Source organism: Dermacentor silvarum, chromosome 3 (assembly GCF_013339745.2).
Source record: "Dermacentor silvarum isolate Dsil-2018 chromosome 3, BIME_Dsil_1.4, whole genome shotgun sequence".
NCBI lineage: Eukaryota > Metazoa > Arthropoda > Arachnida > Ixodida > Ixodidae > Dermacentor > Dermacentor silvarum.
This window is the reverse complement of record NC_051156.1, coordinates 51,866,405-52,010,583: the sequence shown is the minus strand read 5'-3', so window position 1 is coordinate 52,010,583 and position 144,179 is coordinate 51,866,405. Positions and strand designations below refer to the sequence as shown.

General features: G+C 46.1%; 1 protein-coding gene and 1 non-coding gene across 2 annotated transcripts; both read left to right on the top strand.

Annotated features, from left to right (window-relative positions):
- The first annotated feature begins 44,536 nt into the window (after positions 1–44,536).
- Positions 44,537–44,609, top strand: Trnam-cau (transfer RNA methionine (anticodon CAU)). Its single transcript has one exon. It is a non-coding gene; the product is annotated as a tRNA-Met (tRNA).
- Positions 44,610–45,023: 414 nt separating this feature from the next.
- LOC119445431 (caspase-7) lies at positions 45,024–114,008 on the top strand. Its single transcript, XM_037709716.2, has 6 exons — positions 45,024–45,351; positions 50,321–50,564; positions 63,055–63,143; positions 68,579–68,749; positions 102,353–102,575; positions 103,686–114,008. The coding sequence occupies exons 1-6, from the start codon at positions 45,214–45,216 to the stop codon at positions 104,096–104,098; spliced, it is 1,278 nt and encodes a 425-aa protein (XP_037565644.2). The 5' UTR covers positions 45,024–45,213; the 3' UTR covers positions 104,099–114,008.
- The last annotated feature ends 30,171 nt before the right edge of the window (positions 114,009–144,179 follow it).

The window sequence follows — 144,179 nt, the reverse complement described above, 5'->3', positions numbered from 1 at the left end:
GAAGCACTACCAACGCCACCTAGGTGGCGTTCACCGTACTCAGCACAGCGGAGCGTGGCCTCCGCAATTAGCTCTGAAAATGTTTCTGAAGTTGATCGCGGAGGCTGCAATTACGACGCGCTGTACGCGCTGATTTGACTCGGTGACGATTCAGTTACGTGCTTTGTCTTGCGCGTTGTATTAGTGTGTCAGTTACGTGCTTCGTCTTTCGCGTTGTGCTAGCGTGTGCAGCGTAGTGCAGCTTCCATATGCACGACGGTTGCTCATGGTCATCGACGTTGGTAGTCGTGATGGAGGAGACGTGCCACCAGGCGTCAGCGTGGGTGCATCAACGCCTAAGGGCGCTTTAGCCACAAAACACCAATAGACATTATATATCAATGTGCAATAAACATTACACTACTTCTGTGAAGACACGTTTCACTTTCGTGTTCTATACCGATTCCTATATAAGAGGGATCAACCACATTTTTTCTTCTTGTCGCACACTCGAATAAAAGAAGAATGAGACGGACAACAAAAGTTTCCTTGTGTTCATCTTCTTGTGTCCGTGTCTGCGCGTCTTTTAGAGCGCAGCTCTCGGTGCCCGTTCCTACGGCGAGCGTCGGTGTCGGTGGCGTAACGGAGCGCACGAGCACAGAGAAAGTAAAAAAAGCGATCGCGCAACGCAACGGGGGATGAAAGACGCGAGGAGGAAAGCGGAGGAGGAGAGTGCAGTGCAACCATGAGGCGGAAAGTGAAGGAGGAGGGTATGGCGAAAGGGTGAGAAGAAAAGCGCAGTGCGGCGACGATCGCTACGACATGGCGCCAGAGTAGTGCCATCGTCCGGGAGATCTGTTGTGAATCGCGCCCACACGTCACCCACGCGCCGGCTCTCGCAATCTCCAGATTAGCGAGGCAGTCGCGCCACACTTTGCTCCGATCATAGCGGAAAGTTTTAATTTTTCCGGGGGGGGGGGGGGGGGGGGCAGGGTTGGCTGGGATTCGACCTGCTTTCCGAATCCCACCCATGTATATATGTATGTATTGTGACGTCACAATTAGGGCGGACCTTTATTGTGCCCGAGAGACACGGCGAAGGAGGGCGGCATCAACAACGGGCATGAACAGCCTTCGACACAGTCCACGCTGCTGATGCTCTCGCACGCGCTATGAAGATGAAGGGCACACACGTGATGGTGATAATATACGTACAGATGATGAAGAAGTGCACAATAAATGGCGACACTAATTTCCCCCACGCTAGAGTGGCCAGCCTGGCCGCTGCCTGAAGGTACGGGGAACGCCGCGTGAAGGGCTTCATACGAGAAACGTGGACCACTTCGGTAGAGCGGCAACGGCGGTCAGTTTAGTAAACAACAGGGGTCACACAATGATTAATGGGGGAAGTCATTTCCAAGACCGTAAAGGGGCCAACAAGCAACTGAAACTTCTTTCACAACCCGGGAGTGTCAACTGGTGTCCAGAACAGTTCTTCATCGCCCGGCTGGTATAATATTATGCGATGAGATGCGTCATAATGATCCTTGCGGTCCTGTTGTCTGGCTTCGGCGTTGACGCGGGCACGCTGGCAGCAATGGACGAGGCGGGAAACATATTCTTCGCAGAAAATGAAGAAGGACTGACACGGGCAGAGAAGAAAGAAACGTCGAGAAAGGAACTGGGTGAACGGCCATAAACAAGGTAGAATGGCAAGTAACCGGTTCTCCGTTGAAAGGCGGTGTTTTGCGCGAAGGTCACGAATGGCAAAATTGTGTCCCAATTTCTGGGATCTGGTTGAATATAGGCGGCTATCATGTCAGAGAGCGTACGATATCCTCAGACCAATCAACGGCCGCTCACTGAGGCCGTTGATTGGTCTGAGGATGATTACTCGAAGTAATCTTGTGAGTGGTGCCAGATGCTCTGAGCACTTCGCCTACCAGTTGGGAAAGGAATTTCTTTCCATGGTCGCTCAGAAGGACACGAGGGGCGCCGTAGCGCAGAATTATGGCTTGAAGAATGAAGGCAGCAACTTCGGAAGCCGATGCAGAATTTACACAAACTGTTTCGGCATAGCGCGTCAGGTGGTCGACAGCTGTCACTATCCATTGACTACCGGCGAAATTCATAAGAAGTGGCCCGTAGAGATCGATGCCAGCAATCTCGAACGGTTGCGCAGGACACGAGACTGGTAGTAGTTGTCCGGCAGGAGCTGATGCTGGCCGTTTTCGACGCTGACAAATGGCGCAGGAGGCGGCGTATCTCGCCACACTGGTAGACAGGTCAGGCCAGTAGAAGCGACTTCTTATGCGGTCGTAAGTTTTCTGGGTACCAAGGTGGCCTGCAGTCAAATCGTCATGAAAGGCCTGAAAGACAGGCGCACAAAGCCAACTACGTAGTACGGGCACCCTGCGTCGTTCGTCAGGATGGTGGATATGGCGGTGCAGCTCGGAGTTTTCCAGCTTAGATTGTGTCAGCTGTCGATGAAGCCGGGCGAAAGGCGGGCGCGAAGGTCGTGCAGCTTCGTTTACTTTGCAGCTTTGCCGACTCGTACATTGACAGTACGAGTCGGCGAGTTGTTGAGCCGAAAATGATTCAAGGTCGTGCAAAGTGAGATGATCAAGAGCGGGGAAGGACAAAACCGCCGTAGAAGAGACGTCAGTGAGTGCGTCACTGGAGGTGGTGGCGGAACCATTGATGACTGTGGCTGTAGGAAGCGGGCAGCGAGAAAGAGCCTCTGCGTCTTGGTGCTTCTTACCGGACTTGTAGAAGATCTCAAAGTCATATTCTTGTAGACGAATAATCCAGCGTCCAGGACGTCTTGACAAGTTCTTGAGTGTGGAAAGCCAGCATAAGGCGTGCTGATCCGCAGCATTGGTAAAATGGTGGCCATGGAGATAAGGGCGAAACTTCTGTACGGAACAAACGACAGCTAGGCACTTCTGCACGGTGATGGTACAGTTCTTCTCGGCCGGTGTGAGTACGCGGCTCTCATATGCAACGACTCTCCCACGCGAAGAGTTGTCTCGCTGGAGGAGCACAGCACCCATGCCATAGCAGCTAGCGTCCATGTGCATGAGTGCGGGTGCAGTTTCATCAAAATAACGCAGGACAGGTTCAGATGTGAGGGCGCCCTTCAGCTGGTCAAAGGCAGAGTCCCATTCCGGTGACCAGACGAAGGCAGCACCAGAACGAATTGGTGTAAAGGAGTAGCTATAGAGGCGAAGTCGCGTGTAAATCGGCGAAAATAGGAAGTGATGCCAATGGAAACTGCGTAGTTCTTTGGTCTTTTCTGGGCGAGGAAAGTGAAGCACCACCGAAATCTTGTCAGGATTAGGTCTAATACCATCCTTGCTCCCAATATGACCTAAGACCTTGATCATCTAGCTTGCAAAATGACGCTTTTTGGTGTTGAGCTGAAGACCAGCGTTGGCGAAGCACGTGAGAACCTCGTCCAGACGTTGCAGGTGCTGGGCAAATGTCGATGAGAAAATAACTACATCATCCAGATAGTACAAGGAGGTCGTCCGCTTCAGCCCACGCAGACCGGTGTCAATCATGCGCTCATAAGTTGTGGGAGCATTGCAGAGGCCGAAGGACATGACGGTGAACTCCTAAAGACCATCTGGGGTTGCAAACGCTGTTTTTTTCTTTGTCGGCTTCGTGCGTCGGAATTTTCCAGTAACCTCAACGCAGATCAACACTGGAGAAGTCCTCGGCACCTTGCAGAGCATCGAGGGCATCGTCAATGCGAGGCATGGGGTATACATCCCCGCCGTGATCTTGTTCAGCGCTCGGCAATCGACACAGAGACGCACTGAGCCATCTTTTTTTCGGACCAAAACGATGGGAGACGACCAAGCTAGGACTAGCAGAGGGGCGGATTATCTCCCGTTGCAGCATGTCGGCGACGTTTTCCTCAATAATTTTGCGCTCAGCTAGAGACACGCGATACGGCCGGCGACGCACGATCCCAGGCGGAACGTCAGCTCGGACAAACGTTTGATACTTATTGGCACTTCCTGGCCGAATGACGGCCTAAGATTAACCGCGTGGTTCTAGTATGGGCTGTACCGTTCTGAGTCTAGGCCCAATCATGGCCTAATATTAACAGCGTGGATCAAATATCGGCTGGACCATTCTGATAGAGATCCAACGCTGGCCTTCTTTGCACATGAAGTAAAAAATATCAAGGCCGGAATTATTGGACCGACATTCATACGGAGTTGCAAACATGGGTTACTAAGTTGGCTTTCTTGGAACAATATAGGACTTGAAGTAAACAAATTTATGGTTCCTCATTTTTAAATGTATTTTGCATGACTTTGTAAGCTTAACTGACGTTTAAAAAAGTCAATACAAACCTAATATCTGGGATTGTAGGTGCATAAACCCCAATATGATCATGAGCCACGTCGTAGTAGGGGACTTGGGATTCATCCTAACCACCTGTGCTTTTTGCCCGTGCACCCCATGTGTTGTACGCGGGCGTTTCAGCCACTCCGCCCTCACCGATTTGTGCCTCCCTAAAAGAAAAGCCCACGCTCAACGTAGCAAGGGGAAAAAATCGTATATCAGGCCAACTAGCCGCTGCTTTACCAGAATTATGCAATGGCACATGAGCTTTCGATAAGAAACAACGGTATCACGCACTTGCCGGCGTATTGTACATTTCGCATGTGCACTCCGTGGCTTTGGAGGATCAAGATTCTGGGCAGAATCAAGAATTGCACTGCCAGGGAGCTGGTGGAACCGTTTTATATTGCCTCGAGATGGAACGCGTGTGTTAGTGAAACTTCTATTCTTCTTTAGCAGCGAAGAAAGGTTCATACGCGGCATGTTGTGGTGACGTAATAATTATGCCCATATGTCAATGGGTTTGTTTATTGCTTCATGGCGCATGTATGGTAAACTCCTTACATGGACGCCTCTGACGGAAAGAAAATTTCATTTGAAGTTTGCGCTTGTCCGTGTCGATACACTCTCGTCCTTGCCTGTCTTCGGGGCATAATGTTTCTTTCGCTTTTTTTCTGTCTACTTTCCGTCCATCAACCTTGCCACCCCGCTTCCTCCCTCACACATCCACGTAAGCCTGGTCAGCGCTGTGACTGAAGAACTCAGGCAGCTGCATGCTGCTAAGTAGAATCGGCTGCGCGTACAGGCACGGCGGTATGTGAGGGGGGGGGGGGGTCACTATTGTCCCTCTTGTCTCGCTCCGTGGATGCCGCCCAAAGATCGCGCTGTGTCTAGGCCCTGCGGGGGAAACTGTGATGTTTACGCCGCTTTCTTCATTATCACCCTTTCCTTGTACCGTTTTCTACCGACGCGTGGCGTGACTGCTTGCAGACCACGTAAGTGGAAGAGTGGAAGAGGAAACCACGTAAGTGGTGGAACAAGAAATTAAACAAGCTATAGAAGAGCGTAAAGAGGCATCGAGGGCTCATCGAGAAGCCAAAAAGTTGGGATTACAAGAAGAAGAGGTGCTCCTTAGATGGAATACATACCGAGAAAACAAAAGGGTGGCGAGTGAGCTCGTGCAAGAGAAAATAAAATGCGCAAGTGAACGTTGGGTGCATAACATTCACAAAAGAGACAAAGGCGCCCCAAAAAGATTCTGGAACCATATAAAAGCACTCGGAACTCCAACTGAAAACTCTCAAACGGCTATAAGGGATGAAAACGGTAACATCTACGAAGGAGACGATGCGCTGCGGTACATCACAGATGTTATTAGGGATAACTTCGGCACGAGAAAAAGCGTAGTTTAGACAGCAGATCCAGCAACAGCAGAGAGGCCAAAGAGATAAAAATTTAGCATAGAAAGCTTTTATTGGAAAAAGGCAGCAGAAAATGTCCCTAACAACACGGCAGCAGGACCCGATGAAATTCCAATACAGCTAATCAAAAACCTTGGTCGAAAAAGCAAGGCACTGCTGACTAATGCCATAGAGCAAGTGATTAGAACAAAGAAAATTCCCATTAGATGGCGTGAAAGCAAGATGAATGTCATCTACAAAGGCAAAGGAGATAAGGATAAGACGAGCTCATACAGGCCAGTTACAGTAACGTCGGTGATATATAGAATGACAATGCAAGCCATAAAATTAGTCCTGTCGAAGTGGGTGGAGAAAAACTATGTCTTGGGGGAACTAAAGAATGGGTTCAGGCCAGGCAGACGCTTAGAGGATAATATGTTTGTACTAACTCAGTGCATAGAGATTTCAGTAGCTAAGAAAAGACCTTTATGGATAGCATTTCTTGATATTAAAGGAGCTTATGACAACGTAGACAGGGAATTGTTGTGGAATATTCTTCAATACGAAGGCATAGATGACGATTTCGGGGAGCTGCTAAGGGAGATATATAGAGACAATCAAGTACAAGTGGTAGGGAAAGGTCTAAAAGGAAATGAAATGGTGGGAATTCACCAAGGATTGAAGCAAGGATGCCGTCTGCCACCATTGTTGTTCACGCTTTACGTCAAGGGTATAGAAAGACGACTGGAAAACACCGAATTAGGTTTCGGTTTATCCTACGCATGCGTAATGGACAAATGGTGCAACAGAAGGTCCCTGGACTGATGTACGCAGACGACATTGTGCTACTAGCGGACAATAAAAAAGATTTACAGATACTTGCGAATATCTGTGGGAATGCAGCGACAAATATAGGCCTTAAGTTTAGCACAGATAAATCAGGAATTACGACCTTTAATGAAGAGACGAGTAACTTCGTGGTGTCAATTCAACAGCAAGTAATACCCATAGTGAAGCAATCTATAAGTACCTCGGCGTACACATAAACGAAGGAAAGAATTACTCAAGCAACCACCAAGTTAATCTGAAAATAAAGGGGAAGCGAAATGCAGCAATAATGAAACAAAGAGCACTGGGGGGGGGGGGGGGGGGGGCACAATAAGTATGAGGTGGTGTGTGGAATCTGGAAAGGAATAATGGTGCCAGCGCTAACATTCGCAAATACCATTATATGCTTAAAATCGGATATCTTGTCGGGTTTGGAAGTTAACCAAATATCAGTAGGCCGGTTGGCTTTTGGAGCCCACGGTAATACCACAAATGAGGCAGTGCAGGGTGACATGGGTTGGGCCTCTTTTGAAGTCAGACAAGCACAGAGCAAAATTAGTTTTGAAGAAAGGCTCAGAAACATGGATGAAAATAAATGGGCGGCTAAAGTGACAAGTATCTCTACATGAAAAGCGTGGACACATAAAGGAGAAAGAGGTCAAGGAAGTTGGCAACCAAGTACAGGATAATCGAAACTGTAAATAGACAACCAGGAGTCATCAGAAAAAAAGTGAGAGAAATAGAGACCGTGAATTGGATGCAAAGAATAGAAACAAAAAGGACAATGGAGATTTACACGAATGAGAAGAAAGAAATTAGAAGGGAAAATCTGTACGATAACACAACGGCAGTGCCTTGCTATTTGAGGCTCGAGCCGGTTGCCTAAGGACCAAAACATACCGCAGCAAATATTCGGAACTAGATGAGGCATGTGTATGCTGCAGCAAAGATCCAGAGACCACTCAGCACATCCTAATGGAATGCGACGGGATCCACCCAGCGAGAACCGTAGGTAACGTGCAACTCCCAGAAGCGCTTGGGCTTAAAGTGGAAGGAAACATCAACAGATCAGCCGTAGAGATCAGCAAGAGACGATTAGAGTACTGGTGGAAAAAAAGCAGGGAAAAGGTGGATACGACCTGATCTCTTAAAATCATAGGTAGCGGTACAAGGTCAATTTTTGAAAAAGAAACATGAGAGGTATACAAAAATGATAGATAAAGAACATGTATAGTATACCTGATTAAATCACGCAGGCTAGGTGACTATTTGTCGCCGCCCCGTTTCAAAGGGGATGCCAATAAATCATCATCATCATCACCATTGCCTGTTCTTGTCAGCGCACTTCTATCGGGAAAAAATGCTCGCTTGCGGTGGTCATTCCTGCTGCAAAGCCTACATCTTAAAATACGCAGCAAAGTTGCCACGGAGTTTTGCGAATGTCAGAACTAATTATAGCCAAAAGAAACAAGCAAAAAAAAGTCTGCGCTGGCGGCAACCACCTTCGATTTGGGATGAACTCGGAAACACAGGAACATGGATATTATAATGGTAAGTACATTTGTTTTGCGAATGTTGCAAAACAAATGCACTTTCTAAGGTGCTAGATGGAGTGAATTAGGAAACGGCGCATTGAGTTGTGTGTTTTACAAGCAAAATTGTTTCAATGAAGTAAATTTCAGGATACTACATGTTACACTAAAAATTATGTCCAGCTACTCAAACGCTTTTTCTTGCCGCTTTAATTCCGCGATATGTGTGTATATTACTGTTGAAGTTTTAACATTTATTATAGTTTTGTTGCTTCCTTAACGTTGCAATTTTTTCCATTATAGCTGCTCTGCACTGCATCGATTTGTTGATTTGGGACGGCCTCGAGCACTGTGTGCCGTGTCGATTGCAATGTAATGTTGCGTTTGCCTGCTATAATCTTGATGCAGTGATGTGCGGAATTTAGGTTCACTAGAAATTTAAAACAGTTATTTATGTGTAGTGATCACGCTTCAAATGTGATAATATATATTTTCCAATGCCATTTATTTACATATTTTCAATGCGATATATTTTCATATAACATTTTAATATTTCCCCACTACACATACGTAGTGGGGGAACGCAATGATTTCCGGAAAAAGCTGGCAATTGAAAGCAAAATGGCGGTCTTGAAGCTGCAAAATGCTGCTATCGTAGTAAGTGAGCGCAGAGGCGAAAAAATAATTGAAATCTGCTATTTTATTTTACTTATTTTTTTGCCTGAGTGAATTTAGGTGCTGATACATTTATGGTGTATATCCGTCAACGTTTAGTGAACAGAAACGCTGTGAGCTGGATTGACAATTCTTTTATACTGTATTAGGATGAATGCTATAAACTGCTGCCAACCCAAGCTATGTCACGCGGTATATATACTAGTGAAACAGCCCTGACTAAGGTAGAGTGCCTGTATTTGCTTAACTTCTTTTAATAACAGCCTTTGAATAGTGCCCAGCGTAGAACACGTGTAAGTCCCTGCTTGTGAATTTCACCCGATTGCAGGACTCATTTTATCATGTAATGGGTGCTGCCTGATCCTGCTAGTCATTCCGAGGAACCGGGCTTGTTCTCACTGTTCTAGGTAAGCATCATTTCCCGCAAGCGCACGCGGCAGTATATTTTTTTCTTTCCGTGCAATAAATTCCTATTTTTTCAAGTGTTTCCTCACGCAACTTCTCGAATTTCACATGTGAAATTTTGTACGAAGGCCGCGTTGCATCTACACTACTTGAAACTAGGCTTTTTATGGTGTAATAAGTTTTGTTGCACTTCTTTAATTCTAAAGTGCTCCGTTAACTAGGTGTCGGGTGTCAACAAGACGGGCGGATCCTGCGCATTTTGTTTGTTGTAAATATTCTCTGCAACACCTTCTACGAAAGATGTCATATATGTTGGAATATTAAATAATGTTGCCCCGCAAATTTTCTGCAGCAAAATGTACTGACTCCTTCGAACTCTCGGCTAAAACTTCTATGTCCCCCCCTTCAACGGCATTCCCGGGGGTCAAGCGCCCCCAGCATCTGTCATCCCCGCCAGCAACGCCGCCTCCACCCCACCCTTTCGCCTTTTCCGTCAGTCGAGAAAAGATACCCTGTCCACTGTCTTCCCACCTTCCGCTCTCTCCCCCCTCCTTTTTTTTTACGAAGGACCTTTTTTAAAAGCTGCACGTCGCCACCTCCGAAGAATATCCCCTGAAGAAGGAGCCGTATGGGCTCCGAAACGTCCGGCTAATAAATTCTCTTATTTGGTTGGAGTTACTCTCAAAGTGCTAATTATTTTCCCCAACCAGACAGGTTATTGTGTCCAAATGTTTAGCTTCAATTCTATTTTTGCAGTATTCTGATTTGTCAACATGAAAACACTGCCATGTGCAATTGTCATTTCGTCAACTCTGATAATATTTGTTTTTATTTTCCAGCGCAAGCATCTCATCCAAATAAGGGGGAAGTCTCTGTGGAAGGTGGCAGTATATACAATGAAATCACTGCATTATCGCGGTGCTCAGTGGCCTGACCAGCCCGCCGACATCCGAGCGCTGACCAACCAGCCTACCCACGTCAGCTCACTGCCCTGAAAGGCCTGACCAGCCCACCGTCCTCAGCACCTTGCCTAATTCCTATCCTCAGGGCTCTGCCTAATCCACCGTCATCCACCTAGCGTCACGAGAGATGGCTCTTTGGCACGTGCTTGCAAATAAACTGTTTTAACATAACCCAGCGACACCCATTTAGGTTGACGGAAAATGCCTGTTGGTGCTTATTTATTTGTACATAAACTAAAAAATTGAATTAGATTATGGGGTTTTACGTGCCAAAATCACGATCTGATCATGAGGCACGCCGTAGTGGGGGACTCCGGAAATTTGGGCCGCCTGGGGTTCTTTAACGTCCACCTAAATCTAAGTACACGGGTGTTTCCGCATTTCGCCCCCATCGAAATGCGGCCGCCGTGGCCGGGATTCGATCCCGCGACCTCGTGCTCAGCAGCCCAACACCATGCCACGGAGCAACCACGGCGGGTTGTACATGAACTGTTATAAAATTGGCTTGCAGTATTCTTTTATAATTATTTGCAAGTGTAGAGGACTCGTAATTCTTGACCTAACATATTTATATCGCGTTTTCTTAGCGACAATCGATATAGACAATTGCTATGAAGAATGCCACTAGCAAAAAGTTCGCGGTAATAATGGATGCGATGTCTAGAACCAGCATATTGTTACGCAAAAGCTACGGCAAGGACGGAGGAAGAGGAGAACGAAGTGCGCTTGTCTTGGTAGCGGCTCGGTGTCGGCGCGGCCCCTTATCATCAATTCATCTGTAAAATAAACGCACCCCATCGTAACAGTTTTGGTGGACGGTGCTGGGTACAACAACGGCGTCCCCGAACAACGACGACCAACCGCCCGCAGAAGTGCAATCCGTGGAGCTTCGCCGAAGTCGCCGAATTGCCGGTCTGCCACCAGAGATGGCTTCCGACGGCGACAACCCGCCGCCGTCTTCCAGCTCCCAATGGCAGCCCTACATCGAACCACGAACCTTCGCCGGAAAAGCCGGGGAAGACGTGGACGGATGGCTCAGCTTTTACCAGCGCGCAAGTCGGTTCAATGGCTGGAATGCCACCGCCCAGCTTAACAACGTTGCCTTCTTCCTCAAGGGAACCGCGTCAGTGTGGTTTGAAAACCACGAAGAAAGCATGACGACGTGGGAACGGTTCGTAGATGAAATCAAGAAGTGCTTCGGAGATCCGGCAGCTAAAAAGAAGCGTGCGGAACAAACCCTAATGCAGCGAGCCCAAGTTCCCGGCGAAACATGCACGACGTACATCGAGGAAGTCCTGAAATTGTGCAAGGCCCTGGACCCTCAGATGACAGAAGAGGACAAAGTTGGTCATCTTCTAAAGTTGGTCACCTTCCGGGAAGAGCAGCGTGACGACCGCAGCCTGGATGCCCTCTTCGCCTCAGCTGCTCAGCCAACAGGCAACAATGGCTTTGTCATCCAAAGTGGCCTGCTCTACAAGAAGAATTATGCGGCTGATGGTGCCCGCCTCCTCTTAGTGGTCCCTAAAAATTTAAGAACCCACGTGCTCCGTGCTATGCACGACGACTCGACCACTGGGCACCTGGGTTTCACCAGAACATACCACCGGATTCAGGGCCGATTCTACTGGACCAGTACGCGACGGGATATAGAGAAGTATGTGGCCAGTTGTAACAAGTGCCAGCAATTCAAGCGCCCTAATACTGCTCCGGTCGGACTCCTTCACCCTGTAGCGCCACCATCATCTCCTTTCGAAATGGTTGGAGTGGATCTTCTCGGCCCATTCCCGCGCTCAACAAACGACAACCGTTGGATTATAGTCTGCGTCGACCATCTGACGCGCTATGCTGAAACCGCAGCGATGCCAACGGCCACGGCTCTTGATGTTTCGAGCTTCCTCCTATCCTCCGTTATACTCCGTCATGGACCCCCTCGTGTTATTGTGAGTGATCGCGGTCGCCAGTTCGTGGCCGACGTAGTCGAAGAGCTGTTGCGTCTCTGTGCTTGCCAGTTTCGCCACGCGACCCCGTATCACCCACAGACAAATGGTCTCGTCGAGCGCACTAACAGAACTTTGACCAACATGCTTTCGATGTACGTGGATTCCAGGCACAAAAATTGGGATGACATCTTGCCTTTTATCACATACGCCTACAACACCGCAAAGCATGAAACTACAGGCTACAGCCCTTTCTATCTTCTTTATGTTAGACCACCCCGCAACTTCCTTGACACCATTCTACCTTTTACTCCTCATGGGGACTCTTCTATTGCCCAGACTCTCTGCCGCGCTGCGGAAGCACGCCGCATAGCTCAACTCCGTACGTTGGCATCCCAGGACCACTCCAAGATCCGCTACGATTCAAGACATAAGAATGTGTCATACGACAAAGGGGACATTGTATGGCTTTGGACACCACTTCGCAAGCGCGGACTGTGCCAGAAGTTTCTGGCTCGTTACACCGGGCCTTTCGTCATCACCGATCGCCTAAGTGATGTAACCTACTCGATTGCTCGGCTCGTGTCCAATGGCTACCGGTCTAAGAAGACGCAGCTTGTACATGTCGCTCGCCTGAAACGCTGTCATCCACGTGACTCCGAGTGGACGTAACAGTTACTCGCCCAGCGGGCTTCGTCTGTGAAGGGAGGAGTGTTACGCAAAAGCTACGGCAAGGACGGAGGAAGAGGAGAACGAAGTGCGCTTGTCTTGGTAGCGGCTCGGTGTCGGCGCGGCCCCTTATCATCAATTCATCTGTAAAATAAACGCACCCCATCGTAACAATATTTACAATATTCGCCATGCAATGGGGATTGGCCGAAGCTGGCATTATTAATGGCAACAAAATGGCTCATCGCTGGTTCTACGTTAGCATAACAATGGCTACTGCATTGACGTAATATTCGGCATATCTTGGTTTCAACTCTGGGCAAGCCTTGGATTGGGTTGCACTCTGCCAATATGCCAGCATTGGTTAAAGGGATACGTACACAAAAGTCTGCGGGTGGCTTTTTGTGTCTGAAAAAAAGTTGAACTGTCGAAAATGACGAATACAACAAGCTGCTTAAAAAAAAGAACGCGAAACATCTTTTGCGATTTTCTGTTGCGCCTTGCCTCCAAGGGGCCGCGGCAGAAGCTGAAATTTGACGTCATAACACCCACTCGCGGCCAAGGTCGGCCACAGTCGTAGCAGTCTTTCGGGGATGTTGGTCCCTTGCAGCGTTTATCCCCGTCGGCGATCTTCGCACGTGGTCCGTCTGAAACATAATCCCTGTCGTAACTTGTGTTACATTCGGGTTCGATACAGCGAGACAGAGACGCACGTCACCAAGACCCAAGGTGCGCTCCCAACTGAAGCGCCCCCTCAACGTTCTTTATTCAACTACCCAGACCGTTTAATCCCACATCTCTCTTCCCCAGTCGGAAGAGACGGTCAGTCCCGGAATGTAATGGGTTTCAGAATGCGTCGACCATATCTTGAGAAGACACCCGCTTCTTCACTCCGGTTGGGCTCAACGCTCTCCTCTTCGTCCCTTGGTGTAGTTATTCTTTCGGGCCTTTCCTTCGGTTGTCGAGAAGTTGGTTCCATTTCCTCCCAATCTGCGACGTCTACGTGGTCTTCCTGGGTTGCCGCTGCGGGGATCAAATAGTATGTGTTCCGAAGAAGTTTTCGCTGCGGAATATCGACCGACCCAGGATCTTGGGTTGTTCTTCTTCACGAGTCGGCCCACTGTGCCAGGTATTTTCACCCACACTGAGCTTCGCGCGGTCAGCTCGCCTCGATCGCTGACGTTGTGCCTCTTGTTGCAACTTAAGGCTTGCTTCCGCTTCTCTTCTTTATCTCGTCTGCGGAATTCCTCATGTTTCGGCAGTTTAGGGGTTAACTGGGATGACAGGGTAGGTAAAGTCGTCCTAAGCTGTCTTCCCATTAAAAGCTGCGCTGGAGTATATCCACAACGTCCCGGAGTCGTGCTGTACATGAGTAGTCCTAAGTTTGGGTCTTCAGCTTTCTTGAGGATGTCTTTCGCAATTTTCACTATTCTTTCTGCTTCACCGTTGCTCTTGAGAGAGTGCGAACTCCTCTTGACATGCTTTATTTGGTACTCCTTTGTGAAGTTCACGAACTTCCCGGACGTGAATTGAGGTCTATTGTCTGACGTAAACCTCTCTGGTATTCCATGACGGGCAAACAATGACTTCAACAGAGCTGTCACTGTATCCGTAGTCGCTGCTCGTATAGATGACAGACTTCTATATATCGGGAGTAATAGTCTACAACGACTAAATACTGTTTTCATCTCAGTTCACACAAGTCAGCAACAACTTTCCGCCACGGATAATCTGGTAGCTCTGACTCTATCATGGGCTCTACTCTCGGTGGGCAGTTTGCAACAATCTCGAATTTGAGCACTTAGCACGGGCCACCACACTGACATCTTGGCCCTTTCTCGACACTTTGACACCCCTGGATGTCCCGCGTGCAGTTGGCAAAGCACTTTATTCCAGAGAGTCTTTGGGATCACCAACCTGTTGTCTTTTACCAGCATATTGTCTTGCACTGTGGGACTGTCTCTGTATTTCAAGTACGAGGCTAGCTCAGGCGGAATTCTGTTCTTGCTTGGCCAGCTTTTACTGCAATATTCCATTATCTGTCGGCACACTGGATCGTTCCTTTGTGCACTCTCTATTTCTTTTAGGTAGTTGCTCGATGCTGGTAGCAATCCTGTCACTACCTGAGCCTATGCCTCAACTTCGCCTTCCATACTCTCTGCAGGTTCTACTGGGGCTCTAGAGAGTGCGCCTGCTGTCCACATCTCTTTCCTAAGAACATGCTCGATAGAATAGTCAAAATGCATGAGTCTCAGCTTGAATCTCTGAATTCTTGCTGGGATCTTGTGTAGGTCTCGATCTCCTAGAAGTGTAATCAGAGTTCTGTGGTCGGTTTGCACATGAAACTTCATCCCTATAAGAAACTTTTCGAAGCGTTCACATGTCCAGGTAACAGCGTATGCCTCTTTCTCCATTTGAGCATACCTGCACTCCGTTTCACTCAGTCCTTTTGACGCAAAAGCAACTGGTTTTACACGGCCATCCTTGTCCTTCTGCAATACCACAGCCCCAAGACCGCAGGAAGAGGCATCCGCAGCAACTATCAGCTGTTCTTTGGGGTCATACACAGTGAGTACCGCTGCTTCTTGGATGGCTTTCTTCACCTGTTGAAATGCCTGCTGTTGTTGCACATCCCACCTTCACTCCATGTCTTTTCTGAGGAGTCCTCTAAGGTGTCTCATCTTGTCCCAGGTTCGGTATAAACTTTCCCACTTGGTTTGCCATGCCAATAAACTGACGCACCTCTGTTACCGTGCATAATATGGGAAAATCTACTACGGCTTTCACTCTTCCTGGATCTGGTTGAATCCCGTTTTAACTCAGGATGTGACCCAAGAACTTCACTGACGTTTTTACAAACTCACATTTTTTATTCAGTGACACCAATGCGGCTTCCATCCTTGATAAAACTTCTTCCAGCCGCCTGTCATGTTCTGGAAGTGTAGCTCAGGTGACTAAAATGTCATCCATGTGACACACTACTCCGGGTATGCCTTCCAGAATCTGAGTCATCCTCCTCTGGAAGTGTTCAGGCGCTGAGCATGTCCTAAAAGGCAAGCTTTGAGAGTAAATGGGGTTATGAATGTTGTGAGCAATTGTGAATCTTCGGAGAGTTTGACCTGCCAAAATCCAGCTTTTGCATCCAGTTTCGAAAAGAACTTGGCTCCTGACAGTCTTCGTAATGTTTCTTCCACTGAAGGAAGGATCAGTTTCTCCCTTTCGACGGCTTTGTTGAGCTTCGTCAGATCGACACAAATTCTGACTTCGCCATTTGATTTAGGAACTACTACCATCGCTGAGCACCATGGAGTTGGCTCTTCCACTTTTCGGATAATGCCTTTGCTCTCCATGTCTTCTAGCTGGGCCTCGACCTTGCCAAGCAATGGCAAGGGTATTCTGCGGGAAGTACTGACGGATACTGGACTGGCGTTTGCATTGAGCTTGGTCTAGTATTCTCCTTGCATTTCTCCAAGACCCGTGAATAGATCAGGGAATTTCGCTCTGTACTTCTCTCATCGATCTTCCATGACCAGCTGTAGAAGTTGCACAAGCATCAAACCCAAACTTGCTCGACGTCCAAGGAGAGCCTCGTTCCGGCCTTCCAACAACATACCGCTCATCACGGAAGCTGTTTTCGCCACAGCTAAGCACGGCGGTTAGCTTGCCTAGTACTTTTAGCGGCTGTCGCCCGGCGCCATACAGTTTTATCGTGGTTGGAGTAACAATTTCCAAAGTAGTTACTATTCCCGGTGGCACTGCATTTACATCTGCTCCCATGTCTATCTTGAAGCTCATCTGTTCTCCGTCAAAGTAGATAATATTTCTCCACGCCTCTACCGTTTTGTTCGAACGCAGGCTCCGAAAGTCCATATCTGCGTTAGGGCTGCGTCTTCTTTTACTTCTCCGAGTGTTTTAGTTCGGCACATTTTCTTCCAATGCCTTTTTTTCCCACAAGAATGGCATTTCGTCTTTGATGCCGGGCAATTGGTTTTGTCATGGTGCTCATGTCCACCACATCTGCCACAGCAATGCTGCATTTTCCTCTGCTTTGGCGAACACTTCTGTTTGTTTGGCTTTGGATGAGTTCCACTACTCAGTCGTCGCACGACATCAACAGATATTTCTCCGGTTTCCTGTCTTACAATAGCTTTTTGCTTGCGAACCACTTCTGTATGTCGGGCTTTTTGAACAGCCTTCTCTAACGTAAGATCTGGATAGCTTTGTAACGTTTCCGACAACTTTGCATCCTGTAAGCCCACAACTAGCCTGTCACGGACCATTTCATCTTTTATAGCTCCGTACCCGCAGTGGGACACCAGTTTGTGCAAAGCAGTTACAAACGCTTCCACTGTCTCTCCAGGTTTTGTCGCCTCTGACTGAATCTTGCTCTTTCATATATGATATCTCTTTTACTGATGACATGATTTTCTAGCATGTCAATCACTTTATCAAAGTCTTCCTGCTCTTCTTTGGTAAGCGTCGACGCTGCTAGAATATCATCCGCGTCTCCCCCGAGACAATAAATCAGAACGTCCACTTGATCTGCTCCATCTTGCTGTCAAACGCGAAACTCGCCTGTATCGCATGAAGCGTTGCTGCCATGCTGTCCACTTTTCTTGCTTCTGGAATTCCAACGTGCTGTTGGCTCGAACCAGGTGTTCGGTTGCGTCTGCCGGGGACCACCTGTCGCCATTGCTATCTCTCCTTGACCGTTGTTGTGGTGGTTCTCGTTGCGTTCGTTGCTCAGGCTCAAGGGCAAATCGTCGTCTGTTCTTCGTGGATGTACTCTAGACACGTTGAATTACGCATTCCCCTGGCCTTGCAATTCCGGCTACCCCAATGGCGCGAGACCGACGCACGTTTGGCTGGGCTTCTACATGGCCGCCATGTCGTCCTCCCTGCTGCGTCCACTGGTGCCTCTTGATTTCACCGTCAGTCAGTGAAACCTCCTTCAGCGTGGTCTGTCCTTCAGCTGCGGTCGTTCCTCTTCGCTCCGCTCGCATTTGACACTACTGACACCATGTCGTAACTTTTGTTACATTCGGGTTCGATACAGCGAGACAGAGACGCACGTCATCAAGACGGACGGACGGACGGACGGACGGACGGACGGATGGATGGATGGATGGATGGATGGATGGATGGATGGATGGATGGATGGATGGATGGATGGATGGATGGATGGTGATGGATGGGTGATGGATGGATGGATGGATGGATGGATGGATGGATGGATGGATGGATGGATGGATGGATGGATGGATGGATGGATGGATGGATGGATGGGGCTGAACCCTTTAAATCGGGCGGTGGCATACGCCACCTAGCCATGACTATTAGCATATTTTGTACTTTGTGGTGGGTGAAATTTCACCCCTGCCTTGATTTCAGCCATCAATCAGATAATCTCCGTTTGGTTATTTCTACCCGCTTAAAGTCTATTTTGCCTTCTCTGTCCCTAAACCCCAATGCTTAGAAAAAATCAGCCCCGTTGCTTTAAACTGTAGGGTTAAGCCCTTTACAGAAAAGTATGAGGTGTTCAACCGTTTCCACTTCCTCTCCATACGCCCCGCACAACGTGTCTATACCTTGGTACTTGACTCGGTACATCTTAGTCCGCAATACTCCCTGTCCTGGCTTCAAACAACAAAGAGCTTCCCCTAGAATTATCGTAGATATTTTCTTTGGCAATTTCGTGCTTAAAAGTTCTGTATGTTCCCAGTGCTGATTTCGCATGCATCCCTGTTTTCCATAGACCCATCTCCGTTTCTTTAGCCTTTTTCTTAACCACTGTTTCCTGGTTTGCACCCCTCCTGCAGCCCAAATATTTGATTGACAATTTTCTGGTCCGCTTCCTCCATTTTGTGTCAACACTGCTCATGCACAAATAACTAAAAACTCTCCTTGCCCACCACTTTTCTGCCATTTCTCTCAATCACTCCTCCAAATCCATCTTGCTGCTAGCTTCCCTGCCCTCGAATGACGTCCATCCCATGTCACTCTGTACCCCCTGATTTGGTGTATTTCCGTGTGCTCCCAAAGCAAGCCTAATAACCCCTCGCTGCTTAACTTCCAACCTTGCTCGAACCTCTGATCTCATGCACAGGACCGCATTGCCGAAAGTCAAACTAGGGACCATCACCACTTTCAAAATCGCTCTCACCACTTCGTACCTATTGTAATTCTACAGTGCCCTATTTTTAATCACAGCTGCATTTCTGCTACCTTTAGCCGTTACATATTTTTCATGTTCCGTTAGGTACTCAGCCCCATTGTTTATCCACACTCCAAGATATTTGTACTTATCCACCACCTCCAGCGTAACCTCCTGTATCCTATGTTCGCTGCCCTGATTATTATTAAAAATCATGACTGCCGATTTTTCTTTACTAAACTTCAAACCTAAGCTATCTCGCTCTTTACCACAGATGTCCATTATACTTTGCAAGTCTCCTTGCTGTCAGCCATAAGTACAATGTCATCCGCGTACATCAGTACTGGTAATGCCTGTTTAATCCATTCTCCTTGCTTGAAAAAGGAAAGGTTGAAACCAAATCCGCTCCTCTCTCATTTTCTCTCTAATCCTTGTAAATACAGCATGAACAACAGAGGGCACCCCTGCCTAGGCCCCTGCTGTATCTCTGTAGGCCCAGATACGTTGTTTTCCCATTTTATGAGCACCTTGTTACTTTTATAGATATCTTTTAAAAGATTACTTACTCCATCTTCCATATCTACAGTGCCCAGTATGTCCCACAAATCCTTTTGGATTACACTGTCAGAGGCTCCCTTGATGTCCAGAAATGCGAGCCATAGGGGCCTGTGTTCCTTTTCTGCTATTTCAATACACTGTGTCAATGAGAACAGATTATCTTCTAACCTTCTTTGTTTCCGGAACCCATTTTGTAGTTCCCCCAGGACCTCCTCACTCTCCACCCATGCCTGCAGTCTGTCCTTTATAATCTGCATCACCACCCTGTAAACCACTGACGTCACTGTTATGGGACGGTAGTTGTTTATGTCGGCTTTGTCTCCCTTTCCCTTGTATATATTGCTCATCCTGCTCATCTGTCCACCTGTCGGGGGCTTTACCTTCCATTATCGTTTTGCTCACCGCCTCTCTTGATGATTTCTTAGATTTTGGGCCCAATGTCCTTATTAACATAATTGGGATGCCATCAGGACCTGTCGACGTGCTACCCTCTTCTCTGCCCTTTCCCACTCGCTTTGTTCAAGTGGAGCCACTTCACTAACCAGTCTATCCTCACCAGATTGAGCACATATGCTACGTTTCTTTCTTTACATTTTTCTGTCATCATTGTTCTTATATGTTCCATTGCCTCATCTCCTTCTAGCCGATCACCTTGAGCTGTAACTATAAACCTATGCTCTAGGCTAGTCTTATTAATCAAGTAGTTGAGATGTTTCCAAAATTTCTTCGCTGCTTTTCTATCCTTTTTGTTTACTTCTGTAACCGTTGAGGTGCGCTCCCAACTGAAGCGCCCCCTCAACGTCCTTTATTCAACTACCCAGACCGTTTAATCCCACAACCCCGTTGGCGCTCCGCGCAGGTGGTGCGCCTTACATGTGCCTTCCCGCGTTCGTCGCGACGGAAGGAAATGCTCAGTTATTGCTGCGCCCAAAGCTGTTAACAGCATCGTCGGTCGTGACACACGGTCGCACACGTTTTCTAGAGATGAGAAGGTGCGTAAGCTTTTGATACGTGCCTGTCAGCCATCACTCCCAGCCTGGAGATCCCTAAAAATGACTTCATTTGCCCGGACCCCTTCGTCGACGATGATTATGTGACCAACCCGGTTGGGCTGGAAAGCCTCGGCAACGCCTAAAGCCTGACGCTGTGCCCTCAGTCTACTCACGAAAACGCAAGGCAGAAATGATCAGCGGCGCGTTTGAAAAGCGGAGGCGAAAAGATGTCGGTACTGTTTTCGCTCACTTGCAGCCTTCTTGTGCAGTTGCTCACGCCGACGGCATAAACTACTATTCAGTCATCCACGCAGTGTTGAAGTACCCCGCAGCTGCCTCGCCTGCGTGAGCTCTTGAAAAAGCAAGTGTAGAGTGGAAAGGACAAATAATTATTGCACAAGTGTCTGGTGCAGAGCGAAACCTTCGCGCTACGGTTCCCGAAAACCTGACCGCCACTTCCACGGCCGCCTGCTCTTCGTTGATTGACGCGGAAGGCTCGTAACCGTAAGCGGTAATATTTCTTGCCAAGTTGGAATGGTCCTCGTCTTCAGACGTGTACTCATAGCTGGCAGAGGCACCAGAACTAAAATCCATGCTCGCGATGGCGGCCGTCGGCGCGCTTCGAATGACCGCGGCCAACCGACTGGCTATCTGACGAGGGTGTCGTGACGTCACGCCTTCCAACTTGCGCGGGTCGGGCGGCGTGGCGGGCGCTCACGAAAACATAAAAAATAAAGACATCTGCTGAAAAATGAGCTAAGTGGCTACTTATTTTCGGAGTAATCGCATACTGAGGATTCATTTTCAGAATTTTCGCAAACATTTTCAGATTTTGTGTCTGTATCCCTTTAAGGACTGGTACCAATTTCTGCCAGCATTGGGCCATGCTTGGACCATTACTGGTGTGCTGCCTTGCGACGCTTTCTATGCGCCCCAACATTGTTGTAACTTATTTCAGTAATTTTTGGGCACGCTTGCCGCACCCGACTTTGTGACGAAGTTTCGCCTGTACTGAATCTTACTGGGACAAGTTCGTGACGGTTTCTTTGACCCCCAACATTATTGTAATTAGTTCGTTACTTTTTGGGATACTTTTGAAGCACGCTCGTCGCATCTGGCGTTGTGACGCAGTCAGCGAAAAGTAGCTCGGCCGTGGTGACAAAGTTAGTCTGGCGTGTACTGAACATTAGTGGGACGAGTTTGTGACGCTTTTTATGACCCTGCAACAACATATACCTTCTTTCGGTACGGACGCTTGTCGAAAACGCGACGAGCGATTGCCAAGAATGATAACACGGGAGAGTGTTGCTTGCGCCGGCAGAACGAACAAAGGATAACGCCGAGGAGCTCAACTGCCAGTAACATTTAACTCGAAAATTCCGTCTTCTGAACGACTCAAAACAGGCTTCGCGCCCACGCATTTGTCCTGAGTGCGAGTAGAAGGCATTCTGCGAGCGTCTAGCATGGCATGGCATGGCTCTATAGACGAGGCAACTAAAGTTTGCCCGCGCGGCACCAGCGCCGCCCACTCCCCTGGCGGAAGGATGGAAGTGTCGAAGGTCGCCGCCGGGCCAGCGCGTGCCCGTGTTCTCTACGGCGCGAGCGATCGCGTGCGTTGTTTTCGTGACGGCGAGCGCGACCTCATCAACCAGGAAAGGTGACGCGCAATACTGCTGTGTTGTTGATTGCCACAAGAGCCTCGAAAAGTCGAAAGCCGCTCGTGAAGTTCTACAGAATTCTGGGGAGTTGGTACCAGGAGGACAGACGACAAGCGTGGATAACTGCAGTGCGCCGAGTCAAGTAAGTCACGTACTTTCGCATTCGCGTGCAATATCACGGCCGCTCGATAAAAACGCAATAGTAATGTGCCTGTATTTAGCGCATGGCCGTTTGTTTAGACGTGCCGCGTAGTTGAATCGTACAGTGACATCCGCCGTGTTAGCTTAGCGGTAAATGCATACGTGTAGCGGCCGCTAAGCTCGATGACGCGAGCTCGATTCCCGGCCACGGCGGCCGCATTTCGATGGGGGCGAAATGCAAGAATACAGTTCTTGCCATGTACTTTGATTTTTGTGCACGTTAAAGAACCCCCGGTGGTCAAATTTGTTCATGAGACCCTCCATTACAGCGTGCCTCATAATGATATTGTGCTTTTGCCACGTAAAACCTACGAATTTGATTGATTGTACTGTTCGTTCACTCGAGATCGGCAAAGACTGGCTCAAGATAATTATATCCTTTTTCCAAACGCTGCAACTTAAATTCCTAGTTGTACAAGCAACAAAAGGAGCCGCACGTTACTTGACATTTGTGTGGTGGCAATCCGTATTTAATGCAAGCTGCGGTCATCGCATGCGTCGGTAAGCGGCAGATCGCAAAGCAGCTGCCCGAGACGCGCGCGTTATGTTTGTTGCTTGGCCGTGCTTTCTGGGTTCACAAAATCCAAGCATGTTTTAAAGTAATTGCCACCTTGCACATTCTTCCTGCTTCACTCTTCCCGCCAAGAATCTTCGTTTCGTGTAGTAGCCGGCCATCGGTGTGAGCTTACTTTTGCTGCGGAGGGGCATTCGCCCGACGAGAAACTAGATTTGCTTTGGTGAGGCATGTATCTCTAATTTTTGCGCTCGTGCTGCTGGTCCCAAGGTAATCGCTGGCTACCGTGACCTGGGTTCATTTCGCGGTGCAGTTTGTACGAGTGATTTCTCATGACCAGTGAAAAGATACCTTCCTCAATAATGCAATGAGTTGCCATGATTCTAACATCTGCATTGAATAAGGCATGATATACATTAAATATTTATACAGCATGACATAAGGCATTATACACATATGTAGTACTTACATCTTTAATTAAAATTATTGGCTTACTGGTGCCTAATGCATGTGTTCTTTCTGCTCCGACAGTGCTGATACCACGTACTCCCTGAGAGCCAAAATGAAAGCAGCCGTCTGTGCGCGCCCAGCGACCAACGAAACCAACCGCAATCGTCACCGTCTCTGCACATCTCTGCAAGCATGCATGACCGCTTTGTGACTGCATCATAGAGAAATAAAAGTGACTAAATTACTGAACTCGGTGTGTACCTCTAACTCGATGTTGTATACAATCTTGTTGGACACCTCCGACACGCACTTGGCTTTCACTGTCACATCACCGCCCACAATTTGTTCAACACCACACACGTGCGGAAGCAGACGCTCCCCTTTCTTGAGGTTGCCGCCACGAAAAAAGCTTGTTGGCGTCGACAACCATCTTGGAACCGCACTGCAGTCCTTGCATCGCTGTTCAGCAAGCAGGCGATCTGCCGCCGTCGAAAACGGAGCGCCGTGAGCACGAGCAGCGAAGGAAAGCGCGGGCGAAACAATGTAAACAAAGCGGAGACGGCCCCACGGCGCGACCGCGCTGCTTGAAATTTCCACATTGGGGGCGCTGTCAGGAGGCGCAGCAGCGCCTTCTGACAGCGCTGACAGAAGAACAGCAAATGGGCGTGGGCAGCTGAAGAGACGACAGCGTTTGTAGCTGTAAAGAACGCTCTGATAAATTCAAATTTTCTTGTGCACTTTGACCCCACGAAGGAACTAGTGCTAGAATGTGATGCCTCGCCAGAGGGCATTGGTGCCGTGCTATCACATGTGATTGATGGCATTGAGAGACCAGTAGCATTCAGATCCCGTACCCTCACAAAGACAGAGAAGAATTATTCTCAGTTGGAAAGGGAAGCCCTGGCCCTCGTGTTTGCTGTAGTGAAATTTCGTGACTATTTGTTATGCAGGGAGTTCACGTTGAAGACTGATCATGAACCACTGGTGGGGCTCTTCAAAGAAAACAGGCCCATTTCTAGTACTGCTGCATCACGCATTCAGACGGTGGGCAATTACCCTTGGGGCCTACAAATACACCATAAGATACAAGCCTGGATCCAGCAACCAAAATGCAGACGCGTTGAGTCGACTACCTGTGCCAGCCAGTGAGACGGAACAGCAAATACAAGACTCTGACCAACAAGACAGTGCATTGGTAGCTAGCATTTTGGACACTGCACCTGTCTCAAGGAAGCAGCCGGCATACATTACTGGAAAAGACCAACTCATGCAATGCCTTCGTGTATACATACAGAGGGGGTGGCCCAAGAAACCCCCACGGTCTAACCATGACCAAGTACTGCCATTTTGGAGACGAAGGAATTCCCTCACTACAGATGGGCAGCTGTATGACGTAATAGTTCAGCGGAAATCCGCTAGGTGGAGATAAGTAATTAAAGGGAAACTGAGACATCCACCCAAATGTAGCAATTTGTTACAATGGAAACCCAACCGGGTTCCTCGAAAGAAAGTCTCGCAGTTGAAGAAAAATTCGTCCTGGTCCGGGACTCGAACCCGGGACCACCGCCTTTCCGGAGCAGCCGCTCTACCATCTGAGCTAACCAGGCGGCTAGCAGATGGCAGGGCGAAGTCGAATTTGTCGACAACTCGAAGCAAAGGCAAGTGTATGACGTAATAGTTCAGCGGAAATCCGCTAGGTGGAGATTAGTAATTAAAGGGAAACTGAGACATCCACCCAAATATAACAATTTGCTACAATGGAAACCCAACCGGGTTCCTTGAAAGAAAGCCTCGCAGTTGAAGAAAAATTCATCCTGGTCCGGGACGAATTCTGCTACCATCTGCTAGCCGCCTGGTTAGCTCAGATGGTAGAGCGGCGCTGCCCCGGAAAGGCGGTGGTCCCGGGTTCGAGTCCGGGACCAGGACGAATTTTTCTTCAACTGCGAGGCTTTCTTTCGAAGAACCCAGTTGGGTTTCCATTGTAGCAAATTGCTACATTTGGGTGGATGTCTCAGTTTCCCTTTAACTTTAAGATGGGCAGCTCATCCTTATGGAAGACCGACTAGTTGTTCCTGAAGCAGCTAGAAGAGCATTCCTGCTGGAACTGCACGAAGCACATCCTGGAGTCAGTACCACTAAAGCATTAGCAAGGAAACTTGTGTGGTGGCCTGAAATTGATCAAGACATTGAACAGCTTCTACGCAATTGTCCAATCTACCAGCAGACAGCATCTATGCCACCATCTGAGAAGCCAGCTGCATGGCCAGCAACAACTCAGCCATGGACACGTGTTCACATAGGCTATGCCTGCCCAATTGAAGACAAGATGGTGTTGGTTGTTGTCGACAGCTATCCAGGCTGGATTGAAGCCGTCGCAACAAACAAAGCAACCACCGCAGCAACTATTGAGATCTTAAGGAGCATATTTGCCCGATTTGGTCTGCCCAATTGTCTAGTGTCCGACAATGGCAGTGCCTTCGTCAGTGCCAAATTTGAAGAATTCATCACGAAGAATGCCATAAGGCACATCCGTACAGCACCCTTTCATCCCTAATCTAATGGGTTAGCGGAAAGAGCTGTCAGGGCAGTCAAAGATGGTCTAAAAAGGCTCACAAGTGGAACACTCTCAACGCGCTTAAACCGGTGGTTGCATGACCACAGACGCACACCATCTGGATGTAGGAACAAGTCTCCTGCTGAAATGCTTCTGGGCTATCGACCCAACGGACGCCTGGACCTGGTTCTGCAGAAACCACAAGGACCGAACATCGAAAGGCACAGCCCAGTAAAAGGGAAATGGGTCCGTGGCCAGACTGTCCGTTTTCGGTACTTTGGCCTTGGTCAGCGTCGGATGAAGGGGATTGTTGAACATGTCTTGGGAAACAGAATGCTCAAGATCTCCACAACGGAAGGATCCGTCACCCGACACTTCGACCAGGTTCGTCGTCGTGATGATGATCAATCACTGATCACTGAGCAAAATGCATGGTGGGACATGCCGGAACCAGTCAAGCTCAGCACCAACCCCTGCAGGTGAAGCTCACTCAGGACGGCCCACTCGTATCCGACGATAGCCAAACCGACTGAACTTGTGACCTGGACTTCAGTGGTGTGGCTCTAAAACCAAGTGTGGGGGACTGTTTGCCGATGTAGAAAACACGTCTGGCAACTGTGGGTGTGTGCGGCAAGAAAACGTGGCGTGTGAATAAACGTGTTCGTACTGTTGTTCGTTGTCGGCGTCATTCCGCGGTGTGGTGACCCAGTGTACACAAGTGGACAACTAGTCAACATTACCCCCGCAGGGGCGTCTGCGTCAGCAGGCGTTTGGTGTGATGCGACACCACGGACCCGAGCACACGAGGGTCGGACCCTCCCACGCTTAACCGTGCGTGGCTTAGCCGTGTCCGGGGAAAAGGGGATCCTGGGGGTTGAGCCGACGCTGAGTGTTTGGACCTTTAAGGCCCCTCAGCAGAGGCAACACACCCCTTTGGCCTCGGCTTCACGTAGACGGCACCCTCGGACTGACCCACCCGGGGGAAATCGGTAGTTGCCTTTTCCTATCCTCCTCTTCAATCTTCGTCTTTTTCTCTCACTTTTAATCTTTCCTGTCTCCTCCTCACTTCTGATTTTCTGATCTTCCGGGCAGCTAGGGTTAACCTTGTGTGAGATGGCCAACCTTGGTTATATCATATTTGGTTATAGTGGCTGTGTACAGCTGGCGTTGGCAGGTCTTGTTTATAACAACCCTGTCACGTCCCCTTGTTGGGCTCCGTGGTGGGCGGCTGGCACCGCTGCCGAAATCACGCTAATTTGTATGGCTTCCTCATACCCTAAACTCCCTGATCGCCCTCTCATAAAAAGAGGACGCACCGATGAATCGCTCAGCTTTTTCGCTAAGACCACCGAAATTTTCCCACGTTTCCACGTGATTCACAGTGAATCCCCCGGTAAAATCGTAAGAACAGTATCACCTTTTGTAGTTGCTAAATGCCTGACTGACTCTCTTGGTCCTGGTTACAAAGTAACGAAAATGCCCAGTGGTGACATCCTCCTCGAAATCCGTGACAAAGCACAGCACGAAAATCTGGCAAAACTTGTCTCGTTTGGTGACACCCAAATATCTGTAAGCCCTCATCGTTCTATGAACAGTACACGAGGGGTAGTATCAGATCAAGACCTACTAGAATTGACTGAGGCAGAGCTCCTAGAGGGCTGGAAAGAGCAACACGTGACGAATGTGCAGCGAATCAAGATCCGGCGAGACGACAAGGAAATTCCTACAAGACACCTTATACTTACTTTTTGTACTAGCACGCTCCCCGAACAGATTGGTTACATGAAAATAAATGTCAGACCTTACATTCCGAACCCTCGACGCTGCTTTAAGTGCCAAAGATTCGGTCACGGCTCTCAGAGCTGCCGGGGCCGTACTACCTGTGCAAAGTGCGCATCACACGACCACCCTGCGGACAACTGTAACGACCCACCCCACTGTGCAAACTGTGAGGGTGAACACCCGGCATATTCACGCTCCTGTCCCTCATGGAAAAAAGAAAAAGAAGTTATAACACTTAAAGTAAAAGAAAACATTTCCTTTAAAGAAGCACGAAAGCGCCTCTCATTTGTGGGGCCTTCTTTCTCCGAAGTGGCACGGCAGGGGGCAGTGCCACAACGGTTCTCGGCGGCCGTTCGAACCACGCAAAGTGGCCCGGCGGTAGCGCCACCCGCCCCCACTGCGGGATCAGCTAGTGCTGTTCCGCCATCCAGCAAGAAGAGCCAGCAGTCCTCCGTGCCTGCGGGCTCTACGACACCTAGGGCCTCTGCTCGTGCAGAGAAGCCCGAAACACCCGTGAGCGTGCGCCGCGAGCGGGCATCCAGCGCCTCGGCGGAGGTGATGGATACGTCACAAATCCCACCGGCGTCTCAGACGCCGAATGATCGGCGCAGCTCTCAGGAGCGCGCCAAAAAAGACAAACCCCGCATCACGGGGCCCGGAAAGGGCCTTGTGGGCTAACACAGATTTCCCCTCTTAAACACACAGCACAACACACTCCCACTATGGATACACAAATATTATATTGGAATGTCAGGGGTCTTCTCCACAACCTCGATGACGTTAAGGAACTCCTACATAAACATAATCCAAAATTGCTGTGTGTTCAAGAGACACATCTGAAACATTCACACACAAACTTTCTTCGCCAGTACTCCATCTTTCGAAAAGACCGTGACGAGGATAACGCCTCGTGTGGCGGTGTAGCAATCGCTGCAGACAAGTCTGTAGCTTGTCATCATGTAGCCTTGCAAACACCCCTTGAGGCAGTGTCAGTTAGGGTAGTTCTTTTCAATAAGCTGGTAACTGTTTGTTCTATATATATACCCCCAAGCTATCACCTCACCAAAACAGATTTTTATAACCTCATAGATCAACTGCCGGAACCCTACCTACTCGTGGGTGATTTTAATGCTCACAACACCTTGTGGGGAGACTCCCGATGCGACGCGAGAGGTCGACTCATTGAAAATTTTCTTGTGACCTCTGGTACCTGTCTCTTTAATAAGAAGGAGCCCACCTATTACAACGCCCAACACGATTCGTATTCATCGATAGACCTTGCACTTGGATCCGCTTCCCTTCTGCCTGACCTTGAATGGAACGTCATCAAAAATCCTTTTGGAAGTGACCACTTCCCTGTAACTTTAAACTTAATAACGCAGCATGACAACCCTCCCAGTATTCCTCGATGGAAATTAGCATCTGCTGACTGGGAGCATTTTAAAGAATCAACTCATTTACCACGAGATTTTATAAACAATTTTAGTATCGACGATGCTGTTGCATATTTTACCGCTTTTATTATTGATGCTGCTGAAAAGTGTATCCCACAAACGAATGGGAGCTCACGTAAAAGACGTGTTCCCTGGTGGAACGAAGACTGTAGACAGGCGCGAAAAAGGCAAAATAAGGCATGGGGCATATTGCGTAGATCTCCAAATGCTGAAAATCTCATTCAATTTAAACAGATTAAATCGCAGGGAAGGCGGACACGACGTCAGGCAAAGAGAGAAAGCTGGGTGAGGTTTATCTCGGGTATAAATTCATACACTCAGGAGGCAAAAGTGTGGAACGGCTTAAGAAAGCTAAAGGGGCACCAAATTCATCCGTTGCCCCTGGTGAATGACCAAGGGAACACCTTGCAGGACCAGGCCGACTGTCTTGGGGAGCATTTTGAGCGTGTATCAAGCTCAATCCATTATTCACAACCCTTTCTTAAATATAAACAGAGAGAAGAATGTAAGCCATTCGTACGCACATGCCGACAGAACGAACCGTATAACCTTCCTTTCACTATTGCCGAGTTGAGAGCTGCCTTGATCGCATGTAAGAGCTCTGCACCGGGACCCGACAGAGTCATGTATGACATGATTAGGAACGTAAACCCTGATACACAACTGACACTACTCGCACTTTTCAACACTATTTGGGCTGCCGGATACCTTCCGTCCGCATGGAAAGAAGCGATTGTGGTCCCTGTATTGAAGCAAGGGAAAGATCCTTCCTCGGCGGCAAGCTACCGTCCGATAGCTCTCACAAGTTGCCTATGTAAGCTATTTGAAAAAATGGTTAATCGACGACTCATACATTTCCCTGAACTGAACAAAATGCTTGATCCCTATCAGTGTGGCTTTAGAGAAGGGCGATCCACAACTGATAACCTTGTGCGCATTGAAGGAAATATCCGGGATGCATTTGTGCATAAACAGTTTTTCTTATCAGTATTCCTCGATATGGAGAAGGCGTACGACACAACATGGCGTTACGGAATCCTGAGAGACTTGTCGCGAATGGGCATCCATGGCAATATGCTAAGCCTAATAGAGAGCTATTTGTCTAATCGTACCTTCCGTGTCAGAATCGGCAATGTATTGTCACGTCCATTTATACAGGAAACTGGTGTACCCCAAGGAGGCGTGCTCAGCTGCACACTCTTTATCGTTAAAATGAACACACTCCGTGCCTCATTACCACCGGCTATTTTTTATTCCGTCTACGTAGACGACATACAAATAGGCTTCAAGTCATGTAACCTCGCAGTGTGCGAGAGACAGATACAGCAGGGCTTAAACAAGGTAACGAAGTGGGCAGACGAAAACGGGTTTAAAGTTAATCCCCACAAAAGTTCTTGTGTTCTTTTCACAAGAAAGAGAGGCCTGATTCCAGATCCCTGTGTTGAACTGCATGGACAGCAAATACCTGTGAACAAAGAACACAAGTTTCTAGGCATCATACTTGACTTTAGGCTAACTTTCATCCGCCACATAAAATATCTCAAAGCAAAATGCCTAAAAACAATGAACCTCATGAAGATCTTATCTCACACATCATGGGGCAGCGACAGGAAATGTTTAATAAATCTTTACAAGAGCGTCATTCGTTCGCGACTGGATTATGGTGCTGTAGTATATAGCTCTGCTGCCCCAAGTGCGCTAAAGATGCTGGATCCCGTTCACCATCTAGGTATCCGCCTGGCCACCGGCGCTTTCAGAACAAGCCCTATAGAAAGCCTATATGCAGAATCGAATGAATGGTCACTTCATCTCCAGAGGTCATACATCAGCTTCACATACTTCCTCAAAGTTCACTCTAATCATGAACATCCATGTTCTCAAACCGTTAACGATTTGACTTGTACTACACTTTTCCATAATAGACCCTCTGTGAGACGGCCTTTCTCACTACGTGTGAGAGAACTTAGCGAAGAAATGGATGTCCCACTTCTCGAACACCGTTTAATGCCTCCAGGTAAGCTTTTACCACCCTGGGAATGGCAGGTGATAGCATGTGATGTATCCTTTGTGGAGGTCACAAAGCACGCTCCTGAACTCGAAATCGCAATACATTTCCGTGAACTCCAATCGAAGTACTGTTGCCCTGAATTCTACACCGACGCGTCAAAGTCCCATGCTGGTGTATCTTACGCGGCTGTCGGTCCGTCTTTCTCTGAATCAGACGCATTGAACCCTTATACAAGTATCTTCACTGCAGAAGCCTACGCAGTACTGTCTGCGATTAAACACATTAATAAATTAAAGCTACATAAGGCAATAATATTCACGGACTCCTTAAGTGTCGTAAAGGCACTAATGTCTTTAAAGAAACACAAAAATCCTGTTTTTATTGAACTTTACTCATATTTGTGCAATATTTACTCATCTGGTAGACATGTGACAATATGCTGGGTTCCTGGTCATAGATCCATCGAAGGTAATGTGCTTGCAGACCAAATGGCCACATCAATTACATCTCAAGCTACCAATCTTAACAGTACTATTCCCGCCACAGATCTCAAGCCTTTTTTGCGAACGAAACTGCGAAACCACTGGCAACGCATGTGGGAAAGTGAAACAAATAATAAGCTCCACTTGATTAAGCCACAGTTAGGTTTCTGGCCCTGTACAACTAAAACACGACGAACTGATGTCCTATTCTGCCGTCTCAGAATAGGACACACATATGGTACTCACAATTTTCTGTTGACTGGTAACGAGCCTCCAACCTGTGGTCGATGTGGTGAGAGGCTGACCGTCCTCCATGTCCTCTTGGAGTGCCGGGAAGCCGAAACAGAGAGAAGGAAACATTTTCCTCTTGCATACCGCTACCATATCCCTCTCCATCCCAGTATGTTTCTTGGCAAAGAGCCGCTTTTTAATACCAAAGCAGCCCTAGGTTTTTTGAATGACGTGGTACTACATGTGATTAGCCCTAGATATTCGTAACACATCCTCCCGCCAGAGGATGCTGTTGCGATAGTGCTCAGTATAGCACATGCCTCCAGGCCTTTATGTTCAAGGGCTCTGTTGAGGCAATAGTGCTTCATGCCAATTATCACATCGGACATACTTTGTAAATAGTAACATTTATTTGCAATGCATATTTCATGCTCATAGCACACGCCATTAGTCATTCCCATAATCTTATTACCTGTAGATTTTATGCACTTTACAGCAACTATTTTTAGGCCCCCCTTACAGCCACGTCATATCCACCACTCGTAATTCATCGCTTCAATTCAAACTCATTAACACTGGCCTGGCGCTCTTTGGCCATTATTGGCCCTTGCGCCATCAAACCCCATATATCATCATCAGTCAACATTACCCTTTGTCCAAAGGGTGCAAGCAGCGTATATTGTGCTTGTTCTAAAAGCTGGGCTAAATATTTATGTCAAGCTATCCAAACATTCCGCTCATGAATTGAATCAGGATTAGTGTGTTTTACTCTGTGTACTTGGCAAATATTTTGAAGTAGTGGCTTGTCAGTTTCTGACTCGGTGAAGTTCCTCGGTGCGGCCACTATCTGATTATTTTCTGCCTAATCGCTCGCGAGTGTGCCAAGATCGATTCTACCTTGGGTGTGCTCAGTTCCGATAGATTTGTTCTTGCTGCGCACAAGGCTCGAAACGTAGCTGTGCTGCACATTGCAATACTTTGTAGCAAATGCGTATTATCGCGAGTAACTCCCTTACTCTTGTCGACCGTCACGAAACATTCAGCTTCGGCCACTCGTGCGCTATCGATGTAGTACCATCACTTATTGTGTGTATATAGTGCGCATATATTCAAGTGTGCGCCCATTCACTTATTCTTGACACGTTGGCGAAAGAGTGGGTGTAAGTTTCCGTGCTGGTTAGGGCAGATGTGTGTAAATACTGTGCACGAAACCTACTATGACAGGAGGCGGCGCTACTCCCGTTATCATTGTTTAACGAGCAGTACTCACTCTTGCCGACGTACCGGGGCTGAAGCCCTTTCTTTGAAGGTTAGCAATACAACGCAGGCGGATGAGCCAATTTGTGTGTCCTCGAGGAGAGCCGTACATCTTGAAGTGCCGGAAACACATACGGACAATTGCAGCAGCGGTCCGCGAACTTGGCCCCACATAGTAATTACGTTCCTTAATATGCCAGTCACTATTGCCAGCCAACTACTGCACACGTCTTCAATCCACAGGATTCAAACCAGAGTGAATGGAGCACAGTGCGTTAGCTAAAACTCAGTTGCATTTCCGACAGCTGATCGCACAGAAGCAAGGTAGAAGCACGGCCACTCGATCGAGCGGCCGTGGTAGAAGCGGTGATGGTTTCGTATTCGTGCGCGGTCGCTGAGGGGACGTATGGCGCGCGGGTGTAGTACGTATTTCTATTTGCGCCCCCGTACAGCGCTCGACCGCTGGCGCCACGCTGCGCCGCTCGCGCGTACCGCGTTTCTAGGTGGTTGCTTTCGCCGAGGGCGCTCGAACGCATTCATATGGTTCGCATGCTTGCAAGCCTAGGAAGTGTGGCTGTGTGGCTGAGTGGTTATGGCGCTCGCTTCTGGATTATATGTACGCGGGTTCGAATTCCGCGTGCCCTGGTTCGATTTTTTTTTCATATCACGCTTTTTTTTCCTTTTGTTTTCCTGTCTGTTTGCCAGCGCGGTAGTTTGAACCCCGGCGCCACGGCGGAAGCCGTGGTGCCGGGCGCCGACGCGAAGCGGCGGTCGTTGGGGTGTTGCGGAGCGCAGCGTAGCAACACCCCAAATAAAAAAATACTGCTCCAGTCAGGTAGACTGCTCCCTCCCTGATAGTGAGATTATATTTGGATCATCAAAACAGTGATGCGTTTATGAATACCACCGATCCCCTAACAGCAGGCTAGTCACCCCCAACCCATCGTGTTCTCCGTCAACGCCTCCGTTCCAACGGCGGCGGCTAGAAACGTAGTACGCGCGAGCGGCGCAGCGCGGCGCCAGCGGTTGAGCGCTGTACGGGGGCTGAAATAGAAATACGCCGTAGGGTGCCTCGATGCCCAGCGCCGCCGTCCAGGGTGGAGACAACCCCGCTGGCGCAGCCATATTGAGTCACACGAGCTGAGGCTCAGCTACGCTTGCGTTCATAAATAGTGTTACTCGCGGCGCAATTCCAAGTGCTTTGCCTTGATGAGGATTTTTTTATCGGTATCGCATCTGCACATCTTTATACCCAATAGCCGTTAACTCGTCGAAGGTCCAAGACGTAAATGTATGGCGCCGGGAACATTCCCCAAGTTGCCTAATTAAATTTACATTTAATATGCCGTGTGTATGTTTGAAATACGCACTTTTTTTTGCGCTTCGATGCTTGGTATACAAGGTTTGCGACCCCCTGTGTGTGGAAGTTTTTCTTTTTCGCTGTTGTATATTGGTTTACACGTCACGCCTCCTTTACCGTAGCCAGCCACTCGGCCACGGCGGTTAGTTTCCCTTGCGTTGCGCGTGCTCTTCGCGTTCGTTGCAATTATTTGACGATATCTACGCGCAATTTAGCTTTTTTTTTTTGCCCACAAAACTGTGTGCTGACAGGATTAAGCTGGTGTAAAAATAACTGCGACGTGAAAATAAGGTTTAGTTAGTGCAGTAGAGAAACATGTAACGTAACTTGTCTGTGTCAATCTTGCGTAGTACACACAAGAAACCAAACGATGCACAAAATACATTTATTTATAATGTCTAGTACAATCAATCATGAAAGAGATATGTACATGAAAAATTATATGTACTGTGTGGCGCCTGAAGATAATGTTGAAAGACGAGATAAAAAAAAAATTCGCAAGGTAGGCTCGACACACAATTCGGGATGGTGATTTTTTTTAATTTATTCATTACATGGGGGGGGGGGGTTCAAGTGACTACATCAACCTTATTACACACAATATAAATCGAAAACAAGAATGCAAACAAGAAAACGCAACCGCGGGTAATATTAATCAAGATATCCAGCCAGAATACATCAGCTACCATCGAATACGTCGCATCAGCCAAACACATCGATGGCAAGTACAGAACATTTTATAAATAACCATTAGAACACTGATAACTACATTGAAAAAATAAACAACACTGCATACATATCGCGTACAAAAACCGTAAATGAAACTAAGACAGTCAAATACAGATTAGCAATGTTTTTCACTTCGAAAATATAGTCCATGATGATGTAGGGCTGTTGACTAACAGACGGCGCCCATCCTGTCGATTTCCCTCGTACTGGTCCTCTTCAAAGTGTTTCTAAGTACAAGTACAACAACAAAAGTGATTATTGATATGAAAAGTTGCCTTGTAAATACAGAGAACCCATTACAGTGCTTAAAAATTAATTTTCGCAGAAGTAATGCTGTATTACCTCGCTTCACACGTTTCGAAGAAATGCACAGGCTACAACAGACACCATGCCAGAAACGCCGAAACATTTTGGTCCCATGATGCCCCTTAACTCTACTACACCTGGGCATACCGTGCACAGGCATTTAAAGACCGTCACAGTACCCACTACGATCGGGAAAGAGCACGAATGACCATCGGCTTACGAGCACCACGCTACAAATATATTCGTCTAAAAAATCAGCTATATAACGTAACAACCTGAGATCCGCAAGATATCTGCTGAGAATAGAGAAAATCACAATGCTTCGCTTGCCACGTACACAACAGCCGCTCTCCCCAGAAGAAGCACTGCGTTCTTTAGTGCCAAATAACCAGTAGCGAAAAAAGAAACCGAGAAAAAAAAAAAAAAAAAGAGACACACGATGTGTGCTTCCCGTGAAAAAGTAAAATAGGTGGTTTACATGACGATTTGTAGCTAATGTAAAGCTATTTCGCGGCGAAGCATTTTCGTCAGTCCTTAAAATAAGGGTACTACTCGCATAGACTGCGCCGATCAAAACGGCAAAAGCCTATGCGACGCGCGCTCGCAAACCATAGGCTACTCAGCATCGGTACAGTGCTTAGTTCGTGAGCGAACGTAGGTACGTGAGCGAGGATCAGAGAATACTTTCTTATTTAAATGAAAAACACGATGCGATAGTCTAAACTTTCTTGACACTTACCTCGCAAATGTAGGAGTTATCCGTTGCCTTCCAGTGATACCGCTTTACTTGGGCTTCCCATCTCTTCCTTCGCTCTGGGTCCCGGGGGAAGCGTAAACAACGAAGCCCTTTACGCGTCGATCCGGTGCACTTGGGAACACAACAGCCCGTCATGTCGACTCAATGCACTTGACAAGCTTGTCATTCATGCGGCTGAACACTGTCCAGCAAGTAGAAGCGTCAGCGAAGCATCCGCGCGCACTGTGTCTCGAACTAAGCACCGGCACCAAGCACTCGCAACCGCTCGCTGTGACTCAAGATGTGCGTCGCAGCGAGAAAGCGGCGGCGCGGGCACAGAACACCCACGCGGGTGCGGTCAAAGGATGGCACCACCCTGAACGGCGGCGCTGGCATCGAGGCACCCTAATGGCGCGCCGCCGTAAGCGCTGCGTGCGTCTAAATGTACAAAAATCCCTCACGTGACTCGATCCTAGGCACCTAGGGACACGATTATTTAGGAACTTTTGAGAAGGCGCGATGGTGGTGCCAAGCGACGACGGCATGCGACGGCGTGTTCGTTCTCGGCGTGATCGTTCTCTGGCCCGCGCCGACCGCGCGTTGTTCAACATTGCGTGTGTGGTTGTGCTTGCGTTGCTTGTGTATTGGTTGTAGGTTCTGTGTTACTTGGCGGAAAGCCGTGAGTAGTGCTTGTGTGGCAGTGCGGCTTTGGCCTCGATGAGCTCTGGCAATACAGAATCTGCGTTGTGTGATCCGTGTTCCTTGACAATGCGGCGGTGGTGACGATTGAAATGTCGAAGTGGCGTAGCGCCTCGACAGCACAGTTCAGCGAACCGCGATGTGGCGTCGCCGTGTCCGCCTCTGCTTAACGGACGTCGAGGGATGTTCTGCTCTCTACAAGTCACAAAAATGTATGGAGGTAGTTTTTTCCCTTCCTCCATGCAAAAATGGGACAGCGTCGACCGCCCACGGTTCAGCGCTGAATGTGTGGTTTGAGTACTGTGCTTGAAACGAGTGCTGCAGCTGTGGTGCCCTAATTTCGCACAATTGCGACGCGTGCTTTTGTGCAAGAAGGGCAACAAATCGTATCTTGACCCGCTGAGGCAATGCCACAATGTCAACAATGCCGTGCAAGTTTGTTATGATGGTAGTCTCTACAGCAAGCATGTTTTAAGCAAGTAAGCGTGCACTGCAGCTATGCTGTGAATATAGCCTCAACTCAAGAATGTGGTGCTTGCAGAACCCTCATGTTTGTTTCTGCTTTCAAACAAGCTGTATGTTAGGATTCTCACTCACTGCTCACATGAGACATGGGGGTCCATCGTGTGGGTTGGGGCTCAGCAGGAATGTGTGGCGAGGGGGTGTGGAGTTGGTGGCTGTGTCAGGTGCCACACTGAATTTTCTCATTGGAATAAGCTCAATGTAGAAGGACACACCGTATACCTGATGGCTCACTTTCACAGATATTACCGTATTGGCATGAATATGCCCTTTTTCCTTGAAATTTCCAGCCTCAGGACACGCCTCGCAATATATTCAGGTTCGTGACACATATAATCACAATAAATTTGTCTTTAGGAGAAACCAAAAGTCCCTCGTTACATCATATTTGTGGTCGTGTTACTTACATGCAAATCCAGTACTTTCAGTGCCCATTGACTTACTGAGGGGTGCAGGACTTTGGCAGTGGTAGCAGCACCAAAGCAGCTGCCCAAATGGTATACCCTATAGTGTTAGATTTCTTGTGCACATGGGTGTACTGTGAAAACATATGAAAGGAATTCCACAGTTGCTGCAGCATCACGTCTGGATCAGTGAATCACGAGCGGTTGTTTGATCACGTCTGAATTTCTGTTGTCACTGAGCGGTTCTTTGATCATTAGCTTAGGCCGTCTGTTTTCTACATATTATACTACAGCAGTGGCGTCAGAGCAGCTGCAAAAATGGGATTTTGCTGTACAATCGCAGGTTCATTGCTTTTCTCACTGTTGCATTGCTCTATTTGCTGCAACTGCTGCCATATGTTGCTTTACCATGTCTGGTGAATGCCTTGAGCGTGAACCACATTTGGATGACGATGCTTGTGAAAGTATAACATGCTCCGTGTATGTAAAGAAAACTATCACACCAGTGGGTGTGGTGGAGTCACTGATGAAATAGAAGTTGAAAAATGAAAGTTCTCGCAAAATCTGGAAGTGTTTATGGCGCTTGCCATCAAAAATGTGTAACAATCCAAGTAAACAGAAAGATAACCTACCTATCCTGAAGAATATGTAAGTGATGCTTCAAGTTGTCAACTTAAAGCTTGATATGCTGATGCCGATCAAGGAAAGAGTTGAGATTATATAGAAGGATTCAGTGCAATTCATGTTCAATCAGCTTGGCAATCTTGTCAAAACGACCGAATAAAATTGGGACAACTTTTAAGAGATTGCCATGATAATGTGATGAGGTTGCTGGCATTAGTTGGTGCTTCGGAAACAAAGCATCACAGGTATGTGCTGATTGAGCTTCTCGCAGGTGCCCTAGTTACTGGAGCTTTGGGGCGCCCTCACCATGGCTGCTCACATGCCCATTTTTCTGGCTGTAACAACCTAGAGTCAGTGCACAGGTGTTTTTAACGTTCCATGATTCAGTAAACTTGGCGTCACTATGCACAAAATTCAGATTACGACAGCCCAAGATCGCAACTGCCATGAACTGAACATAAAATTGCCTATAAACATGCATTGTGCAATTGAATGCCTGCAAATTCTGTAATGCCACTTTCATGAAATTGACTGGCATGGTTTGCTTGAAACTAAAAACATGTTTGATCCTCAGTTGTGGCAGACTTCTCAGATTCACGATAACATATTTTATTATGCAGGTGCGAATTGTAAAGGAATTGAAGCAACTGGTATTCTTGGTGAGAATCAGTCATGCTCATTAGAAATTATAGCTAAGGCTATATATACATTACTTCAGGTGAAATCGACTAATCTTGAGACAGGAGCTCAGCTGTGGCACATAGGTACAGGGGAATAAATTTAGAAAGAAAAAAAATTCTGGCACAACCCATTTCACGATGATGCCGATGCTAATACGATGGCATTGAAACAATGTAGAGATATTGTATTGCCACCACAGTTCAGTCATGTACGAGCCGGGATCCTCTTTCACTATTCCCTCTGGACAAGTTACTCCTGTTAGCAGGGCTGCCGCTAAGTCAGTGCTTGACATTCGATTCGAATTTGCCCAGCACCTAAAAATTTTTTTTTTGTCATTGATGAGCGGCTCATACCTCGTGACCTATTTTTGTTTCAAACTGAGTGTCCTCAGCACAGCAGCCCCAGTGCTCTACCCATTTTACCATGGATTACCCAGTGACCCAAGTTTACGGAAAAATGGATAAAGACCCAGACAGACAGGAAGATAGGATATTCCACACTTTTCAGGGGTTAAGAATGCTGATTCTAGGCAATATACACAACTGGCCTGTTATGTATGCATTGCCAGCATTGCAGGAGAACAATTCACAATTTAGAGCTTTTATTGGTAAAACCACAACAATGTACCCAATTTTAATTTCACAAGAAACAGTAGTGCCATCTGGTTTATGTATTCGTCACAGGCTCCAGAAGGAGTATTGCGTAGAGGGGGGAGGGCATCGCATAACAAAGGAGCCAAAAAGTTATACGTTAGAAATATAAACAGCGACACAAGATCAATACAGTAACTTGAAAAGAACAAATTATAAAATCTTGAAGCAAAATTTTACCATTAGAGAGCTGAGATATACAGCGAATAGTACGATTGCATAATTACATAAAAAAAGTTACATACACCAGAAGTAGAAACCACTTGAACACTACCCAAACATACTTATTTTTTTGTCTGAAGGTTACAGTATTGTTAATGTCAGCAATGTTATCGAGAAGACCATTCCAATGCCTAATGGCACATGGCAAAGCAGACAAGTTAAAGGCATCAGTTCGACCAAAAATGTGCTGGACGCTAAGGCGATTGTGCAAGCACCTAGATGTGTGGGATGGACAAACAAGAAGGAAGGTGGACGACTGCTCACTATGAATGATTTTATGTAGCAGACAAAGCGACACTACACTTCAAAGGATGGTAGTGACAATGACAACGTAATGTTAGATACACTCAAATATTGGTTGTAATCCCTGGCAATTAAACGTGCAGCACAGTTTTGGCTGTACTCAAGAATGCGGATTAGATATGCCTGGAGAAGTGACCTAATTGAACCTGCCAATTCTAGTTGGGGCAAGAATAATGTTTGATATGCAAGCTTTCTTGTGAAGGAAGGAGCAGCATGAAGGTTGCATTTTTGAAGATTGATGATCAAAGCACTTATGTATATGGAGGTTAATCGATAGTATATACAACACTGCCACAGTGCAGTCAAGACATTGCAGTAGTGAAAATAATTCAGAGCACTTATTGAACAAGGACATCTATGCAAACAGCAACACAACACACATGGAGATGAGATGCAGTGCAACAATGCCCTTGTAGCCTACAATGTGTGGTTACTCAATATTTAGAAGCAGCGACACTACTACTGGGGCAACTATAAGTGTTGTGCACGGGTGACGAGTTGACTGTAGTAGCAGCAGAAGGCACAGGTTGTGAACTTGCGGGCGATCAGCTGTTGCGACGACAATGAACTGTAGACTGCCTAGGTCGAAGGGAAAACAGTACCTTGGCCTGTTGACTCTTCATTGATGTTGCGTAAGGGCCCACAATTTGTGCAGAAAGCGTGTGGCCATCCATGGCTCAATCACAGTTGTACGGTTGTTGGTGCCGATATTGCTCTTAAATTTTCCAAAAATGCGGGCATGACCAACTTAGTCGTCTGCAGTTTCTTTTCTGTCACCACCAAAGAACACTGCCAATGGTGCAGTTTTTTGGTAGACTTAACATCTTTTAAAAGCACATTAAAAGAACATTGCCAATAATTTGTCATCAAATTGACAAGACACAAAGAACAGACCAGCTTAGCTAGCCTCCACATTTTGCAAACAGAACAGCAGCTCACTTTGAAGAAAATGGGTCATCATGATTACTAAGGGCATGCAAAGCATGGAATGCCAGATTGGGAGCAGTACTGGGGCACTCCTGACAATCTTCTCACGGTAGACATTGTCTTATAACACATGCTAGGCATGTAGATATGCTTCATATTAAAACTGCAAGGCTGGCCAGCAGCATATCGCAGCACCATCGCCATCGGCGTCTGTCAAGCAAGGACGCCTGGCTACGTAAATACTAATGCGTCGACGCTACCGAACAGGGCGGGCACAGAGGCGCCGCTCCAGGGCGCCAGTTCGCGAACTGGCCGTTGCCAAGACGCCGACGCGAATTGGATATTTCGAGCGTCTGCACAGCACGGATTTCATGGCGTTCTGCCACCACAGCTGCACCACTCGTTTCAAGCACAGAGCACAAAATGAGGCCTCATGGCGTTCTCCTACCCACAGCTGATACACTCGTTTCAAGCGCAGTACTCAAACCACACATTCAGCGCTGAACCGTGGGCGGTCGACACAGTCACATTTTTGTGACTTGTAGAGAGCAGCACATCCCTCGACGTTCGTTAAGCAAAGGCGGACACGCCGACGCCACATCGCGGTTCGCTCAACTGCGCTGCCGAGGCGCTACGCCACTTCGACATTTCAATCGTCACCACCGCCGCATTGTCAAGGAACACGGATCACACAATGCAGATTCTGTATTGCCAGAGCTCACCGAGGCCAAAGCCGCACTGCCACACAAGCACTACTCACGGTTTTCCGCCAAGTAAGACAGAACCTACAACCAATACACAAGCAACGCAAGCACAATCGCACACGCAATGTTGAACAACGCGCGGTCGGCGCGGGCCCAGAGAACGATCACGCCGAGAACGAACACGCCGTCGCAAGCCGTCCACCTTCCTCCATGATGCCGTCGTCGCTTGGCGCCACCATCGCGCCTTCTCAAAAGTCCCTAAATGATCGTGTCCCTAGGTGCCTAGGATCGAGTCACGTGAGGGATTTTTGTACGACATTTAGACGCACGCGTAAGCGCTATCTCGTTTCTCTAAAACAAACTGCTCCGCGAAAAGGGTCAATAGAGCCTGCGTTGTGGCCACCTCTGTGTACGTAGCGTACCATCGTGTCGGCTGAGGCCAAGTTGTGTGGAAAACGCGCAGTTGCCCGTGTATTTGTGCTCTAAAAGTGCAGGAAATAATGCCTGGGAATGGGGGAATACTTTGAAATCAGATAATTTCTTCATATTTTATGGTATTCCTTGGGTTGAGTCGGGTATTTTCTGTGCCATGTATGTAAAAGCAGTTTGCTTTTGTTTGCAATGCCGCCCATTCACCACTTTCGCATGTTTCACCATACACGCAGTTTTCCTGTAAGGTCTAAATACCAAAATGACATGGCTTGTAATTTGCTTTTTTCAGCAGATGCCGTCCGGTAAAGCTTAGGGAACTACTGCTGATTACCTAGTGCCACAATATTGGATGAATGCACAAAAAGCCCAAAACTAGCATTTATATAGAGGAAAACAAACATTTCCTCATTTCACAAGGTGTTTTGCGTCTTCTTTCTCTCTCTGGGGTTTTACGTGCAAAAACCAGTTCAGATTATGAGGCACGCCGTAGTGGAGGGCTCCGGAATAATTTTGACCACGTGGGGTTCTTTAACATGCATTACAACGTAAGCACACGGGCGATTTTGCATTTCTCTTTTATCGAAATGCGGCCGCCGCGGCTGGGATTCGCTCCTGCGTTTTGCGTCTACTTTATGAAATAGCACGTTGCACAGATTCGATGGAGGCTTGTAAAGATCATCCGCAATCATTTTTAGGAAATAATGAAAGGATTCCGCAACAATACCGCAGCAGGTTGAACAGTAGAAGAAAAAAAAAAAAAAAAAAAAAAAAAAACGCCGATCAACGCAGCCGTCGTAACACTTACCAACTCACGTTCAAAACGCGCGCGCCAAAACCGAAAGTGTGGTTCAGGTTTTCACATCAGTCGCTTGGTGCGCTACAGTCAATCCGGTTGCTGGGCTCTATGGGAGTGTGCGCTCTTGTTGAATTTCTTTCTCTATGAACAAATTATTGACCACAATATACCGCGAATTCAAAACACCTAAACAGCTGCGCTCAACATTCGCATAAGGAAGTATCGTAATCGTCGGTGAAATTTTTTTTCCATCACCCTCGGCGTTTGCCAAGGCGTACGCTGGACCCACTTCTATTCTAGTATTAGTCTATTAATAGGCTCGATAGAGTTAACATGCTAGGGCTACTTTTTTTTTTTTTTTTTACTTACACTGTCTACACGAGTGTAGCTAGTGGGCCTCTTCGATTATCCGTTCCTGACAGTCCCGGACTGTCCGAGACAGTGCTTTCAGCCAATGAGCGTTGCGTATGCAGTCTTTCGGACAGTCCGGGACTGTCAGAGACGGATAATCGAAGAGGCCCAGTGTGGGAAGTCGCCGTTTTGTTTTTACTTGGTGTAGAAAAGTGTAGCTCCGCCAACCTACACTAAGCGATTTTTATAGCATGCAGTGTAGCGTGAAAACTACGCTTTCTACACTGCGGTTTCGTTGAGTGTAGGCAGCAGACGACAAACAAGCAGGTTGGCGTTGCAAACGCGTGGCGCCATTTTGTCTGCGAATGTCGGCGCTGATACAGCGATAATAGCAAATATTCGCTGCAAGGACGGTAACGAAGTGCTGACGTGCCCATGGGTCACAGAGAAAGGTGAGCTAATCTTCCAAGAATATAAAAGTAACTTGCTCACGGATGATATGGGCTGTCAGACTGCGCGCTGTTTTATACGCATTGACAGGTTGTCTTCGTGCACCGCGCATGCGTACATTGGCGTTTAGTTTCAGGCAAGGGCATAAAGGAAGTGCGAAGTTGGTCTTTATTCTATGGTGCGAAGTCAGGCGAAGTGCGGAGTCGGGTGCTTGCAGACGACGCGCGTTCTGCTCTGATTGGCTACAGCCCAGCACGCCCGAAGCGGCACCACACTTGCCTGCACGAAGTGTAGGTAAAAATTAAAAAAATATATATAAAAAAATAGCCCTGCTATATTATGAGAAACTCTATGCTCAACTTCGCGATTGCTTTTGTTTGGTATTCGCCTGATGATAGTCAACAATGCAGTAGTTGTGTGTGACCTTGTGTGTGACTTTTTCAATAAAGATCGAACTTTCGAACACGTCAAAAACTACGCAGCACGAATCACCTTTGCAGGCTGAGATTTGTTCGAAACAGGGTTTTGCCAAACCTATTCGAAACTGTCAACAAGTCTGCTATGCTTTATAAACATTTGTAGAGACGCAGTTGACGTCCGCCTCGGTAGCGCAGTAGGCAGCGCGTCAGTCTCATAATCTGAAGGTCGTGAGTTCGATCCTCACCCGGGGCAAAGGCGGCACAATTTTTTTTTTTTCTGTCGCAAATTTTATTTATTGAAATCTAAATTGTAACCAAAGTAACAATATATTCTATGTTACACTGATATCTATGGACAATCTTTCGATAATTACCCACGAATAATTTCCGTCTAAGATTCTACACATCACTTGCTTTAACAATTGTCTTAACAAGTTATATATCTGACTTGCTCAAAGGGACTTGCTCATTTTCTGCTTTTCGGCCGTCCGCCTGGCAGTGTGCGAATGTCGAAATGTTAAAACTCACTGATTGTGCAATGAGCCAAATCGGCAGCAGCGAGCGCCCAAAAATGTCCCCAAGACCCCGGTCGTGTTCACCTATTTTCACGGCCGGCGTCAACATTGGCTGACACATCCGACAGCAACACATGGTGGCTAGAACCAACACTTGCCAACACAGTCCTCTTCGCTGATTACATCACAGAGCAGTGCCCCTCTCCACATTTTACGTGTCTCGGGCCGTCCGGTCTGTCTCCGTTGTGTTGTGTGTGTGTGCAGTGAACCAACGGTGCTTCTGTTGGTCCTACTTTTGTGTGTTCCGCAGTGAATCGGTGGGTGTAATCGAGTGCGCGCGCGATGGATCCCGAGCATCGCAGGAAGTTTAGGGATCCTGAGTTGATCAGTGCTCTGGTGGCGTGCATTGATTTCGACGTTTTAGCGCCGAGTTTGCACTCGAGAGGCATCCTGACTGCCGCAATGGTCGACGACATTAAGGTGAGGTCATCGACGATTACTTACATCGCAGCGCAGCAAAGTTCGCGAAAGACGCATCCAACAGGTGCTTGCGTGATCCCGACCTTCTAACTTCGCGCGCACCAGTGATCGCGTGCAAGTACCTCACCGGGCAGCGCTCGCTGAAGTAACGTACACCTGTGCAAGCCGTAAAATGCTCTGATTAATGTTCACTGACCTTTTTGCTAGTTAAGCAGCGGCCCGGTATTATAGAGCGGCGTCGCGCTAGGCACATACGGAAGGTCCTTTGTTTTTTCAGGTCCTTGTGTGAACTCTTGCCAGTGCTGTTGCTTTGCGTAATATAATTGAGATGAACCGATGCTCGTAGCCAGCTCGGGTAAGGTTACGTGGTCCTGACACCCTCCGAAATAATCGCCGCGGCGATATCTACTACTGACCATAACTTACGTATGTGTCATTATATATTGTCCCAGCTAACTTTAGCCAAACTGTTCAGCTAATATATATATATATAGACATATATATTGACAAATCTAAATGTGTTCGGTAGCAAGAGCTCTGACGACCGAAGATTGGAATCATTGTATCTTGCACAGTGTTTTTTGAATATTTCTCTTCTTTCGTTGAACAGCTTGCCTCAAGGTAGCTGGGACACCTTTTATTAATTCTACCTGTGAACATTAACAACATATAGTTATACTATATGTCAGCAATGTGGTTAATTTGCATGCACAGATAATTAAGTGAATATGAATAATTCAAAATGGTCACCGTTCAACCCTCAAACCTTTCCCAAAGATAATTCCTGGGTACGACCCCGTATGTAACCAAGTGTGGTATTTGATAACCCTGGCAATCCAGCGGTGCCATCAGTCATGGATAAGATAAGGACAAAATATTCGTAGCTCACCATTGTTTTTCTGTGATGTGTGTAAATTAAGACAATCACAAAACAATGTGTGCGAGAAAATGCACAAAAAGTGAACAAGTTAGCGGAACTTCGTTTCTGGGTGACCACGTGTGATTCTGTGCTCTCCGACTTCGTGTCACAGTCAGAGATGCACAGTGTGAGAGTGTTTCCTAACAAGATATATAAATATAATGGCTACCTGCCTCTATTAAAGACAGCAATCGAAATAGCTAGAAGTGACCAGACAGCAACAATATCACTTTACGCTGATGTTGGCTTCATGCACACTGTCTCGAGCAGGAGTGATAAGAACACAAATTTGGTTGTCAGAGTAGCACCAGGATCAAGTACTACGAGTTCTTAGCAGCTGCCAAAAAAAAATGTTTCATTCAGTCTTGGCACTTGGATTCGCTGGTCCTAACACTTGTTTGCGTAAGTGAACATGTCACGAAACCTATCTCTTTGACACTACCATTGAAAAGAAAATGCTGTAACTATTCTATATCCACATGATATTGGGCCAAACTGCATGCTAAGTACTCTCCTCATAAACTATTTCGTTGTGTCTAGGCTTATTCCTGACCCCATAATTTCTAAAAGCCATCACTAAAGTCATGACAGTGATGTTGCTGTGTGGCTTGGGCACCTTTGTGCATAGCAGTCTCACATGTAGCATTGCTATGGCATCTAACAAGAGTGGTGTGACTCACACCCAAGCAGGCATGACATCTACATAGCATTGCTGTGAGACATATATCGTTAATGAAGACAACTGATAAAGTTAATGCATTTGCAAAGGATGGACAAGAAGAACAGGAGAGAGCACTAACTTCAAATGACTGTTTTAATGATCACACTGCGCAATCTTTGTACCCTGAAGGTGACACTTATTGTGCTTGTTTCAGTCGTGCTGTATGAGCGTAGTTCTAAAGATGAAGCAACTAGCCCTCACCAAGATGTTAACTAATGCAACCATTGTCGCAGAGACCCATTCATTAAAGAGACATGCTGTCGATCAAAGTTTTTAGGGAGGTAAATAGGGGAACAATGAAGGTGTTTTTATATGAAAAAAAGCAGTAGACAAGTGCACTGGCAGATAGCTTTGATGGATTAGCTACCTAGAGAAAGGCTTAAGAATCAACACAACTTCTTTGATTGACAGCATGTCTGCTTAAAGAATGTGCCGCAGCACATTGGGTGATGGCTTCAGGCTACAAAAATTTCGCAGTGTGCTCAGTAAATGATGATTCTGGTTAGCACTCTGTTCTGTGTATCTCTTCGTCTTTTGTATTCTATTGTGCTTAAGTTAGCCCAGGCCTTAAACGTGTGTAGTCAGTGGCAGGTCAAGAATGCAATGGCACGTGCTCCTCAAAAGGATGTTGTAGAGATGCGCTTGTGAAATTGCCTTTCCTTTTTTTGCTTTAGTATCCATAACCTGATCTTTAATTTGCTATGACGCTTCCTTGTAGTGAAACTCGCCACCTTGCAGGGGAGGCTTTTCATTTGTCAGGTGAAAGAGATACCATTGTAAAGGTATCAGCCATATAGCCTGCGGGGCTATTATTGCTGCAAATCATTTTGCTTCAAAACATTCTTTGTACAATCTCAAGTTGCAGGCAAAATGAGGTATGGAAATTGGGATCTGTAAACGAAAGTTGAAGGGGGGGGGGGATCTTTGAAACGGTTTGGGCAAATTTTGTGGATGCATATGGTACAACTGCAGTAAAACATTCACACCACAATTTAAGTGAAGCATGTCGCATTAAGATAGCCACAAATGATTACAAATTACCCTCCTCTCTAGCACTGCTTTTCCTCAACTTGTTCGCTCAGCGATAGGGGCTAAACTCCGCCTTCCCTGGCTCTGCGTCATGATGTGACGTCGTGTTGTCTACTTCCAGTGTCTTGGAGCTAGCGTGCGAAGCCTCTCCAACCTCTCCTTTAGCCGCCTGGCCGTAGATCCTTAGCTAGAGCTATTCAAGCAGCGTCCATTGAGAGCGTTCTGTCGCAGCGCCGCGCGTGTCCGGTGTTTCGGTAAACGCAGGTGAGCTGGGCATTTTGACGTATGGGCAGAGGCGTAAACATGAGCGGCGTGCACGGTGCAGCCACCTGGCGGTGCAGATCTCAACCAGCCAAACACAGAGCTGAGATTGTTGTAACCAAGTGTAAAACATTTTAAACACTTAAAGGGGCAGCATGTTTGTAATTGTGCTGCTGCCGAAAATTTACACCAGAATCAAAGTAAAATACACTTGGTCACTGCTATATTAGCTCTGTAATTCTCTGTTTGAGCTCTGTGCCACCAGGTGGCTCCACTCTGCAGGCTACTCACATTTCTGCTTCCACCCACCTGGCTAAATGCCCAGTCCACGTGCATTTACCGGACATGCCAAAACTCTCTTTTATGGTAGTAATCCTCCAGCGTGAAGTGGCAGCCCTAAATGTTCACTTGCTTCCTGTGGGAAGGGCTGTAAAACTTCATCTTATTCATTTTTTTGGTGTGTGCATCTGTCTGTCGAGTAAGAGAAAACAGTGTGCAAACTGCGTTCTGAAATCAGTCAGGGAAAACAGTGTATGTTATCACACTAACTGCTGCATGCTGCTGGGGTTAGTGAATAATGTGCATTATGTGTGGATAAAAAAACTAAATACTTTAATGATGGCACCGTGATGGCAGTTAAAGCATTGCCGAGATCCATACTGTGCAAAGACTGAATAAAAGGGTAACTGCATCCCAGTGCTCCTTTAAATGGTGCATTTTGAAAGCACCCACAGATGGCGTAGTTGGGTCTGTAGTTAGGCCTTCTACAAGCGAGGCATTCTTATTGAATTGAGCGGGACTTACCTGCCCTGTGTGTTCACGCTGTAACCTCTGCAAAATGAACCCAGTTCTGCTGCAGCAGAATCATTCTGAACGGCCGTCACTTGCATCTGTTTCTCTTCCTGAGCCCCAATCAAACAGAAGCAAACATTTGTCGATTGCTAATAGTGAATTCTCAAATTGAATATGAATCAATTGGCACGGACTATTTTATTCATATTTCAAGTTTCTAATATTCACTCACCCGTAGTAAATACCAATTATGTGAAATTGAACAATATTTTTTCCTCCATCTCTCTATGGACTTTCCTACACCTGAAGTGACAGAACTAATGCTTGTTAAAGTATTTAAGCGAAAGATAATTTTTGATTAATCAATAATTTATTTATTTCCAAGACTTCTCTAACTATATTTGTTTTTATATTCCTTGTGCTTCTTTTGTTCACTTCTTATTTAACCCTTTGTGGTCATGTGGCTGGCCTTTCCCTATTTTCAGAAGCATCCTGATCAGAGCCTTCAGAAGTGCATGCTTTTTCTTTGTGCTTGTTGCATCACTTTTCAGGAACTTTTTCAACTATTGATATGACTTTGCAGTGTCTGCACGCAAGGGCAGCATTTTTTAGCAGTACACGTGAATATGTGTGTTTTGTAGCGCAAAGCACCGAGAGCATAGCAACATTTTTTCTGCATGCATTTTATCTAAAAAACAAACCTGAAGAAAATTTGAGTGCAGAGGCGGAATATATTCCACCTTCAGGTGACCAGTAAATGTCCTCAGGTGAGAACACTGAAGAAGGGACCCCAGAGAAGAATCTTCTTATGGTGATAACCCTTAACATGATGCTGGCTTGAGACTGTGCACTGTTAGACCCCCTCAGGAATAAATGAATCTTTCTGATGTAATGACTTACTCTGCACATACGTTTGCATGAGTGCCTTTTCTGTGCATCATCCAAAACGCTTAATATAGTTCCCGACCGGAATGACCACAAAGAGTTAAACCCTTACCGTCTCTTCACTTTCTTGCCTCTTTATTGCACTACTACAGGTGTTCCCACCTGCGGTTTATATCCTTTGGGGGCTTCAGCTGCATATTTCTTTATCTATAAGCATACTTCAATGATTGATTGAACTGTTAATTTTTCACCAGAATATTTCAGGCTGATAACCAAAGCACAGCATGCGCAGGGCATGACAGGGGTAGTGTGACATTTGCAAAGACCGCAGTGCCTCACGTTTCCCCACTGGCTTCTCGCAGGAGAAGGAGGGCCTGGATGAGCGCAACCTCTGCCTGCTGCAGCGGCTTCCCAAGAGGGGACCGCTGGCCTTCGACCGCTTTGTTGCCATCCTTCGAGAGAAACGCATGTTCCAGGCAGTCACCCTGCTGACGGGGGAGGTGCTGCCAGAACCACCTGTCTCTGCTGCGGTGCCACCCTCCTCTCGTCCGGTTCGGGCTTTTGGTGGTGGCGATGCTCGTCTGGTCGTTGACTCCGCTCAAAGTGGTACGTGTAGGTCTTGAGTGCTAGGATTCTGGCGTGCCACTACGGCACAATGGAAAACACACTTCCACAGTGTAGATAGATTGATAATAATTTGTTTATTCTCTGATACGTATAGATTTAAACAACCAGCACACTTAAGCACAGGTGCTTGTGAGCATGGCTGGGCAGTCGGCTGATTAGTGCAGGACTCATGTGCCACTCAGAACATTAACATCAGAATGCATTGCGCTTGCAACTTATACAATGCTAAACTGAAAAATACCGATGTCATGAAAAGCGGGGGCCCAAAATGCTAATGCTAAACCATACCTAAATAAACCGCAAAGAAAGCATTATGTATGTGAGTAAACAAAAAAGATGTGAGTAATAGAGTATGAAGACTAACACTATATACCTTTTGCATAATGCCGGTAACCCTGTGCACATGGTAGGTTCCCATCGCCATTGTGACAGATGCTGGCTAGTGCAGGACGTGCATAAAAAGTTTGGCATGCTGTGCTACTGGTTTATTTAGTTTGCCGTGGTGTTTCGACATAAGCAAAGTGTATTCGCCACCTAACATAGCCCTGTGAATGCCAGCTTTGTTCTCTGCAACAAGATATCTTGGCATGCTCATATGCTTGCACTATGGAAGGCATCGTTGACTGTTACAAGATAAAAGTGGTGACGGGGAGAGGCCCGGAGATAGAACTTTTGTCAAGTCATTCTGGATATTATGAGGAAATAGCACTTAAAACAGGGAAGCAAACCAAGTAGTGTGGCATGCTGCAATATCTTGTGCTCTGGTGCAGCACACATAAATGATAGAGCATTCGATTGGGTCAGCTTAAGTGTCTCAGGCACCATTGCCCAGCACATCATCCTTGATTTAAAAAAAGTGACTCCTGTACCCTGCACGGCTTTAGGCAAGTGACGCATTTCATTGTGACAGCATCATCACTCATTAGCGTGAAAAACTGATGACTAGTGATTTGTACGCTGTACACATTCCTTTACATATTTTGTGAGACTGATAAATGAAACCTGCGGCGTTTAATTGTTTCATTTTGTGTGAAATGCTGGGGAATGGTCGGCGAGGCCACAGAACAGGCGAGTTCGCCGGTGAACTTGGTACATTGAATGCCTTACTTCTTCACCAAGTCGCACTTTTTTACTGTCTTTGTAGTCCCTCACAATACTGCACTTCATTTCCAAATCTGTAGCAGTGTGCTTTGTTTTCACCGGCAACATCGTGCATTGCTGATGATCAGCTATCTTCCATTTTGGCGGCAAGTCAAACAAGGTGGGGAAACCACGTGGCCCGGAACGACTTCTACGCAACCAACGAAGACGAGCACGAGCAACTTAATCCGTTGGCAGAACCACAGAATAAAGAACCAACTTTAGAGAAAGGAAACTGTACCTTCTACATTGGTACGAAAAGAAATGGCCACACATGGAACTTACGTGGGTACCCGACAGATGGCACTGCTCTATAGGAAGCAAAAATGCAATTTTCTTTTGTCGTGCTAAAAGCACTATAGCTGCTTTTTACAGGTAGAGGACGCTGGTACACGCTGTGCTCGCGCTGCTGGCATTCCAGCATGCCTCAGTGCCTTGGCTGCCACGTAGCTGGTGCATTCTAATTGCCAGGAGACCAAAGAGCTTCTACTGACGCCCATACAAACAAGCCACAAGTGATTGAACAGGAGATGCAACTTTCTTGGCAGAGAACAAGCAGTGCACCTTCTCGTACAAGAGCAGAAATCAAATTTGGATGATGAGATACGCTGAAACGATTAACGCGAGCTTGTAAACTCACATGATTATCCCACCAACAGTCGTCGTTGAAGATTAGCAACTTGCATTGCAAAGCAATCGGGTGATGCAGGCGTCTGCTGCTGCACCTAACAAAGCGTCATGGACTACCCGGCACTTTAGCATTACCTCCTTCTCAACCTGCACGTTTCTTTTTGTCTTTTGGGGCCACTAACGTGTCGCTCACACTTGGTACCCCACTTTGTCTCAGTATGGACAAGTCGGTTTCGTGGGCATCACCTTCGGCAGCCACTTTTGCGGGCCTTTATGCCCATGTGGCTATCAACTTCATACACTTCGAATCATGTTATCAGGTAGGCTGGTCTCTGTTCACACCAAATCGCAGCTGACGAAGGCCACAAGCAAAATTTGCGCACGGCTGCAGCAGAAAATGACAAAATGGGGAGCGCCAATCACGGTGCGTGTTAATTGGGAGTCTATGTCGCTGTGCGGACTGCAGGAGCAGGTGCTTACCTCGAGAGACTGCTTCCCAATGCAACTTACCAGGTCCCCACATCGGAGAAACGTAACACAGCGACCACAACCTAGTGGGAACAGCAGTGAAACCAGATTTGCAATCAATCACTTCGTAGGGATGGTTGATTAATTATTTTATTCGATTAACGAATAATCGTTAATCATTTTAGCCTTTATTCGATTAATCGCTTTCGATGCAGGGTTTTCATCGATTAATCGATTAATCAAAATTTTTGATGCGCACTTTCAAAAAGCCTGAAATGCAGTTATTGTCGTGTTTTTGTCACCGATCTCGGGGGCGTGCGGGTGTTATAAGAGATGGAGATAGAAGACGTATGTCGACACAGCAAACAGATTTTTAGTCACACTGTAAGCTCAAACTTGAAATAGAACTCGAATGCACTAAAACATAGCGAACAAATACAAACACCTGTATAACTTAAAGCTTAATATACTAACATGTTCTAATTTACGCCTACGCTTGTCTGTGGCGGCTAATCCTCCAAAGTCAGGCAACCCTGTCCTACCGCTGAGATGCTACAAATAAGAGTCGCCTTACTGCACTCGTCGTTGCACGTATGTCCAAGTCCCAAGCTCGTCGACTCTTCTTCCAAGAATTCAGTGCTCTAGTTGATTTTGTAGTCTCTGCCTTGCCGTCTGCCCGTCAGTGCGCTTGTCTTAGATGCCGGTGTCTCAAACTTCATCGTTGACGTGGCGCGGCGTTGACTAGGCCCACCTTGATAGGCATAGCGTCGGGATGCGTCGCAACTTCTTCGTGAGTGCCGACGTGGGTCCCGCGGAGAATCGAACGTGCCGGTCTGCCGCAGAAGAGGGATCCTCTCTGGGGTGCCCGGTCTTGCCGTGAGAAGCTGCAGCCAGTCCAGGAGCCTCACTCGAACTTGCTGAGGTCGATGGCCACACCTTGGACAGCCAACGTCACGGACTCAGCCAGACCCCCAAGTCTCCCGTCGCCAGAGCGTAGCTGGCGATGCGACCTTCCTGGCCCGGAGCCACGTCAATAATCAATGGACAGCATCGTTCATTCCTCGATTACGCCTCGGCTCACGTGCCTCGAGAGCTTTTGCTGTTCCGAACACCGTGCTTCACGTGCTCCTCTTCTTTTTTGTGCCAAAGGCGGCCTCATACATATGACAGTTATCTACTTTTGTAGGGCCCTATTTTAATATTTGAAAGGCGGAACCAAGTTTGAAACACAAGTGTATAAACGTTTGATAAAGGTAATCTTTACCTTGTTAAAGACGAGCTATAGTTGGCACTAGTGGCTTTTGACAAGATAAACAATATATGTTATAAAATGGCACTTAGTCTGGAATGAAAAAATTCGTTGGCCCTACCACTCTGTGAAGATGGTGAACCAGCGAAGCTGAAACGTGCGGCCCCGGTATTTATCACTGGGTTAATCCCTAGGGTTCATTAAAGTATTTCTCAATTATGAGGTTACACACACGTTTGGCTGCGACAGAGAGAGCATCACTGACGGTATGCCCGCAGTTCGCCGTTGTCGCTTGCGTTCGATGTCTCGAATTTGCTTAGTGGTGTGGTTAGCAGCATTCGCCCGCCACTTTCGCTTGCAATTCTTCTAAATCAAATTGCTTCAAAAATTAAATCTGTCCGTTACGTAAGACAATGAATGGCTCATACCCCCTTAATCATAATAATAATAATAATAATGATCTTTATTCGTGGATTTACAGGGTACAAAAATACGGGCCTGCCCAAGCCGACAATGGCTTGTGGGGCAGTGTCCGGCAGCAGGGCACAAAACGGAGCATGCGCCACTGTCAATTCGTATCTGTTCATTTCTGAAGTGAAAAAAAAAAAAAAACAGGGAAAAAGCTAGAAAAAAAACAGGTAGGAAGGAAAAAAGAAATTAAGCATACAAATCAAATATAACAGACTTTACGTCATTCCGACTGCCTAACGAGAAAACATTGGTTGGGAGGTCATTTAGAGCACTTGGCACATAAAAAGCACGAACACGTTCACCGTACCTAGTGCGCACTCTAGGCAAAATGAAATGGCCACGTGGGCGCAGTGTACGAACAGGGACGTATGGGAGGCAGAATTCATTATTCCATAGATACATAAGAATGACGCTTTCTTTAAATAACAATCTGAAGGAAGGCATGCGTGATGACAAAAAGAGATTAGAGTTGTTGGGAATTTGAACACCATACCTACCACTACCAGCACACTACCAGCACGAATTATAGATTTTAGTAAGCAATCAACTCTTTTGCGCCAAAACACTGAACAAAAGTAAAAAGAACAAATTCCATAGCGCAGCACACTGTATGCTAATGTGTGAGCTATCATTTTCCTTATATAAACAGGGCATAATGCTTTGATAGAGTATAGTATACATGCTATTTTGCGCAGCCGGTCACAAACGTTAGCCAAATGACTATCCCAAGACATACTTGAATCAAAATGAACACCCAGATATTTGACACTTGAGAGGTATGGAATAGGAGAGCAGGCACAATTATTACACTGAGGAGAATGAAGAAACAAGGGAGTGATGCGAGAAACACGTTTTAGGGGATTATGGAAACATACAAGTTTAGTTTTATTTTGATTGATAGAAATTAAGTTATTAATGTACCAACTCATGACATTTACAGTGTCAACTTGTAAATCAGTCACAGCTTGATCGTAATTAGCATGACGCGATACCAGAAGCGTGTCGTCAGCATACTGGAAAACTCGGCAATGAAGAATGGACTGAGCGAGATCGTTAACGTATAAGTTAAATAGAAGGGGTGCTAAAACCAATCCCTGAGGAACACCCCTGGACAACTGTGTGGGCCTACTTTTAATATTCCCGATTACTACAACTTGACTCCGACGATGCAAGTAATTCTTAAGGAGAGACAGGAAAGGCCCTCGGAAGCCATAGCTATGAAGTTTACAAAGTAAGACATCGTGATTCACGGAATCAAAAGCTTTGGATACGTCTAAAAATAATGCGCAAGCAAATTGGCTGCTTTCAAGAGCATTATTAAGGAAATCAGTTAGCTCATCTAGCGCTAACTTAGTGCCGCGCCCGGAGGTAAATCCATATTGGTTGGCCGATAAAAGGTTCTGTGCATCAATGAAGGTTTGCATTACCTGAAAAATATGTTTTTCAAGTATCAAAGCAATGCACGAAAGTATGGAAATAGGTCTATAGTTTGTGACAGAATTCACCTGCCCACTTTTGAAAAGGGGAACCACAAGTGCTTCCTTAAGGCCAGATGGCATGATTTGTGTTGCAATAATGTCGTTTATGATAGCTAAAAGAACACTCTTCAGAGCCGCGAAGTTTCTGCGAAGAACGTCAGCAGACACACCATCCATCCCACTGACTTGCCCTGTTTGAAGTTGAAGAGGATATAACGAATATCTTCTTCAGTGCACTCTGGTAGAAAGGCAGACACAGCCACCGATGGCGGCCCAGGATAACTAGTATTACTAGACCAGTTTGTTGCAGCACACGAAAAAAAAAAAGGTTGAATTGGTCCGCTAGGACAATAGACGGAGGTCCAAAATTTTTAGCAATGGTTTCATACGCACCTTTGCGTGGACGACCCCTTAACTCATTAACAACAGACCAGGCCTTGGATGGATTATTTCTAGATTCAGAAAACTTATTTTGGAAGTGTTTTCGTCGTCCAGCTCTAAGCACCGCGGTAACCTTATTGCGAGCCATCTTATACGCTGCGCGAAAAGACTGATTTTTAGGGGAACGACGATAACGCGCCCAAGCATATTCCTTTTCTGCTATAACGGATAAGGCACTTCCGCTTATCCATGGGCAATCCGGTTTTCGTTGTTTTATGACGACCACCTTTCTACACGAGTTCACAATCTGCGTGTAAACAGTAGTAAAAGATTCATACAGTTTGCTTGCAGGAACTTCCGCAAGAAAAGATCGCCAATCGTAATGCTGTAACGACAAGTCAAGCTTCCTGTTATCAACGACGTCAATTTCTGATATCGCTTTCTGGACGGTAATACGCTGCGACGAAATAAAGCTGCACCCCACAAAGAAGTGGTCCGACAGCTTTTGCTCAACAGTAAACGGGAAAACCTGGTCGTTCTCGGAACGGACGTTCGCGTGATTAGGCATGAAGACACGAGTGATGCGCCCAAAACTTCGACACGTGTCGGGAGGTTGATAACGGCTTCTATCCCAAAGTCAGCGAGCGTGTTCAAGTATTCAGCTACGATGTGCCTTTCTTCTTTCAGCCGATCAATGTTAACATCACCTATCATGCACACATGACCAGATGGAAAAGCAAGTAGTCGCAACTCATCCACAAACTTTCTGACGCTTTGGTTTGGAGGTCTCTAAATAGCGAGCAAAGTGATGGCAAAATGTTGTGTGTGAATACGAAGCGCTAGCGATTCAGCAGTTGTAAAGGTTATATTCAGAGGACTTGAAATCCAGCATTCTTTGATAAAAACAGCAATTCCACCACCACGGCCGTCTTTCCGTGTAAAAAAATGATTGTGATAACCTTGGAGGGAAAATAGACCAATATGCTCTTGCCCAATATTAATTTCAGTTAAGACAAAAACATCAGCTATGTCATGCACAGCGACAACTTGGAGACAAAATCCATTCCAGTGCTTGCGAATACTGCGCACATTTACGTGAAAAATAGTGAAAGTGCTTTCGCCAACTTTTGAAAAGGTATTGGTGAAAGAAGGAAAGTCTCGGAATTGTTCACACGTAGCCATGGCTCAAAGAAAAGACTACAAAAGACAAAAAAAAGAATAGTCAGGCTAGCTGAGACAAGTCAGAAAGGCTCGTTATACGCAGGATTGGGTCACCTTCTTTCTTCCGAGCGTAAATTCTTCCGTGTTTCACCCACACGAATTTGAAATCCACTTCCTTAGCCTTAGATTTCGTCGCCCAGAACAATTCTCTGTTGTATTTTGTCAAGTTCTCGACAAAGAAAATGAAGGGCTCCTTTCCCTGCGCCAAATGACGCAATTTCTTCCGCCCTGCCAGCCAGCTGTCCACAGATTGCCTGCCGAAAGAAAGCGCACCAAAACTGGCGCTGGTTTCCCGCCCTTCCCAGGCAACCGGTGCACGGATACGACATGGCCAGGAAGAAATGCGTTAATGCCCAGCTGAGCAGCCAGCCCGGAAACGGTAGCAGTCAAGTTCTCGCCAGGACTTTGGGATAAACCATGAATTTCCAGGTTCGATGACCTACTATACTGCTCAGAGGCGTTCATTTCACTTCGAAGGCTTTGAATGGTAGCTTCTTGCGAAGCAACTTGGTCCTCAAGTATCGCCGCTCTCGACGACAATGCCGAGATGTTTTTGTCACGAGTAGCTGCTTCTTGCAGCAAGGAATCATATTTACTTGACAGGAACTCAACCGAGTCGTGTATTTCCTGCATTTTTGTATTCACTGCTTCAATCTCAGACTTCAAGCACAGCAACTCGTCTATCTTTGATGGAATCAAGGAAAGCGCGTCGACTTGTTCGCGAATGGAATCCAGCAACGATAGCTTCTCGGCAATAGCTGTTAGCTGACTAGAGCTACCTTGGGACGCATCTCCTGACCTGCATGTTTTGCACCGCCACTTGTCTCTCCTTTTCGCGCTCATGACCGAAAAGGTGCCCTCAGCCACACCCGAGCACTCCTGTCCGAGGTGATACAACGATGCACAGCTAGAGCACTCCATGTATCGGTCCTCGTCAGAAAACCTATACCCGCACTGAGTGCACTTCTTTCCCTCCATCACATGCGCATACGACAACAACAAAAAAAAAACACACACACTCGCGGTCACTCAATCAAGTGGCAGTTCTGCAGTCAGCGGCACGAGAGGGGCACAGGAACGAGGCGATAGCGAAATCAGCTCACCTGCAGTAACAAAATGAGTCGTTTAGGGCCAGCTCTGGACGTGCCGCCGACTGCGCTTGCCGCTTGAAAGCGACGCCTTTTTACAGGGAGGATGACGATATGTGCCAATCAGGGCACCACTTTGCGTCGGGAACCAAAGTCACGAAGAACCAGAAAAGTTCCCCGTATTTCCAGCACAGCTGTCACGCCCTTGAACCGTCTCGTGCAGAAGAATATTCGATCCGTAGCACCACGTGAAGATTTCGTGACGTACTTGCGCACCTGCAGTAACAAAATGAGTCGTTTAGGGCCAGCTCTGGACGTGCCGCCGACTGCCAAAAGCAATGGCTCATAAGCAATGGCTATGCTATAAGCAATGGCTCATAGCACCGTAAGCGCGGCCTCCCCATTACGACGACAAAAGAGAAGTGAAATTCTATGCTGCAATGATTAGCGGCTACGCAGCCAGCTATGGAAGCAGATAACGACGACGAACGCGGGAGCAGTGGCACGAGTGCATGCCGAGCACGAGCGCAACCCGAGGGATGCCAACGAGCCAGCTGCGGAAGAAGACGATGACACTCGAGCGAATGCTGAAGATAATAGTTTTGTGCACACAGGCGATTTCGCCTAGCCATATATGATTTCGCCTATAGTAGGATATAACTTTAAAAACAGCAGTTCGCAAAAAAGGCAGACGGACCACACGGGGTTATGTTTCTCTGCCAGCCAATCACAGAAGCAAACAGAATCGTCGTCATGCGACGTTTTCAAAATGGCGTCATACTTGATACGACTGTATTTGTTGTACTTGTACTTTCTACTATAATAGTTGAGCAAAAACGTATAAAATTACGCGTTTATAATTTTATTTTTGTGGTTACCGCCTTATTTAGGTAACAGGGAAACTTTGAAGTAGGAACTATTTGCAGCCTCGCGGAGGAACAGTGGCTGGCGGTTATGAGGGTGTGGGTTCGGCTTCACTGCAGACTTGAGTTGTATCCGACTATTGACATATAAAGCTTCGCCACTCCTGTTGAACTCTCGAAAACGTTAATCGAACAGGCCTAATCGATTAAGTCAATTAAATGAAAGGTGGACATAGATGAAGATCAATCGTTTTGCAGGATACTTTTAATCAATTAATTGTTCATCGATATTACCAACCGTATCACTGCAGTGGAGCTTGCGCAAAAATCCAGGCTATCGAGCAAGAAGAGCAATCCTGAGTGAGACTAGGAATTCAATATGGGAATGAGAAAGTTTGCATTCAAGAAAGAAGCCACTCTGTTCTGCAAGCACTGAAGGCCAAAAGCATTCAGAAAAGTCAAATGCTACCTACATAGCACATGGTGCAAAGGTCAATGCAAGACACATGCTGATGCCTCATCATCTATTTCAGGAGAGGAATTGCACATGGCAACGTACACTAGAAAATACTGCTACAGATATGTTATGCTACTAGACAGGGACTAGTATTAAGTATGAGCAAAGAATTGGTTGACCTTAATGTTTGGATGAGGAATAAGAATGATCTCTAACAAGAATGGGGAATGAGAAAGCTTGGATTCATAGAAAAAAATTGATACTGGGCACAAATTGAATTTGACAATGGCAGGAAGCTGATTAAAAAGGGCAACTGACGGAACTCTTTTGGCCAGCGTTGTCAATGCTTGTTCAGAGGTTTCAGGCACATCTGAACACGAAGAATTTCTTTTGTTGAGATACCTGGATGACGCGGCCAACATCCATGCTGGTGGAATGATGGCTGAGGCTCTTTTCAGTCTTTACACAGTCCTCCGTAAACTTGATATCTCATCCAAATACTTCTGGATCTGCTTCTTTGTTTGTGGAGTAAAAGCTTTGCGAATTCTACTCCAGCCCTGTCCTGTTGGTGTCGATGGGGGCTTCTGTGATATTGGACCAAGATGTGCTTGGTTGCAGACTGTTGGGGCAGAACAGTAACACATGAGATACAGCACAGATTAGCCAAACTCATGTAGTGTTTTCTTTTATGTTTGAACCAGTTATGCTGAACCGTAAATATGAGCAAACATTCATATCTGCTACAAACAAATGACATGTATCTGAAGACTAGTAAGCCAATACAGCATATATCAAGCATATTTATTTCTGAACCCAGTGTTTACCTTGTAGTAGCAGCCAAAGTGCACACAATGGCCTAGTTGTAGCAGGAAGTAGCTTGTCTTTAGTGCGTGGAGTGTGTTGCTTTACACTGGTGCCATCCTGTTTACTGCATGTCTGGAACAGAAATTTTCACTGCATCAGAAATTGAAAAAGCACAATTTTGCAATATGAAATGCAAAACGTTGTGACATATATATTGTAGTGGTTTGCGACTGCAGAACACATGCAAATGTACACTGTTTGTTCTAGTGTGCTTCAGCAGCATGGTAATTAAATAAATATTGCTACTAGCCATAAATTTGATGTCTGCCTAACTACAGTGCATGTGAACAGCTTCAGTATTATTAGGATCACAAATGAGACCATTTTTGTGCTCAGTTATACAATAGGAGAGATCACACTGCTGGTTCCACAAACAAATGCATGGAACACATGAAGCTATTGAAACTGATGCATTCTTTTTCTGCACGAACTGGTTGCACCGCTTCACTACTGCAAAATAAGTGCCCCAAGGTAAACGAAACCGAACAGCAAGAACAATTCAAACCAACAAGTACGAAACATGGGTGAGTTATCCTGGGGGCAACTATTTAATACATTAAATTCAGTACTTTCACTTCAATTTACCAAAGGGCATTTCGTTTTTTTGGACAAAAGTTTTCAGCTGACTTGAAAAACAAGAAAGATATATTTAAAGGCTACTCAGTTGCCTATGGCCATGGCTACAAGATGAAAAATGTGACGCATGTTCCGATATCGCTCTCTCTTTCGTGATTGTGTGCATAACGACGACCTCGCAACTAAATGTTTATTTCGGAAACAGTAACGGAGAGTTCTGACAGCCCATATGTAATGCAGGATCTAGTTGGGTAACTTGTCTTCACCTGTAGGTTAACGAGATGAATATTACATAACGATTCAAGCAGGGATGTTAAATGACTCACCGTTATTGCCGTCCTCAGTTGCACCAAAATCCAGCTCCCGTTTCAGTGTAGATGTGTTCACAACCGAAACCTAGCTTTTGGGATTACATCTTGCTCGTAATTTAAATAGCACGAGATAATGAAGGGCAATAAACATGTTTTAGCAAAAAATGAGGAACCAGCTTAAGTGTACAAACCAATAATTCTGTGCCTGCCGTGCACGTGAATAAGCAGGTAAAAGTTTAAATCCAGGCCAGAGGTCACGTGGGAGGTCAATGATGCTTGAACGTTATTTTGCGTTTATAATGGTGAAAAAAAAAGCAGAGTAAGTACTGAAACGTACAATGTATAGTTAGGAATAATAATTTCGTACTCTTTGTGATGTAATAAGAATGCTTCGATTAGGGTGGGAGAACGTGTGTAGGTTAAAATTGCACTTACTGCGGAGCCTCTAGCGGGAGTATTGCGCTCATGGGGGCACCTTTTGAATCGTTGTACTATACTTGTTTTATTAATAGTGCCGCGCACTCGATTTTTCCGCCCTCTGTGGCCATTTCTTGAACTTGAGAGTGGGCAGGGCATTGCAGAACTGTGCAGAATGAGGGGCCAGCGAGCAACCTGGGAGCAGCACTGTCAGTGCAGTTGGTGTGTTCTATTCTTGTTTCAGAGATTGGCGCGGCATAGAGATATGGACACAGCCCATTTGTGTTCGGAGGGGTGGAAGGGTAACGGGAGAGAGGTGCACGGACTGGCAATGGGGAGAAGGCTGGAAAAAAGGTTCTATTGTATGAGCGTGCAGCGGCCGTTGGCGCGGCGAGCTAGGATGCAATGGCTCGAATTTCTCTTTCATTTTTTCAAGGATTTCGCATTCCATTACCTTTCGGCACGGACACCCTGCAGCCAGACTTCATCGTTATAACCAATAATGCGGTGTCGCGGAATTGTAGTAAGCGGATTAAACGTACAAAAGTTGACGGTGCAGCAGCTGCGCATTGTTATAACCAATATATTGTTAAAATTGGTATCGTTATAAGTGTGTTCACTGTATTTCCGAAGGTATTCATGTATGCCTCCTGTATTGCTTGATTACGCAGTGCCTCCATGACTGCTGGTATCTGGACAGAATCAAATGCCTTTTCATAATCTGTGAAAGCCATCTACAGGGTACTCTGCAGATTTTTCGACTACTTCATTGATGCATTGTATCCGTACAGCGGGCAGGTGCACCAACCAAGCCCTTTTCTTACTGTTCTGTGAGACGGTCCTCTTTCCGTGCAGGTCCTGCAGGTCATGGGACATCCATAGGTGAAGCCAGCGACTCAGAGATGCGAGTGGTTCCAGCCAAGGATTGGAAACATGGAGATGAGGTAAGGACCTTTTGCGTGTGTGTTCTATCACAGTGGCATCTTTGCTCATAGCTACATGCTTGGCTTGATCTGCGTAGCCTGCTTTGTGAAATATTTCATTATCGACATCGTAGCTACCAGGAACAAGCCAGTACGAGGCATGTTGTCATTTAAATGGTGGGCTGCTGAAGTAGACTTGTTTGGAAATTGTAATGCAGGGAAAAAATACTTCTTTCATATTGGTAGAGTTCAGAAGAAGATGGCTCCTTTGGTAGCCCCTGGCAAAAATCTGAGAGCAGCAACATATTCCAGCTCTGTGGTGGTGCTGATGAGAGTTCTCAGTGATGGTGATGATGAGTTCTCACTGCCGTTGTCGTCGTCCAATGCTGCAGCCTTGAAGTCTTTATTTGTCCATGTCGTATTATTGGCTCGGTGCTGCCAAAATGTGCACGGAACACACACCAGCGATTCAAACCTTCGTCAGCCAATAGGAGTACTTCCTGTTGCAGTAATGAATCACAATGTCAGGCTTTTTTTTCTCTTGCTTTCTTCTTTTGGTTTTAGTGTTGCGCCGCAATATGCAGTGCTGCGTCTATATTAAGTTCCCATCTTTCCTCTTTGCAATGGTACCAAGATGGTAGCTCGGAATGCTGCACGATCCATGGTGCGATGTCACCTTCTGATGCCCAATTTATGCACGACGTTTGTCGACAGCAAGGTATAACAGTGTGATTTTCTCAACTTCTACTTGAGATTTCTTTGTAATATTTCCAAGCTAGGCAAAAAGAACACCTGGGAATCGCAACAAACAAAACAAAAACAATCAGAAACTTCGATGGAATTGTCCATTCCAGTAGCCGAGTCCCTCCTCAAAAAGGTGGACATTCAATTGGGGCGGTGGGCAGTAAACTGTAGCAGTGGGTGACATTTCACCCGTGGCCCACCGTGTGGAGAACCCTGGGTTGACCCCGGGCACAGGTGATGGCTGTTGTAAGGAGTGCACTGGCCCAAAGTCTCCGCTGAGAGACTTTCTCCACCTGTGCAAGATTGTGGAAAAGGGTGCAGACACGTGGGAAAATGAGGACACGGGTGGCGCGCAGGAGGATAGATGTTCGGGCAGTTAAGACAGAGCTGGGGTCAGAAGAAAGGGAAAGAGAAAAGACAGGTGGCGAGAAAGGAGTGAGCCATTCGGTCCGCAAGGTCGCTGTTGTAGTGAGGACTTGTGAAGTTTGTGAACCTGTTCACAAATGCGCAGCATTTTCGTTGCTCTTTCGAACTTCCTGGCTGTGCTGAGGTTGTCAGTATAGATGTGGGCTTCATTGACCTTAGGCAAGTTGACGAGGGCAAGTCACCTCGTGTAAAGCCGGCATATTGAATAAGAAGGGACCTGAAAAGTCCATTGCATAGCTGTAGGGGTAGCTGGGATCTCGTGGTGTGTTCAGCTTAAGAAAGCCATTTGTACTTTGCTTGGGTTAACCGCCGTGTCCGTGTAGATCACGCAGCGTTCCCGTAGGTACAGTTGTTTCAGTTGTTGGAATCGGTTGAACCTGTCGGAGGAGCTTTGTTGTCCTGTCAGTGGTTCTCGTCGCGTAAAATGCCACGGTGACTGCCCATGACTCTTTTTTGCGAGTGCTTTCCATTGGCGGCAAGGGAAAAACCACGGGCATTGGGTTTCGGGTAAATTGAACCCCCTGTGTACTCTGTGCGGCTTCATTTCATTGCAATGTGCTAAGTACTACTACACACAACTACTTTAAAGAGAACTACCACGTTTGACGGGGATGTTCTGCGCGCCACATTTCGTATGCTATAGCAAAATAATACTTTTGCCTCTCTTTTATTGTCTGCAGCTAGTACAGTAAAACCTCATTAATTCGAAGTCCACCGGACCTCGAGAAATCTTCAAATAAAGTGTAACTTCAAATTACCCAAAAAAGAAGAGAAAGAAAGCTGCATGGCACAAGGACATCATGTTTATTTTTGTGTATCAAACTACTTGAAGTAATCATTGATGTGGGATTGCTTGGTATGGTAGTTTCCTGCAGCAAGAGCCACGATATCTAGCTAGCTAATCACGACCGCTGCACTCAACAAAGGTGCAGACAATGTTCAGGGACTCGATAATCGTTGCAAAAGCTGGCACCTTAGTGGACTCATTATTTTATAGCATAGACCTCTTATAACGTTAGTCCTAGAAGTCATGAATTTCTGCATTATAAGTGATAGTGCACTATAAGCGAAATAAAAATTTTCAAAGGCTGTGTACTTGCAAAACATGTTGACCAAGCACCTGCGTGTGGCCAGGAATCGAAGCATACAATCAGGATGTGCCGTCATTTTCGTTGGCAAGGTGGTTCCTTTGCTTGTCAAGTGCTGTGCAGCCACTGTCAAGCATTTCGTTGACTCTGTAGCAAGCCACAATTTTGGCTGCAGACTCTGGTGAGACGGCGCTGGTTAGGCCTAGCTGGCGTAGGTGAGCAGCATGCTGTTGCGAGAACCTCGCCCATAGGCGCCAACTATGGGGGGGGAGGGGGGGGCTCCGGGGATGGAGCCCCCTCCGGTGATCGGTCGCCTACCCCCCCCCCCCCCAACCCTAAACTGTCATTACCGGAGTTCTGTTACCCACATAGTTTGAGGATTCTCTTGCGTTGCCTCTGCCTTTTCACTTTTGTTGTGGCTAAAAGCTTACGACATCATTGTTGGCGCAGACCATGCACGGTTTTTAATTTATACTTTCGCTTTATTTTGGCAAATCCTGATAATAGGAGGAAAAGCGCATTCGAAGCACCAACGGCGGCTACCTCATCCATGTTTCCTCACTTCATCATTTTTTTAAAATATCTGCTGAGACAAAGTTTATTATGTTTTAAAGGGAAGGAGCTAGCTAACTAAATGGATAGCCTATGCCTAGAGAATGAATATGATGATGTATGTTCACCTCACATCAAATTACTTTGCGTGCTGTCTTGACCCTGAAAAAAACCTGCAGACTTCAGTGACCCCTTCGGCAGAGTCTTCAATGGCGTGTGAAAAGCACTGAGTGATATGTGTCTCAATATTGATTCTCTTTCCAGTAGGCAATGGTAACGACTGGCAACAAAAAATAAAAATAAAAAACAGCTCTACTAATTATTTACAACATTTACGCATTAGGAATGGAAACATCACTTCTTGCATGCAAAGGCCATTAATACGGGGTGTTTCAGCAAACACTTTCAAAAAATTTTTATAGGTTGCCTGTGGCAGATAGCACAATTCTAGTTCATGAGCTGGTCTACTCGAAGAGGCGGACATTACTTGCACAAAAAATTGAAATGCATAATCGAGTAATAACAAAAATTCACCAATCAGGTTTTTAACATATTAACTTATGCCCCATGTTGTAATTGACAAATTCTAGCCACAAATTAAGCTAATTACAACTTAAGCTAATCGGTCTATATTTATTCAATGCTTTAACGTCTCCCTTCTTATGAATGAGTGTAATGATGGCGTTCTTCCAGCTTTCTGGTACACTTGAAATCATGCGTATAAACCTCTCAATATGAAAGCTATATAGAGAGGTTGATTGTACCCCGCAGATTTCTCTATTACCTGATTGATGACATGGATCTGAACCATCGTAGAATATCCGTTCCTGGAGCCAGCCTGTTCTCTTGGTTGACTGAAGTCATGTGTTGCCCTGATTATATTCGAAATTATCTTGGTGAATATTTTATACAGCACTGAAAACAAGGTAATGGATCTATAATTCTTAAATTCTTTAGCGTCTCTGCTCTTATGGTTGAGTATAATGTTGGCGTTCTTCTAGCTCTCTGGTACACTTGAAGTCGTGAGGCATTGCGTATAAAGGGCCGCAAGCTTTTCAACCATGATATCTTCTCCACCTTTGAAAAAAATCGACTGTTATTCCATCTTCCCCAGCAGCTTTTCTCCTGGTCACGTCTTGCAAGGCCCTTCTAACTTCATCGCTAGTTATAGAAGGAGCCTCTGTATCCAGTTAATCAATACTTTGAATGAATGTAGCTTGGCTGCTCTGAGTACTGTACAGGTCAGTATAAAATTGTTACGCTGCTTTTACTATGTCATAGAAATCGATGATGATATTACCCTGCTCATCTTTCAGTGCATACTTTTTGCCTTGTCCTATGCCAAATTTTCTTCTCACTGATTTCATGCTGCGTCCATGTTTTATGGCTTCCTCAATCTTTCCCAGATTATAATTTCGAATATCCCTTACTTTCTTCTTGTGGATCAGTTTTGACAGTTCAGCGAATTCTATTAGATCTCTTGAGTTTGACACTTTCATGCTTTGTTGTTTCTTTATTAGGTAGTTTGCTACTTGGGAGAGCTTACCTACTGGTTGCCTTGGTGCCTTACCGCCCACTTCAATTGCTGCTTCTGAGATCAGCCTAGTTACGGTTTTATTCATTATCTCTATGTAGTCTTCTTCCTGTTCTAAAGCAGCATATTTGTTTGCAAGCATCAGCCTGAATTGGTCTGCTTTTACCCTTATTACGTCTAGGTTGGCCTGTTTCTTCTTGACTAATTTTATTCTTTTTCTCTTCAAAGTGCAAGAAATCCTAGTCCTCACTAACCTATGGTCACTGCCCTTTACCCTACCTAACACTTCTACGTCCTGCACTATGCTGGGATCGGCAGAGAGTATGAAGTCCATTTCATTCCTTGTTTCCCCATGGGCTTTTCCACGTCCACTTCCTGTTGCTGTGCATCCTGAAGAAGGTATTCATTATTCGGAGCCTATTCCTTTCCGCAAATTCTACCAACATCTGTCCTCTAGTGTTCCTAGAATTGATGCCGTAGTTGCCAATTGCTTGCTCACCAGCCTGCTTTTAACTCACTTTTGCATTCAAGTCACCCATGACTACAGTTACTGTGTTTGCACGTTTCTCATTTTTAATTCGCCATCTTCATAAAACTGTTCTTTTTCTTCATCATCGTGACTGGAGGTTGGGGTGTAGGCTCTTACTACCTTCATTCTATACCTTCTATTCAGCTACCCTCTCATTAATGCTGCAGAATTCATCAATGTTGCCCACTATGTCCTTATGGACTAGAAATCCTACCCTGAATTCTCTCTTATCTGGAAGACTCCTGTAGCAGAGGACGTGGCCGTTAGTCGGCACTTTGTAAGCCTCACCAGTTCTTCTAACCTCATTAAGGCCAATAATGGCCTTGCAATAATGGATATGAATGGATATGGCTGGACGCCGTGTCAGATACCGAATCGTACTGTGTCTCTCCTACTTCATGGCAGCAAGTTGAGGGTGCGTTCATTACGCAAGGAAAAGAAAACAACATGCACGTGCATTAATTATGCGAGTGAATATGATAATATGAGATACCCCAATTGGAAAGGATCAGTTTCAAATGATTGCCATGCACTGGTGCCCTGACGCTTATTTTTTTGTGCAAAATAATTGCCATATCTGCAGGTATACAGCATGGTTCACTCACCGAGAGGCATGTGCATCATCATCAACAACTGTGACTTTGGAGGTTTGGCTGAGCGGCGTGAAGGATCGGAGCTCGATGTACTTCGCATGGAGGCGCTCTTCGAGGCATTCCACTTCAACTGCATTGTGCGCCAAGACCTTCCTGCATCCGTGAGTAGTCAGGTTCTTGCTTCAGTCTTTGGAATTAAATTGCTGCTCTAGAAAGCGACAATTCCACACATGACAAGACACAAGACTTGTCTTCTCAAACTAGTGCTTGTGTAAGTCAGTAAAAAAAATTTGGGTAGTCCCACCCGACGGGCGAAGGACTGAGAGCTATGGAAAGGTGTAGCATTGCGCCGAAGCTCCTCAGGCAGCTATTCTCAATATGCGAGGGTGTCATGTTGGCACTAGGGTTGGTAATATCGATGAACGATTAATTGAGTAATCGAATAAAAGTATCCCACAAAACAATTAATGTTCATCGATGTCCAACTTTCATTTAATCGACTTAATCGATTAGACATGTTCGATTAATCGTTTTCAAGAGTTTGACAGGAGTTCAAAAAAAAATTTTGAAATTGTACTAGAATGGCGGAGCACGAGCAGTGACTGTGCGGCTGTGGGAAGAGCGACTGTCGACTGTTTTTCCGAGTCCCGAGTGATGCCGAGCCGAATGCTTTCCCTGTCTTCACCCACACCGCAAATGCCACCACGCCACCCGAAGCCGGAGGCTTGAAATGCCGTTGTAATTCAAGGCATACTATAGAAACCCAGTTCTTGATTGTTGTGTCAACAGAGAAGCTGTTGGTTTCACCTGAACATTCCAGCCAATTGACATTCATTTGCTCTGTAGAAAAGAGCACGTGGCTTAAAATCCTGACCCATCGATTTGGGGGAAGTGGTGGTGGTGTTGCAGCAGGTGGGGTTAGCCCTGCATACATAGCCGGCAATTGTTTCGCCCGAGCCTCCTATGAGTTGAGATCAGGAGTGTGTCACCAGGTGTTGAGGATCCCCGTGTTTCACAAGAAGGCAATCAGCACTCTTCCTGATTCCCATGTCTCACAGAAGTCAATCTCTTCCCGATTGCCGTGGGGCCTCTGGGGAAAATGATGTCTTCCAAGGTCCTGTGTGAAAGACCACTATTTTGCAGGCTGTCCACCATCGCGTTTCTTTCTGTGTCGAACTGTGGGCATAGCCAAATGAAGTGTTCAATGTCACCGATATTGCCACAGAGGGCACAGAGCGGGGAAGCTCAACGTCCAGTCGTGAATGACGAAGCTTGGGTGTACGTGGCATCGGTCCTGATGCTATACAACGGCATTGCTTCCTCGCGAGTGAGTCCATGGATCACATAGGTTTGGTGTTGAGTCTTGTGGATCACCCTAAATTGATTATGAATTGCATCCTTAGAGTTCTGTTGGTTTCTCATGAACATTCCAGGCAATTGACATTCATTTGCTCTGTAGAAAAGAGCACGTGACACATGCAAGCGCTAAACGTGCAAGAGCGTCAGCTTTTTCGTTTCCTTCAATTCCTACATGGGAGGGGATCCATTGAAATTTTACGGTAAATTCCTCGCTCATTAGATCTTTGATCAGTGCTAGAGATCGCCTTGTAAACTTCTCTCAAGGTAGGCCAAGATGTAATTGTTGTAATGCGGACTTTGAGTCCGTCAGCACTGCAATATTTCGTGCAAAATAGGTCCGTAGTTTTTGCAAGGCCACGGTAATTGCGGCGCTTTGTACTGTTGTAGACGAAACTACACAATCCAGGTGGCCAGACCGTGATACATCAAGGGAGGGTATGCAGAACGTATAATGTTAGTGTATAAGTTGCTCTTCAACTTATATGCTAACGATATTACTTCCATCTATGAAAAGGTGAAATATATAATTTACGCAGATGACACAAGTGTTTTCATCTCGTCCGGTTCTTGCACCAATTTAATTACTATGGCAAATGAGTTCTTGTGCAGTCTATCCTATTGGTTCACAGAGAGCTATTTAAAAGTATTAATACAGCGAAAACAAAGGCTGTAATTTGTCATACCAAAGGCATGAGTCTTCCTTCAGATCTAACATTAGCATATAGATCTACAAATATAGAACTTGCTCTTTCTGCAAAGGTGTTCGGGGTATACTTCACAAGTACTATGCAATTGGACGACCATGTAAGCTTTGTACTCCAAAAACTTAGCCGCATAACAGGTGTTTTAAATCACTACAGATATAATTTACCCGTCTCTGTAAAATTATTAATTTATAATGCTTTATTTGTGTCTCGCATACATTATGGGCATCGGTTACCACGACTCAGTGTAACTTGAGTAAATTATTTCATATGCAGAAGAAAATAATACGTGTCATCGGGCTAATGTACCGTATGCCGCACATACTGAAAACCTGTTTGAGAAATACAACATTGCTACAGCCCATAACATCTATAACTGCAGACTATTACGCGAATATTACTTTAGTACCAAACATAACAATACCTTACTTGTTGAACTTGCAAAACTATCCGTGAATTCATACCGTAAATCAACTCATACACGTGAAGTATGGAAGGTTCCGTGCTCTAGAACTAACTACGGTTGTCGAATGCTGTGTGATAACCTTCCTAGATTACTGAATTCATATGATAGAACAGGCTACAATTTCCAGGATTTATCGCTGTCAGAATTTAAAACTCTATTGCTTTCACCTCTTTAGAGCGCGTCTGTGAATGTATAATGATGTATCTTATGTTCTTTTTTTTTTTTTGTCTATGTTACCAAGTGCATATCATTCAATTATTTCAATGCCGCAGTGTGTTTGCATTGTTATTACGTGTAGAAATATTTCATTGTTTTTCATATATTGTATAACTGCAATGTTTTATGGCTACTACATAAATACAATATATATGGTGCTTGATGTGTTACACCATGCAGCCATATTGCACCTAAGGAGGTGAGGTTACCTCAAGCCGCGTCTGTGCGGCTTCTTTCCCTCATCCACCTCCATTTACCACTCCTCTGTACGTGTGTGTGTGTAAATGGAAATCAATCAATCAAATCAGAATGCCGCTGCACAGCTATGTGTATGTGCACGCACCGACCCATTTGTGTACGCTTGTAGGTGGCTTTGATACGCTGTGCTCTAGCGGTCCAGTACAAGGAACTTAGCTTCAGCAGTTGGAATGGTGTGTTTCGCCGGTAGCTGGGGTATATTGAAGCTGCAGGTAACATTCTAAAAAGACCATAGTGGGTCGAGACTAGTCCGTTTAAGGCCATTCCAATCCTAAAAATCGGAAGTTGTTCAGTGCCTCATGGAAATGGGGGCGAGTTCTTGTTATTAGCCGCCGGAGAAGTGCCTGCGGGGGACTTGCCCAGCTTTTATAGCTGCGTGAACAAGGCCCGAGATACCAAAACCCAGATTGCGAGAGACTGCTTCATTAGTAACCTTCTTGTTTGAAGCTGCCCAAGGAACTCCTATCGCCAAGTGAAGTTCCTTGCCTCCAAGTGCTCGAATTGACTCGATGATGGTGATATGAGCGGCAGCTGATAGAAAATGCGGCTTGTTATCAGTGCAGCGTTCAGTGTAAGCATGGACATTGGATCGTTTCCCAAACGTACACATGCCAAGCGACGAAGTGCGTTGACTCTTTGCCCTCATGCAGTCACAATACTTCCAACCACGTGTCGCCACAGTAGCTTGCTGTCTATGGTGGCACCCAAGAAACAAATGTCACTAGTTGCATGACGAATTGGACGGCCTTTGATATCCAGCGTCAGACGTGTTGACTTCCGCCTCACTCCAGTAATTTTCTTTTCCCCTGTGCATATTGCAATTCTTTGCATGTTTTAGTTGAACTTCACCTTTCACTTCTGCCATTTTCTTATTTCTTGTTTAACTTTATTGTACAGGGATTCACTAGTGCCATTTATCTTGTTTAATGCTACTCTATAACGTTTTATAAAATATAATGTCTATATATTCAAAGGCCACTAGTGCCAACTCTATTTAGTCTCTAACAAATTAAAGATTAATCTTTATACACCCTTATTTCTATCTTAGTTCCACCTCTCAAACATTAAAATAGGGTCCTAGAAAAGTAGATAACTTTGTTTCAATCTTTGTAATGTGCCCGGCACAATTTTTGATTAATCGATGAAATACCCTGCATCGAAAGCGATTAATCGATGAAAGACTAAAATGATGAAGGATTCATCGTTCATCGAATAAGAAAATTAATCGACCATTCCTAGTTAACACGACATAGCATGCAAAGCAACTTCTCCTGCATAGCAGAAACAGCCTCCTTGCAGCTATTAGTTGTACAGTGCTCCCACTCCTGCACCAAATGCGCCAGATTGCGCCATACGAGATTTCCTGCGGCATCCTGATAAAAACACACGATTTTGCGCCGAAGTGCGCCAAAATTAGCGACTGCACATTACATGTGTGGCCGCAGTAGCCCGCAGACCTGCATAGTGCGCATGACTAAAGCGGCTTCGTAAATCGAATGTCACGTTATCTATACGTCGGCGACCAATAATTCGGGCTCGATGGGAACCGCCTGGAAGTCCAAATAATTCGGAAATATCCAAATGCGCCAGAAAACAACTGAATTTATTCCGCCAGTGGCCAAAGAAGTACCTTTTTTTCAGTTGACCATTTTCGGGGATACATTCACTTTCGCAGGATTTCGCGTCACTAGCGTCAGCGTCGGCATACTTGGTATAGTGTGCCAGGAACGCTATCTGCCGTCGATGTGTCCAGTGCTAGTCGCACGAAATGTCGCGAAAGTGAAAGTATGCCGGTAAGGGATTGTCCAAAAATAAAGCCGAAGTTTGTCAACGCAGTCCTGCGTGGGCACGTACGCTTGCCTACGATCTGGTCAGTCTGTATCTCTACCATTGTTATACTGTCGACACAAATAGACGAAAGTACAATTAATGCATGCACCAAATCTTCAACCTTTGGCAACAGGACTGCGAATTTGTAGCGATGCCTTTTCCACTACCACTCCTTGCAGCGCTCCGCCTGTGTTATATACAGGGTGTTTTAGCAAACACTTTGAACATTTTTTAGAGGTTGCCTTTAGCAAATAGCACAATTCTGGTAAATGAGCTGGTCTACTCGAAGAGGCGGACATTACTTGCACAAGAAATTGAAATGCATAATCAAATAATTAACAAAAATGCGCTAACAAATTTTTAACTAATTACCTGATGGCCCATATTGCAATTTACAAATTGCAGCCATGGAGTTCGCAAGGCGGATCCACTTGGAACGAATTCTCAGGATGACACCAGTTTCGAGATATTAATTCCCGAACTTTGCGGATAAATGCATTGGTGTTCCAGTTACTTATGTGGCTGAATGCATAAAGCGATGTTTTGTAAAGCAAGTAACTGGAACGCCAATGCATTTCTCCTCAAAGTTTGGGAATTATTATCTCGAAACTGGTGTCACGCGGCGTCTGTGGGAGATGCCACGCGCGGGTCGTTTAACGGGCTCTCATGGCAAAGACGATCGTGACAGCATCTTAGGTATTGGCGAGGAGCGTGATTCGAAGAGAGCGCTCACGTGACCCCTGTATTGACATCATCCTCGTGCCTGGCCTTTCGCTGCTACGCTCACCGCGCGAAGGGGCGGAGCTTCAGCGAAAATTTTAACTGCGATTGCGGCACTGCTATGCGCATAATAGAGAAAATAACTGAAGGAGTTTAATTATACTGCGTCAGCCTTCCATAGCCCTGTAAATTTTCAAATTCGAAAGCCTCTTCAGCTTACCTTTAAAGGCATCCATTCGTCTTTTCGGACTGCCCAAATTTTTGACATTTTTGTGGTCCCTACGGGGTCCGAAAAAATTGGGCGTTGACTGTATGGGACATATTGCTCGTGTACATAGTTCCCTCTACACTATCATTATCATCACCTTCTCTCTTTTTCCTTCCCCTTCTCCCTTTCGCCTACACAGAGTAGCAGGCCAGAGACAAAATTCCTCCGGCCGACCTCTCTGCTTTTCACACGTTAAAATGTTTCTCTCGCTCTCTCTCTGTAGTCCCTGTGTTGTTTGATATGTTAAACCCTGTTATTTATTTGTTCACTGCATTGCTCGAGTGCCATTGAAATCTCAGAATGATCACTACAGATTGCATATGAAGGAGTCTTCAGCCATAAGACTTTAACTGAGGCTAGTTGGTACGATATCGTTCTTTTTACTGCACTATACTCTTACACAAAGTACGAAATAAAAGGAACTGACACACACGTGCATTTCCACACATGTTTGTCAGTTTCTTTTATTTTGTCCTTTGTGTAACAGCTAGCGCAGTAAACAGAACCAGGTCTTCAGCAATATGGTGTATCCCTGCATTGTTTAAATCCTAATCACATTAATGTCGATAGTTATCATCAGATGGGTTCTGCCAAAACTGTTTGAACAACAATGGCAAAAACTATGGAAAGCTTTACAGGAGCAAAAGAAGCCAGAGAAAAATGCTACGGTTGAACCTCACAGCAGTGAAATCGTCAGAGAAAGTGGAAAATTTGCTTTCACAAGAGTTTCATTTTTGCAAAATTATACGGCACAAAGAACGGTGCGAAATGAAATTTTACTGCGACAATTCTGTTGGCCCGCTTTGCCAAGCCTTGCTCAAGGCTGTCCAGGGGCAGTATTCTCAGGGAATCACTATCGGATATAGTTTCACTTTTGCGATATTTCGCGATACCTGGCACTGGAAACGCCCTTGTACTATCAACCGACAGTGTTTCTGGCGCTGCGCTAAACTCTCTATATTTGCATAGTGCCAAGAGGATGCGTCCTAAGATGAGCATCATGAAATCTCACGAAAGTAAAACTATCCCTGAAAGTGATCATCGATGAGTTATAGGGCAGTGTGGAATTACAATAGGTACAAAGTGGTGAGAGGGATTTGGAAAGGGGTGATGGTCCCGAGTTTGACTTTCGGCAATGCAGTCCTGTGCATGAAATCAGAGGTTCGAGCGAGGTTGGAAGTTAAGCAGCGAGGGGTAGGTAGACTGGCTCTGGGAGCGCACGGAAATATACCAAATCAGGGGGTACAAGGTGACATGGGATGGACTTCATTCGAGGGCAGGGAAGCCAGTAGCAAGATAGAATTTGAGGAGCGATTGAGAGATATGGCAGAAAAGCGGTGGGCAAGGAGAGTTTTTAGTTATTTGTACATGAGGAATGTTGACACAAAATGGAGGAAGCTGACCAGAAAATTGTCAATCAAGTATTTGGACTGCAGGAGGGGTGCAAACCAGGAAACAGTGGTTAATAAAAAGGTTAAAGAAACAGAGAGGGGTCTGTGGAAAACAGGGATGCAAACGAAATCAGCACTGGGAACATACAGAACTTTCAAGCAAGAAATTGCGAAAGAAATTATCTTTCATAATTCTAGGGGAAGCTCTTTGTTGTTTGAAGTCAGGACAGGAGTATTGCGGACTAAGATGTACCGAGTCAAGTACCAAGGTATAGACACGTGCTGTGCGTGTGGAGAAGAAGAGAAACGGCTGAACACCTCATACCGTAAAAACCGGACTATAGGTCGAACCGGAATATAGGTCGACCCCCCAACTAACCAATTCTAAAAATGAAAAAAATCTTTTTCAATGCCAAAAGTACCGAAAGACACCCTTACCTTTAAACAAATGCGACTCAGCCGGTTGCACAATGGTGACAGTATTTATTTAAATGCTGCTCCATGCCGTGATGATAAGGTGCTGTCAAGCGCGCGGGTCGATGGTCGCACGATACGAAGCCCACGGCAACCTGGCAGGTTGCTGTGGGCTTCCACGTACTCAATCACCTTTTTCTTGAAGGCGATGGTGAAATGCCGTCGGCTTCCACTCATTTTGAAACGAAATGTGAAAAAGCAGACTGAATGCGATGGCAAAGGCGGCTGTTTACTTCGTCTGCCCATTGTTGCAAGACTTCCGTAGTTTTTCCGCCAATGTCCGGTATATAAGACGAGGGTCGACTTTTATGAAAAGGGTCGGTTTTATGAAAAAAAGTTCGGCCTATATTCCGGTTTTTACGGTACTTTTCTGTAAAGGGCTTAACCCTACAGTGCAAAGCAACGGGGCTGATTTTTTCAAAGCATTGGGGTTTAGGGACAGTGAAGGCAAAATATGACTTTAAGCGGGTTGAAATAACCAAACAGAGGTTATCTGATTGGTGGATAAAATCAAGGCAGGGGTGAAATTTCACCCATCACAAAGTACAATACAGTAAAACCTCGATAATTCGAAGGTCGCCGGACCGCGAAAATTCTTCGAATTAAGCGGATTTTCGAAATAACCGAAATGAATAATAAAAAAAAAGAAAACAAGCAAGAACTTGCCGCAAAAACAAATGACCTTTATTTTCCATGTCCGAGAAAAATTACTCAGTGTAATCACCGATGCGGGATTACTTAGCGCGCTGGTTCGCCGCTCCTAGTGCCATGCTCTCCAGCTGGCTCAAAAAACGTAGCATACAAATATCACCCGCACTGCACTCAACAAAGTTGCGGACGATGTTCACGGAATCGATAACTGCCGCGAAAGCGGGCGTGGTGGTGCTTAACTCCAAAAATTTGGACTTGCTGGATATTCCGGACTTCAAAAATGCACCGTCATGGTTGCCATTGAGTTCATGCATTTTCGCACCCAATTTTTCGGACGAATTGAGCCCCCAAAGTTCGATTTTGCGGACTAAATCGCTCTTTCCGAGCCGCGCTACCCAATCTTAAAGGCCGCCATGTTGGATTTTGCACTGGCTTGGATTCTAGTGGCTTGCTGTATAGCCTTCAAGATTGGAACGCGCGCTATCAATAGAGAGCTCGCGCAATCCTACAGTCTCGGAGGCCATGCCCGCTCTTCCTTGGCTGACAAAACGCTCCAGAGTACTGCTCTTTTTCTTTTTTCTTAGTATATGCGCTCAGCACTATTGTTGTAACCATTTATTGTGGGATGTTTTTTTATTGCGACAGCAATTATATGGACGCTTCAAGCGGATTTTCGCCGTCGGCGTCGCCACCCTGAGGTTCCATACTAAGTCCAAGGGCGATAAAATCATCGCCGCACGCCCGCCGTATGTGCGAGTGACAGCGCGCGGGGGATGCGCGCTTTCATGGAGAGCGAACGCACGGCGGAGCGTAAACGCGACTTCCTCCCTCGTGCGAAAGGCCGTGGGGGTATGGGGGGGGGGGGGGGGGGGCGAGTTCTACTCTTCTAACAACTGCGTACTTAGCGCCGGAGCGGTTTCTCGCGCGCACCGTATCTTGAAAGTGATCTCCAGACGGCTCTGACCTTTTGTATGCGCTGTGCTCTCGCCGCTCAGTTTCCGTTGAAGCGATAGACTGCACGAACCTTCGCTCGCTGCGGCGGCCGCGCTCGTTCGCGCGCGCTGGTTCGTGCGCGCTGACACCACGCTTGTTAATTCAGTGAGTCTTTTTTTTTCCTCAAGTTTCGGTTGCTATTTTGAACATGGCGTGTACACTGAGCAGGTGTCTGGGAGACCCATGTCTCAGTGATCGGCGCTACTTCCTGTACCTTTGCGAGAGCTAAGCGGTGCGAAGCTCGTTTCTTGGATCTCCATGGCGAACTCCGTTGGCGGAGATCGCCAACGCGGTGATGTTCGTGTCGACTGTACACGGAGTCGACGTCACTGCTGCGCAAATACAAGCAAGTCAATCCCCTCCAAGCGTAGTATGAGGCAGGGCATTATTAGAGATTTTTTTTAAGCCGTACTAATAACTTTTTTTTTTCGGCCGAACGAGTTTTCCGGACTATTTTTCAGTCCCCACGAGCTCGGAAAATCGGTTGGCGACTGTACGGAGCGCCCTAACCTAACCGCCGCACGTTGCTACTAGCCGGAAACTTCGAATTATCCGAATAGAGCCGCGCGGGCCATTCAAATTATCCGGTAGAATTTGCATTGAGAATGACGGGACCGCTCAAATTCTTCGAATTAACCGAAATTTCGAATTAACCGAGTTCGAATTATCGAGGTTTTACTGTATATGTTAATAGTCATGGCTAGGTGGCGTATGCCACCGCCCGATTTAAAGGGTTCAGCCTCATCCATCCATTCATCCATCCATCCATCCATGGTTAATTGTTGATGAGGCAACTTGCATTAAATGAGTAATTCTTCATGGCTTCAATCATATTTTTTTTTTATTTATTCAAAATCTCTTACACGCCCGAAGAATGGGAATTGGGTAAGGGGAGCTTAAAAAATTATACATGGCATAAGGACTTTTGAATCAGGATCAGTGTGTTTTGCTCTTTGCTCTCTATTTGGCAAATACTTTGAAGCAGAGGCTTGTCACGTTTCTGACTCAGTGAAGTTCGTCGGTGCGGTCAGTATCTGATTATTTTCTGCATAATTTTTCGCGCGTGTGCTCTGTTGTCATAGATGTGTTCTTGCTGCACACAAGGCTTGGAACGTAGCTGTTCTCTACTTTGTAATAGCTTTTAGCAAAGATGTATTATCGCTAGTAACTTGCTCACTCCTGTGGACCGTCACAAAGCATGCAGCTTCGACCATTCGTGTGCTGTTGCTGTAGTCACTGTCACCTGTGCTTTGGCACATTGATTCAAGTGTGCACCCATTCACATATTCTTAATATGTTGGCGATAAGTTGTAAGTTTGCGTGCAAGTTGTGGTAGATGTGTGTAGATAGCATGCGGGAAACTTACTATGGTACTCACTCTTTCCGACGTTCCACGGTTGAAGTCTTTTCTTTGGAGGTTAGCGATACAGCGAAAAGTGTACAATCATTGCATTCTACCGGTGCTAACATATGGGGTAGTTACCTGGAGGTTAACAAAGAATCTCGAGAACAAGTTAAGGACCACACAAAGTGATGGAACGAAAAATGTTAGGCCTAACATTAAGAAACGGGAAGAAAGTGGGGTGGGTCAGACAGCAAACGGGGATAGCCGATATTCTAGTTGACATTAATAGGAAAAAATGGAGCTGGGCAGGCCATGTAGTTAGTAGGATGCATAACCGGTAGACCATTAGAGTTGCCGAATGGATACCAAGAGAAGGGAAGCGCAGTCGAGGACGGCAGAAAACTAGATGGGTCATGTGATGAAGTTAGAAAATTTGCAGGCGCAAGTTGGAATCAGCTAGCGCAAGACAGGGGTAATTGGAGATTGCAGGGAGTGGCCTTTGTCCTGCAGTGGACATAAATATAGGCTGATGATGATGATGATGCAACGCTAGCGCTTGAGTGAATTTTGTTTTATCCACGAGGAAAGTCCTGAAACGATAAGGGCTGGCAACGCAGGCTGTCCTTATGTAGCAGCGATCCGTGAACTTGGTCACACATATTCATTCCATTCCTTAATGTGCCAGTCACTATTTTTTGCAGCCAACTACTGTGCACACGTCTTCAATCCAGCGCTCCCCATTTTGCAGCATGAATGGTGCACAGTGTGTGAGGAAAACCCAGTTGCATTTCTGACAGCTGATCGCACAGAAAAAGGGCAAAAGGTGGTAATGGTTTTGTATTCGTGCGCTTTCGCTGCGGCAACATGTGGTGCGCCGTGGCAAGCGCCGTCTCGTTTCTCGAGAACAACCTGGTTCACGAAAAGGGTCAATAGCCGCATAGTTGCAGGTATTAGGAACGGGTCCGAGAAGTCTGCGTGCGATGTGCTTAAGCCACATGACCAAGCATACCGTGCCCGAAGCTCGGTCCCTAAGTCTGCGTCGCCGATGCTAGGAATGCTTAGCAGCAGGTCTGAGACATCCACAAACGGTTGGATCAGCCATGCTGCTGCAATATCCGCGTCGCGCACGGTGGCGGAGACGTCGAGAGCTCATGAGGTGCAAAGAGCAGACGACGCCCTAGAGTGAGCGCTGGACCAACGGCGAACCATGCTGGATTCACGTGGCGGGCGTGGTCGAATCGGAGACTCTTCAGCGACCTTCAATCATTTCCTTTTTGTGCTCTTGTTTCTGTACGGAGGCAATAGCTGAAGCGACAAAATTTTCGCTGCCTTGGCTGATACAATTTTTTCAAAGCTCTTCTACTTGATTTTCAGTGATGATATTTCGGAATCGGATATAGAAATAGTTATTTAGAGACTGAAAATGAGATTTTCAAAAGTTATATGTATAGTTCTTTGCTAATTTCTCGCTATGCGAAAACCGCGTCCCGTCGACCACTTTTCAAGCCACCGTTTTTCGATCACGGGTTGCGTAGATTGTCAGTTGGAGAGATAAATGCAACAAGATTGGCAGCGATAGAGGTATTCAGCCAAAAAGTAAAAAAAAATACAAGAGAAAAAAATGCATGCCTTCAAATCAGATTTTGCGCTGTCTTCTTCCCTATTTCTTTCACCCGTTGACCTAATCCCTCACTGCCAATGGTAAGAACCCAAACTTCCTACATAGCGGAAGTTTGCACTCCATGATTGCCTATATGTTGTATGTTCACGGATTCTGCTTACTCCGGTTTTCTTATGACGCTGGCCCTGAGACTGACCGATGACCTGGAACTGTGCAATGTCTCTAGCTGAGAGTTTGTTCAACGCAGCACCGCTAACAGCAAAAAGGGTGCGGCCACAACAATGCACCGAGGTGACAAACCTGCACCATGAGAACAACGTGCAAAACAATACAATGAAGCGACAAGGCTGCTCATAAGCGTGCAAAAGTGTAAAGAGAAGCTTTTGTGCTTAGAGGCTAGAGGTATGCCACCATGCCAGAGTTGTGTGAACTAACAGCGAGCGTTATAGGGTTGTAGTGATTTTTATACGGCCGTATATGTTTTCATCAATAAAAAGATTACAGCAAACAAAAATTTAATAAATTCTGAATTTATTGCGTTTCTGGTGCAATTCAGTGCTTATCTGCAACTTAGTTTTTAACTAGTTACAAAGCCGCTAGTTGTCAGATTGATGATGGTTCTGGTGAACGCCACTGGGTGATGATGCGGCCAACAGTGATGTAGTGATTTGTTTGCGTGAATAAAATATTAAATATTCCGATATCGCTGCTTTGACCTACGCTAGAAGCACCTCGAGCTGTCAGTGTATGCAGCCTTCAACAAAAAGATAGTGGCTTGAAAAGTGTTTGAGGGCCCCGCCCCTTTAAGGCCTCCAAATTTTTTTTATTTTTCTTTAAACATGGCACAAATGTTGCAGGAAAAATTTTAGACCTTGTCACATGAAGGTTTAGGTCACATTCAACCAGTCACTGTAGTTGCAAAAGTGAATTTATTGCTGATATTCACATGTTATAGATGATGCATTATAGGATGGAAAGAACTGAAATATTTGTTGCGAGTAGATGTGGTGGTTCTTGTAATGCATGAAAGAAGGCTAAAAACTGGCAGTGATATCGAGCAACACTTCTCATCAAATCTGGTTGTGCATTTTGCTAAAATACCATTACCAGCCGTGGTGGCTCAGTTAGCTAAGGCGTGATCAAATTCCCGCTGGTTTCGGGATTAAATCCCCGCTGCGGCGACTGCATTTTGATGGAGGCCAAATGCAAAAACACCCATGTGCACGTTAAAGAACCCCAGGCGGCCAGATTAATCCGGAGCCCTCCACTCCGGCGTGCCTCATAATCAGAACTGGTTTTGGCACGTAAAACCCCAGAAAGAAGAAGTAAAATATCATTGTTTTCATTGCTCCCCATGATAAAGTGATTTATGGCATTTCTTTTTATTAGTAGATTTTTTTCGTTTTCATTTAGCTTTGTTCAAAAATTGTTCCCTTGTCGTCACTAGTCAGAAAATTCAAAAGTAAGTTGCGTCTCCCTATATGGAGGCATTGTAACTGAAAGGGGTGTATTCTGGCCATAGCAGTACAGTATTGATAAGGCATCAGGCATGCACATGCAATCTCTCCTGCATTATTCACTGCATGCTTGCAAGAAGTATGAAATATGCTCCATTGGAAAGGATTGGGTTTAAGACTTAGCCTGCAGTCCACCAATGAGGTTGTTTCGTTTAGTTATGCCAGCGCCTCCTATTTTTCAATGCCAGCCAGATGCGGCCGTTACGACCGTTCACTACCCTCTCCGATAGCCCGTTCCTACTCTCCCCTGTCAGCTAACCTTCGCGCCTGCTTTGCGGTCGTGGGGGAGAGTATCCTCTGGGCGGTGCCTGATGACGGAAGTCGGAGGAAGTAATCCTGACAGACGCGTGAAGCGCCTACCGCATCTCCTCCGAAAAGGCAGCGGCGCGCGCTCAGACGCGTGCGTAATGCAAGCAGTCGTGCCCTCTGGGTAGTGTCACATCGTGGCAACTCGCTGAACTAAGGCGAACCAACGGCTCTCATTGCGGAGCGAGCGATTACACTGGCATTGAAAGAAATACAGGAGGCACTGGTTATGCAAGAGGTGACTTGCTGCAAAAAATACGTAACTCCAACTGGCAAAGTTTAAGAGTAGGTTTTAAGATACAGTGCACTCTCGTCAAACCTCAAGGGGCCAGGTAAAAATATTGTCCTTGTGTTCCTCGAATACCAGAAACGTAGAATGAAAAAATCACCGCCCAAGCACTGTGTACAGATGGTTAACCCGCAAAGGTGTTTATCACTGGTTTAATCCCGATGGTTCATTAAAGTCTTTCTCAATTATTGGCTACATCTTTGTGTTTCTTAATGAGGTTACACATACATTCAGCTGCGATGGAGGGAATGACGTCACTGACGGTATATCAGAATCGGAAGAATCACAATCAGAATTTATTATTAAGGGTTGGAACATATTACATGTATTTAGTATACAGAAGGAGGTTCCATAGTCAAAGAGTCTATCCGGACCTCCTGTGCAAGAGTAATTATGAGAGTTAACATGTTAAAGGGGCAACAGTAGCACACAATAAGGTAATATAGAAGCAAAAAGAAAAGAGGGTTAACAGAACAAAATACTCAGTAGATGGTAAAGAATAACAAGGTGGAGCATATCTCATGGTGACAAGAACAATTGTATGAAAAAAGAAATATATATATATATATATATATATATATATATATATATAGATTAAATAAAAAATTAATAACCATTTATTCGCCTTGTTACAAGAATAACAATTAAAAAAATGAACTAAACAAAAATAGATATAAAATAAATGGGACAGAATAAATCTTCTCATTTGTCTTTCAATAGTAAATGCATTTTTAGTTCTCCTTTAAATTGGTGTAGAGATCTTGCTTATAAGTGGGAGAGTGTTCTATATTGATATGGAGGTGAATTCTACGGTCTGTTTACCATAGTTAGTGCGGACTCTTGGTATTAGAAAATTGTTGTTCAAGGCGAATCTGGTGGTACTGTAAAAAATGATCAGGTTAGATGGTGAAAATGTGATCAGTGGTAGCTTGTTATTCAGAAATTTGTAGAAAAGGATACTTAGGTTGTACTTAGTGAGTTCAGAGATAGTAAGGATGTTATTCTCATGTAGTAGAGATTTTGCATTAGAAAAACGGAAACTGCAAGTAATTATTGTCATGGCTTGGCTCTGAACTATCTGGAGATACGCAATATGAGTATTATAGGTGTTTCCCCAACATACTCTACCATAAGTAATATGAGAGTGGACAAAAGAAAGGTAAAGTGAGAGTAATGTGGTACGCGTGAAGTAAGGGCGTGTTTGAATTAAGATGCGTATACTGTAAGCTATTTTCTTTTTTATGTGAGCTATACGATTCAGATATTTCTAGTTACAATCAAGTAGAATGCCAAGGAAAGATAAACATAAGCTTGGAGGAAGACAGTGGGGACCAAAAGTGATAGGTTGAATGGATGGTAAGGTTGGCTGATGTGAAGAAAATACACCAAATTTAGTCTTAGTTGCATTAATAGATAACGCGTTCACATTGCACCACCTTAAAATATTTTCTAAATCAGTATTTAGCTTAATAACGAGAAATGAGATATCTTTATGAAAGGTGAATATAGTGGTATCATCAGCGTATAGAATGCATTCTGTGGAAGAGAGACAATTAGGTAGATCATTACTATCAATCAAAAAGAGAAGTGGGGCACACCAATGTTAGTAGTTCGCTGTCGAGAATACACATTGGAAGTAGAAACAGCTTGAACTCTGTTATATAAGTGGCTTTTTAGTAGTGAAAGGGCAGGGACCGCTAGTGCCAGTTGCCTCGAGATTAGCGAATAGGACAGGATGTCGCCTTGTACCGCAACAATATTATGATTTATGCTATCAAATGCTTGCGTTAGATCAATAAAAACTGAGGCCGCACGAAATCCTTCATTGATAAATTTGTTTAGTTGGTCAGTAAGATGGATGAGTGCCAGCTCTGTGGAATATACAGGACAAAAACCAAACTGGCATGAAGAGAGGATATTAAATTTAGAGAGGTATTTCGTTAGCCGTATTTCAATTACTTTCTTAATAACTTTCCCGAAGACTGGTAGGATACAAATGGGTCTGTAGTGATTTAGTAATGAGCTATCGCCTCTCTTTAGAACTGGGATGACTTTTCCATGCTTGAGTTCACATGGAAATAAACTAGTCTTGAATAATAAATTAACAATAAATGAAAGTATATTTGAAATAGAGGTGTGCAATTAATTTAATGTTAGCTGGGTGCACCTCATCATTCCAGCACTTGTTATTTTTGGATTATTTACAACAGAAGCTATTTCTTCTGGCGTTGTAGGAAATAAAAAGAATGAGGAACAGTTTATCTTGACGATCTGTGTGGGAGGAGGTAAATTGTTATGAAAGAAAAAACTACTGAAAGCCTCAGCTATATCAGGAGGCGATTTGTGCTCTACTCCATCACTTAAAATTCTGGATACCTGGTCTAGTCGTGTGTTTCTGTATAAGAAGGAGTTGACAATCTCCCACTTTTTTTAGTGTTATTTGCTGCCTGTAAAATTCTTTGCTTGAAATGCAGTCGTTTAGCTGTTCTTAGTTTACAGTTAAGCGTGTTACAGAAGCTTTTATATTGGGCACGTAAGTTTGTGTTAAACGGTTGCTTTTTAGTTTTCCTGTATAAGTTATCCCGTTGGCACAATGCTACTAATAAGTACTCTGAGGTCCATGGATTGTGAGGAAAGGCCACGTTTTTTTTACATTTCTTCTTGGAGGTGAACTGTCGTAAGTATGATATAATTAGTGAAAAAAAATGTGGAAAAGGCTTTCTACGGGTCATTAGGGATTTGATTTCAGACCAGTTTGTATTAGCAACAGCAGTTACGAAGCTATCTTTCTCCAGAACGTGTTTAGTATGTGAAGGGGGGCAAGGTCGTACGTTAGAATTGAAGCGTAAGAGCGGGGGGTAATGATCACTGAGGTCGATTTGCAAAACTTTCACCTCTGGTGAACAAAGCAAGTTAGAGAGAGCACGATCAATAAGTGTACCAGTGCCATTAGAGACATCGTGTGTGGGAACATCAATTAAGCAATCATATCCGTAGCTATGGAATAAACTAGTATAGTTAATAGAGATGGGTGATGTTTCATTGAGTAAATTAATGTTTATATCACCTATTGTCACAACATTCTAACAACATGCCCACAGTCCGCCATTTTTGGATTGCCACTTGCAATTCTTCAAAACGAAATTGCTTCAAAGTTGAATCTGTTCGTCATGTCAGACAATGAATACCCCCTTAAGCAATGGCTCATACCACCGTAAACGCGGCCTCCCCACTCAGGCAGAGGTGCAACCAATCGACGGCTACATGCACGTGGCACTAGTGACTGCACAAAACGTGCCACCTCTCATTCACAACATTTACACGGACTCGCAGTCGGCGTTTAGTGCATGTGCCAACATTCTCTATGGCGACGATCTACTATGAAATCTCTGACAAGAGGTCACTCAACTCAGAAGTCTGGGACACCAAGTGGTCATCAAATGGATACCTGCACACAGCGGATCCCTATAGTCGGGTACAACTTTAGAAGACAGGAGGAGGCCCCGCCCAGTTGACCGAAGCGCAGCAGCCAATTCCTCCGCGACTAAAGAAATAGTGCCACTCAAAAAATTGTGACTGTTTCTAAAACACGTATTTGTCGGTATAAATAAGATTTGTGTATCTTGACGAGTGGTTTGGTAAAACTGTCATGATGGAAATGCTACCGCACATGCCGGATCGCGAGAGAAAAATAACTCCGTGCCTTCTACAACGCTGTGCGTCGTCTGCTACGGAGCAAGATCGACGGCACCGGGCGTAGCAGTCGCATAAGATTCATATATACTTTTTGTGTGTTTGCACAACCTTATTTTTTTAATGCGTTGGGCTTATTTTTAATTAATATTTCTTTCTTTTTTTTCGCGGTTGCGAACCTGCGATCTCGTGAGTTCGGGCACGATCGCGCGCGGCATTCCGTGCCAGTTTTCCGCCATGGAGCCCAGCGAGGTGACATCGGAACGCGATCCTTTGTTGCCAAACGATCCTTGTGTCGCCTCGATGACCACACCACCAAGGAGCCTCGGCAAGAACAAGAGCGGCCACATCCTGAACAGCGATTCACGCAACATGATCTTCCACTGCTACACGTTTTGGCGCAACAGGCAGCCTGAATGCAGCGTGGAGGACACGAGCAAGTTTGTCGCCGACATGCTTGGTGTAAGCGAAAGGACTGTGTTCAGAGTGAGGGAGGAAGTTAAAGCTTCGCATTTTTCGGGTGGCAAACTGACGACGCCCTCGCGAAATCGCCCACGCAATGCGGAGAAGAGGAGACGCAGCGCGAAGTTTGACAGCTTCACGTTGTGCGCGCTGAGATCATGTGTGCACGATTTCTTTCGCCGCAACGAGATACCGACGGTCAAGAAGGTAACTACCGAGTTCTCGGAGCGTATGGAACTACCATCACTAAGGCGGTGTACTGTGCGTCGCCTGCTTGCCTGCTTGCCGACCGGGATGACATCACCGATCGGCGGAATCGCTACCTCCGTGACGTGGAGCGCTACCGGGCGGAAGGCCGAAAGATCTTCTACCTGGACGAGACATGGGTGACGGCTGGACACACTCGGTCGATCGTGTGGACAGACACCGTGGTGCAGAAGCACGGACGCCTGTTCGCTCGAGCAAATGGCCTGACGACGGGTCTAAAACAACCTTCTGGGAAAGGTCAGCGCCTGATCGTGACGCACATCGGCAGCGAGGATGGTTTCGTCGACGGCTGCTTGGATATATTCCGAGGCCAAAAGACAGGCGACTACCACGAGGAAATGGACGGCAATCGCTTTGAGGGCTGGTTGAATGACGTTCTGCAGAAGTTGCCAGCTGGTAGCGTCATTGTTTTAGACAATGCACCTTACCATAGCCGGCGAGAAGAGAAATTGCCGACGACAGCCTGGAAGAAGGAAAAGATACAGGAGTGGCTCACAAGCAAGAACATCACCTACGGTGAAAGGATGATAAACAAGCAGCTGCTTGAGCTGGTGGCATCTGTAAAGTCACGCTTTCTGAGCTACATCGTAGACAACACAGCTGTAAAGGCCGGTTGCATTGTACTCAGGCTCCCGCCGTACCACTGCGAATTTAATCCCATTGAGCTTGTGTGGGCCAAGGTCAAAAATGGCATCGCTGCGGACAACAGAGACTTCAAGCTGTCCACGGTCGACGTCATCTTGAAGGAGAAAATCAAGCAGGTAACGGCGGAAGACTGGAGGAAGAGCATTCAGCATGTGATGGACTTGGAGGCAAAGTTCAGACTTGACACGTCTGGGAGTGAGCACATTCAACCCATCATCATCCAGCTGGGTGAAGATGACACTGAAGAAAGCGACTCCGACTGCGAGCTGTCTGGCATTGAGCCACTCGACGAAGCATAAACGCTTCTTATTAACAAAAGAACAGCCCTTATTAGGGCTACCAAAATTTTGCCGGTGGGTTCGCAACAGCCAACCATCCATTCCGTGACCTCTCAAATAAATAAGCAGTTCCATTTATGGCATATTCCTTATAATAGAAGCTCAATTCTGATAAGCAACGTCCTGCACACATTGTGCTGGATTTAAGAAGTGGCATAGAAACACATTTAAATGCTGGCATATCTGAATGAAACACTATTGTTAACCCTATTGTTAACCCACTATTGTTAACCCTGATAAAACATCATTAGCTTAGAGAGGCCCAAATGCTTATTCAGGCAGCCACCGTCGAGTTTGACGTGCCCCATAGTGAAATAGCAGTAGTCAGAGCACGCTTTATGGTTATGTTAGCAGTCTGCACTGGAAATCTCAGTCATGCCATAGCGAGTGGTGGTGAAATAGCAGCAGACAACACCAAACTGCCACTGTCAGCAGCTTGAATGACAAAGCACATTCATGTGGTTGCATTGTTTATTTTGTTATCTGGCTCACACAAGTAATGCGATTAAGAGAACAAATATAAAACATCATTAGCTTAGAGAGGCCCAAAATGCTCATTCAGGCAGCCACCGTCGAGTTTGACGTGCCCCATAGGGAAATAGCAGAAGTCAGAGCACGCTTTATGGTTATGTTAGCAGTCTGCACTGGAAATCTCAGTCATGCCATAGCGAGTGGTGGTGAAATAGCAGCAGACAACACCAAACTGCCACTGTCAGCAGCTTGAATGACAAAGCACATTCATGTGGTTGCATTGTTTATTTTGTTATCTGGCTCACACAAGTAATGCGATTAAGAGAACAAATGTAAAACATCATTAGCTTAGAGAGGCCCAAAATGCTCATTCAGGCAGCCACCGTCGAGTTTGACGTGCCCCATAGGGAAATAGCAGAAGTCAGAGCACGCTTTATGGTTATGTTAGCAGTCTGCACTGGAAATCGCAGTCATGCCATAGCGAGTGGTGGTGAAATAGCAGCAGACAACACCAAACTGCCACTGTCAGCAGCTTGAATGCTAAAGCACATTCATGTGGTTGCATTGTTTATTTTGTTATCTGGCTCACACAAGTAATGCGATTAAGAGAACAAATATAAAACATCATTAGCTTAGAGAGGCCCAAATGCTTATTCAGGCAGCCACCGTCGAGTTTGACGTGCCCCATAGGGAAATAGCAGAAGTCAGAGCACGCTTTATGGTTATGTTAGCAGTCTGCACTGGAAATTGCAGTCATGCCATAGCGAGTGGTGGTGAAATAGCAGCAGACAACACCAAACTGCCACTGTCAGCAGCTTGAATGCTAAAGCACATTCATGTGGTTGCATTGTTTATTTTGTTATCTGGCTCACACAAGTAATGCGATTAAGAGAACAAATATAAAACATCATTAGCTTAGAGAGGCCCAAATGCTTATTCAGGCAGCCACCGTCGAGTTTGACGTGCCCCATAGTGAAATAGCAGTAGTCAGAGCACGCTTTATGGTTATGTTAGCAGTCTGCACTGGAAATCTCAGTCATGCCATAGCGAGTGGTGGTGAAATAGCAGCAGACAACACCAAACTGCCACTGTCAGCAGCTTGAATGACAAAGCACATTCATGTGGTTGCATTGTTTATTTTGTTATCTGGCTCACACAAGTAATGCGATTAAGAGAACAAATGTAAAACATCATTAGCTTAGAGAGGCCCAAAATGCTCAATCAGGCAGCCACCGTCGAGTTTGACGTGCCCCATAGGGAAATAGCAGAAGTCAGAGCACGCTTTATGGTTATGTTAGCAGTCTGCACTGGAAATCGCAGTCATGCCATAGCGAGTGGTGGTGAAATAGCAGCAGACAACACCAAACTGCCACTGTCAGCAGCTTGAATGCCAAAGCACATTCATGTGGTTGCATTGTTTATTTTGTTATCTGGCTCACACAAGTAATGCGATTAAGAGAACAAATATAAAACATCATTAGCTTAGAGAGGCCCAAAATGCTCATTCAGGCAGCCACCGTCGAGTTTGACGTGCCCCATAGTGAAATAGCAGAAGTCAGAGCACGCTTTATGGTTATGTTAGCAGTCTGCACTGGAAATTGCAGTCATGCCATAGCGAGTGGTGGTGAAATAGCAGCAGACAACACCAAACTGCCACTGTCAGCAGCTTGAATGCCAAAGCACATTCATGTGGTTGCATTCTTTATTTTGTTATCTGGCTCACACAAGTAATGCGATTAAGAGAACAAATATAAAACATTAGCTTAGAGAGGCCCAAACTGCTCATTCAGGCAGGCACCATTGAGTATGCCGCGCCCCATAGTGAAATTAGTCTGAGCACGCTTTATGGCTCCATTAGCAGTCTGCACTGAAAATTAAAGTGTTGTCATAGCCAATTTTCAATTTATTAATCTGACTCGAGCAAGTAATGCGAATGCAAGCACAATTATTAACGTGATTAACTTTGCTAGCATTTTTGTGTCATATTTACATACCGGAAAAAAGTTGAATGTGTTTTAGTGAGTCACTTTGTTCATTACAAGCCGTAGGCAAAGTGACGGACAGATTCAGACAGTGATATTGGGGAATAAATGGTGAAAGTTGCAAAAGCTCTCACAGCACTGCTTCGCTGGACTCCATTCACTAGAAAACTGCATTTGTAATGATGAAAGCGTCATGACAGGAAATGATACCCCACTGCACAATGTTATATATGTGTACCACTACATGTAACAGGCAGCAAAACCATCTGTTTATAAAGACTGAATGCAACAACATAGCAAGGTGCTGTTTCACAATATGGCACCTTTTCATGTGCACTTCTGGTAAGCTACCGTATGCACTGATGCATAAACACATTAACAGGGGAAAGAGACGAAGTAACTGTGCAAGCCACGTGATGCTTTTAACATTTTGTATCTGTCAATGTTTCTGTTGTAACAGCTGATAGAACTTTCTTTGGTGCAAGTTGATTAATCACGTTGCAGCAACAGCACAAGAAGCAAGGTCAGAATAGTAGGAGAAAACAAAGCAAGGTGACAGACTGAGGAGGCAAGGTAGACAAGAGAGAATGGCTTTAATGACATCGAAGAGGCCAGCCCTGCTATTCACAGGACTTGGTGCTTTGAATGAGACGAGTTAATGGAATTGTCGAAAGTCGTGGCTGCAGCATGCTTACAAGAACAAATGCAAAAATAAAAGGATAGAAATAGGAACAAATACATACACGCACGGAAGAACTCACATTTTCACACACATGAACACAAACGTGAGCGAGAAAACTAAGATCTAAAATACAAAAAAGGGCAAAATAACAAATATACACAAACACACAAGAAAACACACACACACATTTAACGCAGACACGAGTAGAACTATTGGGAGTCAGTTCACAAGCAGCTGTGCCTACTTTGTCGTACTTCTTTTTAATGTACATATTGACTCTGTTGCATTCAGTGTCATGGGAATTTTTTAGTAGCGACATATCACGACAAATCGCAAAGCTGTGTTGTGGGAAAGCAAGTCGAGCGCTGACAGCACAACTTATGCGCGATTGTGTCACAGCAGGCTTTCTACTACAGCTTGCGCGTGCAGTGAGCGAAGAGTTCTAAGCCACACAGCGACGCGAATTCATGCCAAGATCCCTTGCAACGGCACCAGTGTATCAGTCATAATTTTAAATTAGCATTCAGGCTGACATTAAGGAAACAAACACTGCTTCCAAACGCCTGACCGTTAACGATCCAATGACATTCGCTGAAGCAGCGCGTGTTAGTCACTGATTGTTAGCATTGGTAGAAAGCAATCAATCGACGGTGCTACACAACACTCGAACGACGCCGCTAGACGCTCGGCTATCTTATCACACTGCTGCCAACGATCGGGCGTTTGCACGCTGAGCTGGCAGCAACGAATCTTTGCGTTGGAGGTTGCTTTCACAAATCTTTTCTGTTGAGAAACGCGCAGGTTGGTTTCATCCGCGCACGCTTTTCTCATTTATCCTGATAATGGTTTTGCTCCATCACTTCACCACGTCCGACGAGAAACGCAGGGGCACAGTACACAAACACACCCGCCGCTCACAGTAGGTGCCATACTTTGGCGAACTCTCCTCGTCGTAACTTCACTTAGGAGCAAAAGAAAACACCACGGAACAAACACGTACGATGTTTGTTTGCAGCGGTATGCCGCCGCGGGATCTTGTTTCCACACGAAGCGCAGCGCAGCGCCACCGATGTTCGCTGCAATCTTTCTTCGCCGACTCAAGGCTCAGAACAAACGCACGCGGCACAAATTGTGCATCGTAAGCTCACAATAATATTTCCGGCATGACAGACCAGCACAAACAATTCGAATTCACTCTGACGAAGGGAGACGCACAGAGCTGACGCGACTCGGCCCAGTTCGAAGCGAGGGCGGCCATGTTAGGCATGTTCTCCGTCGGCGGGGACACCGGCCGTCCGGCTCATGACGTCACCTGAAGTGCGCGCCTATTGGTGCCGGCTCGTGTCCATCCGCCTTTGAGGGACAAATGCCGCTGTCTTCTAAAGTTGTATCCGACTATAGCAATGAAATGGCCCACAGGCTTGCGCCCGCGCACATTCTCTCCGCGCAAGCCAAAGAGCCTAATAGCCAGCCACCTTACCTTACTCCGCACCATTGATTACTGAACCCCACCTTCGAGCGGCAAAAAAGTCCAGGGCAAAACGCATGGCCTACCTGGCTGCTGTCATCAACCCGCTATCCATACCCCCCGTCCCCTCCCAAGAACTCTCTCACAGGGATGCTGGGGTCATCAAGCGTATTCAGACGGGAACACTGCTGACCCCGTTCCTTCTTAGTCAATTTGGATTCAATCGAGAGTCAGCATCAGCACCTGCAACCTGCTCTGCTATTGTCCAGTTTACAGTGCCGTTCGGACCAAAGCACTCTCCAGCATACAGCGGGGCCCATTGCTGACATCGCTTCACGCATGGGCGTGTCCAGCGTCGTCATCATCGCGAGAGCACGCTGTGGAACTGTGGCGAGCTCTCCTGTCAGTACTCCGGAACCCGGCGGCACCACCGGTGGGGCCGACTGCGTGGCGACTCTAAGCAAGACAGGGTACCCGATCGGATCCACGTCACACTTGCTGCTTCCGAGCCCACTAAAGAATGCAGAGATAGCTGACTCTGGCCCCCTTAACCCCCATTCCTTCTCCACCGTAGTGCATAAGAGCGCAGATAAGTGGAATAACGAGTTGAATCATAAGTGGCAATGGAGCCAGCTGTAGAAGAAGGCGCTGACGACGAACACGGGAGCAGTGGCGCAGCACGTTCGTGCGGTTGCGCTGAGGGGCGCCAACGAGCCGCTTGTGAAAGAAGACGACGCTCGAGCCCTTGCGGATGATTACAGTTTTCGGTGTACAGGCGACAGACGGACGAACCAACTTGCCGCATACAGCTTTAATGTAAAGAGTTTCGTTTACCAAGAAGATTCAATTCAAGCGTACACAAGATGCAATTTCAAAAGAGGCAGATCCTTTATTTCCAGCAGCAGATAATAGGTGCAGCAGGTCTGGTTACAAAGTTTCTTACAAATTGTTTACATGCATGCAGCCGCTGACTAAAGCTACCAGCACAAAACATATTATGTATAACAAAAAGAAAGCAAGAGCTATCTAGTAAAAAAAGAGCAGTTTTAGTAAAGCAGCCACTCTCGAAGTCATCGATAAGTTTTAACTTAGTCTCCAGCGTGAGTGCATTATGTGGGCATTTCCTTGCTGCCATCGCAAACACTAAGCAAGCTCTCCATTTAACGACATTGTTAACGTAAAGAAACCACAGCAAGCCACAACCACGGTAGAACCACACTAAGCACTGCACCAACAAAAGCTAGGAAAAGGCAGCATAAGCTTGTAAAAGCCGTCTTGACAAAATCATGGAGAACTGGCAAGGAAACCTGAATAGGAAGAGCTACAGAAGGGCACAAACACTGATGCGTCTTGCGATGCCACTGAGTTTCACTTTTGGTAATGCTGTCCGGAGTTGGAAAAATTTTGTTCCATCTGACGAATGTTTTTGTTGCATTGCTGTAATGCAAAACCAACAAGCTTTTGTTCTGTTTAAGCGAAAATTATGTTTAAGTGATTTCAGTTTTCTGAGGTTCCACTGTACTAAACTTGTCTTTCCACTTTCATTTTCCTTTTCCAGAAGCGTAGTATGGAGTTTATTGTATAGTTGACCTTCATTCATAATAATGGTACTTTATAGTTTTTGCTTATACTTTATAATCTATGGTTTTTCTTGCTTCATTGTTTGTTGGCTTCATGAATAGTGTTAATAAAAATTGAACCCTTCTATTCTCACAATTCTTTTCCCTAACTTTTAGTTGTGTGCGTGCCACTAGATGGTATACCGATCATACCATCTTTACTGTATACTAGATTGCATACTGTATACTAGATTCAGAACATACAGTATGATCACACAAAATTGTTTTTTTATTTAGAGACTAAATGACAGGCATCATTACAATGCAATGAATTTGTGATTACTAATTTGGTTAAAATTAGTAGTTACAAGGATGAAGTTTATATATAGTAGCCGATCGATTTTTCGGACCTAGAGGGGACCGAAAAATAGTCCGAATAAAACAACAGTCCGAAAAATCCGTGAGTGGGAAAACCGAACTTTATTTCAGCTAAACTGGACTGAAAAAGTCGCGGATGCTTCCTTGCTTCAAATTCCTTCTGTTTGCAATGACGTCTGCTTGCATCTGAGCAAACGTCATGTTTTCGTCATAAATGTTGTACAACAATGCTAGAGCGTTGGCAACGTCTTGCGGCGATGGTTGCGGGCGGCCGCATGCGTCATCCTCATCGTCGGAATCCGAGTCGCTTTGCGGCGGCGCGGTCACTTGCCGCAAGATCTCGTCGTCCGTCAGCTCCGCGCACAACTCTATGTTGTCGTCGATTGCGGCAAACTCGTCAAAAGTAACAGCTGCGAGAAGGTCCATCCCGCTGCTGCGCAAATCAGCAATCAGCTGGTCACCGTTGTCGATGTTTTCAGCGGTGCCGATTGCGTCCCCTGGGCCGGCCTCCTCACAGTGACAAAATCCAGCATGCCTGAAGCAATTCGCAATGGTCGAAGGCTGAACAGCCTTCCACGCATCTGCCAGCATGCCAAGTGCCGAGAACAGGTTCACGGAGTAGCTTTTTCCGCTATCGAAACACACGAGTGTGTGGCCAAGTAAACGGGCCCGGTAGTGCACCTTGAGGTTTTTATGACACCTTGATCCATTGGCTGGAGCACACTAGTAGTATTCGGCGGTAGGAACTCTAGTCGAACAGCTTGCAGATTGTTAACGGCGCCGTGCGCCCCGCAGTTGTCAACAAAGATGACGACTTGTCGCTTCTGGCACTCGAACATACGGTCCAGTCGGCGGAGGTAATCCTCAAACAAGCTTTGAGTTATCCAGGCCTTTGTATTGCTGCTATACCACACAGGCAGGTTCTTCACGCCCTTAAAGCAACGCGGGTTTTTTGCCTTTCCAATTACCAGAAGAGGCAGCTTCTCGGTGCCATCCGCATTTGCACTGACCATGACTGTCACCCTCTCTTTGCTATGCCTGCCACCAGTGCAGGCCTCACTAGAAAAAGAGAGTGAACGGTCTGGCAGCATCTTGAAAAACAGACCAGTCTCGTCACAGTTGAAAATGTTTGCGGGAGCAAACTCTTGCATGATAGCGTTCAACTTGCGTGTCCGGTAATCCGTGACAGTGGATAGATCAACAGCACCGCTCTCCCCGCAAACTATCTTGAAAGATACTCCGTGCCTTTTTTTGAAACCACGGAGCCAACCATCCGTGAACTTGAAATCATGAATGTCCATTTTAAAGGCGAACATCTCGGCTTTTTGCTTCAGTATGTTGCCCGAAACAGGGAGGTTCTTTGTTACAACACCTCTCAGCCACAGCTGCAGGGCCTCTTCGAGTATCGGATGTTGTCCTTTCCGGTCATTTTTTTTACCTTTGCAGTGTGACTGATCGACTGCAGACAAGATCTTCTCTTTGTTCTTTACGTAATCAGACAATGTCTGCTTGGAGACATTAAACTCCTTCGCGACGTCGACTTGCGTCCGTCCTTGCTCGATAAGCTTGACAATGGTGGCCTTTTTCTCTAGAGTCATCGTCGAATATTTACCACGCTTCTTCGATGCATTCGGCGGAGGCGGGTGAAGAGCTGGGGTCATGGTGTTGAAAACACGTCGTTGTTACGCTGAATGAAGGGCCGCAACACACTTAAATGGCGATGGCACGGTGTATGGCGGCTAGTGATGACAGGCGACACTGCACGGGGTGAAGGCTGAGGGATCACTGCTGCACCATGCTGCACTAATACAACGCAAAACGTGCGAAGACTACCTACGACGCAGAAGTAAAACTGATGATGATGGATGGATGGATGGATGGATGAGGCTGAGCCCTTTAAACCAGGCGGTGGCATACGCCACCTAGCCATGACTATTAACATATTTTGTACTTTGTGGTGGGTGAAATTTCACCCCTGCCTTGATTTTATCCACCAATCAGATAACCTCTGTTTGGTTATTTCTACCCGCTTAAAGTCTATTTTGCCTTCACTGTCCCTAAACCCCAATGCTTTGAAAAAATCAGCCCCGTTGCCTTGCACTGTAGGGTTAAGCCCTTTACAGAAAAGTATGAGGTGTTCAGCCGTTTCCTCTTCTTCTCCACACGCACAGCACAACGTGTCTATACCTTGGTACTTGACTCGGTACATCTTAGTCCGCAATACTCCCGTCCTGGCTTCAAACAACAAAGAGCTTCCCCTAGAATTATCGTAGATGTTTTCTTTGGCAATTTCTTGCTTGAAAGTTTGGTATGTTCCCAGTGCTGATTTCGTCTGCATCCCTGTTTTCCACAGACCCCTCTCTGTTTCCTTAACCTTTTTCTTAACCGCTGTTTCCTGGTTTGCACCCCTCCTGCAGTCCAAATATTTGATTGACAGTTTTCTGGTCAGCTTCCTCCATTTTGTATCAACATTCCTCATGTACAAATAACTGAAAACTCCCCTTGCCCACCGCTTTTCTGCCATTTCTCTCCATCGCTCCTCAAATTCTATCTTGCTGCTGGCTTCCCTGCCCTCGAATGACGTCCATCCCATGTCACCCTGTACCCCCTGATTTGGTGTATTTCCGTGTGCTCCCAGAGCCAGTCTACCTACCCCTCGCTGCTTAACTTCCAACCTTGCTTGAACCTCTGATCTCATGCACAGGACCGCATTGCCGAAAGTCAAACTAGGGACCATCACCCCTTTCCAAATCCCTCTCACCACTTTGTACCTATTGTAATTCCACAGTGCCCTATTTTTCATCACAGCTGCATTTCTGCTACTTTTAGCCGTCACATATTTTTCATGTTCCGTTAGGTACTCAGCCACATTGTTTATCCACACTCCAAGATATTTGTACTTATCCACCACCTCCAGCGTAACCTCCTGTATCCTATGTTCGCTGCCCTGATTATCATTAAAAGTCATGACTGCCGATTTTTCTTTACTAAACTTCAAACCTAAGCTATCTCCCTCTTTACCACAGATGTCCATTAATCTCTGCAAGTCTTCCTTGTTGTCAGCCATAAGTACAATGTCATCCGCGTACATCAGTCCTGGTAATGACTGTTTAATCCATTCTCCTTGCTTGAAATAGGAAAGGTTGAAGCCAAGTCCGCTCCTCTCTAAGTTTTTCTCTAATCCTTGTAAATACAGCATGAACAACAGAGGTGACAGAGGGCACCCCTGCCTAAGCCCCTGCTGTATCTCTATAGGCCCAGATACCTTGTTTTCCCATTTTATAAGCACCTTGTTACTTTTATAGATATCTTTTAAAAGATTTCTTACTCCATCTTCCACCTCTAGAGTGCCCAGTATGTCCCACAAATCCTTTTGGATTACACTGTCATAGGCTCCCTTGATATCCAGAAATGCGAGCCATAGGGGCCTGTGTTCCTTCTCTGCTATTTCAATACACTGTGTCAATGAGAACAGATTATCTTCTAACCTTCTTTGTTTCCGGAACCCATTTTGTAGTTCCCCCAGCACCTCCTCGCTCTCCACCCATGCCTGCAGTCTGTCCTTTATAATCTGCATCACCACCCTGTAAACCACTGACGTCACTGTTATGGGACGGTAGTTGTTTATGTCGGCTTTGTCCCCCTTTCCCTTATATGTCATGCTCATCCTGCTCAGTCTCCACCCGTCGGGGGCTTTACCGTCCATTATCATTTTGCTCACTGCCTCTCTTAATGCTTTCTTAGACTTTGGGCCCAATGTCTTTATCAACATAATTGGGATGCCATCAGGACCTGTCGACGTGCTACTAGGAACCCTCTTCTCTGCCCTTTCCCACTCGCTTTGTGCCAGTGGAGCTACTGCACTGACTAGTCCATCCTCACCTGATTGAGCACATGCTATGTTTCGTTCTTTAAATTTTTCTGTCATCATTGTTCTTATATGTTCCATTGCCTCATCTCCCTCTAGTCGAACACTTTGAGCTGTAACTATAAACCTCTGCTCTAGGCTAGTCTTATTACTCAAGGAGTTGAGATGTTTCCAAAATTTCTTTGCTGCTTTTCTATCCTTTTCGTTTACTTCTGACAACCATTGGCTCCCCTTTCTTCTGATCTTCTCATTGATCAAATTTGATGCTTCCCTTCTACAGTTTAAAAAGTTATTCCATTTTCTGCCTACATCAGCTTCTGGTTCACCCCTCTGCTTTGAATATCTGTGTTCCCTGGATGTTTCCTGACGTTTCTCTATGGCCTTCTTAACCTCCTCATCCCACCAGCTCTTGGGTTTACGTCTTCTGTTCCCTTTTGTCCTGACTCGTACCTTAGTAATATCTAGCTCAAATAGTCCTGTTAAATTTGCATATGTCCATTCTGTTTTTGTATCCTCTGAAATTACTTCCTCAATTTGCTGGGTTGCTATTTCAAGCTGCTTTTCCGAGTAAAATATCCCACCTGGTTGTTCATCTTGCCTCCTACCTACTTTCATTTCCCCTCTAAAACTCACCTTAATACGTTTGTGATCACTACCTAGACTTCTGGAGCCATATTCATCTATGCTCATTACATTTAGCCTATCGTGCATCCTATGTGACATTAGTGCATAATCTATCGTCGACTGCAGGCTCCCTACCTCCCATGTTATGTGCCCTTCACACTTCTCAGTACTGTTGCATACAACTAAGTCATGCATTTCACACATATCCAGCATCATGTTGCCTGTTGAGTCTGTGTACCCGTCCATGTCTTCTATGTGTGCGTTCATATCTCCTAGTATAATAATCTCGCACCCTTCTCCTAGCTCATTAATGTCACTTGATATGCATTCCAGCATTTTTTTGTTTTCCTCTTTGGCATTTGCTCCTGTCCACAGGTATACAAAGCCAAGGAGTGTCTGCTCCCCTGCAACTTTCCCTTTTAGCCATAAATGCTCCTTGCATTCCTGTTTGACCCTTTGCCAGTTCATACTTTTATGAATGAATGCACCAATTCCACCCCCTTTTCTGCTGCCCTCTGTTCTATTGCAATATTCCCATGCATAGTCAGGATTACAGGGAGGTTGCTCCATGTCCCTAAGATGTGTCTCCACAAACCCGCATACCATCAGCTTTTCTTGCCTTAGTTGCTCGTCTATCTCCTCCCACTTCAGCCTATTCCTGCCACCTTGCATGTTAATGTACTCTATGTCAGAATGACCTTGCCCCTGGTGCTTACGTCTATTTCTTCTACCGATTCTACGTTTCTTGAATCTTGGAGCCTCTCTGGGTCCGTCTTCATCTACACTGGTGGTCTTAGGGCTCTGGGTCCCCCCAAAAAAGCCGTAGCTTGGCGATACTATCTTTCTTGGCGCTCTTTGCCCATCCGTGGCCCTTGCGCCAATAAAATCCATATATCATCGTCATCATTGGCGCCCTATTCTACTACCTACGCTCCCGCCCGTGGCACCACTGTAGTGAATGCCATCCTGTGCAAAAGGGTGGGAGCCAGACTCGTACACTTCCCGTGCTTATCGTCAGCGTCACCTAGTGTTTATAGGTAGCGTCCAAAACTGGCCGCAAATGACCTGCTTCCGGCTCTCAAAATCGCTTCCGTCGCAAGCTTATGGCAAAAGCATGGCCTTCAAGATCGGCATTTGTTATGAGGCGTCCCCGTTGCTGCGTGGCAAGCTACTAGCGAAAGCATAGCCTTCAAGATCGGCGTTTATTATAAGAGGCGTCACCGTCGCCGCGTAGATTAGGACGCCACTATGCCGACTCAAGCCAATCCACGTCTGATCCGAAGCTAGCCAGCCAGGTGACCTTAAGATTCAAAATGGCGTCCCCTTGAGTTGCAGCACGGCTCAGTCGCGGCAATTTTTGTCCGGAAAATCAAATGTTTAGCTTCATGTTGTCCGAAAAATCGGTCGCGAAAATGCATTAGCTCTATGGGAACCCTGACGGTGCATTTACGAAGTCCGGAATATCCATCAAGTCCGAATTTTTGGAGTCCGAAAAATCGGTCGGCTACTGTACCCTATAATTTCCATGCTGGATTAAGCACTGTGCTGACAGTGCACACAGACATAAGCGTAAGGTATGTGGAGTGAACTTTGACGACAGACTTTGCGTGCCAGAAAAAGAAGTGACAGCATGATGCAGAATGTTAGCTGGCTTGCACTGCATGGAACAAAAAAGAGCCGGACATGCCCCCGCTCATTCACTGCCTCGCTGCCAGTGTTACCTATGCATGGTTCGAGACTAAACTGTATTATTTGTTAATGCCGGTTGAGAAATGTTGAAGCTGCATACATAACATGGTCGCATTTCTTTCTTACACGTGTAAGAATGTATGATGTTTGATACCACTTCACTTGAATTTGTAGCTGTTGTTGCAGGCCACCCGTCTTTTTACAGGTTGTTTTCTTCTTTATTCTGACACTATATTCAAATATAGTTTCACCGACGCAGTATGAGGACAAACTTCATTCGAAAACACTATACTTGGCTCCATACGATGCGCATACTTAAGCAGTATTCATGAATTTCTGTTCGTGTCGTTGTGCAAGTTGTCTGTCAATACAAGTGGATAAATCGAGAACCAAGGCATGTCGTCAGGAGCAATTCTCCGCGCAAATTGGCTCAGTTAATCGCCACGCGTCGGGCGCTTCCAGGGGCGGCGTTCACCTGATGAAAATATCAGGCCAGGCCGGATTGGTGGCCAGCATCAACTTTTTTGACATTGGGCATCCGGTGATCGCCGGCAGATGAAGTTTGTCACTTGGACACCGATAGTTCGCTGCATGCAACTTAGGGCTTAGGGTGCTAAAAGAAAGGCGTACAAACATGGACTTGTGTTCAAATTTTTACGCACATTTACCTTTCAGCAACATGAAACGTCATCAACTAGCTCAAATTTCAGTTGTTCAAAGACACTACTATATACTTGCAGACAACTTTTTTGTGGCAATGAAGGGAAAGATACGGCAGTGAAGCTTGCTTGTGACAGTGCTCCTCAATATAGTCCCGCAGTTTCGTTTGAGTTTTGCTGAAGCTGGGGAATTGAAAATACACATCTTAGATACAATACCGTGCTTTTTTGAAAATATGGCATAAAAAAACACAACTCAGGGTTAAATTAGAATTTACATTTATTTTCCTTCTGTGCTTCCACATTTTCACAAATGAAATGCAGTTGCAAGGAGCAAGCTACACTGATTCAGTATCTTCTGCGAGAAACAAACCAAAAGTGCTGTTGAACTCTGCCGGACTACTTGGCGCAATAGCACATGTGCAAAAGCTGCGTCTGTGTAGGCATCCCTTGATTGCCGCAGGATGTTGTCCACTAGTATAGGGCTGGATTCCTAACCACTGTCCGAAGGACAAAACTCTTTCCTGTTTTTCAAACTGTGGACAAAATTTTCCCCATCTTTCTTGTCCAGGACATGAAGGCACTTCTGTCGTGGGCAGCCCAGCCTAAGCAGCAGGAGGGGGCCGACTGCCTGGTGGTAATCCTGATGTCGCACGGCAATCGGGACACAATTGACGGCTCGGATGGCGAGCACCTGCATCTGGTCAACGACGTCTACACCCTGTTCAACAACGAGAATTGCGAAGCCCTGCAGGGAAAACCCAAGCTGTTCTTCATCCAAGCCTGTCGGGGAAGTGCGTGTTGTTTTCTCTTGCCTCCCATCGTTCCTGGGGCCATACTATTTTGTAACATTCTATATTACAGTGTACGCTGTTATGGACTCATTCCAGTAGCCATTTCGGTTGACGTTGGTGTCCACCGCCACTGGTGTCTGGTGTCCGTAGGAGCTATGGCCGGGAATGAGAAAAAAAAATGCTGAGTTCGTTGAACCTGGGCCCGCTGCGTGGGAGTCAGCTAATCTACCACTGAGCCTCGCCATTGCTTGCTAGAATGCAGCGGAAAAGTGCCCTATAAACGCATCTTTGCATGCGAGGAGACACGCGATGTGACATGCGTGCCGTGTAGCATTGATACGTACACATTTTGCATTGCATTTACATATTATTGCGAGAGCAATTATATGGACACTCCAGACGCATTTCTGCCGTCGCCATTGTCGTCGTTATCGTCGCACTGAGGTTCTTTATAAAGTTCACAGATGATAAAATCGGTGCCGCGCGCCGTACGCTATATGTGTGAGTGAAAGTGTGCGACGGTGAGCCGGCATTCGCAGCTCGCGCACGCAAGGGCGGGAAGCAGGAAGGAAGCGTGCAGTATTTCAGTCGCACACGCTTCAGAGGGAGGGTAGGTAAGTGCAGGGGCCTCGCTTTACTGCGGCCGCACGCTCCCGCCGGCCAGAAGGTTCAAACATCAAACATTGCCTTCGTCCATCTGACATCACTGCGTCGATGTCTCTCACAATGCATGTCTAACCTGTTAAGGTATGCATAAATGCAAAGACCAATGTAGTGAGCAAACATGAACATTACTTAAGATTAAAGTTGTGACCCGTGCTCTGCATAACCATAAACATTGCATAAAATTACATGTCTATGTTGAAAATGATATCAATTGTACACACCGCATTTAGCTGTGTAGAATTTAATTAATCACTTCATAGAGATTCCAACACGTGCTCTTTGATTTTACGTAGGTCTTGCAGTGAAGGGACTCCAGGGAATCTTGGCCTCGGTGTTCCTCGAGGCCAAGATGTTTGGAACCCTAGCCGAGTTGATACTGTTGTCTTTCTTTTTAAACAGCAGCAGCACGTGTATTTATTGCTGCAATGTTTGGCTTTTGTGCAGGCAAGTCTGACAGCGGAACCAATTCCAGAGTGTACGACACTGCAGACGCCGGACCAATACCGGTTAACGTGCCCGAGTCACCGTTGTCAAGGCAGGAACGCACGGCCACTTGGTCGGACATGTATGTCGCCTATGCAACCATCCCCGGCTACAGCGCACTCAAAAACAGTGCGATAGGTTCGTGGTTCCTCTCGGCCGTCTACAAGGTCTTCAGTGAACACGCCAGCACCATGCACCTGGAGAAGCTGATGCGCCGCGTCACTGATAATGTCCTGAGGCGGTCCTCCCACGATGGGAGCAAGCAGACGCCCAGCGTGGAGTCGTGGGGCTGGACGAAGAAGCTGTACTTCAACCCGGGTCTCTTCGTTGGACACAGGCCAGAGGAGCCCGAAGTATTCCACACTGCCTTGTAGATTACACTGCGTGTGTTGGCCATATTTTGAGCATGCCAGAGCCTTGACAATCACCCTGTTTCATGACTGCGAAGTGTTGGCCATATTTTGAGCATGCCAGAGCCTTGACAATCACCCTGTTTCATGAACGCAAAGTGTGCCTGTGAGAATTGCCTCACGCATGTTCAATTCCAGCCTCGTACGAACAGCCACTTCAGTGGTATCAGTATACCCACAGGAGCTGTTGGTAAAAAATAAGTGCACATGATCGGAACAACCTAGTTCCAACGATCAAATTCTTTATTCCCTTGTTTTTATACACCTAATTTAGCCACTCGATTCATGGCCAATCCCCCACGGTGGGTATGCACCGCAACCGCTCAGGACAACAACAACCACAACAGCCTAGTTCCACTTTAGTTGATGTAGCTTTTGCAAATGTGCCACCAAATAAGATTGCCGTGCCTAGTAAACTTCATGGATGCACTCAGCTTGAAATTAAGGTGCAGTGTGGCACAGCTTCATTAAAAAAACAATCCATGTAGCATTGTTTTTCACCGTTATGCATTAGAGCCAGATGAGTGGAATGCTCAATCTCTCCACAGCATCATACCGGTGCCACACAATGTGCTCACATAGGTTGACCCACTCTTTGCAATAGCTTGCTTTTATGCGTGCTGGTTATACAAAATGTTATCTAAGCTTGGCTGCAACAGAATGCAAGGGTCCTATAACTGGTAAATCAGTAAGAACTGTGGGGCAACCTCTTTGAACTGTTGTGATTTCAACCAAACCTGCATACAAACCAAGGCCTCTGGTTTTTAGACCGACCTGTCTCAAGCTCATTTTGTATATCCAGTCACAGTATAATTGCCAACCGATAATTCGAACGTGGAGAAAAAAAAACAACCACGGCGTCACGCGAAGGTCGCCGTTTCTGCGTGGTGCTGGAACACGCGTGTACGTGCCGACGTCTCAGCCAACGCTGTGGCTGCAGCGCAGATGGAAGCAGCGGCGGAGGCCCAGTTCGGCCAACGCTCGCTTCAATGGCAGAAACCGAAACTTCAAGGAGCGGGCTGAGCGGCGCCGAGCTGGCGGGAGCGGCGGATGCGCATAGAGACAGTCGAAGGTGAGGGGGCTACGAGGGTGTTTAGAGGAAGGGCGAGGGGAGCCACCGAAGCGACAGTTGCCGAGGCCAAATCCGCTTCCCTGCCGCCCTCCTCCCTCACGTGCGACGGTCTCCGTGTGCGCCCGTCGCCATGTCGTCTCTTCCTCTTCACAACCACAATCTCTCTCTCGCCGTGCCTGCGCCGCCCGCTCCCTGAAGTTTCGTTTTCTGCCGTTATCGCGAAGCGAGTGCGGGCGGTTTCGTGGTCCTCACTCGATATGTGCTTGCGCGCCGCGATATTTCACAAATCACACCGTTCGTATGTCATGCTATGGTGCACGAATATTTCAAAAATAAGTCCTTCTTAATTCGAAAAAATTTTTGAGCCCCTTCGAGTTGGAATTATTGAGATTCGACTATACATGGAAGTCAATAGGATTTAGGTTGGGACCGCAAAAACGCGACGTAGCAGCCGGGAAAACGCAGCAGCGAGGAAGGTATCAATGGAATTCCACTATTAGAAATCTTTTCTGGTAAAAATAAATTCATTTTTCTGGATATTGTGTATGTTTTGATGATACGAATTTTGGGTGATATGAATATCTCACGTGACCCCGCGAGATTCGTATCACCGAGGTTTTACTGTAATTGCTATGTCCGTACCACTTTGCGAAAGCACGGGCTTCACATCGGTCCAGTGACCATGGTGGGAGTCAAAAACCAGGAGTTACTACCCCACACAACAGGGCCCCTGCATGGCATTGTCTTGACCCAGTCCTCCATCATTGCACTACTCCTTCTACCATTCTCGTGAATGCGCACATCGAGATTCTTTGGAAACACCTCTCCGGCTGGAAGAGTCTTTCACTTGAAAACAATGTATGGTGGCAGCTTCCACTCATCAGCAGTGCACCACAACATTACTCTTGTTTGTTGCTTTTCGTACCCCGCAGTTCTGAGCTTAACTTCTTTGGCGCCCGTTTCATTAACCGTGAACACCACAGAAACATCGCAAGTAGACTGGTGTCGGGTCGCCATTCCAATTTGACCCAATAGGTAGCCCTTCTCCAGCCATTTCTTGATTACATAGTGCTGGGATGCAACGAGCTTCTCGTCAGAGCTACTACGGAGATTTTGGCATGTCGAATTCGAAAACGCTTCACAAATCGCCTGACCCAGTCCCTGCTGGCCTTGAACTGGGTTTTTGCAACGCCTCAAACGTTCGAGACTTCCTTCACCTTCGCTTGTATTATCTCTGTCGTTATGGGCACCCATCCTTCTCTTTTTGTCCTGATGAAGTTGGCCACGTCTTTTTTCACCTCGTGGTGTTGACCTTTCTGTGGTCTGGTGAATGCCATCTGCTTTGCAGCTCAGTTGAAGAGCTCATTCTGTTGGTTCTGTCATTGGCAGCGCACATTTTTTTTGTCTACATTGAGCTTGCTCTGGGCTTGGAGGTTTGACGTTTTCTCTGCTTGCAATATTTTTCGATTAAAGGCTGCAGCGTAGCGACCTCACTTGGCGGGTGATATTGCACCTCGAGCGTGGGCTCTTGACGAGGTTACGGGGGCCAGAAAGAGGTCACAGTGCGACGCTTGCAGATGCAACCACTCAGCTGCAACCACTTTCGTACGTTATTTTTTCAAAAATTATATTGGCCTATATTTTTGTAAATACGGTATTTATATTTGATTGGTGATAATGATGCTGCTGAACGAATGAAGCCACTAACACTTTATTTTAGGGGCACAATTCTGGAATGTCACGCATTGCAGAAATAATTTTATTTTTTTTAATTTAGAAATTATCCCAGCAGCATAAATGGTTCTATGCACACGTGTAGCTGTTTCTATCATATACATCAGTAGGGTGCTGTTTTGAAGACTTCAAAAAAGTCGGGAGTGATAACCCAGTGGCTTCATGGCTCAGTGCATTCAAGTGGTGATGCTGAACAGTATAAATAGGCTTGATCAAATGGCCCCCGAGCTCAAACCTCCGAGTGCGTCAGCTGCTGTCAGTCACCCGAGCCAGTAGCAAGGGCTGTCAAAAGAAATATGGGGTAATTACAGATGGTCTCTAACTACTGTGTGTGTCAGTACTTATGTAGTGGAAAGCATTGCACAAAGTCACCGATGTGACTCTAATGTTTTATCACATGTTAATATTTTTTCAAATGTAATGACAATGTCAAACCACATTCTTTTGCTGTTGCCTGGTAGCACACTGCCACTGCTCATACTTCCCTTTCATAATCAGGTCTTTGTTTTCTCGACACTGCTGTTGATCTCTTACGTTTGTTGGGTCAACAATTGTTGCTGTGCCTAATCCGTGGACGTCTGAACGTGATCTTGGGCAAAGCAATGCATAGTGCTGTTGATCTGGCACTTAGTGCTTCTATCTGCTGCTGCTGCTATGTTGGCATACAGCAAAGGATTTTCTGTGTAATGTGACCTGTGCTCATGTGCATACAGTGTAGTCCACTTATAACAGTACCACACTTAATCATATATAGCTGTTAATGATCAGCCACTTCCCACATTATCAACGTTTTCACTAACTGTTCACAATAAACAAAATTACAGTCTCAAGCACATGTCCAGTTATTGTGTGACTTGCATACTATACCGACTGAGACAGCAGCATGCCATTCCTGCCTTTGCCATTACATCAATCAGTTTGCCCAATTGCATATTTGTTCATACCTTGTTTTTGCCTATATTTCGACCGGCACTGCCGCACTGATCTTTCGGTGGAGGCTACATGCACAATGACTCAAAGATGTTGACACAGTTATACTCAGATGCCAGCGGCGTTCTGGTTGCATCTCTGTTGCATTGATGGTCGTCTACCTGCAGCATGTACCGCATTGGGGAGACATTGCAAAAGCATGCAGAAGTGATTAACATTGGACATTATCGTGGTGCGGTAATGTCATGAATGAAGCAACCTGTGCAGGAGCAGTGGATGTGAAGGAGGCCAGAAAGCTGGGCACATTGGGCCGAGGCAAGGAGAGCCCAGAGACTGCAGAGGAAGCCAATGGCCACTTGCATCGGTTGGAGAGGGTTAAGGGAGGAGGAGAGGTGATAGCTGCCAGAGACAGGCGGGCACATAAATAATGTTGCATGAACGATATGTCCAGCTGTTGCATTGAAAAATTGCACATAACAGCGTGACCATTTGTGTATTGTATAGAGTAATCATAGATCAGATTCCTTGAAAAGCTTCTTTTTTTTATGAGTTTCTGTATTTCATGATTGGAGGCATCATTTTATTTACTCCAAAAGGCTGTCATTGGAAAGTTGTTGGGAGAAATCAATTTGAGAGAAATGTTGAATTGAATTCTGGGGTTTTGCAGGCCAAAACCACGATTTGATTATTAGGCACGCCGTAGTGGGGGAGTCCAGATTAATTTTTACCACCAGGAGATCCTTAACATTGAGAAATGTTATACTTCCCTTCTACAGTTCATTCATCCATGACATGCAATTATTCTTGGTAAGTAGCTTAACAGTCAGCCCACATGTAACAACCTCCAGTTATACTAGCAGTTCAACTTGCATGTTCTTTAAGTATCGTTACAAGTGGACTTCACTGTATGCATGAGGCCAGTATCTTGTTGGGCTTTTCTTGCTTTGCCTTGTCATTTAAGCATACTCACTTTCTTCTGTGCCATACAGTGCTCACGTGCTAGAGATGCTACTTACTGTAGCCAACTAAGTTTCACGGATCACTTGGGCCATGTACTACGTGATTTTGTACTGTGTGGCCACAGAGCTGTCACTCTGCAAGAAGGAAACTGTTTGTGTTGTGCAGAATATAGCCTCTGTGTAGTGTGGTGCAGCATACGTTTGTCGTACCAAGTTCTTGAAGTGTGGTCTGCACTGGCAACAAACATGGCATTGTTGTAACTCCATTGCATAGTCCACGTTATTAATTTTGTTCAATTTCTGACATGTTGAATGCTGATGGGATCACCATAGTAATGTGCAGTAGACTCCTCCTAAGTTTTCGGCTGATCCTTAGCCCCTGCCAAGTTTTTTTCTCGTGTTAGTTTATACTAGTTACATTTCATGGCTGCATAAAAGCTGGTTTTTTGTCGTCGCTTTCTCCCATGTCAGTATCTGTGAACAAATTATAATTTCTTTCGCTTGTCATAGTCCGCATGGCCAGACCTGCCACACTGACTATGGTTGTGGCTGCTCTTCCAATCCTTGGCCCTGGCCATTTTTTCTTTGTTCTTGTTTTAGTTCAGCATACGTTTCATACTACATAGAAACTGGTTGTTCATCGTCGCGCTCTTTGTATTCATGATAGATCAACAGTTCATAAACTTCTTTGCCTGTCAAGGTGCGGACAGACCTGCCACACTTGTTCACCATGGCTGCCCTGCTGAGACAGAGCAACGAACACCTTTGCTCAACCTGCAGTTAAAAATTTACCTTAAGTTTTTTAGAGGTTTAGATGACCTCTCCATAGATAGCAGAACCAGTAAGCAATCTTTTTTGCGAGAGTTGCTTATGAAGAGGCAGGAAGATTGCTGAAAACTTAAAATGACCATACTTGGAAGGGGCAGGGGTTATCCTGGAAGTGGCAGTGAAAGGGTTAAGACACACATGTTTGGAGATCTTAGCTGGTATTCACCTCTCTCTTAACATGAGTGCTGTCTGCATTTGACCTTTGTCAAAGTGATTGTCTCACTATCACATCGACCGCTGTCGTTAGTGGCGAGTGGCTTGAGCACGAGTCATGAAGAAGTGCTCTTAAGTCAGAGGAGTTCTGTTAATATGGGCTGTCTTGCTAAAGGGCATTTCCACCCGTTGTAGAGCACAGCATTGCCTTTTTCATGTGGCACGCAAGGCCCCCACAGTGTGCTATTGCATCTACATTGTTATGCACGAACATGCATAGTTTTACTCCTTTCTTTTTAATTGTTTCATGTTCTCTCCACGGCAGTGATGCAAGTTGGTTAGTCGCTCAGTATAAGAGAATGCCAAGGTAATACATCTAGTGCTTTGCAATAACCAACACAGCACATATGAATGTATTCATGTTGCCTGCATTCTTTTTATTGTGCCTATGGAAAACTAACTAGAGGCCCAAACTGTTTTGTTGAACCTTTAAGAAATTCATTTAGCAGTGTTTGCCTTCAAAGGAGTGTATTCTGGTTCGCATGTAAATTAGTCCCAACCATTCAGTGCACACCACATAGATATATTGGTTCTGCCAGCTTCTTTTGTCTGATGAGAACGGCCTAGCCATGCCTCAATTGCCATGGTATATTGATGGTAAGTGCTTGAAAATATTTCCTAGGTGCTGTTTAGTTTACGTTTCAATTTGCCTGTGCCCTTGCACTGCCTATGGCACTGTGTGTAGTTTATTGCGCTGTAGAGAGATAAAGGGAATTGTCAGGATCTTTTGCGAATGATAGATTGCTCTTATCCTTATTTGGTGTGCAGTTCCTCTGAAATATGATAGATTGTTTATATTCTTATGTATGCAATGGCTTCTGAGGTCGTATGTGTTGCCTTGTGCTCCGACTGCACACTTCCAAGTCTTGAAAGACCACAGATATTATTCTCAGTTTCTGCTTGTTCAATATTTCCTCTTTAACGTTACTATTCCACTTTTGAAGCTTTGCGACGTATTGCAGCAATGCTCCAAGACTGTGAGCTTGGCATTCAGGGTACCCTTTTCACATTTTTGAGGCATACAATGTCTGACAAAGAAAATCATTATTTTCATTTTCTGGCGGGGTGTGCAAAAATTCTGTGTAGCCTATAGCCTTTTATTTTTTCGTTGCATATGGAAGGAGAGAAGACATTTTTTCAAGAAACGGGGAGAATGAGTTGCTGCTGTGTAAAGGTTTGATTTGCTTTGGGTATGCAGCATTGTGTATGCTCAATTATTAAATGCAAGCAAACCTTTTATTATAGGGTTAACAACATGTTTTGATTGGACTGTGTGGTACTTCTGGAATGTGTTGGGGCTGTTGTGTGAATTAGCAAAATGTAAAAGCAAGAAAACAAATTTGTGTACAACTGGGCAGAGATGTAAGGCTGTGAAAACTTTTCTCACTGTTGGACATTTTTGTGGACCACTGTGAGACCTGTTGCATGTCAAGATGCCCTTTTCCACATTGCTGTCTTTTGTTTGTCAAACCACTCTCGAAGTACTAGCGCCCGTGATTGCCAAAAATTAAAAAAAGGAAATGTGGAGGTCAAAAGAATTAGCCACATTCATAACTATGTATTGTCCACACAAGGAAAGCATGAACAAACAGGTAGAGCAAAACATGTGTTCTACTCAGTGCCTAGTAACTGCTTATCTTATACAAGTGGTCTATTAGCTTCTGCTGACCTGTTATAAGCAATGTGTCGGTCAAATAGAGATATGATTATGAGACTGCCTACAGAAGTAGCGAATATTATATGCAGAGAAGCTAAGGGGCGCCTCGTATTTCGCTAAAGATAATGCAGGTAAATACTTCACTGTGAAGAGTGCACCGTGATTGGAATCGGTTCTGTCGAGCTGATGTGTCAAATAATTGAGGCATCTTGCATTGCACGGTATGGCGAAAGCTGTGTCAGCAATTTCACAATCAGAAGTGGTTTTATTGTGGTGATTAGAAAGTTTACAGGATATTAATATACAGAAGGAAGTCCCAAAGTCAAAGACTGCAATGGGACCAGCTCCAATTCATTTCTCATTCTGTCGGAAAAGCATGTTAGCTGTCTGCTGAATGTGGTTAATTTTTTTGGCAATCCAGCCATTTCTTGTACTGTTTGTCTTCAACACAGTTGATGTATATCCCTCCTTCATCACTGAACTTGGTGGTCATTGACGTCCTTGTTTGCTGAGATGTGTTAAAGCAGTGGTAATGCACGCCTACTGTTCTTTACTTTTCTCGAATCTCTACGTAGTCTTTGTTGTCGACTTTCCCATGCAAGTTATCTTGCTTGTTTGTCTACATTTTACAAACAAACCTATTTATCTATCTTGGAGGAGTACAAAGATTGACAAGAACAAAACGAACATCAAATATGTCAATGGCTTGTTCGTTACTTTTGTGCTGTTGCATTTTACAATGAATGGCATCCATCTTGCCCAGCAACTGATACTTAAACATTGTTTGCTCACAATCATGCTCAAGAAGACGTGTTGATAGGTTGCATAATGTGCAATGTAAGTAGTGTTCAGACTGTAGCCAGAAATGTACCTTGATCACAGTGATGTGCCTTGAAAGGTTTGGTTTTGCTGTGTGTTTATTTCTGGACGTTTTATAGCTTTACTGTGTTGTCATCTGTACCTGTTCATGTGTTCTGTCTATGCATTACTGCAACTAAAACTACCTTCTGTTGTGTGATCGTGAAAGCGCCACTTCTTGCTGCTCAGTGTTTTGTAGACACCTGTATTACTTTCTTTGCCGGCTCTTGTGAATATGCACATGTTAAAGCAGTCCGTATTTCTCAATGTTGTCTGGCCATTGCAAGTATTACTCGACAGCGAGCGGGAGAGATGAAAACATTTGTTTTTGATAAAGCAAGAAAAGGGACAAGTCCTGTTGGATATTCAGTGGGAAGCCAGTAATAGCTTAGTCCAATAATCATCCTGTTTCTTTCCTCAATTTCCACTATCTGCGATTAGCTTTGCTCGAGAAAATGCAATTGCAAGGGAAATAGTTGTTCCACCTGTCCATTCACTACCTGCAGGGGTTTACACGACCTTCCTTACCATGTATATTTTCAGCAGCAGAGTGAGTCATAGTTCCGTGATGTCAGGCTTTTTGTGCAGTAACGTTTGCGTCCCTAATGCACCCTTCTATTTAACATTGTTTGATGGTGCAGAGCAGTGTAATTCTGCTTTTAGTGTCTTTTTTAGTCATCTGTTTTTTTTTTAGTGCAATCAGCCAGCCAGTTCATTTGTAACATTGTCAGCTTACCCACCATAGGAGGGAGCAACAAGCATTGCAACCAGCTAAAGCAGATTGTTAACCACGATGATGATAGCATCAACTTATATTCTGATTTCTTTTACTGTGCTGGCTCAGACCCTAATGCTGTCAGAGGCCACTGAATATGTCTGCCATCCTTTGTATTTGGCACAGATATATTTTAACAGTAACTGCTGGCTTACTGTTACAACTTGCATCACAAGGAATGACGTGAAAACATGCTACTGGGTACTTTTAATTAAATCTCAAATTTTGACAGTCCTTAATTATAATAACGACAACAACACCATGTTCTCTGAGGACTTGATGGTGATGTGCAGACATGCATTGGTCAAGCACAGTGCATGCATGGCCTTCTGTAATGAACAAAGGCACAGAAAGTTACATCTGAAAGCATCAGACTTTGACGATCAAAACATACCCTGTGCTTGCTCTACCACCATTTTGATGCACTGCTGTGGTGCCTGTCTTGGTCATGGTAAACAAGTGTTTGGGCAATTTGATTTTAGGTACTTTTAGCTTGAGTATCAACAAGGCTGCCTGCCTCATTGAGACCCAACTTGTCTGCAGCAGTGAAGAGTGTGGCCTTTCGTTCACACACAGCTCAATTTTTATTAGTGAATTTTTGTGGGGCTTTTGCTCCTAGTGAGAATAAGAGAATGCACTTGGTACTTTCCATTTTAGCTCTGTAGATGAAACAGTGTGTCAGCGCTTAGATGTTTGCTAAATGAGATTTTCATCATTTCTGAGGTGCAAGATCTCATGAACAGATAGTCACAACTGCGGTGCAGTGTTGTGTAACATGGCTGTATAAAAAAATACTTGTGCCTTATTACGAATTCTATGTGCATGTAAATACAAAATAAATAAATAAATAAAGTTTTCTGTTCCTTTTTGACATCTCCAATGTACCACTTGGCCCATAAGAACATTTTGGGCAAACGAAGGGAGGATCAGCATTCATTTGAATTGAATAACCTTGTCATTTCAGTTACGTCCTTCTCGTCGTCGTGCCATTGTTGTCGTTCCATCGTAATTCCGCCACATTCTTCCCTTTGTCGTCATGCGCTCGACGTTGTGGTCATTCTGTGTATTCCTTCGTCGCCGTACCATCCTCATCCTAGAGCACTGCACAGGCTCGGGCTTACCCGAAAGCCCGGCCCGGCCCGTGGCCGGGCCGGGCCGGGTAGAGCAGTTTTTTCACGGGCTCGGGCACGGTGTGTGCTTTTTGACCCGGGCTCGGGCCGGGCTCGGGTTTTTTGACGCGGGCCCGGGCCGGGCCCGGGCTATCTGGTGGTGCGCATGCAACGTGCAGCGAGTTATTCTCGGGCCTCTCAAATCTGAAAAACATGTATTTTTCGGTCTCGGGCCGGGCTCGGGCCTAAGGTAAAGGGGTGGCGGGCCGGGACGGGCGGGTAACGTAGACTATTGGGCCCGGGTCTCGCCATAAAAGTTTTGATCGGGCTCGGGCGGGCCGGCCAATGTAAAAACGGGCCCGGGCCGGGCCCGGGCTGCAAAAATCGCCCCGTGCAGTGCTCTACCTCATACTATGGTTGTCATGCCGTCGTTGTCACACCGTCATTCCTTCTTTGTCAGTATATCGTCGGCATGCGATCATGGTTTCGTCGTATGTCGTAATAATTCTGGGGCCGTATTCTGAAACGTTCTTCTAGGCGAAATTTCTTTTTTCGCTTTCAGGCGTGCGCCGATTGGCTGTTTTAGCAAAATTGGATGAGTTGATTGGGTGGTTGAGCCCGACGTCATTCAATTTTGCGCAACCAGCCAATTAGCGTGCACGCTGATTTCGCCTAGGCGAACGTTTCAGAATACGGCCCCTGGTTTCGTCACTTCATCGTTGTCGTGCAGTCCCGCTCGTTTTATCTGTGTAATTTGGTTGTCGCAATTCTATTCTCGCCGTGCCGCTGTCGTCATTCCGTTGTTTTCATGAGTTCGAACTCCACAAGTATGTGCTGAGCGAGACGTTTCGTGGTGAAAGTGTGCCCAACATAGCTGTGTGCTCACGCGCGGCATAACATTAGCTATAGCACGTGGTGGCTGGACTGCTCAGTTGCGCGTGTCGCAGCCCAACCCAGGCTTGACGCTAGCTGAAAGCCCGGCCCGACGATGAACCAAGAACCCCTGGGCCGGCACGAATTAGCTAATCTCGTTTGCAAATGCTTTTTGCCATCGGCCAGGCGCCGTCGCTTGTAAGTTGTCAGTCATCACGATGTGCTGTAAATGTTTTTTTTTTAAAGAAAAATTCTAGCATAAGAAGTTTTTGTGAATACACCCTGCTTAGAAGTCAGCGCGTGACGTCAGATCAGGCCATAAACGAAGGTAGATCCAGCAAACTGAGCTCTCTGCTTTATTGCTTGGTGAAAGCAGGCCCTCTTGGAAAAAAGGGAAGAGTCTCGTACAATTTGCAAGTAAACCGATGAAATTCGACCTTTGCTAGCTTCCAGGCGGTGTTCTTTTAGCCATTGTGAGGCGGAAAGCGGAGGGTATGGCGAAATCGTGAGAAGAAAAGCGTAGTGCAGCGACGATGGCTATGAGATGGCTCCAGAGCAGCGCGCATAGTCTGGGAGACTGGAACATCTGTGAACGGTAGCTGCTTTGAATCGGGCCCACGCGCTGGCTTTCGCGATCTCCAGATTAGCGAGGCACTCGCGCCACACTTCACTCTGTTTGCAACGTGCCGCACGAGACCGATTTGGAAACACACATAGAGCTGCGCTCAAATTTCGCATTAAGGAGTATCGCAATCGTCGGTGAATTTTTTTCACCGCGTGTACAGGTTTGTTTCGCTAGTGGCCACTCAGCCTACGTGGCAACGAGCAGGAGGAGGAGGAATAAACATTTATTGCGGAACCAGCACTTTAAGATGGCCAGGCCTAAGCCTCCCATGAGGGGACGTCGAGGGCTTGCCTCGCCGCCGCCTCACGGGCGTGCTGGGTCGCCCAGGTTTGGTCGTCGAGGGCGGAGCTCCGCAGAGCCTCACGCAACCTCGACGAGAGGGTCGTGGTGTTAATGTGTGTGTACTGTGCTGGGCACTCCCACAGCATATGCGGAAGCGTAGCCGGGTGAGTGCCACAGCACCGGCAGTTGGGGGTATTGTAAACTTCAGGGAATATAAGGTGGAGGCGGGCGGGTGAAGGGTACGTATTTGTTTGTAGCAGACGCAGGGTGGTAGCCTGTGCCCGGCTGAACTTGGGGTGAGGTGGGGGGAAGGTTCGGCGACTAAGGTAAAATGCCTTAACGAGATCGTTGTAAGTAGTCAGACTGTCCCTGGTGTCCAACTCGTCTCCAGTGTCTCCGGCGCGGTTGACTAGTCCTCGCGCAATGGAGTGGGTGACCTCGTTGAGGTCGGGGAGGTGTGGGTGGACAGTGCCCGCGTGGGCCGGGATCCATGTCAGGGAGATCATGCTTTCTTTAGTGTGGTGCCTGGCGGAAGATACGAAGACCTTGAGGAGAAATACGGCCTTTGCTGAAGTTAGTGACGGCTGAGCGAGAGTCGCACACGATGGTGTGACAGGTGGGATCTAGAGAGGCCAAGGCGATGGCCACTTCTTCAGCCGTTTCGGCAGTGGGGGTAGTGACGCTGGAGGCGTGGTGTAGGACTCCATCGCGTGTGGCGACGGCCACAAATCGTGTGCCATGGGAATATTGGGCTGCATCAACAAATGTAACGCCAGGTACACGAGCAAAGGCTTTTATGATTGCTCCGGCCCGAGCTTGGCGCCGGGCCCTGTTATATTCAGGGTGCATATTTCTAGGAATAGGGTCTGCGTGGATCCAGCTACGGATGTCAGTCGGGATCGATTGTTTGGGGCCCTGCTGCTGATGGTAAGTAAAGCCAAGCGTAGAAGAGTTCAGTACTGGTGTAATGCGGGAGGTCAAGTGCTTGCTTGTAGACCCCTCGTATGAGGGTGTCGAGCTTGTTTTGTTCAGCCCGGTACCAGTTGAGGTACGCAGCAACGTAGGTGATGTGGCATATGACAAAGGACTGCACGAGGCGGAGAAGGCTTTCTTCTTTGAGTCCCCCTCGTCGGTTGGAGATGCGTTTAAGAAGCCGTAGGGTGTTTTGAGATTGGGCGCAAATCTTGCAACGAGCAGGGAGCACAGATTTTTTGCCGGCACTCGCTGCATGGCGCTGCATGGCCGATTCGAAACAATCGCGCACAAGGGACGACCACCACCAGCATTGCTTAAAGCATGCAGTTTCTCACTAACCTAGAATGAAATCTGGCGCTGCTGCGCTCTGGTATGCATGGGAATTCTGGTATATTGTGACTTCGGATTGGCATCATTCTCGGAGAGCCAGGACGCCTTGAAGACGCGCCTGGCTAGCACCGTTCCGTCTGTCACAATGAGTCATTTTCTGCTGAAACACCACGTAGGAAGCTGTTTTAGCTTTATTATTTCGCAAAACCATGTTCTGTTTAATATAAGGACTTATTCAGTAGCGCACCCAGGATCTCTGCCAGGGGGGGGGGGGGGGTTGACAGTTTGCCAATACCATCTAAACAGCACTAATTTCAATTGCTTCACGGGAAATTGTCAAAAAACGCCCTTTTTGCGAGTGTGCAGAATATTGCGCGTCTTACATCTTATTTGCAGTACTCAAATGTGCAAGGAAAGAAAAGGGGTTAAACAAAAAGGGGGGGGGGGGGGGTTAGGTCGGCCTCAGGGGGGGGGGTTGAACCCCCCCCCCCCCCCCCGTCGGTGCGCCGCTGGACTTATTATTGGATGTACAATTATATGAAACAAAAATAGTATTAGCGGGCTGCTAAAGTTGGAGGTCAGGCAACATTCTCTTTCGCTTTGGAACAACTTGTCTGTTCTTGCTTTTCTTCGCTTGAGTCTGCATTGTAGGTGAGTAAACTATTGAGAGATGTAATATGGGTGAACGCAATCATTTTATGCAGATTTTATTTTAAGAACGCATTATTTGTGTAGCCATATCCCCGTTTTAGACGAAGCCTCATACAACACAAGCCTCCCAGACACATCCCGTCTTTCCCATGACGGCACAGCCCCCTTTAGGAAACTCCCATAGACGGTGGCGCCAGATAACCCTCTAGATGTTACAATGAGAAACTCTATGGCTTAAAGGGCACCTCGCCAGGTCTGACCATTTCGAGCTCACAAGCGCAGTGCATACAATGTGCGCTAACGATCATGTGTAAGGTTCATGTCTGCAAAGTATATTACATCCCTTCGCGCCGTGGAAAGAGTCTTGCGCTAGGTGATTCCCATTCCCACATGCAAATTTCGTAATTTCATAACCCCACCTAGTTTTCTGCCGTCCTTGACAGCGCTTCCCTTATCTTGGCACCCATTCTATAACTCTAATGGTCCACTCGTTATCTACCCTACGCATTACATGGCCTGCCCAGCTCTTATTTCTTTCTCTTAATGTCAACTAGAATATCCGCTATGCCCGTTTGCTCTCAGATCCAGACCGCTCTCTTCCTGTCTCTTAAGTTACGCGTGGCCTTTTTCGTTCCATCGCTCTTTGTACGGTCGGTGTGAGGGGCGAGTCTATTAGCGCGCTTCCGGGGAAACCGATCAGGGAAGAGCCGTGCTCCCTCAAGGGCTGCAGAAGATAGCGCCAACCTTTCCCTTTCCCTCAAGAACCACTTATCATCATCAAGTGATAGCGAGAGCCAAGCAACACGTTTGGGACACAATGGAGGACAGGCACGTAGTGGTGATAATGGGCGGAGTGATTGACGAACTGCAGGGACGGCAGAGATCGCGAAGCAAATAGCCAAAGGGGTAACCTACTTGCGGAATGTTTGAAAGGAAGTGCAAGTTGCAGTGCGCATGGTGCCAAATGTTGAAGGGCATGGGCACGAAATTGAAAGGGCAGTGCATGCAATGAACAGGGAAATTTGGACGCTGGCTAAGGTAATGAATTTTACGGTCATTGACATCAACCGAACAGTGCACCAAGCAGGCCGCGAAGGCGCTTTTGTTCGATACATTTTAGCGATAGTGAAGCAACACCGGTTGGACGTCGGTTCGTGGTACGGGCAGTAGCTTTTTTAGGCGGGCCCTAGGCAATCAGGAAGGTAGATTAAGTATTAAACGTAGCGACACACCAACAAGGAGCAGAATTAGACTAGAAGGAGTTAAGAAAAGGCGTGCAAAGGATAAGTATAGAGACGGTAATTTTTTTACTAAAACATGTACCGTATTTTCCGGTCTATAAGTCGCACCTTTGTATAAGACGCACCCCCCTCAAAAGGGCAGCTTTTCCGGAAGAAAACGTATATATACAAGTCGCGCCGGTGAATAAGGCGTACCTCTTCGTTCGGTAAGCGATAAAAAAAATCGTGGCGTTTCTTTCCGTGAACGCAGGTCACGCGCAAGCGTATGGGTTCCGCTTCAGGCGCATTTCTGCTGTTGTGGTTGCCGCGATGTTCCGTTTAAAGTCCAAGGGCGATAACATAGTCCCCGCGCGCCATACGCTGTATATGTGAGTGAAAGCGTCCGACGGTGAGCCGAATCGCGCACAAGGAAGGAAAGCGGGAAGGCAGCGCGGGAGGGGGGGGGGGGTTGTACTCTGGTAGCAACTGCGTAGTATGCGCAGCGGCGCGCGCCGTATCTTGACATCGATCTGGAGATGCGACGAATTCAGGGTCGGCCGACTCGCGGTCGGCCTGCCGCCGCTTGCGTTGCTGCTCCGTCCTTCTCGCACGGCGCTCGGGAACTCAATCACGAGAAGAACCCGGCACCTCGATAGCGCGCACAGAACACGTAGCAATTATGTCAACCAGCGCGTTTCGCGTGGCCATAACATCGAATCCGATTTTGACGGCAGTTTTCCCGGGGAAAAAAACGTACATACGTACGTACATAAGACGCACCGACGAAAAATTCAGAAAAAAAAAAAACGCATGTTATACACCGGAATTAAAGTACGGCATGGGGGGTGATCGCAAGCAGGAAAAGTGGCTGGAAATTCAAACGCAGCTGAATGGCGAAGCTATATATTACCATGTACGCCTTGACCGAAACGCATCAAAAAGATTTGGAGCAGCTGCCTATTGGCAATTTTGTATGGGAGGGGCCGGTGCAACAGAATGACTGCATGGGTCAAGGAAAGGCGGAGGGGTGTTAATTAGGTGAGGTATGAAGTGGCAAAGAGCAGGCCTCCTCGATAAAATCTATGCAAAGAGTAAAAGAAACATGTAAGGTGCATTTATTCATTAGCAGCACATGGGAAGGAAAAAAGACGTGGCTTGGAGTAGCGTACCTATGGACAGGTAGTGATACCAGAGATAAAAATGAAGAATTGATTGACTGCATTAGAAGCGATAATAATGAGTTCAAGGGGCTAGGAGGTATTAGTAGGAGATATAAATGTGCACGTGGATGATTTAGACGGATATATTGATTACGATTCTCTATTGCTCGATCTGTAACCTTGCCCGTGTGCTTGCATTGTAGTGCACGTTAATGAACCCCAGGTGGTCAAAATTAATCCGGAGCGCTCCACTACGGCGTGCCTCATAATCAGAACTGGTTTTGGCACGTAAAACCCCAGAAAAAATATCTGTAACCTTATAATAGTCAACAGGGAGACGAAATGTCATGGACAGGTAAAGTGGCAATGCTGAAATATAGGCAGTCGTGTATCGACTACGCCTTAGTCTCAGAAATGGTCTACGAACAACTACACCAAATGATAATATAGACAAACATGAAAAAAAATGCCTGGGCAGCGATCATAAACGTTTAATGTGAAAATTTTGGAGGTGCTAACGCAAAACACGAACCAATGCATGATAATTTCTACAAATGAATGAAAAGCAAATAACAGAGATCGCAAGAAACAGAGAAGAACATGAAGGCGTTTCCTACACATGTCTTTGAATAAAATATATTGGTAGACGTTATGCAGCAAAGTTGAGACAGACACGGCAAAATAATTGTTGGATTGGATAGACGATACCACGTCAGTTGTGGAACAATGAAATTAAGCAAGCTATAGAAGAGCCTAAGTAGGCGTCTAGGGATTATCTAGAAGCCATAATGCTGCAGTGCTCCCACTCCTGCGCCCAATGTGCCAGATTTCGCCATACGAGATTTCCTGCGCCATCCTGATAAAAATACACGATTTTGCGCCGAAGTGCGCCAAAATTAACGCCTGTGCATTACGTGTGTGGACGCAGTGGCCCGCAGACGTGCGTAGCGCGCATGACTAAAGTGGCTTCATAAATTGACCGATAATTCGGGCTCGATGGGGACCGCCTAAAAGTACTAATAATTGGCAGTCGGAAATATCCAACTTCGCCAGAAAACAACAGAATTTATTCCGCCAGTGGCTAAAAAAGACATCATTCTCGGCTGACCACTTTCGGGGATACGTTCACTTTCGCTGGGATTTCGCGTCACTAGCGTCAGCGTCGGCATGCCTGGTAGTGTGCCAGGAACGCTATCACACGCCGACGTGTCCAGTGCTAGTCGCGCGAAATGTCGCGAAAGTGAGAGTATCCCGGTAAGGGATCGTCCAAAAATAAAGCCGAAGTTAGTGAACGCGGTCCTGCGCGCACGTACGCTTGCCTACGATCTGGTCAGTCCGTATCTCTACCATTGTTATGCTGTCGCTACAAAAAGACGAAAGTACAAATAATGCATGCACCTAAACTTCAACCTTTGGAAACAGGACCGCGATTTTGTAGCGATGCCTTTTCCGCTGCCACTCCTTGCGATTCGTCAGTGGTATAAGAGCGGCGCTCCGCCTGCGTTATCGAGATGATAACGGCAGAGATCGGCGGATGATAAGGGCGGCATATAGAATCGAGCGGAATGCATCGCTACCAAATCGCCGCGCAGGAATTGACCGCGCTATCATAGCCGAATGACGACGCTTTTTTTTTTCTCATTTTTCTTTTTTGAAACAGTCACTGTCCTCGTCGGCGGAGACATCGAGGGTGTAGTCGGCGCCGCTTAAACAACGTAAGTCGCTGCGACCGTGCCGCTAGTTAATACGTCAATGAATAAACGTTGGACGCATGGAGCCAACCCGAATGCGCTCCCGAATGGCTTGCCGGGGTTCACTTGCACGACGGTTTGGGCACGGTCGGTGCTGGATTAACTACGCTTCGCTAGTTACGGTTTCCAGGAGGTGTCGGCAACCAGGCCGACACCATACTGCGGCGATGCCAGCGACGTATCAACGCCAAAATATTGCTATTTGCGCTCAACTCGGCGGTCAAATTAGCACGCAGTCGTGCAGTCGGAGTCCGAATTATGTCGAATGGCGTACCTTAAGGTGTCCGAAATTTCGGTCGTACTTATGCTTTAAATTTATGGGCCAGTGATGGTGCCTTAAAGTAGTCGGAATAATCGAGCTTGTTTGAATTGCTGGTGTCAAAATAATCGGTCGATGCCAGTTGTGAATCGGCCAGTTGCTGAACACAGGCTTCAGCTTTACGAAGAAAAACAGACCGTTGGAAAGTACCTGGTGTCGTCTGAAGCAGACTGAGCGTTACGAGGGGCTTATCAAGGCTGGCCTGGCTCAGAATAGCATTGATGACATTGTCTGAGGTGTTTCTGACTGATGCTGGAGCCTTGCTGGAAACATAACAAAGTGTCAGCTGTCAATGAAAAAAATCATACGATGTAAAAGGCAACATCTGAGCAGCTTCACTGAACTTGGAATAAACTAATTACAGCACACTGTGTGAACAGATTTGTTGTCTTCATTTAAAAGGGAAACTCATGTATTTAGAGGCTGAGCAACATTGCTTTACAGCAAGGAAATACTTTCTGGAATAGCGCTTGTCAATTTTAAGTGTATGAAATAGCTTAGGACGTGTCCAGCAGCTGGCATTTATTAGCTCCAAAGTGCTCCGAAATCTGTATCTGGATGCTCCAAACTGCTCCAAAATTAAGATTTTACTGCTCCAAAAATTGCTCCAAATCTCAGTTCGTCAGTGGCTACCACTGAAATGATGGCATTACACGAAGAGGCGCTCCTTAGATGGAACAAATACCGAGAAAATAGAAGGGCGGCGAGTGAACTCGTGCAATTAAGTGCTCAAGTGAACGTTGGATGCATACATAGGCTCACCCTCGCACGCTTTCACTCGCACATACAGAATACGGCGCGCGGCGACGATTTTATCGCCTTTGGATTTTATACGGAACCTCACGGCGACGGCAGAAATGCGCTTGGAGTGTCCATATAATTGTTATCGCAATAAAAGGAAAATGTAGCAGTATGGCTTCCGTGACGTTGATGGAAAAAAGAACTTCGATTTTTAGAGGCTTCATGAGTGCAGCGCTCAGTGATGCTCATGCAGTGGTGCATATATATATATATATATATATATATATATATATATATATATATATATATATATATATATATGTATGTATGTATGTGGGACGACAGGGGTTCAAATAATCAGTCGAAAGTATGCGCTACGCGTCTTGTCCTTCCTCTCGTCCTTGTCCCTTAGGCGCATTTGATGCTTGCCATGCGGAACCCGCTGTGTTAGCCTGGAAGTTATGGCCGGCAATCGGTCCACCTGCATGGAGCACAGAGCGAGCTACGATTAATCGATCAGTTCAATGTCGCGTAAATTTATTTTACCTCGGCTGCAACGGCGTGTGTGGCGGCATCTTGAGAGCGATCTGCGTTGGTGGCACAGTCTATAGGTGAGTCTGCGGCTCGTAGCTTTGTGCGTGCTCTGTGTTCTTGGCACTCAGTTTGCGTTGAAGCGATAGACAACACCACGAAGGTCACTTCGCTCGCTGCTGTGCCGTGTTTCCTCATGCCAGTGTTTTGACAGCGAGTGTTCGCGGTCAGTCGAGTGTGATGTATCATGTTTGCCGTGCGCGCTGACACTGTGCTTGGTAATTTAGTTAGCAAGCGAATGTTTACAAGTCGATATGGCCGATAAAAGTATTATCCGCTACTTCGTATGGCTGTCTGCTAATTTGCTATCGCAATGGATGCTTCGCCATTCGGGCGAAACTGCGACTTTTTTTTACCTGTCACATCTGCTATAATACCCCCCCCCCCCCCCCCCCCCAATAAACAGTGTTGTCTGGAAACAAGAGGTCATTGTGCTTGCGTATCCAGATGATTGTCACAATATCCGAGTGAACGAAAAGTCCTTTGTGAAATCATTGCAATAATTTCAGTTTTCCCTGAAAAGTGTATTAATTGCTCTTGGTGGCGGGGATAATGTTATAGTACTTGACATTCAAATGCAATTCGTTCGGAGGAACACCGGAAGAAACACACGACAAGCTTCGCTTACCCCCACTTCCTTCGACAGGGAAGAGCTACTAATTTTTTCTTTTTACAGCGAAGCTGTCTATGGCTAGGGTTCAATGCATTTTTCGTGTCCGTCAACAGATGTGCGTGTACAAAAACTGAGCTCCCAAATTTCATGCAAGGCCGCTTCATTCTGTGCAAAAGTTTACACGTCTCATCACTTGGATATGCATTTTCAGTAGATTAGTTATCAATAGGTACCATTTTCAAGATCAGTGGACTCTCAGGCAGATAATAAGGGTTTCTCAAAGTATTGCCTCTATGCAACCCGCGTCGGACATGTGTACGCTCGCACTCTTTGTCGTCGTACCAAGCGCCTGCGTGCCTGGTTTCCTTCCGCTCTCCCAGCGTGGCGGTCCCATCGCGCGTGTCTACTTTCCTCCGGCTCCCCGAGGTGGCAGTAGTCTTCCACGCGAATGTATGCCACCGATCAAGTCCGCCTTTCAAAATAAAAGTGTGTGCGTGTGTGCTTTCTTCGGGATGACCGCAGTCACCGCTCAAGAGAAATACAATTAGCTCATACCTATGATCTAAACAATTCTGTGTCACCTCTAGTGTGTGCTGAACTGCTTCGCTGGTAATCCATGTGCACCTTCACAGCAGTGGAATGGCGTGGGATTTTTATTCATTTTCGTTGTTTATTTATTTGTAAATAATTCATGAAATTTTACAAAAAACTGTTGGGCCCGAAGCCAAAGGCTAGTGTATGCGCATAGTCAATATACACATTTTAGCAGCTATAAGATTTAGTACATATCTACTTCCTAGAGATAAAAATTAAAGCAATTAGGTGATTACGCACACAAAACAAACAAACACAGTGTATTATACATGCAAGTAATGTATATTTGTAAAAAAATAAATAAATGAAAAGTTTATGTTCAAGTGTTTTTTTACAAGTGTTGAAACAAACTATAAGAAATTGCGAAGTAAACCGATCAAAAATGAATCACGCAATTTTGGAGATGTACAGAGGTTTCACAGAAAGCCCAAATTCTTTGGCATTTTTACCTCGTGAGGTACTGAATTCCCGATGTTGGCACCACAAAACTCAGTCAGTCATTGACCATACGTGTTACGAGAGACTGGCAGGGTAAAATTTATATTTGTTGCATTCCTTGTATTTCGATTAGGTATAATAAACAAGCTGGTGACAAAGTGATTTCCGTGTAAAATATTGTTAATCAGAATCACAACTTTAATTTCGGATGCCAGGAGAAATGGTAATATGTGTAAACGGCTGAATACCACGAAGTTTTTATCATGTGGGCTTGTGTATGTTATAAAGTGCAAGGCCCTGCTTGTAACCAAATAACGGGATCTAAATAGGTTTTATTTGTACGAGCCCACAGCTGCAGTATATGATGCGAAATTGGAAGAGAGAAAAGTAAATAATCGTAAGTATGTTAAGATTAAAACATGCACTACATTTGATTAGTACATAGCAAGCAGAATCTAATTTCGCGCATATACTGGATATATGTGGTCTCCAGTTTAGGCTGCAGTCTAATAACATTCCTAGGTATTTTATGGTGCCTAACTGTTCTATAGTACCGCCTTAAAGACGAATTTGCATGCCTGTTGTGTCACGTTTAGAATATCGGGAGTGGAATACCACGTATTTCGTCTTACCTCTGTTTAGTGTTAATTTATCACACGTAGACCAAGTTCATATGTTTGATAACTCGCTACTTATACTGCTCTGCAATTCGTTAAAGCATTTGCCTCAAAAGATTAGTGCGGTATCGTCAGCGTAAATAACAGCTTTTGATGATATTAGTGCTGATGGCAATTTCTTAACATATAGCGAGAAGAGTATGGGCCCCAGAAACTGATCCTTGCGGAACGCCTGTATAACAACACTGTTAAATTTAGACGAAAAGGAGCCAAGACTTACATATTGCTTTCGACCGCTTATGTAGCAGGAAAAGAGGTTCATAGTAGTTTCGCTAAAGCCGCAGATCTGTAATTTATTTAGAAGTATGGAGTGAATGACTGTGTCAAAGGCTTTCTTTAAATAAATAAAAAAAAGATACCAACCGCAATTTCATTTTTGAGCAGTGATGTCGATATACACTGAGTTAGTTATAACACTGCTGATGATGTTGATCGATTGGCTTGGAATTCATGTTGGGAATCTGTTAGAAGCTTGTTTGCATTTAGGTGGTGTTATAACTGTGCCGCAATGACTCTGGCGATCTTTAAATGACAGGGTAAGTCGGCTCATGGAGTTAAGTATTTTTGCAAGTACTGGCGCAAGGACATCAATGTTTTCTTTCAATGCTTTTACGCTAATGTCATCGGGACCAGCAGCTTTGTAGCAAGGCATGCCTGATATAATGGAGGTTACAGTATGGTTTTCCACCTGCTCCAAGCAAAACATACTTGGGATGACCGGGCAATTGACGTCGTTTTCACTAGCTGGAATACGGTCAGCCAACTCGTGACCAATGCTAGTAAAGTATGCATTAAATGTATCGGCACATTTGGCATCAACCTGTTCAACGGTGATTTGCTTTTTAACCGGCTCATCAATTGCACCATTTACAATCTCCCACATTTTTAGTAGTGCCTTGTGCTTGTTGTATTCTTTTTTCCGCCTCCAGATTACTGACTACATGATTACGAGAGATTCGAAAATTTTGCAGATAATAACTGCTATCTTTCGGTTTTTTTTTTTCATTTTTGGTACCACCAATCCTTTTCCTTTATAGCTGTAAGTAGGACGTTAGTCATCCACGGGCATAAAAGTTCGTCGTGTTTGCTAGTACATTCAGATATCATGCGTGTTAAAGCATTTGCAACGTTTGCACGTTTTGGCGTCGAGCTGCTGTGCTCGGAGGCAGAGATTCGATTCGAGTATCTGTCATATTTAAAAAAATTACAGACGTCCGGAGTGTGGCGAGACAGGAAATACCTACCTACCGAGCTACCAGAAATTGGCTGGAATGAGGCAAATAATGCTTCGCATTAAAGCGCTAGGAATATGCACAAAAAGCGGCGTTATTTCCAAGAAGGGGGATGAAAGACAAGGCTTTTGTTTGAGGAAAACTTTAGTGGTTCCTGGTAACAGGAAGGATAATGTCACGCCTAGATGTTTATGAGAGCATTGTTAGCGGCCAGGCAGACTTAGCTACCGTGTTAAAAAGTGTTGCAGTTTTAGAAACACGTGTGATCAGAAGTCGTTAGACAAAAGCCCAGTTTCTCCTGAGATCAATGTAATACACTGACAGAATGCCGACAACCTGTTTGCAGGCTTTCCCTATCTGTGGCTCAAGACATTATTCTATGGATCGGGCTTACAAAATGCTTGACGCTGCACTGTCAACAGGCAACCCTGACTGTCCCTGTTCGGCCGTTCATATCTACACAGATTGAATGGTAAGGTTGCAAACATAAGTGGAACCTCGATGATACGAATCTCACGGGGTCACGAAAAATATACGTATTAGCCGAAATTCGTATGATCGAAACACAATTAAAACTAGCTAAATTAAAGAGTCAGAGGTGAACTCACTCAGGCACATGCACGTAAAAAGCATTTACAGTATAGATCACTTACAACGTAACCGTTTATAGTGAAGAACTGGCTACAATGCGGCCTTTTCCGACTCCCGTTTACCCTCCCATAGAACTCCATGTATTATTACCGCTTACAGTGCAGCCGCGTGAGACGAAATACCGGTTATAATGCGGCATCCGCGGTAAAATCTCGCCAAGGGCTAGGTAGCGAGCACACATCTCAACGAGGTGCGCCCACCGATGGGAGAGGAGATCAACGAGGGCGATGCGGAGGAGTAGCATGAGACGTGGAGCATGAGTCCAAGGGCGATAAAATCGTCGCTGCGCGCGGGGGATGCGCGCCTTCATGGAGAGCGAACGCACAGCGCAGAGAAAACGCGACATCCGTGGCGCGAGAGGCCGTGGGGGTAAGAGAGGGAGAGGGGGCGTGGCGACGCTGTGCTACGTCACCAAATACGTACCTTGCAACCGAGCGCAAGGGTAACTGGCGACGCAATCTCCCACGCGAAAGGAGCAAAGCGGGAAGGTAGCGCGGGAGGGGGGGAGCGGGGGGGCTTTTACTCTGCCAACAAATGCGTTCTTCTACTTTGCGCCTGTGCCGGCTGTGGGTGTTGTCGCGCGCACCGTATCTTGAATGCGATCTCCACACGGCTCTGACCTTTGTATGCGCCGTGGTTACGCCGCTCATAGGGATGGTCGATTAAATGTTTTAATCGATTAACGATTAATCGTTCGTCGCTTTAGCGTATCATCGATTAATCGATTTCGATGCGGGGTTTTTCGTCGATTAATCGATTAACCGACTTTTTTTTCGGGCGCTTTAAAAAGGCTGAAATACAGTTATCTATTCACGTAAGTACCTATTTTAACGCTTGAAAGGTGGAACCAGGATAAGACATACAAGCGTATAAATTTTGATAAAGAATAATGTTTAATTTGTTAGAGGTCAACTATAATTGCCACTAGTGACTAGTGAGGGAATGAGCAATATACAGAGTGTTCATATTGACACGTGTACTTGTTTATCTTTCCCCGGTGACCGCTTTTCACCGGCTAACAAATGTTAAGGTGGTGGTCCCACTCCGGCGCCACCAGCCCCCCGTTTCGAGTACTTTTGGGGCAACCGTGGTGGCTCTTCTACTTAGGATATAAAGTTGTCGTATATGCCATAAAAAAGACTAATTCTTGTAGATTTCAACTATTTATATTATAAAGAAATTGAATAATGTGATTTAGAAATAAATGTTCAAGATCAAGCATGATATACATGGTTTTTGCGAAATGTGTCTCAGTTGTGACCATATTTAGAAGAAACTACCGCATTTACTGCATTGCGGCTTGCTCTGTAGCTTTTGGACATATTTATCTATTTTCTAGACGCAGAAAAATAATGTTGAATTTTTACTTTTTGGATAATTTGCTTTTGAAGATTGCCAAATATCGCAACTTCTGTTGTAAACAGCCCGGCCACTACATGCTCTAGAAAGCTAAATTTTGGACAATTAGAGTTCAAGGAATTTCCATGTAGGACGCTAAATTTCATTCATGTACATTTATTAGTTTTACACCGCACCTTCGTAGCTTTAGTACCTTCCCGCAAAAATGGGCAAAAGTAAGACCAGAATTCTAAATATTGCTTAATTTCGGTCGCATGATTAGGAAAGCCAAGAAAGGTACATAAATGAAATTTCGCATCCCAATTGGAAATTGCTTGATCTCTAATTTGTCCAAAATTTAGCTTCCTTGAGCGTGTAGTTGCCAGACTGTTTACAACAGAAGTTGCGATATTTTGGCAAACTTCAAAAGCAAATTATCCCAAAAGTAAAAATTTAACATTTTTTTTGCTGCGTCTAGGAAATAAATGTCCTAAAATTACAGAGCAAGCCGCAATGCAGTAAATGCGGTAATTTCTTCTAAATATGGTCACAACTGAGACACAGTTCGCAAAAACCATGCATGCCATGCTTGTTCTTGAACATTTATTTCTAAATCACATTAATCAATTTCTTAATATTATCTATAGTTAGAATATACAATAATTAAGCTTTTTATGGTATATACCACAACTTTATATCCTAAGTAGAAGAGCCACCGCGGTTGCTCCAAAGGTACTCAAAACGGGGGGCTGGTGCTGCCGGACCGCCACCTTAAACGTTATCGCTCCGCGCAGGAAGCGCCTGCATCTATCGGAATTTTCTCGAACGTTATCGATGCTTTTATCCGTTGTCAGTTGTCACCGACGCTTATGCAATCTGATTGTATGAGCGATGCCAATTGTCTAGTACCTTCTGGAAGACACGCGGGTACCAGAGATTACTCTGGAAGCTTCGATGACTCATGTGTAAAAGCCGACGCGCTTCGCCGCTGATCAGGGGCGCGATCTTGTACGCGTTCCAAAATGGAACGGAGGCGTTCCGTTCCATCGAGCCGCACACGATTGGTCAATTTGAACGTCGTGGTTGAAATTGACCAATCGTGTGCGGCTCGATGGAACGGAACGCCTCCGTTCCATTTTGGAACGCGTATAAGATCGCGCCCCAGATTTCGACGATCGCCGATTGTTTTCGCCGCTATCGTTGTGCTTCGAGTGAAACTTGCTTTTGTGGGCACAGGCTCGCCCAATAAAAAGTCCGTTTCGTCATTCACAGTTTTGCGACTGTTTCTTCATCGTAACTACTACATGACAACTACTACGGAATTTTTAAAAATCGCCTGTGGCAGGTAGCATAATTCTTATCGTTGAGCGGTGGACATTAGTAGCACGAGCAATCGAAAGACATATTCAACCAATTATCAAAAATTGACTAATGAACTTCTTGGTTAATTACTTTATGACACATATCGCAATTTACGAACTGTAGCCGGTGAGTTTGCAAGACGCATCTACTTGAAATGAATTTCCAGGATGACACCAGTTTCGAGATACTATTTCTCAAAGTGTGGGACGAAATACATGGACGTTACAGTTACTTTTGTGCTTCAATGCATTTTGGTAAAAAATTAAGTGGAACAACAGTGCATTTTTACGGCGAGTATGATGGCGCATATCTCCAAACATGGTGTCATTCTGGAAATTCATTGCAAGTGGATACGCCTAACAAGATCACCGGCTACAATTCGTAAATTGTTATATGTGTCGTAAAGTAATTAACTATGAAGTTAATCAGTGATTTTTTGTTAATTAGTTGAATATGTGTTTCGATTTCTCGTGCGAATTTGCGCCTCATCGAATAACCCAGCTCAATGATAAAATTATGCTACCTGCCACAGGCGATTTCTAAAAATTCCGTAAAACATAAAAATGAACACCCTGTATGTTAAAAATGGCACTTACTGAGGAGGGTGGGCATGGAGGAAGGAGAAATTAAAAGAGAGCGTCGCAGCACGACTGACATCAAGAAGTAATGGCGCAACACGTGATCGCCACATCAGAGCGCGCGGTAGGTTTAATGCTGCCGGGTGCAGGGCAGCAGCGCAGCTGAACGGGTGCGCACTGATTTGAAACTGCTGCGAACCAAACATTATCGGCCAATACGTTGTCACTCAGCGTCACGTGTTGACCCTACTGCGAAGTAAAAAGCGAAGGAAATCGCTTGACGGTGAGTTCGCTTGCCAAGACTAGCTGCCTCACGTAATGCTCTCACCTAGTTTATTTCTTCCTTCACGGGGGCGGCCTCTCTCCGGGCCCCAGGTAGCCTGTGTGACGTGCGCGTAAAGCGGGGAAGCGTTTGGCCAGCTCGACATGACTCGGGAAAACTGTCGACAGTCGCTGTCGGTCTTCGCAGCCGCGCGGTCGTTGCTCGTACTCCGCATTCTACAGTACGATTTCAAAATTTTCACGCCACTTTAGTCACTGTCTGGAAAACGATTAATCGAACTGCTTTAATCGATTAAACCGATTAAATTAAAGGTACACATCGATGACGATTAATCGTTTTGCGGCGTACTTTTAGTCGATTAATCGATTAATCGTTCATCGATATTACCATCCCTAGCCGCTCAGTTTCCGCTGAAGCGATAGACCGTACGAGCCTTCGCTTGCCGCGCCGGCCGCGCGTGGGGAAGAGAAGAGCGGCCGCCGCAGCGAGCCAAGAGCACGCGGTGTAAGAATAGGCACTCTCCCCCCAACGCGCGCGAAAGCGCCGCTCGCTCGCGTCCAGATTATGTTCGGCTTGGTTGCAGCTGGTTCGGCGCCGTCGTAGAGGGCGCTGCGGTATGCGGTCCCAGCCTGGGCGGCAAGGCGCGCGCTGCCGCTGCTTCGTCTTCCTGCTTGCATGTGCGGTTGCGCTGTTTTGAAGGCACGATTTTCGTTCGCGTTCGTTTCATGAGCTTGTGCTTGGGTATTGTCGCCACGGGCCCTCGACGAAGGTGGCAGTGGCCTTCTGAGGGGCGTTTGAAATGGCTAGAAAGTGCTTCGTTCCGAACTGCAATTCTGGATACCTGACTTGTGCGGAGCGTGCGCCTTTATTCAAAGCGCCGTCCGGCAGCGGTCGTCTAGAGCAGTGGCGCCGTGCAAATTTGAGGGCAGACCGAACTCTAACGCCTACCGACCATGTCTGCACCAGCCATTTTTCAGAGGATACGATATCGATGGCATATTGTCACGACGTCGAAAGCTCGAGGGACAAAGGAAACGCACTTGTCGGCAGAGGTAGTAACAAGAACGGACGGTTTTAAAATAGCGCGCGCTAGTCACTGCTTCTTCTTCTTGCTATGTTTTTCATAGGTGCCGATGTGTCTTATGCCATCGTCATCGCCGCGCTAGACACGTGGCAATATTACGCGGAGCGCTCGATAAAAGGATTCCCACCTTATTTCCAAACTGTCCAAAGAACCTCACACGGTCAAATAAACCTCGAAAGCCGCTGCGGAAGAGAGAACCTCCTGTGTGCCGCAGTAGTTTGTGCAAATTTTGCTGCATGTAAAAGATATATACTGGGTGGTTTACTATCATGCACCAAGATTGGAAAATATGTAAATGTCACGTAGCTGGACAGAACCAAGGTAATGTTGTCTGCCGTCGCTTGGAGATACTCAGATTATGTTTTATTGCGCTTAATTACATAATTATTTTCATAATTGATTAATCAACTCCTTTAATGCTATAATTGGATAAAAAGTATGAACAAGAGAATTGCACAGCAGCGTGGAAAACTTTCTGTTCCTCAATACGTGATACATAAAAGTGTTTTCCGAGCGTGAACGAAACCCGCGAATACAGCAATATTGCCGCGCAACTGGCCGCTCGAGGCACTTTGCGTGTATTCGTGAGCTTCTTTCATGCTCGGAAAAACACTTCTACGTAGCGTGTATTGAGCAATACAAAGCTGTATCGGGAGTCTTTCATGTTACTCTACAATTTTCTCATTGACACTTTTAATTTAATTATAATAATTGAGAAGTTGATCAATAAATACGACTAATTATCTAATTAGGGGGAATGTAAAAAATAACCGAGTACCTCCAAGGGAAGGCAACAACATTTCTATGGTTCTGTCCAGCTACGTGACATTTGCATATTTTGAAATATTTGTGCACCCTGCAAAATGCTGAACTTTTCTGTGCAGATGTGTGCCTGATTTTCAAATTTGTTCCATCCTGGCTACTGAATTTTCTTAGAATGCGCGTGCGGTGTATATTACACGCTTGCATGTTTTTATACATTCTTCCATTGTGGGAGTGTATGAGACCGCAAGCTTTTGGGATGGTTATCACCTATTAAAATTATCGAGCTGCTTCATGCATAAGTTTTGTCGTATTGGGTCTATGAAAAAAAAAAAAAAGGTCTATGGGATTATTGTGTGGTGGGAGTAAGTGTATTTGTGGACAGGCTGTAGCATGCATTGTCAAACACGCTTACATTGGCACATTCTCATGCAATTTAAGAAAAAAGAAAGTCACCTCTTTTTTTAGATCTTGCAAGAGCCACTCAGTCCTCAATGGACGAAAGCCCAATGAATAATATACACGGTCTATGTTAAGTGGAATTGGAATAAAAAAGACATTTGCTCAGGTTTTCATCAGTAAACTGTGGTAGTGATGCTCTAATTCAAGATAGACGCCTGCCTTCGTCCCGCCTAATAAATTCCCATTTGAAAGAGTTTTTGCATAGCTGATGTGCATTCTCATCTTAAGTTCTAGCCATGAACAGCCACTTTGCTCTAGTGCGTTGCATATCGGAAGCTTGCGCCGTTTCATTTCTTAATTTATATCGCGGCCACATTGAATTCGCGCAACGATGATTGAACGGTTTTCTGAGTGTGAATGGAAGCAGCGATAAGCATGAAATACATTTTCTGGTGCAGTCACTATTTTCTTCTGATCGAGGGGTAGCACGTGGGCTAACACTTTCATTTTTTTATGCTTGGATGAACGGCTAGACCGGACGAAACAAATTGCGCGCGCGAGGGTAACCTCAGTGGGCTTTGAGTGCTGCCCGATTGATCCGTGTTCACGTCATCCACGCCCTGCACAAGGAACCTTCATGTTAGCGAAGCCTGGTACACTTATCACTTTAAAGTGAAGTAACGATTTTTTTTTCGCGCTTTGAGATTTACTCACTCCATTATGAACGAAAATTTAGCGGAGGCAGAGGACTGCCAAGACGCCGGCGCCGCTAAGCTGGGACCGCTGGCCGCGGCGCCCTCTATCTGCTCGCAGCAGAGCTACTCGGTGCGCCCGCGCGCGGCCGAACATAATCTGGACGCTCGCTCGCGCGCAGTGTCAACACCTAAGTATTCTTCCACCGTGGCCAAGAGACAAACGGAAAATCACAATAGCAACAAAAGCGCCGCCGCTTCAAACTCTTCGCGCCCAGTCGCGGCTTCCGCGCTGTCCGGCGCGGCGTCCGCGCCTCCGCACCAAAAGAGAAAGGGAAGACGCGCGTGACTGCTCGCTGTTCTCTTTCGCGGCCGTCGGTGGGGCGGCGTTTATTCGTATCAACCGACGCGGGTCGAAAATCGATTCGTAAGAACCGTTGTCTAACACGTTGCAAAGTAATGGGGCTCGGCCGGGACCTCCGAAAAATTCGTATCATCTGGAAATTCGTATTAGCCGTGATCGTATCATCGAGATTCCACTCAGCAGAGACATTTGGAAGATATAGCCTTGTTAAACCTTTCTCATCCACACTTAAGTTATCAGTGAGAGCAGACACCTGTGTGGGTGTCGGGCATTTTAAGACACATGCAAGACTACAAAGGGACGCGCGCCAACAGCAGTAGCTATTAAAATCACTCGAGATAATGCAAAACCAACGTGGCTAGTGCGGCGTTTACGCATAGGAAATTTCGCCTGCTGTCGCTACTACGCGTCGCTACCAGCGGGAACGCCACAGACATTCATTATTGGAACAATCCTTGCTTATTGTTCTTTCTTGCGAACAAGTTGACTTCACGACTAAAACGACGCTTCCTCCTTGGTCTCTCGTTTCACTCCCAAGTCTGCCTTCCCTGAACAGTACTGACAAAAAAAGTGCGTTGTCATCTCATTTATGGCGGCTTTTGACACTGAAGAAATGAGTGCGACGAAGTTTTTTCTTCAACCTTGTGACAGCCTTAAGGTAATGCGCGCTTTCTACCAGGTGAAGCAGATCACTCTGGTCTTACTGAGGATCTGTCGCTTGTATCTGATACGGAAGCTGCATTACACTAGGAATGTAATGCCTACCTTGTGCGCGCCGCTCCAGATACTCTTCCGGTGGATGTTCGCTGTCGCAGGTGCCATCATGGCGAGAGTAAAAATGAGACTCAAGGCACACAAAAGGTCAATTTTATTTCTTGCTGTCGCTTTATTACCAAAGGGGACTTCACATCTTCGTGGTACAACAACACAGTTTGTTTAAACATTCGAGACGACAGATGACGCAGTAATAACAGTCTGACTGTATGCTTGTAGAGGTATTTCCAAGGATACCACAATATGCACGAATGATACGATGAACGTATCTCGCCAGATCAGCGGGCGAATGTTACAATATAGACACGATAGTTAAGATGTAACAGTGTTATAAAAACCAATGCATAGCAACCGCTTTAAGTATAAACCGCATTCACGCGATCTTGCGCGCGACAGCGACAAGCGACGCGATGGAGATGGCTGTCGCGGTCGCTCGTCGCCTACAAGTCGCACCGCATGCGAGCGACGACTTCGAGCGACGTCTCCCCGGTGTTGCCGGTATGAGGGCAGCAAATACTTGCCGAAACTGGCGTGACGCTTGCCTTATTAATTTAAGTTGATGTTTTTAGTGTAAAGAGCAGCATAAATATTTCTAAAGGTCTTGCACTACGTTATTATCCTTGCACGTATCAAAATCTAGTCGTTCGCTCGTTCCGTGCGACAATCGGTAGTACTTGACTGATGTATATAAAGTTCCGGCTTCGCGCTATTGGCTAGTCGCTCATAGCACTTCCGTGCGACGAGCGACGAATCCTAGATTTCTAGAACCGAGCGATTGAGCGAAAAGACCGAGCGATCTGTTCGCGCGACGGCCCGTTTCGTCGCTCGAAGCCGTCGCTCGTCGCCGTCGCGCACAAAATCGCGTGAATGCGGTTTGGGCTTTACATCGCAAATTAAACAGGCAGCACCCGCGTTGGCGGAAAACAATCGCTAAACATATCGCAGCAGATGCCTCAAAGCTCGTGCGAAAACACTGCACGACAAATTACGCTCCAATATTGCGTCACATACGAGTTATCGCGAGGGCTAAGGGGTTCACATCTGTGCTATCGTGGGGAATCCTTGTTGCCAGCTCTCAAGGAAAACGCGCCCTGGTTGTCGCACTACTGTGGGTTTCAGTTCTGTTTTTACCAGACGGGGTTTTACCGTGCTCTGTGATCCGATTCAACTAAATATGGTACAGTGGGCATGCGACAAAGTAGCATACGCCAAGTTCTGAGGAAAGCCAGTGTACCTTTTAAGAGCTTTCGGGGTATCGTGTCCGTCAATCCTTGCGTTGTCGCTCAAAGACGGCATATCGTACCGGTCGAGTATCCAGCTCTGATGAGAACCTGTGGTGACACTGTGGCTGACGCATATGCAACACTGGCAAGTTGTACATCTGAAAATTTTGTTAAACATTGGTGCCTGAAAAGAAAATATTGCTTGTTTTGCATCTATGAACTTTATGTTCGGTTTCTTGAGGCCAGTTTTACAAACAAGGATATATGCTGCGGTGTCAGTTTGTGAAAGCACCACTACTTCTTGAATACTGTGACTTAGAACTCTGACCCAAAAAGGAGAGCTGAGGGTTTGATTGTTGTTAGTTACGACCGCACAAGGCCAACAGACAATGAAGCCAATAGGCGTCATTGTTTGCGTTGTGTGGTTTCAACTAAAGCTCTGAACACGCACACATGCATCGCAGCAAAACCAACTTTCCACTTCGAATTGAATACATTGAACAAGCTCATCATACAGAACTGGTTTACATGAAACTAGGCTAAAAAGAAAGAAAGAAAGACAAACACGGTTGCATTGACTGTTCTCTTTACTGTCACTAATACGCTGTTGAAAAGTTTCGGCAATGTTTCTGTAAAAGGCCTGTACAAGTCTTACGTCATTTAAATGGTAAGTAGACACACAACAAGCAATAATTCACGCCAAGTGAGACATGTCTGCCACAAAATGTTGGAAGGCCATTCAACGGCCAGTAGAAGGCTGTGTTCCAATACTCGATCGCCTTAGACGCCAAAGTAGACGGCTAAGCGGACAGCGGCCATCTTAAGTCTCGTTCCAATTCTCACGACGACGTAAAAGTAGACAGCCTCGCGAAGACAGCATCGAAGTCAAGAACGATGCAGGCTACCTTCCTGTCTAAACAAGATGGTGGCTGAGCAGGACGCTTGGAAACTCGATCGGAAGGTCGTCTGCGCACACGGAAACCTAGACACGCTTTTCTATACCCTTAATGTAAGTCACATCGTGTTTTTCATAGATTCGCAAGCGAAAATACGTAACATACAGAAATAATGTCTGCTTTTCTGAACATTCGTTTTGTCCCCGCGAGGTGGCGTCACGTCGCAGAAGCGTCGCAGAAGGAGAGAGGAAAAGGGAAGCCGAAAAGCTGGTGGAACAGGGAGATACGGGAGGCGATCGACGAACGAAAGAAAGCATCACGAGAACACAGACAGGCAAAAAATGCACAGTTGCCGCAGGATGAAATAGACAGAAAATGGGAAATATACCGCGGAAAAAAACATGGTTCAAATATTATTTCAAGCAATTGTTAAAGATGAAAGTCAACGTTGGTTGTCAGAAATACGTGAGAAAAAAAAAAGGCTGCACCTAGAATATTTTGGAACCACATTAACTTATTAGGCAGGAAGTCGGGAACAGTACAACAACATATCCTTGACGAAGATGGAAACAACTTGGCAGCGGACGCGGCATTAAATTACGTTCGAAAAATAACCGCCGAGTCATCTCAGGGCAATGGTGAGGTTGTCTCCGAGGAGAAAAAGAGAATGTGCGAGAACTAAACGGAAAAGGAGTTGGTGCTGAGTAATTTCAACTGGAAGAAAGCTGAATAGAAAATTCCTAAAGGCACAGCCACAGGTTTAGACGAGTTTCCCGTTAGGCTGATTAATGAGCTAGGACCGAAAAGTAAGGAAGCTCTGCTGAAAGCAGTAGAAAATGCTTACAACATAGGCGAATGCCAGACAGTTGGCGACAAAGTAGAATTAAGTTAATTGATAAAGGTAAGGGGGGAAAAGGTATTATTCACTCGTATAGACCGTAAGTCGTATAATCGGTATAGACCGTATAAAGTCGCAGTTTCGATCGCCTGAAAGGCGAAGCATCGATTGAGACAGCAAATTAGTAGACAGCTATACGAAGTAAGGATAGTAGTTTTATCGGCCATATAAAGTTGTAAATATTCGCTTACTAACTAAATAAACAATCCCAGTGTCACGCGCGCACAGGTAAACATGACCACATCTCGCTCGATGACCGCGGGAGCTCGTGAAAACGCTGGAGTGAGAAATCGCGCCAGCGGCAGCGAGCAAACTGACCTTCGCGCTGGCTCTCGCTTCAACTCGAACTAAACGTCGAAGGCGCAGCGCATACGAAGCTACCGGCACTCGGCGAATGCCCTTTGGCCCATCGCAGATCGCCTTGAAGATGAGGCCGCGTTACGGCCACGTCGCAGATCCCTTTCAAGATAGCTCCGTGAGCAGCAGCCGCGGAAGCCCCCGCCCCCTCTCCCGTCTCCGTCGCCTCCTCCCCGTGCCTCGCGCGTGAACGAAGACCGTGCGCTTCCGGCCGCCTTCCTTTCTCGCATGCGCGAGATTAAAGGCACGTTCACACCCAAAGCGGAGCGTCTAAGCGGCCAAGCGGGTTTTCAACGCGGCGAGTCGTCGAGCGCGCGGGCTTGTTCAGACCACGCGGCTTGCCTGGTTGCCCGCGCCGCCGAGGAGGCGGAGCATCAAGTGCTTTCGCGGGGGACGTGTCGCCATCTCGTGGCGCCGGTCGTCCGCCCGCGCGCAGATCTCGCGCCGAGATACACCAGCGCCACTGTCGTCTGGCTTTCTGATTGGCTGCGGCAAAGCGGGAATTCCGGCGGGGCGGAAAAAATCGGTCCGAGAGCGATCGGGCTCGCCGTCGCGTTTTCCGCCTGGTATACCCGCTCGGCGAGGAGGTTTTCGACGCTTTGCGCGCACCCGCCTGCCCGCTTTGGCGGGTACGCCTTCGGTGTGAACGTGCCTTAAGCTGCGGTTGCCGGCTCACCCTCGCACGCTTTCACTCGCACACACAACGCACGGAACATCACGGCGACGACGACGGCAACGGCAAAATGCGCTTGGAGTGTTCATATAATTGCTATCGCAATAAAAGAACAATAGCAAAAGGGAAGCGAAATGTGGCCATAATGAAGCACAGATCGCTAAGGGGATACAATAGTTACGAGGTGGTCCGGGGTATGTGAAAAGGTGTAATGGTTCCAGGGCTAAGATTTGGAAGTGCGGTTGTTTGCTTGAAGTCAGGGGTACAATCAGGACTCGATGGCAACCAAAGGTCAGTGGGACGCCTCGCATTGGGCGATCACGGGAAGCTAGCTAGAGAGAGAGCAAGGAGAGGAAAGGCAGGGAGGTCAACCAGAAAAGCATCTGGTTTGCTACCCTGCACTAGGGGTAAGGGAAAGGGGGAATAGAAAGACAAAAATAGGGAAAGAATGAGCACTGAGTACACGTGGGACGATGTACAGGGACACTACAGGCAGGTCTCTTAAACCGGTGCACTTCAAATACAGTACTAATGCATCACGGGAAGACTATTAATGAAGTTGTGCAGGGTGATATGGGCTGGACAAATTTTGAAGTAAGGGAGGCTCAGAGTAAAATTCATTTTGAACAACGACTGGGGAATATGGAAGAAAGTAGATTGGGTGCAAGAGTGTTCAGGTATTTGTACAGGCAAGACATTAACTCACAGTTGAGGAAAAGAACTAGGAAGCTTGCCAGCAAGTATGCGACCGGTATGGTCAGGAAATCGGCAACAAAGTACGCCAAACGCAAAGTGATAGAGGCTGAGACAATGTCATGGGTGGCGGCAATGGAAAAGAAACCTGCTATGACCAACTGCCTCAAGGGAAAAAACGAAATCAGGAAAGAAACAATTTATAATAACTCGAAGGGAAGCGCCTTATTTTTCGAAGCGAGATCAGCATGCCTTAGAACGCGTAGTTATAAAGCGAGGAACACCAAGGATGAAGACGCATGTGCTTGCTGCGGTAAAGCTAGGGAAACGATGCATCATGTTTTATTGGAATGTGAAGAAATCTATCCAGCTGCCAGTCTAAGCTCCTCTGACCTCCTTGAAGCCCTTGGGTTCAGGGATAGCAGGGGAAAGTAAACATGCCTGCTATAGAGATTAGTAAGAGGCGGTTGGACGTTTGGTGGCTGAAAAGTAGGGAGACCTCAAACAACGGAAACGTACAGAAACAGAGTTTCCAGTAATGGTTCAAAAAGGTTGATGCTTGGAATTCTTTGTAATTGTGTGTTTTGTAAAAAATAAAGGTAGGACATTAGGCAAAAATAATAACAAGAGCTTGGTAGCGCAACCCACCAGCCCGTTTCAAAGGGGACGCTCATAGCATCCATCCATACATCCATCCGTCTTCCAGACGGCTCGAAACGCGTTCCATTACTTGACCTCGAAGCTGTATCGGCTGTCTCCTTAGCTGTATACATAGACTGTCTGCGAAGCTGGCCAGAATTGGAACACACCCGAAGTAGATAAAGACATAGTCTTCCTGAGTGAGTTAGGGGTGATATGGGGACGGGTCACTGCGCACGGCGTCAACTCTCGCGTGAGGGGACTAGGGGGAGCGTCAGACTGCCTAAATTTTTTGACAGCATGATTTTCGGGATAGGCCACCCTTTTAAAGTATAATGACTTGGCAAATAATTAAAAAACTTCTGGGGTTTTCGATGCCAAAATTACCATCTGAATATGAGGTACACAGTTGTGGGGGAAAACCGTCCGTGGAGTAATGGTTACGGTATCGGGCTTCTGTGCTAGACGTCCTCCGTTTGAATCCGGCTGCCAGATATTATATATATCCGGAACATCGCGGTGACCAGTGGCCCCAGGAGCACATATCGGCCCACATTTTCATACTGCATTATTTCCGGGATGGACCCATGATAGAGGCTAGAAAAGTACCCGATACGGAAAAATGGGGATAGCTCGCCAAGCAAGTCTTCATCTTAAAAAAAAAAAAGCAAAGCGCCGTTTGGTCGCCCTCATATCTTGTATGTAGGCATAACATTGAGAGTTGAAAGTCCTGCTGATGAAACATTTCTGAAGTTGTAAAATGACAGAAAGAAGGCGATGTTACTTGTTTTTGACCATAACTGCTCACTGGAATGTGGGCCGACAGCTGATGCCTCGAGCCGCCCGGCACGATCATGTTGAAACCCGTTGGCGTACTTTTGGGAAACGTTTCCTTTCCCACAAGAGTCAAAGCTCCCCAGTTTAGCACCCGTACATATGTTCTGTCGTACAAATTCTACTCAAAACCTTCGTAGTGGCTGAAAGGCTGACTAACGGGTTGTGATGCTGGCGAAGATTTTTCAACTTGCTGATGTGCCGTGGCTGTGACACGGAGCCATATTATCTTATGGTGAGCGAGAACTTAGCCTGAAGGGACATTATTTGGAGGTTTCAAAGATAAACATGCAGCGGCCGTGAACATCATGATTGAGGGCACCGAACACATGTTCTTCACGAGATACATTTCGCGTCGACAGCTGCAGATCGTGATGGAGCGGGTGAGCTGGAGTTGGCAGGACTGTTCTCAGAAAATCATATTTTTATGCTGCAGACCATTCATTGATGGTAACTGGAAATATTCTTGTGCAACGTGTCCTTGCTTTTTCAAACTGACGTTCTGGACCCTACTGATCCATGGCTCAGAGCGTTTAGCCATTACCGAAGTATTCGGGCTTTGACGCCCGTGACCAGGGCTGTGTCGACGTCACCTGGCGGGGACACCTCTCTCTGAAGATGTGAAGAACGAGGTGAACTTTACTCAACTGTGTCGAGCACTGGGCGCAAAATGTGAAAGGAACTCAAATCAATTGTACCTCATGTTACATGCAACGGTGGATAAACTTCTCAGGAATTCTGCAACTTTCGCGTGTAAGTAATTATCGCGCCACCTGACGACGAAATGTTTGTCCATTTCGGCTGGATGGTGTAATGGTGCTCCTGGTAGTGGTGCTCCGTTGCACAACAACAGCAACGAAAGAAATGACAGCAAAAGCAGATTGCTAGCCATGCCGCAACACTAATTCTCAAATATGGGTGGGGGTCTGTTTTGCACGCGGGTACGCACAATTCAACACAAGGGTTCCGGTTTACGTACGGAAACCCTGTTCCAACAGTGAAAAGAGGAGATTATTCCGTGAAGTCAAAATTTAGGGCGTCACACGAAAACGACCTTCTTATGCTGTATGGTAAGTGCTGTAGGGTATCCTGATCGATATCCTGCTACTGCGAAACCTGTAAACAGCTGCCTCGACATTTCGTGCTCTTTGACTGGTGACCTACCTCTACGCGCAGCAATTTGCAGTAGTGGGTACCCCATCGAAATGAACAAAACTCTTCCTGGTTTTGTACCCGCATCAGCGATCTGGTTCAAATCGAGACGTCCAGTGTTTATCCATACGAGTGTGAACTGATAAATCGTGCTCGCGTCAGCTACACGTACTGGGACGCGACATTTTTGCCGACTCTACCACCATGGGGGCTGAAGTTGCTGCTAGAATCTGTCGAAATCCGAGATCCGCACAAAAGAAAGGGGTCATAGGAAGACAGAGAATTGAAACGATCACTAGCGGCCGAACACGGCAGACGTCAACTGGAAGCTTTCTTCGTTCGTCTACTGTTGGTCATCATAATATGAGATGAGTGGCACCTCAGCAAAGTGACAAGCGATGATAAGAACTTTAGCCGTGGTGCGACGGCAGCTTCGCGTGCGGGAATCTGGTAGCCGTGAACGTGCGAAAACCTGTGGATACTATCAGACTTGTTTGACAATTATACGAGAGCATCCTAGTATTATCTCATGGAGTTTTGAAATGCAAAATACCGAGCACATTTTGACGCTTTTTAGAATGCGTCCAAGGCCGTACGATTGCGTTGTCGCATTTAATTTGCCGCAGGTGCACGCGGACCCATGCAGACATTTAGAGATATTGCACGCGTCTTCACCCATACCGGTTGAAACTGCGGTTCTCATTGACAAATGCTTACGCTTGCTGTGATTGGGCCAACGGTAGTAGCTGCTAACAAGAAACGACAAAAATGTGAGGCTTGCTCAACTTAGAAAGAACAAGACTTTAATACTGAAAGCTTCAAGGCCGGCATCAAACACGCGGTTATACAGGCGTCACATTAGATTAAGAACATATCTGTGGCCTCTACTTTCGGTGGTGATTATGCTGTCATCAGCACTAGAGCCCTGTTTCGCCTAGGTTGCGCGAGCATATGACACTGACAGAACGACAGCACGAACGGGCACGGGGCGGCACAGAACGTTCAGAGGAATTTTACAAATCGCTTCGCGGACCCCATGAAAAGTATGGTGCGGTAACCAGCTTTGCGTATCCACTCGGTGGCCAGTTTTGTACCCCGCACTCAGTACACTTGAAAAACCGGTCACGTAGGGCTGTCTTCCAACTCTCGGAGCCTCAACTCAAAGGGGGAGCTCAGTCTTTGC

Coding starts and splice junctions, on each gene's coding strand:
- LOC119445431 (XM_037709716.2), top strand. CDS start 45,214: ATGGATCCCGAGCATCGCAGGAAGTTTAGGGATCCTGAGTTGATCAGT. Junction 63,144..68,578: donor ATTGGAAACATGGAGATGAG/GTAAGGACCTTT, acceptor CCATATCTGCAG/GTATACAGCATGGTTCACTC. Junction 68,750..102,352: donor GCCAAGACCTTCCTGCATCC/GTGAGTAGTCAG, acceptor TTTCTTGTCCAG/GACATGAAGGCACTTCTGTC.